The following is a 107,279-nucleotide window of genomic DNA, read 5'->3' on the forward strand; positions in this document are numbered from 1 at the left end:
ATCATAGGGAGTTTTTTTTTTCTTTGAATTTGCAGAGAAGGGCTCCTAAAGCCCTGGAGCCACCCCCAGCCCAGGGCAGACTGAAATGCAAGCTCTGCCCTTAAGGCAGGGGCCCTGCCCGGCTCTACCCCTGCCCCTCTGTGCGGGGAGCAGGAGGAACAGGCCGGGCAGGGAAGCAGAGTGCAGAGCTGCTCGTCCCGGGGCTTTGCAGCCTACGTTTTGTTTGTTGCACTGCTCCTGGGGAGACTCTTTACTTACGGCATCTTCTCCTCCACCTTCAGTTGCGAGGAGGGTACATGAAGCAAGGAGAAGCTTTTGCTTCGTGGGGTGCCACAGCTGTTACAGTTCTCTGAATCCTCATGGGAACAAGCAGCTTGAAGGAAAAGTAGCAAATTCAGAAAACAAGCTAGAAAGGGCAGCATGATCTAATTTAACACTATAGCCATGTTGATGATTAAAATGACGTGATGCTGTTTGGATTAACCCATTCACCGAGATGACAGGTTTGTTCTGCCAGCTCAGACACATGACAGGCTGGATCTCTGCCGTAGTGTTCAGTATTACGGTTGGGACTGATTTATTTTTAAACCTGGGGCTTAGCATGGACTGTGTATCTTGCTCATTAGACAGTGTATGTTAGGTGATAGTTATGATAATATTTTATAAAACAAAGAAAAACAATTTGCAGTTGGGCAATCGCCATGGCCAAAATTCACCATATCCTTCAGTCAATTATGAAATTCAACACACCGAACTATTACTCGGATGTTGCTCACAGAGAAAAAGCTTCTCTATATGGGCAGCAAATTTCAAGCAGCAAATCAGATAAAATGCTGGCTTTTCCACATTAGTGCATTGCTCTCATTCAGTAAGTGAATTAACCTAGGATGGGGCATGTTAACGTGGAAAGCTGGCAAACATACAGGTGTCTCGCTAAGAGCTGCCGTGACAGCATCAGTTCTGCCAAACACGCACAGCACGCAAACGGGTTGGACTGTTTAGGTCTGTGGCATTTACCAACCGTGTACCCCAAGCAGCACAGTTACTCCAGTGTTTCTTAAGCAAGCCCCTGTTCCGGGTGTAGGATGCTAAGCGGGTGCAGGGAGGGCACACCTTTGCCATAAGGAAATGGCCCCGTTAACTTTCCAAATTGTGCTAAGAGCAATGCATCCACGTGAGTGGGAAGAGGCTGAATGGGTGCAGGTTTGTGCAAGAGTATTTTTAGGAAGATCAAAGCAAGAACAAAAACTAATTTCAAGATGGTGGGATGAGCGTGGATACTTGGAGTCTCAGATCACCCGCGGTCCTTGTTACAGCGCTGCTGCATGGAGCGCTGCTGCTCTTAGGGCAGTTTCCTCCAGCAGCAGCAGCACCACGAACGCAGGGAGAGCCGCCCTTGGTGAGCACCACGAGGACGATGAGCAGAGCAGCTCCCTCCACCGGGGTCCGGCCCCCAGGCAGGCAAAGGCGCTTTGCCAAAGGCCGCGTCAAGGGCAAATGCACTTAATTCCACCTCTCAGCTGCCACCTCTGCTCGGACGCTGCTGGACGTATTTAGTAACACACACTGGTCCTAGGAACGTGTCCATGCTGCCCTCGATGGGCACCCCGCGTTGCAGGAATTGCCCAGCTCCCCTGCCCCGTGTACAAAGGGAGGGGAGAGCAGCAGGTGAGGAAGGGGCCCACGGGCCAGACTCATCCTGGGCTGCACAAAACAGGCAGTGATAAGGGGAGTGATGCCCTCCGGCCTCTCCCTCAGAGCACCGAACCTCCATCCTCCTCCCCTCGCCCTGAGGGCCGGCCCCACAGCCTCCCCTCAGAGCATCACCCCTTGGGCGCCCTTGCAAAGTGCCTTGAATCCGAGCGTCACAGACAGGTAACAGGATGAAGCCGAGTATTTCATAATGAAACCCCACTGTATCAAATACAAGCAGAACATTTTCTTTAAAATCCCAAGTAAACAGTCTGTATTCTAACACACAAAAGGTCTGTACCAATTAAATACAGTATGGCAGTATATAAATTACAGTTCTTTACAGTAAATAGCAAAATACTAGAGTCCGCTTACTGTACACAACAATCAAAGAACAAACAGCAGCTTTTCAGTAAGGTCCCAGGTATGTCACTCATTCACTTGCTAGGAAACACAGGACAGATACAGCAGGCCACTCACGTCACCCATTTTTACCATGTTACTTTACAAATATCCAGAACAACTTGTACAGGCATCTACAGTATCTACATGTGGAACAACCTTCTTAGGAATTCATGAGCACCATACACAAATCCCTCCATTATTCCCACTATTAAAATAAACTTTACAGATTTAAGATTACTTGAGCAGGTTCTATTTCACCTTGATAACAACCAGCAAGTAACAAGTGCAAAGTCTGCAGTCATGATCCATTCGCTGCTTCTTTGTCTCCCCATTTCCCCCCGACCAAAACCAGAGCGAAAAAGCAAACCCAGCGCGAGCCCCTCGCCCCGCGGCGACGCCGGTTCTGCAGCCTGGGCACCGCGGGCGCCCGCGGCCGCTCCGCGCAGGGCCAGGGCAGCACAGTGGCGGCCTCTAGGAAGACAGAAAACACGAAGCAGTCGGATATTTCCGTGCGCTGAAACGCAGAACGTAAGGCGGCGTGGTGCCCAGTGACGGAAAGAAACTTGGCACCAGCTTTCAGTTAAAACATTTACAATAGAAAGATATAAACAGCAAATGTGACAGTCTAGAACAAGTTCTTTGGTAATTAAGAACAGCAAACCATAGTGTTATTTTTTTCTCCAAATATGGATTTACATCCTGTTTTTCCACAATAAAATATTTTCTTTGTTGTTTAAAATATATTTCCCAAATTGCCGTGTAACAAACAGTCCAGTACCTCAATTATCTACAGATCAGCTTTAACTGTATTTTAGTGTGCAGCCCTATCTGCCAGTGGCAGACAACCTACAGATACACATTCATATATATAATATATATATTATTTATAAAAAATAAGGGAATTAGGTCAAAGACTCTAGAGAGTACACATTCGGTACGGACAGATTAAAATGTACAATAGCTTCAAAAATCCATAGTTTTCTACACAGTGCTGCGTGTAGTAAGTGCAAAAATACTGCAGTTTAGTTAATCCATGATTTCCTGTTCTCCTGCTTCCTAGAAAAAGCAGAAGCCGCCGCGTCTCCCGCATGACAGAGGGCATCTCCTCCTGGTCTGGAGGTGGGTGCCGAGCCTTGGAGCAGGGAGCTCCTCCGTTTCTCCAGGGTGGGGGGCGCCGGGGGCCGCGCGGTGCCGCTCGGCTTCCTCGCAGCGGCCGGCGCTCTGCTGAGGCGGCCGGGCCGGACGAAGACGCCGTGTCGGGGCTTGCACTGGAAGTACTCCCTGCCCTTCACGGTTCCGTCGTGCTTCCCTTCAGCGGGAGGAAACACAGAGCTGATTAATCACTGGAATTTACTTGCGCTTCGAGGCTACGACTGCACGTGCGAAGCATCTTTGGCTATTGCTTGTTGGGTAGCCGAGGCTTTAGCACTGAGCGATGGCATCAGAATGACAAAACACGCTAGGGAGAGCAAACCCGGAAGCATGGGGTTGAACTGTGATCATCCCTGTAATATTACCTTGGCAACTAAAGTTTAGAAGCTCAATCTTTGTTCATTTTATAAAATAGATCTGTCAACCTCACAAATCAATTACTTACTAAGTTCAAAATCTAGCTAAAATTTCAACAATGCTGAAGCTTATTAAACGTCTACAAATACCACCTCTCAAAAGGTCATTTGTTTGGAGCATTTGTAAAGAGCATTTGTTGTAAGAAACGTACTACTCTCCCAGTACCATGATTCTTTTTCTCATGCCATCAAATTGAAGTTTAAAAATTATGCTCAATTACTAAGCTTCCCTAGAGTAAAGAATAAAACAAAATTTCTGTGAAAGCTCTAGGCAGCAATGCAATCTGACAAGCAATAACCATTCCCGTTATTGGCACTGCCCATGAACACATATGTTGGTCAAAATATGTGTCTATTTTAGGGTTTGTTTGTTTTTTTCCGTCTCCTGTAAATAAATAAATAGGTACTAATGAAAACTGCTACTCAGCAAAAAAGATGTTATTCTGCACAACACAAGGAAAATAGGGCTTTTGGACAAATTTTTGAAAAATAACTCTTATCAATCAAAGCATCTCTGTAAGTAGAAAGCCTAGAAAACTGGTGCATCGGATGCCAAGTTGAAGTGGAGGTATTTATTTCCCAACCCTGAACACTGCTCGATTGTGGTGCAGCCTTAACCCAGGTCACGCGAGCCGCATAGGGAACACGGAGCACATTCAGTCTTACCCAGCTGAACGTTTAGCTCAACGCCAATCCAGATTCCAGCTGAAAAATCCACCGTTCCAACGTATCTCACCGTGCCCATCTTATTACTTCCAACGCAAACTTGTTCACCCACCGCCACCCAGCTGGGCAAGACGTGGGCCTGATCCGCAGAGGCGCCTTCTTCTCCGTCGGATGCATCCAAGGGATCCTTCCCAGGGCCGCCGCGCGCGGGAGCTTCCGGGCTGCTCCGAGGCTCTGGGACCTCCTTGGCCGCCTCTCGGCTTCCCGCGGCACTTGCGGAGCCTGAACGGCCCGCGCGGGCGCTCGGCTCGGGGCCGGCGCCGTGGGGCGCCGCGGAGCCGCTCGTCCCGTTGGGGGACATGGGGGGACAGAGCGGGGGAGCTGGCGAGTGGTCAAAGTCCTTCCCGTCTTCGACGCCCATGAACTCGGTAAAGGAATGATCCTCAAGGATGTCCATGGTGTGCTCAACGGTCGCTTCACGCGTTGAAAATTCAATGGTACAACAGGGGGGTTTGTCGTTCGAGGAATCTAATGCTGAAAACGGTGCAGCTGCAGGTAACTGCTGAGAGTCTTTTTTAGTGGCATTGAGGGGGAGTGATGGCTGCTCCGTTAAGGCACTGTTTGGTTTCAGCGGTGACACAGGTAACTTTTCAGTCACTAACTCCTTTTCTGACTCTCGAAACTCCTTGTTCAAAGAAGTTCTTAAATCGTGTGCAAGAGACGGCGCAGGAGAGTCGCCAGAGTCGGGCTCCCTGGCGTGAGCAGCCAGCTGGTCTGTGCTATCACTACAGGGAACAAGCAGGTCAGACAGGGTGGCGTTAGAGGCACTGTGCGAAAAGTAGCCGCTAGTGATACTGCTCGTGGTGGGGCTGCGGGATACCTCTTTCTCAAGAGCACGTGAATTCACGAAGTCCGTTTTAGAGGAACCCCATTCCCTGTGCTCCAGGCTAGCATTGTAAACACTGAAGTCGGCAAACTCCTCCGGGACATAAGGCCGGAAACTTTGAAAACCCTGTGGGCTTAACTTCTTATTAATGGCCTCCAGTTCACTGTCCTCCTCCTCAGAGTCCTGCAAAAGAGAGAGTCAAATGGGATTAGCTACTTACAATACTGAGTTTTCAAGGTCATTAACCTTCCTAGAGGTTTTCCCATTAGGAGGATGGAGAAAAATACACACGTGTATAGAAACACTCTCTGTTGGGAGGACTGAAGCTGCCTTTGAATGGAAGCTACAGAGCTACGTTACGTGAGTTATTCAATTTTAAGAAAATAAGATGAATTCTAAACAGTTCAGAATACATAGAGCAGTAAAGTTTGGAATAAGAGAAAGCTCATACCATTATGAGGTTAGATCTGTGCATCTTTTCACTGTACTCTCTTTCTGAAAGCCATGTATTATAAAACTTTTCTTCCTAAGGCTTAGACCAACTAAAATGTTCCTAGTGGAGGTATTTTGTAGAACTGCTTGACCATCCGCAAGCTAAATGAAAATATGAACTGAAGAGGCCTTAAAAGGGCTGATCTGCCATACTGATTATTCAAAACCAGCTTGCACAATGTGATTTTCTATTAATCTGATAGGAATGAGGCTAAACAGCTTTGCTTTCCCCTTACCACTGTTCAGCTGTCAGACACGTTCATGGTACTTGCAAATGAAGGTGAAAGAATGAGCTATTTCAGGGAATCTCTAGAGAAGCGCAGTGTGTGTATGGATACGTGTTTGGAGGGGAACAAATGAGGATTTCAGTAGCTATTAGTTAATCCCAGAGACCGTGGAGTTAGTTCCCCGCTCTCCTGGGCTGTGTTTTGCTACGTGGCGGCGCCTGGGTGCGACAGGACAGGCACCGCCGCGGGCCGAGGGCTCCGGCCCGTCACGCTGCACCCGAGAAGCCTCCAGCAAGGCGGCAGCCCCTGCGCGCGCTGGGCTCCCCAGGAGGGCTCCCGGGCACCTCGCTGTTCCTATTGTATACCTAAAACTGCTTCATTAAAGTCTATTACCCATAGAAAGAAAAATACTGTCAGAAAAGTACAAACTATTCAAGTGCTTTTAGTCCCGAGGATCTCCAGCGCCTCGTGCTTCTCTGCGTCTTTATCTGCATGGGGGATTTCACGTGCTGCTCAAGGCAAGTTGGGTGGCAGATCTGCACGGTGGCTAGAGCAGCTCCCTGCCCGTAGAAACCTGCCACCAGCTGTCACCAAAGGAAGAGCAGCAATTAAAGAGGGGCCAAAACAGGACCATTATTCAGCAGATACCCTGGCGGTGCTTTATGAAGTGGCCTCTGCTCGCACTAGGCCTGCGGCAGCTGCTTGCAGGTGCCTTGCTGACCTCACCTGTCCTTCACCTGGAGGTTTATCCAAGGAGAGAAACTAGGCCGTGCCCATCCACCTCTTCAAAACTGCCTTATTTACCCATTGGCTTTTCTCAGCGTTGTTTGTACTTTTGAATCCCAATGATCACTGACTGCAACAGCTGTTCTCAATGCTCTTTAAGTGAAGTAAATATTTAAAATATTTTACAGATGAGGAAAAAGATGACAGAGACTGCTAGAATCATTTGCCTTATGGCAAACAGGAAGAGAGTCCACTCCACAAGGGCACTTTCAGTTAAGGTACCAACTTCCCTCCAATTTTCACCTCCCTGTTTAATGAAATTTTCAGAAAACTCCAAAAAACCCTAGTTTGTGTGAGAGGGCCACATCGCGCGTATCGCCATGGCGTGGGGAGGCTGCGGCTCCGCTCCGCCATCCAGACGCCGCCGGCAAGCGAAGCCGCAGGGCGCCAGAGCAAACAGCAGTTCCTTCAGTTTGCTTGTTCCATAAAAACACCTTTACCTGAAAGATCCCTGTACATGAATATTAGGAGACACATGCTTATGCAGCAAGATGTCTGCCCTACCCAGAACTTTTTTTTTTCTTTAAATAAGAACTGTAAAGACTCTCTAAATATTCCTAAATAATCTCATTTTGCTTTATTCTGTATTTTTGAGGTGATCATCACTGCTCACTGTGACCCGTTTCTCATTCAAAGGTTTGTTCCCATTTTTATGTTTTCCAGTTGAAGCAGAAAACTCCTAACTGCTAAAACTCAGTACCTTACCCACACAGAACTGCCTCTTCAGCTGAAACAGCACTGCCAGGCATATTAAATTTTTGTTAGCACAGCAATGGACATCTGAACAAGATGCCTCTACTTGTCCAAGTGCATCTGATAAATCAAATGGCTTTCAGACTCTTAGTATTTGTTTGGATATAAGCTTAGCATCCCTTGCTTACTACTTTTTACAGTCCCATTTCAGAGTTATTTCTCATAAGTAAGTTTGGATGAAGGGCTTATTTTGAAGTGATTCGTGTCCCTGCAGAGAAGGGGCCAGTGTTATGAAGCCTCAGACAGACCACTGAAAATAAGTAAGAGCCACTTGACCGCTAAGTGGTTCTTCAGACATGTGGGTAACGGCAGATGGGTTGAGGAAAGCCTAAGGGGCAGCCACAGGAACCGCTGTGTGCGGCTCCAGCCTCTCCACCATCATGACTATAAAGACAAGGGCTCGAGATGCGGCCTTATTGCTGAGAACGTGGGTCACGAGGAACGCAGCAAACCCGAGGGGAGCAGAGCAAGAAAGATTGCTGCTTTCAAAGCTTCCTTCTGAGCTTCCTGAGAGGAAAAGTGCAGAAATAAAGTAACTTCAGGGTTTTTCTAAATCCTGTGGATATAGAGGGAGGAGAGGAAAAAAAAAATAAAAAGAACAAGAAAGCCTTCCTATACTGCTGAGGACAGTGGAAGAATCAAAGAATAAAATCCTTGAAGAACTGGTAAGGAAGCTGCGGCCACTTCCCTGGGAAGCCACGGAAAGACTTCAACACAACACAGACTTAACTGATAAGAGGAAGAAGGTGACAGCGAGAACCAAGGACAGAAGACTGCAAATAGTGATTTAGCAGCAACACAAGCTAAGGCAGAACTAAACACATCGAGGTTTTCCTACAGCTGCTCTGTAACAAACGTGTCTTTGAAGCAGAGAATTTAAAGCATCCAAGGCTTCAGATCCCTAAATTAGAGCTCTCAAGTCACCTATTCCTGCCCCACTCTTTTGGAATAAGTGGTACTTACTGCTCAGCAGTTGCACCACATCTGCTTCCATTTTCACAGCCTTAAGCAGGCAAAAGGGCTTCAGACATGTTCATTACAGGCAGAACCGAAACACACTCCGTGTGAAAACACGCGCTCCAGTCTGAACACACCGCACCGCACTCAGGCACCACAGCGCGCGCCGCCGCCCCAAGCTTCTGATTTGAAATACTTGTCATGTTCAACACACACGGAAGCAGCGTCTGAAATTGTAGGCTGACTGCTGTATTTCAGGCCAAAGACAAACCGTTTTGTTAACAGCTTTAGCTCTGTTTTTAACCCCTTCATAGATGCATTGTGAACACTGAGGAGCACATTCCAGATAAGCACAAGAAAAAGGCCATACCCCACACTCGTGCCTGTTTAGATGTAGAACACCAGCCTAGTTAAGTTCACTGGTGTCTGGTTCAGGCACTTTGTTATTTGTAATGGATTGCTTTAAATACCGTGCAACCTGAAAAACACAAGCGAGCACCATCCCCCGGCGCTGCCCTGACCCGCCAGGCGGGGGGCGAGCTGGGGCAGGAGGCGCTCGGAGCGGGCACTCGGAGCGGGCACTCGGAGCGGGCACTCGGAGCGGCGCGTGGAGCTGGCGGGGGAACAGGCTCCTCGGGGCAGAGCCGTGAGAGGCCCCGGCGCTGCCCCTCAGCCAAGCGCGGGCAATAAAAACCCCCGCTCTGAAAAGCATGAAGGAGCCTTTGCACGTGACAAAAAAAAGAAAAAGCCCAGGCAATGCCAGGCACGCATGGCTCTGAAGGTGCTATGGAATTTTTTGTAGCAATTTAGTTTCTGTAGGTTGTTTTTCAACCAGCTAAAAGGTTTTGCCTTCAGAAATCCTTTGGTGCTATTTGTACCTGTGACTCAGCTGACGCGCTGACTCACGCTAGGGAAAAGTAACGGCATGGAGCACACAGCAGCTGCCACCTAGAGAGGAGCCAAGCTTCAAATGTGAACGCCAGAGCACTCGGATACTTGTTATCCTCTGCAAAGTGGCGTTAGGAGAAACGAGAATTTTCTCAGCTGTTTGGCTATATGGTCAGAATGAAGCTGTTGAATTGGAAGAACCCATCAGGGGCACTTTGTGTGGTAAGAGGCCTGTAATACTCAAGCGAAATCATTTCAAGGTTCCCAAAGCTCAGATTAAAGCAGATATTTACAGCTAAGCTCCACAGCCCCAGCACTGAGTCTTTCCCAGAGCAGAAATGACGATACAACCTTTTGGTGAAGCAGCAGTGAGGAAGGGATTGGACAGGGGAGCAAGAAAACCTCCACCTCAGCACGTCGCCTGAGCTATGAGGGGGACAGGCCGCCGGTTAATGAAGAGCTGCCGCCCCGTTTGAGCCGCACGGCTTCCACACCAGCCAGCTAGAAGCTTTTGGAGCGCACCCACACCTAACGGCACGGTTACTTACACCAAGTGGGCTCATTCCAGTTACTCTGGGGCATAGTCACAAAATCTGGGTAACACACACAGGAATATTAGAGTGACAGCAACAGGATTCACTAACCCCCTTTCACTCGATCATTTGCGTGCTGTGTTCAAGCCTCCCCTCTCCCACCCTCCCTGCAAGGAGGAAAAGTCCCACACGAGTAATGATTGAAGAAATCAGCTGCGTTATTTCCAATCACGGACTGCATTCACAAGCCAGGCAGCACCTCTTCATTTCAGCCATGAGTTTCAATCACAGGAGATGACGTCCACGCCGCCCCTCTTGCCCTGCTACCTTAGACCCACCACCAAGCAGCCCTAAGCGCCCCAGCAGGCGTGAGAAACCCGGGCAAAACTTACAATCTTCTCCTCCTGCACGCTATTGCTTTCTACTGGCCTGCTGCTGGCACTGCTCCGCACGGGCACAGCGCAGCCCGCACCGTGTACCTGAGAGGAGGCCATGCTCTGCAAAGGTCAAGACACACAACACATCACGACGACACGACACTGGCCACGGAGCACAACATCGAACGCGTGCGGGTTAGAAGGCACTGAGGCATCTTGGCAGTGAAACATATGCTGGTTATACAAAATTCAGGTTAACAGCACTGCTCTCGACCGTGTTTTAGGATGAGGAATAAAGGGTCAGACCCTGGAGCATCGTTTGACAGAATTACTGTCTACAATGAAAAAATACATCAGCATCTTCCTGAAGAAAGTCACAAATTACTGTTAAAGTAGAACACAAGAACCCCATACAGAAAAATACTTACCAAGAAATGAAAACGCCTCATGTTTCAGATTTTAAAAAAGTGTGTATCAAACAAAAACCTCCAAACCGATTAATTTTACCAGAGAATTACCAAGTCTTCTTGCAAAAGCTGCATGCTGCAAACAATTTTCCAAGCACACAAAATACCTATATCCATAAAAACAAGGTTGTTCACAAAAATTACCTCTTGGCTAAGCAGAGGTCGCCTTTCAAGTGGGGTCTTTCTTTTATGTTCCTCTTTCACTGGCATTAATGGCTTGAAAAACTTTGGTGGCTGAGGAGAAAATGCTTTAAAGGGGCTTGTCATTAAAGCATGGGAATTCTCTGATACGACACCTAGAAAAAAAATATATATATAGCTTATGTTAATTCTTCACATTTGGACTGCAAGAGAATAATCTAAAATGATGGTAATGGAGCCATGCATTTGTAAAGTTCTGGCTACAGAACATCAGGCAGTATTGTAGGATTCATCCACTACCCAAGGACGAAATATTGCAGAGCTCTACGAGGGGAAATTATGTCCCTTTGAGGAGTCTGGAAAAAGAAAGAAATCAGAGAGCAGCAATATCCACCTCCTGCATCCTGAGGCTCCCCTATTTCTCCCTTTCATTCGGGTCATAAAAACCGCAGGAAGTGTCCTTGAAAACACACCTGAAAGCTCCTTGCCTCCTTGGCCCAAGCTTTCCTCGGCTGCAATTCCTGTCACGCTGGCATCAAGCCAGTAATCACACGTGGTCAGTGTGATTGAAAGGAAAACAACAGGCAAAGAAGCAAAGAATAAACTCTTCATCCCTCTCTGTTCCTTCAGCACTTCTCTACCTATGTTGCCTGCTCAGGAACATCTTGCTACGATTTGACCAAAAGCAAACAAAGCACCTGTGACACAATGATATGCAAGACCAAATATCCAAATTTTGAAAGGAACCTATAAAAGGCCTTTCCCCATTTGATAAAAGTATCTTAATTTTCAAATTTGTAAGCTTGCAGTAATTCCTTTATTTCCATTTTTGCTTCATTTCCAATATAGTTTATTTTTCTCTTTTTTTTGACATCCCAATTTCCCGTCCCTTCCTGCATGTCTTTATGCATTTCTCTTTTCCCATCTGTTTCCAGATTAACTTCAGCTGCTAAAGCAAGAAGCCACATAATGTATTTAAGAGGGAAAAAAGCACCAAGAACTTAGTTTTCAATTTCAAGTTGCAGGAATGTGCTTTTCAGCCTAACAGCAAATGAAAAAGAAGGTCGTCACAAACGTATGTGACAGTCTCACCACTGCCGTCTTTGCTCTTGCGAGGGGACTCCCTGGGTAAAGTACCATAGCATGATACATCTTGATAACTGGAAGAACAGTCAGATATATCGAGGTGACTTTCAGACCAACCCTAAGAAACAAAAATACATGAATGTACACTCTGATACAGACAAACATGGAGAAATTAACAGGCAAATGCAGACATGGCTTTTTTGTTTTTGAACAGCTAAGAAATTGCAATTTAAAAATAGTTCTGTCTCATGCGACTATTTAGAACTGAATACAATTTTTAGTGAAGTATATTAGGTTCTCCTGTATCTTTCCCATTTCCTCTTGTCAGCCTTTATAGTCCTAACTTAAAGAGCAGAGAAGGACAAAAAGACGTTTAATGTAAAATATTATTAGAACAGCATTTAGTATTTGTATTATTTAAACAGCTAAATACAGCTAAAAAAACCCTTTTTTTCCCCCAAATCTCAAATACACCTTGTTTTAAAAGACAAAAACTGAAAGTGGGTGCTGCTCATTTTTATGAGCACTGAAGTTTGCTTACCTTATCATCTTCATCACAAGCAGAAAGATCTAATCGGCTACAGGACACCTGCAAAACACCAGGAGGCAGAGTGAGAAAATGCCTAGCTTTTATTCTCACGGTATAAAGCCTTGAGGAAATGCTGTAATTCCTTAGTCCTAGCAAACATTATGTTTTGCTTTCATGTAGGAGAGCAACATTTGTGCTGAGTGGGTGACAGGTGACTTCACAAAGTACATGCAAAACAAAAACTACCCCTTACACTAGGAAAAAAATAAAATAGTGGTTTTAAAAAACGATGCTAAAGCTTTCTGGTTCAGAGCAGTCAGTAATCTAAACTATTTCCATAGTTTCCATAGTTAACACGGAGAAGAGTTTAGACCAAACTTCCCCCTGACTCCCCACCCCTCTCTCTCTGTTATCTTGTAGGATGGAGAGCTCTAGGGAGTGGTTTCTATTAAAGGATCCCTCGGAGTCATTTCCATTTGTGCCAGCATTTCTATACTTGCTGTATTAATTCGAGAACACCCAAGTGTTGGATGGTAACAACCACACGTTACACCTGCACGCAAGTGCGCACACACGCACACAGACACAAGGAAAAAGCTTCTTAGCACTAACTTGGGAGAGAACAGCAACGACTCTTACGTTGTGGACATTTGGAGAGCTGATGCTCCTGCGGATGTTCCTCGCCTTGGTGGACAGAGCTTCTTTGACTGTGACTGCCTGGGTAGAGAAAAGCACATTAAGAGATGCACTCATAGCAAAGCTGGACAACTTACTATTATCCTTCTGCAAAGTCACCAAGAAGGATAGAAGCATTTTTCACAGTGTAGCTAACTGCAGCTTCTTGCACACAAGGGTTATATATTTACACAACTTAATTTACACATATAAACTTACATTCTTTGGCCCTTGCTTTTTCAGGTTCTCTCTATTAAGCTCCCAGGAGTTACTGGATTCACCAGTGTTGGGCTTTATCTATTTCACAGCAGTACTGATACATTTACCTGTGCAATATTTGTGTTCAACCTCTCTTAAAAAAAAACAGAAGCCAACAAAAAAGATACCCTCCCAAACCTCCTATATTTAGTATTTTAAAATCAAAAACACCAAGCATGTCTACAAATTATAATAAAACATTTCTTAAAGTCGCACTAAATGCCTTCTACTTGCCTGTCTCAGTCGTTCCAGGCTCAAAATGTTCTCCACTTGCAGAACACCTCGGGTGTATTTTTCCATGTAGGTTTCCCCATCAGACGTCCCCTCGTTCTCACTCCTTGCAGCCATCAGTGCCAAGGTCTCACGATCCTCAATTTCTTCTGTAGCCTAAATTGTAAATTGCACCATTAAGCTCTTTATTTTAGAGCCTATTATTAATCTTTGGAATGTGTTAATTCATTTATTCAGACCATCTAAACCCAGAAATTAATTTGAATCCATAACTCTTACACAGAGCAGAGACTTTTCTACGCAGGTATAAATCATGCTGAACTAAGAGGGGCTCAAGCTTGGGCTAGTTTTGTACATTTATTGCAGTCATTCTCCTTTAAGAACAAGGAGAATACAATCTGAAACCTCCTATGTTACCAATTAACAAGCAATTTCCTTCCCAAATCAAAGTGACAGTTACATGGTGAAAAACCTATTTATGTTTTAAGTGGTCTAATTGTTTACCTTTAAAATCAGTTTTAAAAGTTTAAAATTTGTACAATCCATGTATATAAAGCTATTTATGCTGCCATCAAACTAATCCTCCCAGCTATTCCATTTTCACTCACCTATATATGCTCTAGAGTAGCCTCTACGTTTCCCCTTTAAACACTCATGGTAGTTTCAAAATTACCACTACTTACTGCAGGGTCTCACCACAGATAACTTGGGCAAGATTCCTCCCATCAGCAACACCAAACATGCACTTCCCAGTCAGCAGTTCCCACCCTATTTGGTCATTCTATTTGTTTCAGTGAATTTGCCAGAAAAATATGGTATAATTTACCTTTGGGATATTGGATACTATTTCGTAGGTCACTCCACAGGCATAATGTATATTTTTCAAGGATATTCTCCTTTTCAGGCTCTGGGTAAAACTCTAGAAACAAAGTAGTTTAGGATTATTGTAGTAACAATGATTATCTATGACACTAAGGCAGCAGCAATGCAAAAACTTGTTTTACCACAACAGTGCATTTCCCAGGACAATAATTCTGTAAGTTACTTTTCAGCCCAAATAACAGTTTAAGTATTCTTTATAGTGTTACAACTTGTGTATTTTATACAGTCATGCTCAGTACAAAACCCTACCAAGTCCAATCAGCAACATTTTACTCCCATTTTGCACTGATGCTTACAAAATAGCTGTAAAACAGCTTGTAAAAACTGAGAAAAATGCAGCTGTAGAAGTCTGATATCCATAGTTTTCATTTTGTGAGCCAAGATGTTAAACAGGAATGTTAAACATGAATAAAAAACCCTTTACTACAGCAAACCCTGATTTCTATAACTGTTTCTAACTATAATTGCAACAGTAAACACAGTTTGCACAAAAACTGCAAGTTTAATTTCTTTCACCGTCAATTAGCCCTTTAGATCACTAACAGGAGACTTGATTTTCATTTAGTAAGACATTTTAGAGAAATGAAACTAGCAAAAGAAAACACACCAAATACAAAAAGGTATAGAATTCAACTGAGCTGTCAACAACAGCTTTTTTTTTTTTTTTTTTTTCCCCCCGCCTCTCTTCCTCCTGCCAAAAATCTTAAAACACTGTCTCAATCACTTAGGAAAGAGAGGGACATAGTTTCAGAGAGCATCTGACTGCCTAAGACCACAAAACTGCAAATAAAAAACAGAATCCACTCCTGTGGCCAAACAAAACACCTTTACTTGAGATGAGCATCGAACAGCTGGAAGAAAACGCGTGCACATGGGTCATGGTGGTGGGGAACAAACCTAATTTATAATTGACAGAATAGCAAAATGAAAGGAAAAGAACATATTGCATTTACCCTGAATATTCCAAGATGCTGTCAGGAACAGAGTGACCTTATACTAGACAAGCTACTGCAAATTTCTCAGAATCAAAGAACATCACGTTGTTCCAGATAAAGGTCTTTTTTTGAAATCTTTTTTTTTTGATGCTGCTGCTGTTGCTACTGCAATGGTAGCACCAGCTTACTCTGAAACAAATTAAACTGAAGAATGGACAGCTTGAAGTGATACGCCACAAGTGCACAGCTTCACTGCCACCCATGCTCTAATGTCTTTTTTTTTTTTTTTTTTTGGTCATAGGAGAGACTAAACTCACACAAAATGAAGCAGGCAGCTAGGAAAAGAGGCTCAGAAAGTTACGGATACCCAAGAACACAGAATTGACGCGACGCGTTACCTGCTTGTTGTAAACGTTGGCCGCAATCCTCTTGCGCAGCACCAGCTCCATGGCGGCCGGGTGGCTGAGCTGCACCGTGGTCTTCACTATGAGGTAAATCCTCTCGTTCTGGGGAGTCACCCTGTTCAGGTGCACCGAATCGTGCACCGAGGAGTCCCAGGCAGCCGTGGCTGAGACCTACCCAGGCAAAGCGGTGCAGGAGAGGGAGGGAAGTTAAACACTGGGTTACTCTGGCAGGAGGTGCAACTTACAGCAATCTAACATGAACCCCAACCATTCTTTAATGAAATCCTTTAATGAAAAATCCCAACTCTTTAATGAAAAATAAACATCACTGCACAAAAGGGAGCAGATCCTCCCGTTCACAGGAAGGGCTTCACCAGAAGCAGCGTGACAGAGGTAGGAAAGTCCGGTGGGTCGCAGTGGAGAGCGTGACGCCTGCCGAGGGCAAACCTTGGGATTTTGAGGCAGGCTGCTAAAATACCCTTTTGTCAGAAAAGAAGTTAAAACTTGTCACCTCTGCATTAAGGCAGAAGAACCAACAAGTCATATTCTCTCAGATCTTAAACAAATACATCAAAAAATAAAGGCAGCACTAGATTTAGATATTTGCAAGACAAAAATAGTATTAAGGATTAAATACATACAAGCAGAAAGGAAAGCAAAGGAAGAAAGCATTAATGCAAGTCACTGTCGCCAAGAAGGGGCTTTGCTAACAATTTACCTCATCATCACTGTGTTTGATGATTGGTAGGTAGAAGAATGGACTCCCGTGCTCCTTTGGTAGTATCGAGTTAACTCCTGATGCATGGGGACCTGTAAGTTGTTCATTGGCACTGAGGTCATCAGCTAGGGAAACAAATGTACAAAAAGAGGACAAAATAGTCTACACCAAATAATACTAATATATAGAGGCAAAGTTATAATAAAATCCTATCCGTATTTCATACTACAGTAATCTTACTACCAGGCAATATTTGTGTTTGGATGAGGTCATTTGGAGATGACTTCAGCGCACCAGAACAGGGAGGAAAGCTAGGCTGGCTCTCTCCAAACTCATTCTCACACGTGGCTGAACAGAATTCACAACTATAGCTAAATATTCATAAAATTAATTCACCGAGCCAGAAAATTCCACATGTCAGCCTAACAAGCTCATCTCTTAGTTAAATCACTTCCGATGTATCAGGGAATCTTAAAACAAGAAAAACATTTCTGGCTGCATTAGGCTTTTAGCGCAGAAGAAAAAGGCAGCTGTGCAATGATCCATGGATCCGTTTGAACATCAGATTTGGCTTTCTGCCTGCTAACTCTCCTCTGATAATAAAAACAAGCAAATACACTCCTCTCATTCTCACAAGAGATGCTTGTATGTCATTTTCGAAAAGCAGGTCTAAAGCAGCCATTTCTGTGACACCTGTCTGAACATACCTACTGGCCTCGGAAAGTGCTGGGTGTGAGAAAGCCTGTGGATACTCTTCTGCCTCGTGTCCAAGCTTAATCTTACAAGCTTGCTTCCTAAGCAGCCCTTGAACATAGTCCTAATGGTAGTCTCTTGTTATTTACTATTTTATCTGTGCCTTAAGAAGTTAACCAGATAGACCTATCACATGTAAAACTAAGTGCCTTCAGTGGGAGAAGGCTTAGATACCCTGAATACATTCTTCATTAAACCAGCTGTTTAAATCTTCACAGCTGTCTCAGTGGAAGAAGTGCTGTAACACTTGGGAGATTTTCTATTGGTGCTTCAATGAAATGTGGATTTCATTAAACTTGCTTTCTCATGCTATTTTCTGTAGTATTCTTATCTATGCACTCATATATTCCCCAATTCTTTTACTCTGTTTTAAAATAAATAGTTGTGCTTAATTATTCCAATATACAGATTCAGGAAAAAAAAAAAAGGGAAACTTGCTGCTATGACTTTCAGAACGGTGTCAGTGTCAGAACTTGTTTGTATTTTCTTGGACATTTGAGATTCACTCTTCCACTTATCAATTTACTGATTCAAGCTAAATTTTGTTGTTTTACCAAATGTCTTCATGTGCCATTTCAACATACCATTCAAGTCAAGGAAGAGAACAGGTATATGCGTTTCCATTCCTGCAGGTGGAACCCTGAAACAAAACAGGTTGCTGTCTTGAACAAGGAAGGCAAGGCTTGCTTAAATTGATCTTAAATTAAGCTAGTTTGGGCAACACGTGGCAATGGTCATATAAATGGTAACCAATGATTAAATGCACGTATCACATAGACAATGGTTTGTATACCTGCATATACAACTAAATGTAGTGCTTTACTGAAACTTATTTCACATGGCACCGCACATTTGAATTACTCTGAGAATGACAATTTTCTATGTCCTGATCAGCTCCTTATTGAGTTCACTGTTTAACATAACATCATGAAATAAGAATACATATTTTAGTCATCCTATACATAAAAGCCTTTCAAAGAAGTGGTTTTGTAACCTTGAAAGTTCATATAATACATTAATTAAGCAAACCTTTCTTTACATTCAAACCAGAACCTAATTTTCTAGCCATTCTGTCAGCTGGAGCTCAGGAGAACGTGGAAAGCTGTAAAACACATCCTCAGATTTTCACTCTCTAGTCTGCAATGCTCTCACAAAAAACAAGCCCTGACTACTCCAACGTTTTTTCTGAACACATACCAGTTTGCGGGGGCACCAGGAATTCCGCTGCCTGGAGCAGGGACAAACACTGCATTCCTCTCTTCCGTCAGCCCTACCCACTGTTCCACTAGTCGGGCTTCCCGCTCTATATCATCCTCTGTTTTTTCTACAGTAAAAAGAGATTAATATTATATTTGTGGCATTTATGGCATTAAGAAGAATGAAGTACTTGTAAGAGAAATTCCAAGCTTCTAAATTTCAAACCTTGTTTATTGCTGATCTTTTGAATCTGCTCATCTAAGTATTCTCTGCGCTTTATTAGTGCATCAGACCATCTTTCTCGCACGCAGTTTAAATCTTCTTCCTAATGGCAAAAGAGAAAGGACAGTTAACATCAACCACAGCCTAAAAGGGGATAGAAAGCTCTCTGGCAGCTTCATCAGAATTGCTTTTGAACAGCTTGCACAATGCAAAAAGGTTGTTTTCCCCCCAGTAACATGCATACTGATCAAGTAGCTTATCACCCATGAATGGAAGCTCATTTGCTGTTGAGTCTCCAAATCAAACAGCAGGAAAAAAATGTGACTATTTCTCAGTTGCTTTATAGAATTATGTATAAGACTAAGCTAATTACTCATAGAGGGGGCAATCAGACTTTTTAACAGTAGGGAAAAGGAAAAGAGGTATCAGCAGTTGATCATAAATCCTCCTGAAGATTAGACAGGTCAGTATTCCCTTCAACCTGCACGAAATTCCATAGCTGGCAGCTGCTATCAGTGCAATTAAAAGATTTCTCATGCAAACAAACCCATCATGCAATCATGCGCTGTGGTATCACAGGGAAATCTGGTTTGGTCTTCTCCGTGATTTGTCAGGAAGCGCAAAAACAGCCCACAAGAAGTTAGTACCTAACTGACATTTTTGAAATTGCTGTAAAACCTGACAGACTATCCTAAGGGATATGAACATTTATGCCCAACTGGTTGAATTTCTGTAAAGCCCTCTAATTGAAATAAGACTTCCAAAAAGAGGTTCTGCGTTTTCCTTTTATATGTATTTCCTCATCTCCCTTTTATCATTTTTACATGACTCTTCTTTTACACTTTTAAAATTGTGGCTGTGACTACTTATCCCAAAGAAAGCCAGGCTTAAGGTCTATTTCCTTTTAGATAAAGTTAAAAGAAAAATGCTTGACAGAACTTGTGTATTCCCCATAGTCATAACTTCCACTCTCACCACTAGCATTTCAGAGAACTGCATAGCTTAGAAAAAAGAACATTTTCTTTAGGAAAACAGAAAACGAACAAAAAAAAAGTGTGGTAAATTTTGGTTGGCAAAAATTCATGCAGCTGCAATTTTCTTTCCTAAGATATTTTCTAAAAGCTATTTTCATTCTAAAGTTGTTAAGCTTATGTTCATATAGCAATTCATATAGTCAGTTAGAAGAGCCGATTGCTGAGTACTAGAGAAAAGAGCATACTGCAAGAGTATAAGGTCACAGGACACTGAAATAGCAACGTTTTATAGCCCAAGTAGCCTCTGAAATGCACAGCATATATGTCAAAGCTGCTTCTGCTTGCTCCAGAACGCTTATTCATTTGAAAGTTGCTGGCTATTAGCATTAGCTGTGCCCCATGCCATAGGATTGACAGCAACAGCAGCAATACCTGGTAACTATCCATATCACCACCATCATCATCATCCTTCTGGTAGGAGAAAATACATTTTGTAAAACACAAAAGAACAGGCATTTTTCTCAACAGAAACTCACAGATATACCCCCAAATTGGTATATACAAACATTTTTGCCACAGAAAATTATAAAATTCTAAAGTTACAAAATTCAAAACATCAGAGTCCCATTTTGTAGGTACAATCAAAATTTTCTTTATTATAAGACTATAGCACCTCAGTATTGGTGAATATATTTGGGGGAGGGAAAAAAGGAAAAAAACCCACACTGAATATAGTCCCAGAAAAGGACTGCCCTAGTATAACACCAACCTTTACATTCTACAGTTTCATCTGCATTTAGGCTAATTGCCTACGGTTCTGAATGTAACTTTTGACAAATGCACGCACTCATTTCCTCACTACCCTAGATGGTCTCTTTCCACTTGTTCTTTGGCCTTGCTCTTATTTCAATATGAGTGTGCCCAGTATCAGCATCAAATGGCTTCAGGCCATTTATTCTATCAAGAGCCTGTTCTGCAAGCTTGAAGAGCCCTTTGGCATTCAGCGATGACTGTTTCTGATCAAGTAACAGCTCAGCCCTTTTTGAAAAGATGAACAGGATCTCATTATGAGACATTTTCTCCACCTATTAAACTACTATTCTTTTTTTTCCTCTCCTCTTCAACGTTCAGCATCCCTTTTTACAGAGGAAAACTAACTGAGCTAAAAATTTACTACATATTTCACCTCTACACACAAAAGCAAAATAAAGCAAATAAATAACCCCCTGCCACACTTTCATACTCCTACTGTCTTGTGTATATTCAGATATTGTGCTTGGTTCTTTCTCAGTTATATACTGAGTTATAAGCACACACAGAACAGCCCCATGCCTGAAGAAGTAACTGTCCTACCTGGTAGCTGTCCAATCCCCTTTGCAGCTTAGTCGACCTGGCTGTCACACCACCTATAGAGACTGAGAGGATGGCCTCGACCATGAGAGGCAACGTGCCCGAATGCTGCACGGGCTTCACTGTCACCTGAACTCTGCGGGAATGACCCTGAAGAGGTAGTCGAGAGCAGAAGAGACACACAGACAGAGAGGAAAAAAAGAGAGAAGGTAAGAATAAAAATCAGGAATTTAAGCATGAATAACATGACAGGGGAAAGATACATACCTGCCTAAGCTGGAAAATGCCTCCTGTGTTTACATCCTTTGCCTGATGGAGTTCAACTGCAGTATACTCTCCCATCTCATTCAGTTCTTGTATGGAAATCCACATTTCTATTCGTCGAGTTACTTCATTCCACCTAAAAAAACATCCCCGCAAAAATGAATGCTTGTCACAACAGTATAATCTTTTTGCTAGCACTACAAGTATAGAGAGCCTTTGGAAAGCCAGATGGAAACATTTTGGGGGTAATTTACTCATACCTGTCTCTTAGTGTCCTAGTTTTAGCACGAAGAGAATCAACCTCCCAAACAGAGCTGCCGTTGCCTGTACATCTGTGACCCCACACCTCTATAGCAAGAGCTCCTTCAGAAATGAACTCCAGAAACTCCTCTGTGACATTCACCACGTAGTCCTGGAATCAAAGTGAAAAAGTTCACATCCAAATGAAATAATTCAAACTCCTGAATTGACTTGACAGGCCAAATAGCAAATTATCAGCACAGTAAAATCTTACACTTTGGATTGTAAGGCCTGACTCAGGTCAGGTTGAGAAAACAGGTAATCTCAGCGACTCCTGCTTATGCATTTAAAATTTTCATGCTTTGAAGATTTCCACAGATGTCACAGCTCCAATAGTCTCTTTAGAGCTACTGAACTTACCAAGCATAAAATAAAACCTCATTACAAAAATACAGCTTCCATGCACAGTAAGGATGGCATGATGAGATGAACTCAAAAGATCATATATTACAAAATATTTTTTCCTCCTTGCTACATTCTGGAGAGGTGAGGAAGTGAAATATTATTGCATCTAAACTACAGCAAAAAGTCATTAGTTATATAACTAGATGTTCTCCTTCTTCCCCCACGCAAAATCAAGCAAAAAACTCGAAGTAGTTTTTCTCCATCATACCATCCTCCTGATAAGAGTGTTTGATGATAAAAGCAATTACCTTACAGTGAGAGAAGGTCACTGTAAAATGAGCTTCCTTACTCGCAGCTGAAGGCACATCTGGACCTACCACTGGTGCCACTACTGTTGGTTCACATTGATCCCAAAACATATACTGACAGAAGACAAAGTTGGAAAGGTTAGGTGGCAGTCCAGTTGCTTCTTTTATTTTCACCTGAGGAGACAGAAGAGATGTTCTCAGAGATACGATTATTTCCTCTTCACTTGTAAAGTGTTTAAAAGTATCAATTTTCTAAAGATTCTAAGCTTTCTAAAGCAACACAGTTGCAAGGAAACAGCTTACACACACCTAACCTGCCCAACATTATACATGCTTTCTTACACATACACATGGAGAGATCAATAAACTCAAGACAATGTGGACAACAGATGCTGATATATGGATAAAACGTTTCCTTGTTGTGTTTGCCAAGAAGGGCACTCCTTGTAATGTCAGTATTTATAATGTTGACCTACACATATTAGAAACCAAAGTGAATTAATTCAGTCAGTAGCAATGACAGCCAGTGAGACTGAGCTAGACTCTACTGGATCCAGTTTAGGTCTCTCTTTTTACATTCTGTAAGGTGCAACAAGCAGTATCTTACATAGCTTAGTATTTTATGTTAGACAGTAACTATGTAACAGTTTGCAACTTTGTACCTATATAAGTTCAGTCTATATTCTCACTTACCCTGCAGGAGAGCTTTTTTGGTCTCTGGATAATTTCTCCATTGCTATCCATGACTTCCAGACTCCCACTCTCACTGGAGTTCTCGGATGAGTCATCTCCTTCTACTACACGTTCTGGGACAGACCCAGTGATCCGCATTACTTCAACACGCAGCCGACCTGCAACCTAGGGCGAGACAAATACTAACTACCCAGGCGAAAAAAAAAAAAAAAAGGCTCTAAAGACATTAAGAAAGCGGACAGCTACTCCCAGGAGGCAGAGAAGCAGCCAGCTAGCACTGTCTGGCTCTCAACCACCATATGGAAGAAGCAAATGAAGGAAGGAAAAAGAAAAGAACGAAATATGAAAAAATGCTTGCATGCAGAGCTACTCTTGTTTTTTTTTTTTTTTTTTTGATTTACACACAACACAAAAAGCACTCAAGGCCATACATCAAAAGCTTAAGTTACTTAATTTTACTTAGTTACTTGAAATGATAGTAGAACTTTCATTTTACACTTTTAGTAACTGAGTAACTTTAAGAAATTAGAAGAAAAGATATCACTTCCAACACACTTGTCCCCTGGGAAACAAGATAACAAGCATCACTCTGTCTACGAAGCGGTGTGCACTAAGTCTTCCAGCAAAAGGCAGCAGCCCCCGCGGGGGCGGCACAACCCTCCCTGCGTTATAGATTCCATAGGTGAAGGCGCCGCTCAGCGTTACCTCCCCCTGCTGGCTGATGATGGGCACCGCGTACTGCAGCTTCACGTCGGAGAAGAGGCACTCCAGGAAGACGTTGGCCACGCCGATCAAGTTGTGATTCTCTTGGGCTTCATAGAAAGGATCACCTCTTTTGCCATTGATCTTCCTTAGCTGTTTTTTTTTCCCCAGACAAAAAAAGAAAAAGCACAGAAGTTATCTCAAAAACTGTAAGCTATACGGGGGTCAAATAACCACAAGGTAAAAACATCATGGTGCAAAAAGTAAAGTCACTACAAGTGCTCCATACACGGCCACAAATAATTTGTGCAAATTCTTGGTACAACCTGCACTCTCAGTGCTTATACTTTCTCCTCCTTATATCCTTCCCTTCTCAGCAAGGCAGTTGCCCCGTTTTTAAGGGATTCCTCTGCTTCCACTCAGAGCTGTTGCACGTCTGCATGGCACCAACATCATGCCAAGTAACTACATGTTCTTGCTAGTATTATGAGTCACTGCCAGCATCAGCACAATTTGGTTTGACGATATGAGTGAGGAGAAAGCACAGTTGTGTTTTACTCTGCATTATCATTCTGATCATTTAGCACCATGGTTAAAAAAAAAAAAAAAAAAAAAAAAAAACTGCACTGCACCATTTCATATATGAAATCTTTTGTTTTCATCTACACAAATATTAAAAGGGAGTTTCAAAAATGTGTATAATACCTCAGGAACTTTCTCCTTCCATTCTTGATAGAGGTCTCTCATATCAATTAATTTGTTCTCTAGTTTCTCAATAGTCCACACTTGAGTAGCTTTTTCTTTTCTTCTCACCTGAATAGCAGGCTCACTTACTATTGCACCCCTCTAAAACAGAGGGAAGGAAAAAAAAAAACACTAGAGGAAAGGCTCATGAGTAGCTTAACCCCTCATCCAAGTTACATTGCAATGTAGAATGAACAGCTTCCCTCTGCATGCCATGCATATATTCACTGCTCTCAAGTACAACATCACTTATACTGTGAAGGTCCAACATAAGTTTTTGTCTTTCTCCGTGGGATTTTGTTCACTGAGTAGCATTAACAATTGTGTCACTTAAATCAACTATGGCAAGTACACTACCATAATCCATATCATATTTGTGGAACGTTACAACTAGAGACTCATTCTCGAGACAAAAAATATGTAGGGATCTATTGCAAAAGTTACCAGTTTTTGTTAACGTAAGAGGAACTAAAATGGAACATTCTGCTTAAATTTTACAACAGCATATTGCAAATGCTTCTTGACAAACTGCATGCACATATGGCTATCTGAAAGAACAAGATCCATAGTTACTGTGACATCTAACTTTTATTTTTAACTGTCCACTTTCAAAGCATTAAAATCAGGTAGCATCTATATTTTGAGTGCTACATAACAAAGACAATGTTTTATGTTGTTACGCTGGCTGAATGTCAAACATTCCTGTGCATTTCAGATTAGCAGCAGAACTACTCCATTTTCCAGTCCTGCCAATTCTTATTACCTTTTTGTTGGCACTGAGGTTTTCAGCAGGAATCTGAAGCGTTACTTGGTAATCAGTTAGCTTGCCCATTTCTTCTGCTAAGAAGTTGGCTTCTCTCACCAGTGTATTCGCCTTTACTATCTGTTCTCGAAGCTTAGCCAGGCTCTGTCGAAACAATTCATCCCTGCGGTGCAGTAGGTAACATGAAAAATACACAGAAACCTATTTCTATTATTGGAAAGTTGCAAATAGCGAGGTTAACAAAGACTTTTCTCAAACAAGTTTAAGAAGAAATGCTGCATGGCACCACATTAGCAAACACTGTCTGACAATTGTATTGAAAAGCATTTACCACCTATTAAAAACATGCTGGTGTTGAGAGAAGCCTGGCACTGTAATGCCCAAACAAATGGGCACAGTACGATGGGAGCTGTTACAATGCTAATCTGCTAAAAGCCCTAGGGATATTCCTAGCTTTGAAGACATGAAATAATTGCAGTTGTCTTGCCCTTTCATCTGGAGTCGTGTTGCACAGAAACTACCAGTCCCCACATGCGATGCTTTATCTTGATAAAACTGCTATTCCTCAGGTCACGGTGCTGGCACCTGCAATCCCCTGCACCCCCACACGGCACAGGGATCTGTGGGCTTTGGCAGTGCTGCAGAGCTGGCGCTCTGCCAGCTCAAGTGCACATATACACATACATACACACAGTCATGTTCTGCAAACCAGACGTACTTTGTAACTAATAAATCAACGAATATACGTTAATAACTTGTACACTCTGGGCAGTCAACAAATTCCAAAAAGGTTTCCAAAGCTTGTCTGAGCAAACCTGCTCTAATATAAAGTTTGGCAAACCTGCTAGGACACAGGTTGTATCTGTGCATGTGATACAAAGACATGCTCTCACCAAGGACCCTCATCTTTATTTTACCTTTAAAGTATTACATGGTTATTCTTTGAGCAAAGAGAGAGGAAAATCCCCCTTCTGCTTTTCTCTAGAAGCCCAGCTGCAGTTACTGTATCCTGTTATCTCCTGTTATATGGGTCTTGTGAACCAATCTCAGATTTTTCAGTGGCTCCCACTCCTGCATACCGATTTTCAGCTTTCCTAGGCAAAATCCTACTGAAATACACCATACACATACTTTTCATTTCTACAAAATACACCACGTTAGTTACAAGGTTGGGGAGAACAATTAAACCTTGTGGACCTTGCTGTGAATACGGGTAAAGTTGGCCCGCTTGCCCTTATTCAGATACGCTCAGATCTTTTGGATGCCCTCACAGCACAAACCATGAAGAACTGTTAATATGCCCTACTCCCAGGAAGCAGCCTTCGAGAGGCTATCTTTTTCCAGATATCCCAAAGAACAGCCGGGACAGTTGCAATCGCACTGGCACGGTTCCTCAGTGGAATTACACGCAGTGGGAAATGCCCAGCATCACTGGCAAGCAGCTGTGCAGCAGCGTAAAGCATGCGGCTCATCTCTCCCTCCTGCCTGGCCTAACCCCAGGGCTGGTTTTGCTGGATATCTTAAAAGGCAGCTGATTTTTACAGCCCCTTCCCCCATAGCTGCATGGAGGATCCCTTTCCCTGTCCCTCTTGCTTCTGCTGTCCAGGCCAGCAAGATTAAACGAGCAATTCTTGACTACAGGAGAGAATGACTGCACAGACAACTGTAACTTAATTCACTCAGGAAAAAAAAATAATAAAAAAATGAAGGTAGAGTCAAGAACTACTCCCTGGCTAGTGCTTCATGCCCAGAGTGCACTATACACCTGCGGCCACTGCCAGCCAGCTGCCTGGCTTGAGAAGGACAAGGCAGCTTTGATCTTTAAGCCCTTAAGAGGCACAGGATCAGCTCTAACCAGTCCCTCCCATGATCCAAAACCCTAGTTAGCTCCTTGGAGATGCTTCAGCACCAATCTTCTTGGCCAGATTTTGGAGAAAGGAATGGTCTAAGACCTATTATAGTAGCTCAGCCAAACTACTATTTTAGGTAGCAATCATAATTTTTTTGTATTTTTGTACTTCTGATTTTGTATATGGAGTTGTGCCAGTGCCCTTCCAGAAACATAGGGTAGCAAAATACGTTTCAGATGGGACATTTTTATCCTTATAAAATAAAATAAATATCAACCTCCATCAGGACATCAGCCAAAACTGCCAAATGTGAAATCCTGAAACAACAGCAGCAACAAAATCATATGTAACACTTATAAGCTGTCACTGTAAATCTCTGGGATTCTTAGTACCTGAAATAAACCTTGGAGTCTAAACAAACTAAATTTGCTCCAGTACTAACTTCCTCCCACAAATCAAATTTGTTCAGAGTTACAATGTGCCCGCAGGTTTTAATACGGGATCAGGTAACATCTGCCCTTCTCCTGTCAACATAAAGCTCAAATAAAGAGCACCAACATGTTCTTAGCGGGTCTGACAAACGCAACCGCGTGCCTACAACTGATGCTTCACAAACCCATTCTGCTGGCTGATCCAAAAATGCTCAACGCCATGAGCAGTGGCAGCAGACCCACAGCCAAGCCGCATGAGTTAAATTCTTTGCAATCCAAGGATTTGGCTCTTTTACACATCCTTCACACAGAACCTTCCCACCTCCTCTGCAGGTCTCAAATTCTGGCCAGTTGGTTGGCGAGCACCCCGTCAGCACCATGTTGCCATGCTCTTAAAACAGAAATCCCCTTAAAAGTTATTCTGGTTTCTTAAATAAGAAGATGCAAAAGTTCTGTCTCTCTCTCTCTCTCTCTCTCTCTTTTTTTTTTTTTTTTTCTCTCCTCTCTCTCCTCGTCTTTCTCCAGAACCCTAAGCTTCTTCTAGAGCTGAAAAATGTAAGATATTCTGGATAGAAAACTGCTTACTCATACAGCAGTGCTAGAAAAACATTACCAGATGCCTTATTAGTCATTACAAATGGCATTTGTGTGTGTTTTTCATTTTTTAATAACAATGTAGCAAGTACAGTCCTGAAATATTTCAACAGATACACAGAGCAAAGTATGCACCTATGAACTCCAGAGGCAAAAATACTTGTTTGAAGCACAGCTCCTTGCCAAGTAGCTGCTAGAAACTACTGACAAAACAAGGGCAACAGGACACCGACCCTTGATACCACTCTGCATTCTCACTTGGTGTGCCAATAAATTGGTGGTGGTTGGTTAACTTTGGGCTCATCAGCTGCAACTTTCTTTTCCTCTTCATAGTCAAGGTCAGACAAAAAGATTTTTACCACTTCCTCCTCCTCCCACTCTGCCTTTTTATAGGTATCCCCTTCCCTTGCCAATAAACCTAGTTCTCATCTCTGCTACTGAAGTGATTTATCAAAGATTTCACGATGGCTTCGCTGTGCTTGAGCCAGTTCTGAACAGCAAGAAGGATTCCAGCCAGAGTGCGTGGTCTTTCACTCTGCTGCCATAGCACTAAAACAGTCTGCAAAATCACAGCCGCGATACTTCACATTCAGTTCACAATACAAAGATTCTGTTTTTAGCTCTTACGGAACAATTATTTTAATTAAAGCTGAAACAGAGCAACATTTCTCCCTATACTTGCCATGGAAAACATTCTAGTCATCATTGGTGAGTGCATGAGCAGATTGGGCTTTGTTTTTTTTCCAGGCCAAACTTGGCAGGAATTACAAAACAAGACCTTATACAAACACTCAACCAAGCAGAGTATATAGGACTAGACCTGTTCTGTATCTAATATTTTGAAGTTGAAAGTTGAAACAAAATCTTGGCTTACTTTGTGTTGACTTTTCTTGTATGAGGATTTCTTATGGCAGAGAATAAAGGAAAAGTAATAAAGAGTACCTGGAGTCAACATGCACAGAAAAAAACCCTGAATGAATAATGAAACTTCTGTTTCAAAAGACAAACATTCAGAAGGAAATAAAGCAAGAAACCTGCAAGAAACCCTAGCAGCACATCTGGTTATTCTTCTTTCTGAACAAACTTAATGACAGAGTACGTTTGTTTACCAAAACATGGCAGCTGAAGTCTGAATCATCTTACATTGCTGGCCCTAGAACTCATCTCCAGAAAGCCAACATCTTTGTCTCCCCACTAAAACCAAGAACAAGTTTCTCTCATTTTCAAGGTGCAAACACTCACGCACTGCTTAAATTTGCTCGCACCTCCCTATCCCACTTCTCCCATTCCTCCTGCAGATCACACGCACATCTTTCTCCAAGGCTGCCTTCAGGTGCCAGGCTGCCCCTCTGCAAAGCCGCTCCTGCTGTCTCGCTTCACCGTAAGCCTCCTCTCCCACTCCTTCCCAAGTAGCTCAAACATATTGTACTTGACTATTCACCAATACTCAATTATAGCAATCCATCTCTGAAGCTGGGCTTACTTTTCGAAATGTATTTGCAAAACCTAAAGTCTCCAATTTTCTCTTCTTTTGTGTGTGTGTCTTTGGATTGCAAAATACCCTCTTCATCGTATACTCTCAACAAAGAATATGCCTGAGTAGACTCCTTAGCCTGCATGGACAAGCTTGTCCCTATGCTATCCTTTCTTCCCAGAATTAACTTAAGTTGTAAGGGCTAAAACAAACATTTCAGTAGAATTTCTTTTTAACTTTAAGAATTAATAAAAAATGCTGTAACACTGACCAATAAAAGAAAATCCTTATGCAAATGGTTTATTAAATCAAACAAAACTGGAAGATCTTGTACCCGCTTCACATGTCAGAATATAATCCTAAAAGAAATGCTTGCATTCTACTGAAGGTGGATCTTGTGCTGCAGCTTAACGCTACAAAAAGAAATACACTGATAGTTTCTGCCAGATGGTTCAACCTGGATGTTTTGCTTACACCCCTGGCAGTTCTTACTCCTTCACTGGTTTTAACTCCAGTATTCTCACCTCTCCTCTGTCCAGAGGTTTACTTTCTGCTGAGCAGCGTGTGCAGCGTAGGAGAGTCGGTCGCTGCCGTGCGGATGCTGCCTCTCCGGGGAGAGCTGCTGCCGCAGCTGCTCCAGCTCCCGCTCGTACATCAGCCGCTGCTCTTCGAGGGCGCTCCGCTTCTCTTCCAAGTACTGCTTCTCCAAAATCTGCACCACATTTTGAACTGGGTCTAAAAAAAAAAAAAAACCCAAAAAACAAACAAACAAAAACAAACAAACAAACAAAAAAACACCAAAAAGTGAGAAAATGCCCTTTCAGCATTAGAGAACAAATGCTTTCATTATTTATATGGCAGCAACAATCAAGATATTCCAAGCTCTTTCCAAACATAGGATGGCAGCTGCCTTTAAAAACTCACAGTCCAAAAGCCAAAATAAATGAATCAAAACATGAAAGAAAAAGGCATGCAGAAAGGATAGAGCAATAGCTGAGACTCACTCCAGCTGCAAACTTCAGTATTGCCAATTCTGAGTATGTTCCAGAATCTCAGTAGAAAAGAAAGGATAGAAAAGGGGATAAATTAATAAAGAAAATAAGGAAACAAGGCAAAATACAAGAGAAGATGATGTCAACCAGAGAAGGAAATGACTTAAGGAAGGAAAAGCAGTTCACTTTCTCCATTTTGGCAGAGAATGAAACGCGATGGAGCGCAGCAGATGAAAACTGAGACAAACAAATTGCCTAAATTTGGTCCCACGTGGCACTGAGCCAGTGCATTTCACAACACAGAAGCAAACTACATCCTGGAGGGGACTCCTGCATTTAGCATTACAAACCACATTTCATCTCACTGCCACCCACAGCAAATATCCCGTTGAATCCTAAAGCCAGAAACACAAACTGCTTGTGTCAACTGGCAGTAGTTCAGTTAAACTCTATTCATGTTAAAGCAGGATTGCTTGGTGTATGCTGGGTCCAGGTACAAGCTGTACCTCTGAAAGAGCAATTCAATGCAAGAAGCTGCTCTATACAGTGCCGGGATACACCTGCTTTGTGCACGCGCACGTGAGAGCCTGAGCCCTGCAAGGAGGAACAGGCTGCAAGGTGGGTCCCCGCTGGGCACGTCCCGGCGGCAGCGGCCCCCAGCAGACTGCGGGATGTGCCCTTGGACGGGAAGGGAGAGGAGCCGCTTCCACAGCCGGAGCGGCAGAACCTCACACAGACTGACAGGGCAGCTCTGCGTCCACTTGGGACGTTCAAGTGCAAAACTTCAGCTTTAAAATGAGGGAATGTTTGTGATATTTCTTCCATTTTGCAAAGAGGAGACACAAAATCACTTAAAAATGGCTTCTGTGACTTTAAAGGATGTCAGTCTGTCACAACGTAGGAGAGAAAACAAACAGAATCACACACACAAGCTACATTCAATTATATCACCCTGTTTCACACATGGAGGTACGTTTCTCAAGCAAACCAACCCCCCCAAACAAGGAAACTGCAGTGTGACTTCATTATGAACCATCTTGCCCTGACTAAACACCACTCCTAGAAAGATTTTGTACAAGTCTCCCCAATACTACAATGCTGCACGAAATAAAAATCGGGTTATTACAGCATGAATGTTAATTCATATGACGGGCTCTACAGGGTGTTCACCCATGGTAGTGTATGATGTTCAATGTAGCATTGCTGTATTCAGTAAGGCACAGCAACTTACATATAATAAAACTATTCAGACTGATTTAGCAAAAGATAATTTAAAGTGACTATTTGTGATTTTAACATAAATGGATAATTAAGCAATATTCTTATTAGCAATGCCTGGGAAGGAAACATGGTCTCCATGGTTCTGCTGTTCACGGTGGATTTGTATCTGCCTCCCGGCATCCTTCCTCTTGAAGTATTAAGCTTAGTGCATTTTCAGCAGAAAATAAGCCCTGCTGCAAGCCACTAGCGAGGCCCTCTCCCTGTCAGTGGGAAAAGCCCCCAGTGCCCCACAAAGGCGCTGGGAAATGCTGCCATGATGGCAATTACAAGCACAAAGTTAAAAAGCAGTCAGTATAAATAGTAACCAAATTGCAAAACACTGCATGATCCAGAACGGGCTTAAAATAACCACAAATGCTACTTTTTAGAACATGACATTCCCAGAAAGTCGGCTAGCTATTTTTAGCTCCTAAGCATGCAGTGAGACACAAGCAACTGGCTGCACTGAGCTCTAATATCCAGTGAACCAAGCAAGGTACTGACGGGCATCTGTAGCATCCTCCTCCTCCTAACTTCTCCTGACCCTGCTACAGGTGTCTGCAGGTGTCTACATCATGGCCTGAATAGCTTTAATTATGTTTCAGAATGGAAAAAAAACAACAGCAAAAACAAAAACAGATATATTAAGCAGAAGATAGTGAACAGACATGGAAACAATTAAAGCTCTCTAATTTGTTTGGAAACACAGGAAATGAATTTAAGGTTGAGTCACTGAAGCAAGAATTTCTTAAACTTTTCAAAGATGAAACGCAGTGGCACAGAGCGAGTTGCAGATGCTGCAGAACTGGCAGGAGCGGTGCTGCTCACAGGGAGCGGGGAAAGGGGCACAGAGGAACCTCCTCAAGCCCAGCCCAGGGAAAGGCCCGGCCCCCAGGCAGGGATGAGCAGCCCCCAGCACCAGGATGGGCTGGGGCCGAGCGGCTGCAGAGCAGCTGGGCAGAGAAGGCCCTGAGGGTCCTGGTGGCCCCAGGGTGACCAGGAGGCAGCAGGGGCCCAGGTGGAGGAGGTGATGCTGCCCCTCCGCTCAGTCCTGCCGAGACACGTGGTGGGGCTGGGTCCAGCAAAACGCAAAAAAAAAAAAAAAAAAAAAAAAAAAACCCAAACCACACAACAAAAAAACCCCACCACACCCCCAAAACAAACCCCAGAAGCTGTGGACTCTAGAGAGCCTCTTTAGACAGATCCCTGAGCAACCTTCTGTAGGTGACCCTGTGTGAGCAGGAACTCTATGACCTCCAGAGGTCCTTTCCAAACTGAGCTATTTTGTGACTCTGAATTCCTTCATAAAAGTGAACTTTTCAGCTAGATGTACAGGATCATATCCACCCCACACAAACAAGTTTTCCTATGGAAAATATTTGGCAGAAGATGCAAAAAAATAGTCTTTTTTTGAGTTAGAAAAAGCAAAGTCACTAGTACTTAAAACCAAAACAAAGAGAGAATGTCAGGCATTTACATTTTGCATTTCGATAGAATTCAAATTCATATGTTTTAAAGTTAAACTGAAGACTTCTAAAGAGATTATGAAGGTAAATTATGAATCATCTAATTACACAAGAAAGCTATAAACAGTGAAAATTTTCACAATCCACATCTGATAATAGTGCTTAAGAGAGATTTGAACACCAGCTCCCACAATCTAGGATCCTCATGCCAAGTGATACTGAGAATGATTCTACCCGGTGTTTGCCAAGTACACAGTAAATTCAGTCCAGTATTAAATGTCTCAAGTCTTTAAACACTTACGCAGGAGGACTTCAGCCGTCCTTGACTAGACCATTCATACGTAGCGACTTGCCTGCAAAATGTTACAGCACTAATTCCTCAACAAGTAACTAGTATTTAATTATCTTACTGCAGTTCCACTTATTCATGACAGTGATTGATTCATTTAATTCTAATGCAGAAAAAAATAAGATTTTTATGTATGTGCACTCTTCCAGGCAGTCAGGAGAAGCATGTGGCATGTGCTGCTTGGCTAAATTGCTGCAAAATTCCCATCCTAAGCTGCAAGTTGTTTTTTTGGTTTGTTTGTTTACTTAACTGGGATGCCACATAACCTAACAAAATCCTTTACTTAAAACCTGAAAAACATACAGAAGTAAAGTACATTTCTTTGATGCATTCCTTTTATGATCAGCATCACAAATCTGTCATGCAAAACTGATCTAAATCTCACACAGAAAATGAACGTGGTGACTGGGGTGGGGGGCAGGGGAATGTAGGTGGTTTGTTTATCGCTGTCTTCAAAGTTCAGTGTTTTCCTGGGAGCTTTTCTAGAGCCAGATGTAATACATGACACCATTACAGTCCTTACATTCTGGAGAGAGCTACTGTTCTCAACTATATCAAGAAAGAAAAAAAAAAAAAAAAAAAAAAAAACCACAAGCCTTGCTTTGGGCTATGTCACTGATACCTCAAAAACCTCAAACCCACAAGTCTCTATAATTATCTACCCAATTTTTAATACACGTTTTTTTTTTTTTTTTCCTCTTCACCTGGGGTTTCTCCAGAGAAAGTGGATGACAGAATCAACTGTTTTCAAATACTTTGAGCAAATACTTAGGGTTCCTATGTATTATTCTTTCTCCCTCCCTCTCATTTATTTTTCAGTTTAAAGAATAAATAAACCGTATTACAACAGACTTGCATTAATTTAAGTTAAGAAGAGACAAAGTTGTACTCATGTCACTTCTCCAATAAACTGGAAGTATCTCAGAAAAAAAGTGTATTTCTGATTTGCCATTAAGAAGAAGTGAACCTGTGTTATCGAGCTATGTAAGAAACCTTGTAATCAAAGATCATAGTTGCTTTTTTGTTGGGGTTTATTGCAAGTCGTTATTCCAACTTGGTTGGAAAACACCTGTGGAGGAGGGAGGGGAATACAGAAGCAGCAGAATCCTGTTACAGCTCCCCAGCTCCCCTGGAGCTGCACAACATGTGGGAGAGCAAACATCTGCTGCGCATTAGGGAGGAAACCAAGCTAATGGAAAAGCAAGGTCCACACACACAAATAGGCCTGGATCACAGTCAAATAAAAGCCAATGGAACTAAAATATAAAGATGTTTAAGATGTTTAGGAGCACCCCTTCCAACAGCTAGATATTAACACATGAAAAAAGCCCCATGTGCTCCTCTAGTCATACAACACTGACTCATTGCAGACTGCTGAAGTTTGCTCAAATCTCTGGTTAGTGACAAGCAGATCAAGCATCAGTTAATGCTTTCCAATGACTCCAGTCTCATGCACAAGCCAATCACTTGGAAAACCTTTGTCCCAGCTTTGGCACAAATACGGGATGGTTTGAGGCCTGATGACAGGCAACAGAATCTTCACGAGGGATGACAATACTGAAGACCACCAGGATGGCAGGTTCATCTGAAAGTCATCTCCTGGTACGAGTGAACCATAATGAGAATATTTCTATTACCAAACAATTCTTCATGACAATTTAAACTGATTGAGCCTGTACTCACATAAGCAACCTCCATTAAAAATCAAAATCAGACTGTAAAGAACAAACTTTTGCTAGAAAATCAAATATGCACAAAACCACCATGCTACACTCAACAACAAAGAGAAGGTGGAAGAGGAAGAGAACAACAGAAAACACTAAAATCCTGTATTTCAATGACTAAAACACAACAAACAATGAAAATGCTGGGCACATATAAAGAAAGGAGAACAGAAGTCAGTGAAATACCTTCTATTGCATTTTCTTGAACAGTACCAAATCCCAAGATATTTTCCTCTCAAATTTTGTGCATTTAAAAGCAGCTGTACAAAGCATGCAGCACTCCACTAGATTTTTCATATCTTGGTACCACACTATAAAATATGAACTATGATTTGGCTTCTAGAAGCTAAGACATACCACATTACTTCATTGTCTGGTATAATTGCCTCAAAAAAAGGCATCAAGATAGATTTTAACCATTAAAGATTAAGTATTGAAAGCTATCACAAGTTAAAATCAACCTCGCTGACATTTTGACTACAGGCTTGTTTTGTTTACAGTATCTTTTTAAGAGGGTTAAAATTGTGTCAGTAATATGATGCAAGAGGAAGGATGAACCTGACTGAGCTATAGCTGGAGTGCACTTTAGCTTGCAAAAAATGAGGTTTGCAGGGCTTAGACAATCATCAGATGTGCATATGTTTACAACTCTGCTCCACTATAAAGGACAGCAGATTTACAAATATAATCAGTTTGCACATTGATGCATAAGTTTACTAGTTGCCTGAATTTATTTTCTTCTTACTTCTTGGACAGCTTATTTTATACTCACACATAACACTATTCCTGCAAGGTATTTCTCTGAAAACACAGAGGGCACTGCAGTAACAGGACTATTTGCTGTGCACAGAAATTAAATTCCATGCAGAGTTTGTCAAATGATCCAAAAGAGCCTTTGGACTCCAGTCTGGTGGTTCCCTTACCATTGCTATTCAGTGTCTTCATAATAACTTCCATTTGTGCAAACTCATAATTGTAGTCTGGTTCCGAAGAAGCTTCACTAGCTGCATCCAGGTCATGCTCGCCTAAGGGAGCGTCTTTCTCAAATTCTTTCAGCCAGTCCCTTCGTTTCCTCTTCGGCAGATTGATTCTGTTGCACAAATTAACATTCAGTTTCTAAAAAGTTTATACAGAACAGCGGAAGGCAAAGCAGGCTGTAAGTAAAGAGCCCACGAAATATAAATGGTTACCTAAAGAAGTGGTTGTTTCCCCATAATATTCTGTCTCCGTGCCATAACTGAGTGACAGAACAGACTAGTGCACCATTTACACAGGACCTAAAAGAAAAAGAAAATTGGTGAAATCCCAAAAATAAAAGGTAGAAAAGTCTCGGCTGCTTCCATCATTTAGACAGTGATTTTTTTTCATATGATGCACAAACGAGCTAGATTCTGACAGCCTGTTTCTTATAAACACTCTTGTAAAAACCGAGTTGCGTGCAAATCCCGCTGATGATTTCCGAGGCACAGGTTAGTCAGCATACATTTGCAGAACACCCCGTTAACATATAATGCATTCAAGTATAAGAAAAGACCCTGACACTGAAGTGTCATTCTTTCAGCAAACAGCCGCTGTTATTCACGAAGCTCTACTTTTGTAAACATCTGGGAAACAGTATTTACAACTAAGTTTCTTTTTATTTAAGTTGCATTCATAAAATGGGAAAAAGGGAGCTGTTTGACTCTTACATCTGCAAGTCATACGAAGAACATCGTATTTTAAAGGGGAAAACACTCTTAAGTAAAATGAAAAATATCTTTTCAGATGTCATGTTCTGAATTCAGCCCTCTCAAGTCAATATAAGCATGTAGACATTTGATTTAAAAACAGATATTTTTTGCACTGAAATTCTAGTATTTTATGTTTCTGTTGACTCTAATCTTAAGAACATCTACACAAAGTTTAAGAATAGGCATGACTAAAACAAAATATTATACATTTTTCCAGACATGTGCCTTTGTCCTTGCCAGTCAAAATGACTTATTTCCAGTACTGTAACTCTATCACTATAAATCTGAATCTCTTCTGTTTGAAATTTTGTACTGTAGGCTGCAGAAGACATAAATGACCTCCAAGGGGTAATTTACTGAAAGCGGAGTAGAAAAGGTTTAAATAAATAAGTGTCCCTCAAGCCTTTCCTTCTCATACTCATGTATGTGATTCCATTTTAAAAACTTCACTAAAGAAGCCACAATACCTCTAAAATGAAAAGTAACTAAAATATTAAAGCAGAAACAAAACAAGAAAGTTAGATTCATATCTTATTTACCAGATAAAAAATCTGTAGTTTTGGGGTCTTAAATTAAATTGCCTCTTTTCTCACATGAGCATTGCAAAGCTTTGTGCTTTGCAACAGGAACTACTTAGAGGCAGAATTTATCCTCCCCATCCAAATGCAGCCTAGCATCCCACGAAGGTTGGGGTAGAGCAACATCTTTGTCACCCTATTTACTACCTAGGACACATGCAGGCCTCACTCCTACTGTGTGTGCGTGTGCGTGTGCAAATCTCAGTCCTATCTCCGAATTTCATGCCTAAGTCAACAGTTTTGAAGCTGCTAATTGACCAAAATATAAGATATTTCTGACTTTGCAAAACATAAATGCAGACGAGTCATTTAGTAATGAAAAGCAAGCCCTTCAAAGACTGAGTGGTAGCTGATCTCCCTTACCTTGCGTTTTCTTTTGGGGTCAGTGTAACTTCTCCATCCACAGCAATATCAATCTCACAGTGTTCTGGTTGGATTCCTATACCAAAGAGCTGTATATCCTGAGAGGTATCTGCACCAACTCTTGTGTGATCCTAGAAGAGAAGCCATTGCTAAGAGATGAGCAAACTACTCCTGTTTATACAACTAAGACAATTTTAGCTGAAGCACTGACACCACAAAATCCACATGTCGTGATCCTTTGTTAGGCACATCCACACAGCAGAAACAGTGCCACAGCTGATAGGAAGACTAAAGGTCTCTTCTGCACTGTACTTCATCATGTAGTTTTAAATAAAGCATCTGACAGACCGATTTTAAAAATATTTCCAAACTATGGTTACGTGTGCATGTGTGTGCAGGCATATATCCATATATATATATACATTTTTATATGTGTGTGCATAGACACACAAATAATATACATACACCCTTATATGCATATGCATATATACAAACAACATACATTTTTATATGTATATAAACATGTATGTATATATAGACACACACACACATATATATACGCTGCAACCCAACCATTCTTACAATCATATGTGACAGCACAAGCTGGATAGTGGAAAAAGGTGCACAGAGTTGGCCTTGCTTTTGGAATATTACATATGAACTAAGGCAAGTACAGTGACCTCCACATAAATTGAAGCCATACTGTAATGTCTGGCTGAAATGCTTTACATTGCTGCTATTACAAAAGCTGTACTTTGCTGCTGTTCAAACACAGAAGCCCCAGCACTGTCACTAAAACTGAAAACTAGTTATAAAATGGACAGGATGGTCTTTCCTATCTTGTCCACAAGGACCTTACATTTCCAAACTATTGCCTACTTAGCTGGCTTTGTTAGGTTTGGATTTCACACTATCATTCTGAAATGAAGACCATACTAAACTTAATGGTATGGAAATGGTGACATAGGGAAACATATGTCTATACATTTTAAAGAGTTTTTAAATTTTATTTTTCCTCCTTAATCCCTAGGTATTCTTACTAATTACTACTAAACATACTTCCCTTTGCTCAACTGATTAAATATTTAAGGCATTCCTCAATGCCCTAATAGAAAGCAGCATTTTATATAAGGCTCTTAAGTAGCAATATTGCTCAAGTCAAACAGGAGTCCTGCTTGGTTCCTGGATAGCAGAGGTGGAATTTATGTGAACATGGGCACACCTTGAGCGCACTATTTCTCCCACCTCGCGCACTACGTTTCCTCTGGTATTTGTGAGGTCAGCCAGACAACCAGCAAGCTTAATCGCAAGAGAGAATGCAAGCTGCAACAGCAAGGCAGGCTTGCTTTACTTTGCTTCCAGTAGTCTTAAAAAAAAAAAAAAAAAAATCTAAATATGCTCTGAAGGACAAATTTAGCCACAAACTGAAGTCAACAAATTAGTGATTTTCCATTCCACGTCAACGTCCTGTTTGCATTCTTACCTTTAAATAATAAACCAACAGCTCATTGAGTGCAGGGTCCGCATTTAGGTTTACCAGATAACACTTGTCATCCCCCACCTTGATACCTGAAGACTCTAGTGATATTCCCATGCTCTCTAGTTGTCTTTGCCTCTCCTACAAACAAAAATAGATTAATCTTGTCTGCTGCAATATGTAGAGACAAGTACACTAAGTAAAGAGTACCTAAAGCTGAAGATTAGCGCACATTTTATACATTGCTACCAGAAACAGCATCACGTTAGATGCAAGAAAAGAATGCAAGATAGTCGTCAGTAGCCAATAATCAGATTTGCTTTTAAAAGAATTTATTTTGATAGACTGAAATCACACCTAAACCTCAAACATCTACTTATCCAAAATGGTGCTTCCTTATTTTGCTTATATTATATTTTTATATATTTAATAATATTTTAAGACACAACATTACATTACCAACCAGTGAATGCATACACATATTTTCCTCCTGTAATTAAGATGACACTAAAAGCAATAGAAAGCATAAACAACTGCCTGAAATTTTGATCCTTTGGAAATAGTTAATTTTATAGTGACTTCACAGAAAACACGCTCAGGTCTTATAAACAAAAAAGCAGCCCAAATGTATTTTGCTGTTTTGTTTTTAAAAATCAAATATGAGCTTTTATTAACTATACAAGTGACACAACTAGATTTATTCTAATGAAACTCAGACCATGAAAAAATGGAAAGCATGGGCATGAGCCAAAAAATCCAGAGGAATCCAGTGGGTGGAGAAGACAGCACAGTCCACTGAAGCTCATGGAATTCAGTTGGCTTGTCTTTTTTGTTTCAGATTTCTGAATTACCTGTGCGATTTCTTCTGTTTTCCTTAGTTTTTCTTCCCAGGTGACTGTTAGCTCTTTTATTAGTTTTTCTGATTCTTCCAATTTTTCTTTCAGTTCTGGAGCTTTCATGGCCTAAAAGACAGAATTGTTAAAGCAGTTAGCCTACTCTTCACTTTGCCCCAGCTGCCCGTACAAGGAAGCTGCGCACACCAACAGAATATCAAACACACCAAATACAAATTTCAGCTTTCCTCCCAGTTTATCTATGTCAAAAGATGTAAAATATGTCATCTGGCAAAGGAAGAAAGTAAAAATCAACCAATAATTGGTCCAGATTTGAAACAGCTGAAGATTTAAAATAACTCCACAGAAGCTACTAGAGCAACATTATCTAAGAAAATGCCAGGGCTTGGTCACTCAGGCTTTAGTGTCTGCATAAAATATCCAATATTTAATAGCTCTTGAGTCTTAGTTGTCTAAGCGTCAACTTTACTGTCTGTCTTGCTACAGTTATTTCAATACAGCTCCTCCTGATATTTAGCCTTCCATTCTACCCCAATTCACAACAGGAAGCAGAAAGACTTGAAGACTTCCAGTCATCAGGAACCATTCACCAGCTTGGCCTAAAACTGTTTTGAACAGAAGGTGCAAGGGATGAGAGAACAAATTTAAAAAACTCCAGACAACTTCCTACCTTCCTTCTGACTGTGTTTAATCACAGTCTGCCAATTTACCAGGTGACAATAACTAAGCATAGATTACAAACATCTGTTGGGATTTAAATTATGGCTAGAGTACAAATACAGATTCTTAATGAGGAAAAAAGGGTGAAAGGGTTCTTTCCAAGACAGACTTTCTCATTTTCACCTGCAAGGCATTATTCATGTAAGGAACATTATTCTTACATGAATAAGTTTAAGCACCACACACATTTTCACTGAGATGAGCTTCAGGGTCTGTTTGTTTGTTTTTCGTTTGTTTGTGTGTTTTGGAAGAGGGAGACTAACCAATATTCTGTGATATTCTGCCTCAAAAATATCTGTCCTACAGTACAATGGCTATTTCCCCAAATATCAAAAATATTCCTACTCTAATACTTTACCCTCCAAATAAGGTATGTTTAAGATAAGCAGAAATAACTGTTAGGTGTTTATCCGTAAGGCTCACTGCTGATGGTTTCAGTACTGAAGCTCTGTCCATTCTTAATTGACTTTCACAGACATAAAGGACAGAAATATTCCACATATTTTTAGGTCCCAAACCAAAAATACAGTTTTTCATACTTTTCCATTGGATATTATATGCTCCACCAATTTGGGGGTGAAGCTTTCATCAGTTGTTAGGAATGTTAGGAAGTTGGATTACAGGTCTTATCTGTGCTGTATCATGTGATGATTGACAAAAAATTCTTACGGAACAGCCTATTCTAAATAACATCTGTACAATGGTGTCCTGATTTAAAAGATATTAAAAATGAGGAAGTATTATGTTAGATCTATCTCAGGAAACAAAGCTAATTATTTTTAAAATAATGTAACTCTCTTCCTCATTTTTGTAAGACTTTATTATCGAGCTAATCTTCTGAAAGTCTATAACATCTCTTCAAATAACTCTGTTTATACCATACTGTGAATAGCTACCTCAGCTTGCGAGAGCTGTTCTTTCAGTTTTTCCACTTCTTCACGTAATTCTCTGATGACCCTGGCATTTGGATCTTCGTTCACCACAGCATGATTAACTATCCTCTTGGCTCTGTCTGCATATCTTAGAGTAGAGAGCGTTTCTTCGTAATTGTCCGCAGCTGGACTAATTGTGGCTATCATAGCAGTTTGGCTGTTTCCTCCCAAGTTGTCCTGTAGGACACATTCACAGTTAAGTTGAAGGATTAAAAAAAAGTATTCTGTAAATATAAAAATGTCTTTATAAACACAGTTTAAATGCAAAGCTTATTATTTAGATACTGAAATATGCTGATTACTTCACATCCAAATACAATCCACCAGCTTCTCCAAAAAACTCCACCGGCTTGGATTCCACTATAACTTAAAATAGGCCAATTATGACTGTATATAGAATTACCATTGTCTACATTAAAGTCTGCAAATTACTTGGAACAACTTGTAGATGAGAGCACCATAGTTCTTACCACCCTCCCAACCACAAACTCCAAAGACGACGGCTTGTGAACAGGGTGAACGGAGCATTAATTACCTTGAGAAGCCAAGTGAGTACAGAGTCTCTGTAAGGCACAAACTTGCTTTTCCCCTTCCCTGCTGCTTGGTCAGCAAGTGAGGATATAACCAACCCCAGTGTCGAAAGCGATCTATAAAGGCAACGTAGGAGAACACTTTTGAGTACATTTTCCAAGTGTGGATTTAATAAAATACGGAGAAGAGGGAGTTCAATTTGTGCTCTCCAGACATTCACATTGAGTTTTTAAAATATCACAGAACAACTGAAACTACTGAAAATATCATAGAACAACTGAATATCTATGAAAGTTACATATGTGGAACAGAAACGTATTTAAAATATCTCATCTCATCTGGTAGTAAGGCCGAGTCCAAGGAAAACTAAGTTAAAATATTCAAGTATTCTTAAAAAGCATTAAAAGGCCATAGACGACTGTTTCGGTACAGGGAGAGTTACTGCCTTAGATTAGGCATCTGCTATTTCCCAGGGACTAGAAATCTTTCCATCTTGGACTTTCTGCCCCATGACATTATTACGAGTCAGTGTTGGCAGCACAACAAAAATATCCTGTCTCTATGAAGAATGTTTTAAGAACACTAGCTTAACAACAGACTAAAACCAAACAATTCCCTATTCATAAGGAGGCAACCTCAAGACAAAACCAACTATGGCCCAGCAGAACTAGTCTGCCCCGGTGGAGCAGTAACCAAGCTGCCAGGGCACGACAGTGAAGGACTTCTCATCACAAGAGCCTAATTGGGAAGACCTTTGTCAAATAGGCTGATCTAAAAATGAGATGGTGCTTCACTAGCTTTTTGGGACAAAAAGCAAAGACCAAACAGCCTCTATGTTACCAAAATCTTGCATGAAAAAAGCAGGTGAAGAAATTACTTCACCTAAGGTCCTAAATTACTTAGCAGACATCCCAAATGTCTACAACAGCGAGGAGAATAAGCAAATTAGAACTTGTACCACTTCCATCTAAAAAGGTGTGATTGTACTAGCAAACTTTGCAAGACATCTATATATTGCATATTCCAACTGCTATACAATCCAGGGTAAACTATAAACAACAGTGAGGATCTTGAGGTGAGTATGCTTAAGATAATGAGCCGGTCCAGGATCCTGAGAACATGTAAACCAGAAGATCCACATCAGTAAAGATGTAATGAACAGATGCCTGAAGGGTCCTAAAACAGACAGTGCCAGAGCCCAAGGGCAATACTGGTCTCTCATGCTAAGGCTCAATTATCCAGTGAATTCCTATAACTGTCAAGGAGAACTTTAGTAGGATTGCAAGTAAATGTTTGAATGTATTTTTCCCCACTCCATCCTTTTGGGTTTTGCCTCTCGAAGGATCAAGGCGGCAGCACATCGATTGTGGAAGAACAAGCAGTGGGTGCTACAGGCTGCTCCATAGCAGCCTCCCACAGCACAGCTCCAAAGCACTGGCAGCACAGGCCCAGCGGAGCCTGTCTTGGAGAAACATCAGGTTAGAAAATAACTCTGCCCTATTTTCCTCTTTCTCTTTTGAAATGAGGGGAAATGTGAAAACCAAAGGCAAAACTGGGAGAAAGGAGAAGAACAAGGACCTTTTCACACTCAGGGTGGGGGATGGAGTAAAAAAAAAAAAAAAAATGGGCTTACAAAAGGTCTGTCACACAGTTTCACAACAGGTCTGTAACACCAATTCTAGCTATAAACACAGTATTTTAATAAGTGAGCAATTATCACTATTACACACGATTAAGAGATGTGATAATATTTCTGCTTCATATAAATACCAATTTATTTCAAAACTAATTGTTACCATGGGCAATGAAAATGGAACTGCAGTCTTTTATTCTTGAGATTGCATCAGACAAAGCTGCTGTTTAAAGACTATAAGAAAAGTACTAAAAGAATCATCAGCAACAAAATAATTACAGGACTTGGCGGCTGCTCTGCACGGCGCTAGCCGCGGCGGAGACCCGTCGTTGCGTTGATCCTATCTCATGACGCTTACAGAAGCCATTGGCTGCAGAGCCACAGCCAAGAGTGTCCAGCAGACTGAGGCAGTTAGAAAACCAGAGTGGGTTTGCACAGTGTAGGCTGTGGAGGAGCCCTATCTCTTTCTGCAGACTTCCCATTTTCCATATCCCTTATGCGTGACCAGGCTCTCCCTTGCTGTGGTGAAGCTGGCGCGCTCCCAGCGCAGGCCTGAGGTGAGGCGTGATCTCTCACCTCAGGAGAGGGCTCCTGTCCCTAAACGACACGCATTCAAGCTACTTTCGTAATATCTCCATCTGCTCTTTAATAAGCGGAACCTTTTTTTTTTTTTCCCTATTAGTTAACACTGAACATAAAAAAAAAAATCCCTACAATCATTTTGGAGCCAATGCCTCTCCCATTTTTAAAGGCTTCTCTAATTCAAACGACAAGTGACATTTACTAACCAGAATTAAAATTACAGACTGTTTATAGAAAACACCTTCCTAGCTGCTAATTGACACTTTCTTTATTCTGCTTCCTCCTACTCCCGTATTCTAGAAATTCTTTGATTACGCTGCAAAGCGCCGGGAGGCACCTGCGCTTCAAGGTTCATTGAGGAGCCTGCACATCCCGGGGGAGCAACGAGCACATGCAGCTTCCTTATGAATTATGGCAAGCCCCCTAAGGGCTGCAAAAATGAAGCAAGCAGACACCCTGCACCTTCCTCATAATCTAAGGGTACCACGCACTGGTTCATAGGCAAAACAGAAGCAATCTTTGGGTTTACAACTTTATGGAGCCATTGATACAAGTCACATAACTATCTAACTTTGCAGTAATTCATCATCACTTGTGGCCTGCCTGCACCACCATGTCCCAAGCCAGCTGGAGCTGGGACTGCAGAGGAGGCTAACTCGGTCCCTGCCTGCTTTCACACAGCAACAAGGACAAAGAACCTGCAGGGACTGGTTGAACACGGCACTGCACGGTGTTGGTAAGTGCAGCTGAAGCGTGTGCTCTCCCTTTCACATAAACACAGAAACAGCTATGGTATTGCCACATTCTTCTTCAGGGCAATAAAGCATAGCACAAGCAGCAAATGTGCCAAGTTAATTCCAGCAACTCCATTTTTGATCTCATAAAATTATCCAGCACATGCTAACACAACTCAAGATGTTGCTTGTTTTATTTATGTGTGTGTGCGCATGTGTACGTGTGTGTGCATTCACGTCAGCTCAATATATAGCAAGATAGACAGCTTGAGTATAAGAGGCTTCCAGTAAAAGACTTTTAATTTGTTAGTATCTGTTGTAAGAGTTGGCATTTGAATTCTTCCTCAAGAATCAGAAAGAAACATTTAGCTTCCTTTTTTTTTTTTTTTTTTTTTTACGTGCAGGACAAGTACAGTTCCTGGCCAACCTGTTTTGAATTTGACTAGTAACCTGGACAGAAAGATAACCAAATCATATCATTTCATGATACATGGATTCCACCAGCCTGGCTACCAGTATGACACAGTAAACACATAACAAATTAGAGGTTACGCTATAAAGAACAAGCATGTTCAAATTCTAAAAATAGTAATTTAAAATAATTTTTAGCATGACTACTGCTCAAACACACTTCTTGCTGACACTGTTAACTAATAATAAGAGGAAGTTTTGTAATATTTCAAAATTAAATTGAAAAAAGCAGCAGCTTTTAATCTTATAGTTGATTTTCCCAGGAAAATAATGAATTAGGACAGTAGGAATATTCTTGCTTTTGGGGAATAACACAGTAATTACGGTAAAAGAGTGCCTTGAAACTTGTTACTGCTTGAATACAAACGCCCAAGGCAATGTTAAACTTACACAGCTTCACTCTAGTCTTTTCAGATGTGAATTATACTCTTATACATTTTAATACATGTTGGAACAGGGCCATTCAACTCTGCAACTCCACATTCTTCCTTGGGCATACGATGAGACACATAGATGAGCCTGAGGACAGGGTGTATAAATGAATCACAAAAAGTATATGCTTAATTAAAGAGTGTTGTCACTTTTTCCAGATAAAATTCATGTAGCCCTCATCTGAGTCAAGTATGAATCAGGGCCCCTGCACCAATGAAAATACATAGTGTTTAAGCAAAGAGCAGTTGAAAAAGACATATTTAACAGGTTTTGACTAGGCATGTTGTTTGAACTGACCTGTGACAAGCACATCAAGACAAGAGACCAACAAAACAACAGCGATCCTTACAAGATTTAAGCTCTGCAATCAGCATATGCCAATGCCTTACTTGTTTATGTTGCTGCCTTCCTTCAGACGTTCTCCCGCAGCTCCTGTTTTGGACACTCTCTCACTGCCAGCCAAATCCACCAGGCTAACCTTGCTGACCTTCTCTCCAGAATTCTGCACAGTTGAAACACGGAGGGAAAACAGCAAAGAATGTGAACACGCAAGAAAACCCCTACACTAACAGATCTGATTTTAGCACCATTAAATACTGCTCTTCAAAATACTAGGAGTTACAGTATGACATTATACAGATAAGCAGGAATAAGCAGCAGTTTTAAAAAGCTCTTTTAGAGTCTCTCATTTTTTTATTCTACACTAATGAAACACAATCAGCACTGTTGTAACTTTGATAACTTTACTGGCACAGCAGACCATTAAAGCACACTAACTTGACAGCTAAGAGAGGTTTCACAGTGGCAGAATAATCTTAAAAAGTGATCCAACTTTTTGCTTTATCTGGTTTGTCTCCTCATTTTTCCAGTGTTCTCTCTATCTTACATTCTTACCAAAACACTACTTTTACTGCTGGACCTCGTGACATTAATGTGTAGCTGCACTGCTAAGCAAATCATGTTAAAGACTTGAGAAAGGGGAAGAAAGTCAAAGAAGCAAACATATTCTCTTCCACTACAGATCAACTTGAAGATATTGTAATATCACATGGCAAATTACCTCCATGTGATACGGTGCCCCTTAGAAAAGTTGGGGGGCTTGGAAATTGAGGTAGGTTTCAATTTTAAAACAGTAGGTGTTTGTGTTCTTAAAGCTTTATCCCCCATGAAGTAATACAACTGATACATCTACCAGAGGCATGTGCTGGGGCAGCAATGCAAAGAGTGCATTTTTTAACTGATCATTATTCAAATTGAGAACATTTGGTGTCCAATGGAGGAGAGAGAAAGAATCCACCAACTTCATAAATGAGTCAACAGAAGTACATACACCGGACTGCAGATCATACAGTGTCTGAGTCACTATAATATTGAATACAGCATGAGAGCGACTGCTTTCTTCATTCATGTTGGTTGCAGCAACTGTTCGAGATTTGTTTCCCTCCGACATCAGTGACTCAATATCCTACAGCAAAAACAGAATGAAAGGTAATGCTAGCATAAAAGCAAGTGCTGTGCTTGCTGAACAAAATTCCCATCTAGATGGAACGTTCTGTACGTGTAGGAGAGGAAGAAGGGAAGGCAGAAGTAACAAGAAACATCTTTGTGCGTTTTGAGATGCACATGAGATGAGGAGTATGTAGTTTCACCCAATGAGCTTAGGTTACACTAGTGTATCGAGTGCTGTACTTAAAAGCCCAGGAACAACATGCAATGCACATTCTTCTGATCTGCTGCTGAAATACGTTGGCAACATCCGCATTACAAATCATATTTGTTTAAAACTCATATACAATTGAACACAGCTCCACTTATGTTGTGTTCATTTATGTGTCTGGAGCAAACTGCACCAATACCTTCTTCACTTAATTGGCTCTAAGGGCTACCTCAGCTGGAGGCCGTGCCTTTCCACACATGTAAGAGCAAAGAAGCTTAAGCTCAGTCCGACACATGTGCTTGCTGAGTCGTGCCAGACAGTTTACAGAAGTCAGCAGCCAGAAACTAGGCATTAGCAAAATATCTTAAATCTGAATAAATCGGATATGCTTTCAAAGGACATAATTCACCAGAGGTGTGAAAGCAGTTTACAGCTCATAGTATGCACAGATGGTTCAGAAAAATGAAACTGCCCATTAAGAAAAAAAACAATCCACATATGAATCCATGTAGCACAGCATTTTTGGACCGACATTTCCTGAAGTAGCTTCATCAACAAGAAAAGTCAAGACAATTCACACAACAGTCCTGCTTTAATTATTTTCCAGTGCAGCTATGGTAGTGCATTGGCTTCTATAACATCACACATTTAAAGAAATCAGGAACCCAAGTGGGCTCATATGATGGTATGAATTAAAATATGAACGATATAAGCTATATTATACATTTTCATGCAATTAATATCTGCAAAAAAACAGGTTGTATTCAATGGAAAAAAATAATTATCCATGCTGGAATACATGCTATAAAGACTTAGTATTTTTATTTAAAAGCCTCTGATTTCCTGTGTATTTGGTGCTTTGTATGTAGCATACAAATGGAAAAATCCAAAATAAAGACATGCCACTGCTATTACTTTTTTAACCAGTATAAAGCAGAATCTAATGCTTTTAGATGAAAATCTTAAACATTAGAGGAGATCCTTGTGAAACATCTGGATAGATACTAGTTTGCCACAAGATTACTGTTGCTTATGTACACAGAAGTTATTTATTACTCGTCAGCAGTTTCTATTTACCTCGAAGTTCGTAACAGCCAGCTGAGACAAGCCATCCACGTATGGTCCCAGCACTTTGTGCTCTCGAACCTTAAGGGACTGCCGACTCCTACAGAATAAAACAGATTTTATGCACAAACCACTAGAGTGAGCTTTATGTATTAAAAAATAAAAACAATCATTTAAAATGACAAAATAGTATCTGTATAGCAGAAGTCAACCTGCTATATCTTTTAATTGAAATAGCAAGAAAAAAAGGCTTTCAGAAAAAAAATGATAAATTTGTTTTATCTAATGGGTTTCAGGCAATACAGATGATATTTTTGTTTGTTTATTTTTTAATGTTCCACATCATTATCCCTCAGCTTATTGGCTGGAACAAAACCTTAGAACCGAACCTACTTGGCAGGTAGGCTTACTGACAAAGGAGGAAACCAAAACTCCCCCAGAAATTTGCTCATACACCTTATTGAAATACATTAGGTCCAAAATCCACTCACAAACTAAACTGCACAGCTCCGCACATGGCATAATCATGCTCAGGAATCAAAATATACACCACACATTTCTCTACTAAAAAGACTTACCCTTTTGGATCAAGCAGATCTCTAACCTTCTCATTGTAGATTTCCATATAGGACACTTCAACTTTAAAAGTATGAGATTCATTTTCTTCCACAGAGATTCTCTGAAATAAAGCACAACAGAGCCGTGGGATCAGACCCAGCTGCTCTGCATTGCCCATCATTGAAAAGGATTTTCCTGAACCTAAGGGAAAAAGGAAAAGAAAATGCTTGAGAATGCAGTGTTGGGGTTACTCATTTGTTCATGAGGTACATGTTTGAATTCTCTTTATACTCCTTCAGAAGCACATATGAGAACAATGCGACATTATCAGATGCAGGCTTAAAAGGAAGTAGAGAGAAAGAGAGTGAGCACGCACCAAATAAACCCCTTTAGCAGGGCTTTATTTGCCATCCTCTAACACAAAATGAGCCTTGGATATGAACTACTTTGAGGCTTGGAAAGTGGCTCCAAAAGGCAGCAAATATGAGCACATTTACAAGGGTTGTGTTAAGAACATTATAGTCCCTGGCTTTGCTGAGCTCATTGTACTTGCACAGAGCATCAACTTGCAAAAAGTAAACACAAATCACTACAATAAAATGGAAAACTGCACCCAAGTTAACATTTGAGGTTTAACTTTATGATGTTTCTAAAATATTTTTTGACATTACCTAGTTTTATATTTATGTTCTACTCTCCCCATTTATCACATGAAACTCTCTCACCTGTCTGTCCATAGGCAAATATACAAGCATTATATCCCTGAAAGGCCTTTTCAAGAATTCCTTCTCCAAGGCACTTGAACACCACTTCTTGACCTACAAAATAATATTTTAAAAAATTCATTTAAAACAATAAAAGAAAACAGGTCACATTTCACTGCAAGTAAGAAAAAGAATTCAAAAATTATTTTTACTGTTGATAAGTAAGGATTGGTAAGGATCAAATGATTTCATATGCAACTGAATGACTAAATTAAATCTGATTGCCTAAAGCTAGTGTAATAAGTTGTGTGTTTAAGTCTACTGATCATTTTCCTGTGAAGCAAATAAACCATAAATTTCTGAAGAAGTCGCACACTTAGTAAACAATGTAGGTGCCTGGATTTTATATTGTCTAAGGGGAAATTATGCAATAAAAATACATTCTTTAATCACAGACTAAACTGATCGCAAAAAAAAAAACATTAGTGAACTAGGATATTACAGCTACAACAACTCTTATACTAGTAGTAGTACTAACTTTTCTCTTAGGAATTGGCATTGAGTTTCACTGAAAGCCTATTATTTTAAAATCTGTGCCATGGTGTTGCTGCAAGCAAGACAAGCATTCTGATGACAACGAAGGAAGGAAATGCAGATTGTTAGGTGGAGAGAGTTCAAAACAGATTTGTTTAAGTACCTATCCTGACAGACCCATAGCCTGAAACATCAGCTACAGAACTCCATAGTCTGAAAATCCTCTCAACTTTTAGATGTAGAATATGAAGATCGGCAGAAAGATTTTGTTCAGAATTTGCACACCACAGACAAGGTCGAGGGATTGCCCATTTTGAGCTCTGACCCGGGAGCTTTGCCATCTGCGCGTACACTCAACACAAGAACTGTGCTAAAGGCCATATTCATATCTATTCTGGTGCTTGATTTTAAGCTTAAATACACTGCCTGGTGACTCTGTGAAGCCATGTCACCTGCTTATCTCTTCTACAGACCATGACTGTTTCAGCTGTACTGAAATATTCGTCAGTTACAAGAAATTATTTTGCATCACAGATGCATTAATGATTGCCACAGTTCTCAAAATGGAACATACTTACTGGAATCAAAAACCCAACTAGCTGTATGCTTAGACATTGCATGAGAATATTTACACTCTTTGAGTAATTGGTAATCCATAAAACGCTTGTGAGACAATCTGTGCAATGACTGTGGAATGATTTACACAGATAAACAGAACTAAAAATTTCACATATTATGCTTATTTCCTTTAATTACTCTTTTGCTGTAAATGAAAATATGTTACAGCAAAGATGATCCTTATATAACTTCCAAATTTAATTTCTGAAATTCCAAAAGGTTACTGTTTTTCTTGGATTAGCAGGGTTCAAGTTAACAGTTCAGAAACACTGAATAATCAAAACCAGAGGAGACTGCTGTGCTCTCAAGAAACTCCATCTCCACTCTAGTATTTTTTCATTCAGTTTATGATTATTCATTCATAATATATATGTTGAGTGATGCATCATCTGACAATAATTATCCTGTCCAGCTGAAATCATGTTCTGGCTTATCAGTAGGCAGTAGCTTGAAAATAATCAAAAACTTCTATGTAACCAAGCAAGAAGCTTCTCAAATTTGTCACAATTGCTAAGGCAACCCAGAAATAATCTTGCTCAAAATCGACGCTTTTTTCTTTCCATACTTTTATTGCTACCAAAATATAGATGAAGGCAGACTCTTTGTGCCTGTAAAGTTTGCTTCATTTTAAAGCTTAGTTTATGCTTGGCATATTTTTACATAATTCTGTCTACAATAAAAGAGATGCTCCACCTTTCCACCCAATCCTGCAGCTGGGTAAGAGCACAGGTAGCCTCTTGCAAAGGCACCTAACGTCTGAACACTGAAACACCAGGTTTCCTCATGTGCCTGCTGAGCAACCCGTGGGCAGGGCTTCGGTGCTGGAGGCCTGTGCAGTGGCTGGGGAAAGCAAACCTGAGCGAGCACGGGAGCTGCCAGCTCTCCCGCATCGGCATCTCCTGCCTGTCCACCCCTTAGACAAGGGTGGAGAAAAGTCTGGGGAGTTTTTCTCTGCAGACCAACCCAATCCAGCCTAAAAAATCCTGTTTCATGACCAAAAGCTTCCTTTCCCTCAAGGAATATGGCTTAAAATGGGACCATTTTCCAACGGAGTTGCTGTACGCTCTCAAGCTCTGGTTCCAGCACGTCCTGTAGTTCAGCTAACACAGCATGGCGGGAGACCCACTAAGATAAGGAGCTTCTAGGGATGCTCTGGTGATGAGAACCTGGTAAAACATTGCCCATTCAGTTCTGAACACGTACAAGAAATCAGTGTCAAGACAATATGGAAACCTCTTTTCTAGACAACTAGAAAACACCTAGAAACAACTAGAAAACACACTTTTACCAGACAACTATAACTATCTTCATGTCCTCAAGCCATTACCTGTGCCTTTTGGCAAATATAACTAAAAGTCTCTTGCCAACTACAGAAAAATCTAAGAAAGATCAAAAATTAATTCTCTATCTGTTAGAAGGCCACTTCCAGTACAAGACTGACCCAATCTTTCTGTCAGCTCTTTGGACTGCACTTCTAACATGTTTACTGCTTTGTCACACTATGACCTTCTTCCATAAAAGCAAACTGAGGTAAAGGACACTTTCTTTCACAATAACCTTATTAAGCTACTGAAGCTTTCAGCTTTCTAAATGGTTACAGTGATTTGTTATGTGAAATTTAAAGAAAACTATTAATTCCTCAGAATTTAATTCTAACACACAGGAACCTGCAAGATGAAGCCAATCATACTCATGCATAAACTGTATGTATTCTCAAATCACTGGATCAGTGACAGATACCAGAAAGAAAGGAGGAAAAAAAAAAAAAAGGGAAGGGAGGGGAGGGAAAAAGAGGACACTTTCCAACAAAATGCCATTTAAAAAAAAAGCAGTTAATCTTTCATCAGCTGTGCTTATTTAATGGCAAACGAAGTTTAACTCAAGTTGCACTGCAGGAAAAATTAATTGTGATGCGGTTCTCAAAAAGTCTAGGGTTTCTGCACTACAAACACTGGGCAATCTGAAATAAGAGCTATTAGTTAAGGCCTCTAATATCACAGATTTGCTCAGCCAGGTTAGGACAACCCACTGCAGTTCCCAGACCCTCTCTTCTTAAATGCCAGCAATAGGTAGAGCTAATTAACAGTCGGTTACAAACAGCACTGAAAATTCCATCTGGTTAAAGTAGCTTCATTTATGGGTAAATCTCTAGTCCAGATGATGTTTAGGGCTAAAAACAAAAGCACAGAAGACAAAACAAACATTATAGCAAATCACATCATGGAGAATTCTGCTTATATTGCAGCCCTAAATATTTCCATCATTTCCCAGACTTGCTCCTGCAGTCCAGCAAGAAACCTCGTCACAAAGAAGTCACAGTGCCACGTACCAGAAAACTTGTGGATCTGACTGTTAATCCAGATTACGAGGTTGCCATTCAGAGCCCTTAATTCCTGTCAGGAATTATTGCTTCCTCTGACCTGTTGGATCCCTGCAAAACACGCTGGGCTCCTACCTGCTTCTCTTGATAGCTCCAGATCAGTTTAACATATACTTAGTTTAACATCAAGTACATACATATGGAATTAGACTGGGGACCTACTATATTTGTAGTTACTCTAGCAGATTTGAGAAGAGTTTTTTTGGCTGGTCTAAGGAAGGATAGCAATGAGAAGCTGAGAAAGAATTATCTAAACATAAACATCTGCCAGAACACATGAACCAGCTATATATTTAATGCACAATACACCATAAAATAAATTATGAGGCTAATAGGAACTGCTATATTGTTTCTGGGATAGGTTTCATTTTTACAGACATACTAGCTCACATTAATAGGCAGCAATTCTCAATGGCAACAAATTACAGTCCGTTAGTTCAATGAACTAATGGTTAAAATAAAACTTGAGCTGCTGAGATAAGAATTACTGAAACCTCTGCTTTTCAGATAAGAAAGATAACTTTTAAAAGATTTTCAGCAAGTTTTGAGACAAGTTTTAAAAGAATACCTCTAAAATCAAAAGAGATGCCTATGGTTCACCTTAACAAGACCTGAAGAACAAGAACTGGAACTCCCACTCATGTGGGCAAGTCAGGATTACAAACATGCAGACTGCCCTGCCACAAGTTCAAATCCCTCATGAGGGTAGAAGAATACAATTCTTTAAACAAATTGTGTGGCTAATGTTCTTTTAAAACAGCTGATGGAAGAGCAGTAGTCAGCATATACCTTTCATATAGAGCTAAAGCTTAGCCTAAAGTCAGGTGTTTGGCTGCGCAGAAACACACATCTGGGAGTTTTCTGGCCAAATTTGATGCAGCTTAGGAAGTTTAAAAAAAAAAATCAATGCAGGGATAAACGGCTACAGAAGGGATTTAAACACTTGAAACCTGCCTAAGGTTTGTAGTTAAGCTCTTGTAATTACTTATACCATCTCCTGAATCTGACCCAAACTAAAGCGTTTATTTCCCTCCCTTTCCCCTTGTGCCACTTCAGTCTAAGAGGCTCTTAGTGTTGGGGATGTTCGTAAAAAGAATTCTTTGTTCTCTGCTCCGAGAATTTATCCATGTTCTCCCCTTCACCAGGGCATCATGCTGTTATTTACCTCTAAGCTTTTCAAGGCTGGCAGGTATGTCCTTATCATGAACCTATTCCTGACTCATTCAATTCCATGAAAAAATAAATGGGAGAAGCTGTTTTGCCTCCAATCCCCTTCCCTGCTGTCTATCAGACAGCACTCAGCCCCTTGCCAGCTTAAGTCAAACTTGGTCTGTCCTATAACCAAATTTCCCCTTTTTCTCAAGAGTCTATTTCACTGAACCATTTCTTCCCCCTTTCCAAGTAAGCTTGTACTTATACTCACAGATTTCTTGACTACATCTTTCAAAATGAAATCATCAGAAAATATGCACAGTGAGGAGCATGTGATAACCGAGCACGAACCCAGAGTTTTATAAGCATTTCTGGCTTGAAGTGATGCAGCCACACACTGGTGAGAAGCATTCTCAGTATAAAGAGCAACCCTCTACTTGCTAATTAGTTGGAGGGAAAAAGCAAAAACAATAGTTCAAAAAAAAAAACTTAGAATTTAAACTATAAATACTTTTTCAAACTTGAGAGAAAGTCATAAGAGAGGAGTCATAAGACACACCAGTGAGAACAGAAAGTTCCAAAGAAGAAGCTGCAACAAGAGATTTAAAAAAAAAAAAAAAAAAGTCTCAGTGAAAAGCAAATGGACTTTGCATCTTGCATTCTCTAAGGCCAGAAATCAAGTAGTTCCCACAGCTCCTGATGCCAAAGCACTACTCGCAAAGAGGCCTCATAGAGGAGCTTACTCTTCTTCTGTGCTCCAGGCTGTCGCTGTCTTTATAAGCAACTCAGTGCTGCAAGGACAGATGCAAAGGTCCCTTGTGCAGAAGCTTTCCTTCAAAGGTACCTTCCCTGGATCGCTTCAGAACAGCAACACACCCACTTCCCACTTTGGTGTTAAATAAAGCAATACTGCGCTTACTGTCTTACCCGTAGCCTCTTTGTGTACCAGCACCACTAAAAAAAAAAAGGCCTGCGTAGTGCTTGCTACATACGGAATTACTGCAATATAAGACAGGACCTAAGTGCACAGCATTAGGTTTTCACACCAACAATCCCCCTATCTTCAAATGCTGGAAAGAGAAGGTGACTTTCAAACTGGAATAAACTCCTTGTACTTCCTGAACACGAATCCACAAGCGGAATTACTGCAATAAAATAAACCTTTGACTTACGAAAGAAAGACGATGATATCTCAGACTAACTTTCATGCAAGAGAAAGAAACAACCAGTCCTTTTTCAAGACCAACCCTGCTCCTTTGGAGTCTGAGAAATGCTAGTAAATTACCCACAAAATTAAGTATTCCCGAACAGGAATCCTCTTATTCAAAGTAGTGCTGGTAATATTATAGACCAAACAGCAACTGAAGTGAAAAAAATAAAACCAGCATGTAGTTACGTGTGACAGCTTTGAAGATCCTGTAAGAAATGTGCATTTCCAGCAGAGAACAAATTTTGCTTTTGTTAACAGAAAATAAAACATGGAAGTATACACATATGTCAACATATACTAGAATTCAGATACATGCTGTCTGTAGTGCATGGTATTTTTATTATTTCTCCCATGTTGACCAAGCAAACCTTTAAAATAATGATAGACATAACAGTTTATCTATTGAGCTTTATCAAGATAGGCACATTTTGGTTTTGCACAGAAAGCGATGATTCTTGGGGTACACTAGTACTTCAGAATCCCTCGTTAAATCTTCCACTGTAATTGTGACGTATATCAAGTTTGCGCTTCAACCCCTATTAATCAAAATGTCTCACTTCTCTTGCTCATATTTATCCTAGAATAATGATGCCCACTGAAGCATATCAAACTTCACAGAAGCACTTTTGAAATTTCAGAAACTATATAATAGTTAATAAAGGGGTTGTTGAAGTGATTATCTTGCATACCTCTTATTTTAATAGCTCACCTATACTTGGGGCTCATATGACTTACACTTACAAGCATCTGGATTCAGCTGTCTCAAGTTTTATATACGCTTCTTAAATGGGGTAGCACCCATTACTGTTTAGCAATCAAAGTAATCATTGCTCTTGTCAGTGACAGCAAACTTATGCATCTACATTGAGCTATTTGGGTAGCAGGTGTCTAACACATTTATCTAGCTTCCTGATCAGTATCCCCTTCCATAACCTAGTGTCCCACCAAGAGAGATCACAGTTTAGCTCAAAAACTGACAACATGTATATTTCTTATGCTCCTAGGACAAATGGGTTTTGTTACATTAACCAGGAAGAACAATTCTCATGAGGAAAAAAAAAATGTATTTTGTTCAGTATAGAAATTTAGTCTAAGCTGTGAAAAGATTTAAAGCACTTGAATACTACAAATACATAAAAGCTGAGATCTTATCACTTCTATTTTCAGTTTTTTTGGCTGCAAAATAAAACAACACAAATGTAGAGTATCAGCTCATGCAAAAGCAAATGAACAAGTCAACAACTCAGTAACTTATGACTGGAACAGATTTTTTTTTCCCCCCTCTTCTGCCAAATTCATTATGTTTTAGAACGTGAGGGTCCCAAGTCACAAGATAACTTCAAAACCATTCAAAAACACTGAAAACTCTTCTTTTGCAAGACTTGAAATCCACATTTCTATAATATTTTTAAAAAGAAACAAGGAAGCCAAGTTTCTTTTTCAGACAGGAATGTTATTCGAATGGGTAATAGAAAAACACCACATTTTCACTGTGGAGAGGCAGGAGCAACAAGAGTTCAGAGTTGCAGCAGCATTTCAGGGTCTGCGCAGACTGCACACTCATGAAAAAAGCCGTCAGTTCTCAAGCCGAGGAGAACTCAATTACAGGTTCTGAAAGAGGTTAGACAAATCTAGTTGTGACTCTCATTCAGATGGTTTGGCCTGCAGCCCCACTGAATTCACCTGGAGCTTGGTTAAAATGAAAGAGAAACAAGTTTAACTGGTTCAAGGTTTTTCTCTGGTCTCTCTGTACTAAAGAGCAGCCGAATCCCCAGGTGCACTGACTAGGTGCAGCTCCCACCCGCGCACTTGAGGCGCATCAGGGCAGGATCTGGGTGGCTATCAACCATCCCCTCCTTCGTTTAAAAGGAAATCCAGATGTGGGGGCACAAGAGGAGCTGTGGGATGTGCCAGGGGTCTGCCACTCTGGGCTCCAAACACTGAGCACTGCACTTGTTCTTCAGCACAAACACGGCCATTGAAGGATGAACTAAAGCAGAGCTGCTTTCCCAAAGAAACCTGATTCTGCTTAGGCAGGCAAGGAATACAGCAAAACCTATGGTCAAATGCAGCTTTCAATATCTAGGATTTGATAACAGGGCCTACAGAAGAGAGATGGGGACACATCAATGAATTTGTTAGATCAGTGGATCTCAAACTTTAAGCTAGTTAATACAGCCACTCTTCAAGATTTCTTAAAAAACAGAGACCTTCATATAATATGGGTATCTTAACTGAATACTTTTTTTCCCCTCCTTTCCACAGACCACAGCCCTGAAATCCACTAAAGTTGTCTTGAACAAAATAAGTTTCCCTTTAAAATATTAATATGTTATAAGAATATATAAATCACATTATGACAGAAAAATAAACACTTGGATAACAATTCAGTCTGGAATCATTAGTGTGGGGAAGAAGTCAAAATTGATCACTTAATCATATTATGATTAGGGATCATTCAGGTGTTTTATATTTCATAGAATAACTACATTTTATGTTTAACTTAACATTTTCATTTTTTCATATTTAATATGACCTTTATATTTTACGGTGTCTTAATATTTATATGACCTGAATAGTGAGAATCATTCAAAATAGTCACACCTTCTGAAGATTTTTCTCCCTTCTTTCACGCAAGAAACGCAGGACAGTGAAAATACACTTCTATCACTAGCAGTGCCTACAAGTAGTTTCTGGTAGAGTACCAAAATTCAGCCTCACAAGAGGCTCTTGAATATGAGGAAAAGAGAACACTAGCTTAGGTGTAAAATCATCCTTCTCGAGCACGGTATTGGGCATCTTAAAGCTTGCATGTAAGCAGAAAAGCTACCACATGGATGACTAAAGGGCTGTAGAAGTTAGAAGTTGACTTTTGTGAGCAAGTCATCTGGGGATCCCACCACAGAACAACAACCAAAACAAAGCAACAAACACCACCCTCTCATCTACCCTCAAATTACTTACACTGACAGACGTAAAGAAAACAAATTTACCTGCATATTTCGTGGTGTTTGATTCATCCATGGACCAGAAACAGTGATCAAAGGCAAACACCTGTAGAAACACATAAAAAAATACACAAGGAACTTAGCTATAAGACACGCTTCTAGAGCAGCACAAATCCATGATTTTAATTGCGCACAGGCTCTACCATTTTTACAGATGCTGAATCAGCAAAGGCTTCAATGAGCAGGAACACATCTACAAATCTCAATAATCACACCAAGCTGCAATACTTACCTATATCCATTATCCTCAATGCAAAAGATTGCTTCACACAACACACATTATAACACCACCAAAGCACACGAGATAGCTACAAAGTGCACATTTTAATCACGTTTTAACAATTTTCCCATTTTTCCCTCTTTAGGCTTCGCATGGCTCCTCCCCAAGGCCAGGGAGCACACAGCCATACTCCTTTCCTACTTTTAAAGAAAGCTTCTAGCACAAAGCTCCAGAGTAAAGCCAAACTCTCGGGCTGCTGCTCTCAGTTGTTCTGGGGACAGTCAAACAGCAGAGCAAAAAACCCAAGATTGTTGCCAGGTGTTTCCAACATCTAACCTGCTTGCACTCACACAGCATAAAGATACCACCACCTGCTCTGACTGCACAGGACCCCGAGTGAGGAGTTAATTCTTGTTGCTTTGTTCTGAAATCTGCTGCTTCTCTATTTCTAGCATGAGATTCAGGGACAGAGGTTGGAATGAACTGGGAAAGTCCTAACAGACTAGGGGGGAGGGACAGGCAAGAGGAATCTTATTCAACAAGCCAGGAAGCTTTGACGTATGGACACGCCTGTAGCGTGGAACTCAACGTTTCATGTCGTTTGTCAGGAAAAGAAGCATTAAAGGCTGTACAACAGTACACACAATGGCGGTTTATCAGATATTGCATTAGTTGTAAGAGTGAAGTGGAATATGAAGAGCCAACTAACTATAAGCTGTATCACACCACCAGTTTCCTGTTTACACCCAGTATTTTGGCCTTCCCCTCCCTCTTATTTGAGGTTTTAAAAGCTAAATAAAGTATGTAAATTATCCTAGTCTAGAAATTATCTCCTTTTCAAGGAGCTTCAGCAGACAAGACTTTATTTGCTGTCAATTGACAGACATCAAATGCTGCTATCAAAATTGCACATCATTTGTGGATACCACTTTTTAAAATAGAGAAGTTCATATTATTGAATCATGCCAATTTGGTTCATCTCTTGTATACGTACTTGGCCATAGTAATGAGCGACATCTTTTAGAAGTACATTCTCTCTTGTCCAGTATCGTACAGCTAATTTCAGCTCTAGTCAGCTTTGAAAGAGTAAAGTTGCAAAAAATTAATATTGTTCTCAGGGTACGTGGTTGAATTCTCAAAAAGAAAGAGACCCTTCACCCTCTAATCCCTTCATTTACAGATTTGGTAATTCATACTATGAAACTGTATCTAAACCAGAACATGTTAAATTTTATCTAGCACACTCAAATCATTCAATGTTAACTTTTATTCTGGATAATCTACTTCTGAGGAATCTTACTGAAGAAAAGAAAAAAAAACAAAACCCAAAACTTTCTGCAGGGTTAAAAATGTTACTGAGTGTTTTGAAAGCTGCAGTAAGGGTTTCTTCCTCCAACAATGAAGACCTACTGCTGTGAAAATCAACTTGTTATAAATCTGTAGAGCTTGGCTTAAAACAAAATCTTCTGTCAACAGTGAATGAAATAGCACTTCAAGTAGTCAACGTACAGATCTTGGTGAAAGAATTACTTAGACATCTGTACAAGAGAAACTAAAGTTTTACAATGACTGAACTTCTGATGCTTGAAGAAAAGACTAGTTAAGAGTATTAAGGACCAAATAAATAGTGCCAGATTACTTGCCTGAACTAAGAGTACAATACTGGATCTCAGTAGAGGAAGCTCAAAAACTACAAATAGCAAATGTAACTCTATTAGACAAACAACCTGTCAGGAAGCTTGCTTTAACGAACAGATTTAATATCATTTCAGTCAAGGACTGCAGCTGGCTAGGAACAGATTGAGATTCCACATGCTTGGCAGATTTGTGGAGCTGTAACAGTGTCCTGTAAAACCACTTAATGTGTTGGTATCCAAACAAAGTTATCTTTTCTGCACATGTGAGCAGATTATAGTACAGACATTTAACTTTGTTGTTTAGACAATTTTTTATTTCCTCAAAACACATTTCAAGATGCAGTGCATTTTCCATATTTTACCATGGTAGACTGACTATGGATTTCTCATGTATTGAGAAAGAATTTGCTCCTGGGGGAGCAAATTCGATTTATTTTCATTTAGGGATCCCAAGAGAAAACAAACAAACAAAAACAAGCCCACCTTCATTATTGAAAATTTGCCTGGGCCAAGATGTTGAGTTGGCCTGCTCTTCCGCCAGCAGATCTCCTTAGCGAGACCAGCAGTGCAGGTCTATCTAGAGCAAGAGCCACAGGCTCCACTAGCTCAGAGGCCAAATCCTCCGAGAGGCCAAATATTCCTTGAACTGAGGAAGATGATGCTCATTTCCGTGTGACTTTTGGGAATGCAGAACTTCGTGGATTCATTGCTACTGTAGTACTACTATACAATCTTATCTATATATATTTTGTAACCCACCTCTTCCTGAAGCGTCAGTTACTTCAGAAACACCACTAGAAGTAGCTCAGTAATCCCATCTCCTTTCCCCAGGAAACTCAGAGCACACCAAACGCAAGGCTAAAGGAAGACCAGCATGCGGGCTGTGCTTATTACACAGAAGTGAAATGAGTACCGAAATTTCTGTTGGGGGTAGGGGAAGAAGAAAGGCAAAAACAATCTACGGGGTAGGTCTGAGTCTCCTAGTGCAGTACACAGAGAAACAGCTGTATAAGTCATGACACTCACAGCTATCACTGAGTGAATGATGCAGTTTTGTCACCAAATAGCAAGCAAAATGCAGTAAATACTTCACTCCTCTTCAGACCTTCATATAAACGGGGAGCCTTTGTAACTCCTATTGGGCACTGGCCGTCTTGCTTCATATCTAAGGAATTCCCTCTCCCATCACTAACAACACTCTAACTTTCACAGCACATAAAATAGTGTTTCTGCTCTCGCCTTACACTTGCCCTATGGAAATTTTCCTCGTGGAATTTGGTAACACCACCTAACCTGTCTGTGATCAAACTGCAAACAGATAAGCTGCAAAAGAAAATCCAACTGTAGGAACTGAATTAGGTTTGTGCTCCAATCTACTGCATGGTGCTCTTCCCCCATGAAAAGAAACATTATCTGCAGGGGACCAAGCAACCCAGTTCAAAAAGGGTACCCAGCTACACAGGCTCAAGTTTAATGAACAACAGCCAACACAGAAGCATGGCAGGTCAATTAAATTTACAAACCTCTCCATTTTTGCCTTAGTTAAAGCAGAATATCATGACAGGATTATTCAATAATTCTTAATTTAAAGATTGATCTTGTAGAGAGTTATTTCAAACTAAAATACACACTTGCAGTCAAATGCTTCATCATAGGAAAATAACTACTTGGGTTTTAAAAAGGCAAAAATAAAGTTTATTTTTAAAGTTTCAAAATGATTATGTAACAGGAAGATAACAATTCTGCTGTCCTAACATTTAGAATATGTAAATATAAGATTTCATAATGTGTGTCATATTGAACATAAAAAGACACAACAAGGATTTTGTCTATTTATATCATCCATTGGGGAAAATTTCCACATCCTTCTAACAGAAGATGGTAACAAGATTACTTTCAAAAATCACCAGCTAGGCAAACAAGTGGAAACTGCTGGGACATGCACGACCCACATAACACGTATAGCAGCTGCAGTAAAAATGCCTTTGCTATTCGAAGAATAGAAACGGCAGGCAAAAATTTAAAAACTACTTTGATCCACGAGGTCAAAACGGCAACTTTGAAATCCCCAGCAACAATCCCTAAGAAAGAGCCCAACTGAGGTCATTTTCAGCACAACTCAAAACATTCTGAAACAAAACCAAAAACCAAACAGATTCCAACAGCAAAGTTTGATAGAGTAAGAAATAAGGCATACAAAAGTAAGGAGTTTTGGTCCCACTCAGGAAGGCTCTTTGGTAAGTAATTTACCATAAGACTTTCCGTGGAAAATGCTTTTTGGACAGAGACCTAACTAAACAGAGACCATCTTAACCATCTTCTATGTAGGAAGATGGACTAGTTGAGATTTTCCTGACCTTTCAGCACAGGGAAGCACAAGGCGTGCGGCCCTGAGTAGAGCACATAAGCACATTCATTCTGCACAGACAGAAGCTGCGCTAGGACACAGACCAAGAAAAAAACCCGGTAGTTCTCAGCTAAACAGAAGTGAGGTTGCTCCCTTTTCCCCCTCATTTTGACCAATTATCTTTTCTTGAAATGAAAGCAGTGAGTATTAATTCTTCTTTTGATAGCAGTATGCAGAAAAAAGTATTTTTTCAGCTCACTTTTTCTCCCTTAAGACCTATTTTCCTGAAGAAGAGAGGATGTTGCCTATCTAACTATTGAAGATGCCAGAAGTCCTGTTCACGCTGTCTTGCACTCAAGGGCTAAAATGCGAATTGACAATTGCCATCAAAATGTCTTTTTGACTTTTTTAAAAATACTCAGGCAAAGTCAAAATCTTTACCAACTTATTCAAAGATATTACAGAAATGTATTGGGAGAGAGAGATGTACAAAAAAACCACTCATGAAACAGAACTTTTTATATTTCAAAAACTCTTGAGAATCTCATTCTAGATGCACTTTGGAAAGTCTGTTCTGTTTACATGTTTTAAAAATTACAAGAGAAATAAACAAAATGGACCTTATGCTGAAACTGTAAATCTTTAATAATTACACTGCACCTCCTAAGAGGTTTCTAAACTAAGGCTTCCTGCATTCTCATTTATTCTTTTAAGTATTGGGGTAAATCTCTGAGATTATATGCTTGGTGTTACTATTACCCTGGTGTTAATTTCATGACCACTGTACCAGGAAGCTTAGCATATTTTTAAAGGGTAAGCAAAATGGAAAACCCATGGAAGACAGGTATCCACCTGCTGCAAGTTTATGCATTCGTTGGCATTCAACCACAAGCAGACACAAGTTCACATAGGAGTTGGCCAGTTCTCACAGCTGAACCCAAAATTATTCAGGAATTTTAAATTACAGAGCCAACAAACAAGCCTTAAAATTCTTTTATTTTTGCAGGATTCTGTAGTTTATATTTTACAACTAAAAGGTATATCTACATTAAGAAGAACATGCCAAAAACAGGCCATGCTAGGGCAATAGCTTGCAAACCTGGAATTATGAGGGGAGTTAAGAGACTGACAAGCATTTCCAGGTATCTTAGTGTTTGGTATCACCTCATATTTTCTGTCTAAGTGGTGTTACAGTTGTAAGAAAAAGCTCAGAAGCTGCACTGTACTCATCTAGAAATAGTCGAGAAACAGACATAGCTGCAAGTAACAGAAAATTCTCACTGTAGTAGCTCCTTCACAATTGTAAATCAGTGCCTGTAGCAAAACCAAGAACATGAACTCGCTGTATGTACTCGCTGTGTGTTCATTAGTTCACAAATGCAACAGCAAAATAAAGATGGAAAGGTGTGAAAAATCCTGAAGTAACCAGATTCTTAAAGACACTGAAAGCTACAGTTCCCAAGCAATTGTAATGTACCATTCCTGAGCACGGGCTTGATGGGGGCAGGGATACGTGCTCATTAGTGTAGAGGATGTATTTGTGCTTTACGTAACTGAAAGGCTGCTTGCTTCCAAAAACAGAACATTTTCCAAATACTCTCAATGAAAGCAATTACACATGCTGTTGTCAGGGGCAAGGTTAGAAGGGGATTCTCAAATACTCATTAAAATCAAGATGCCAAAGTGTTATTACTCATCATTTTTCATTTGTTCATTTCTGATATTTCTAAATATATACTTGGAACAGCTCCACCTCATGGTTGGAAATCTATCAAAAAATTATTAAAGCCACAGAGGACCCAAACCTTCCCTTTTGTCTTCAACCATACTCCACAAAAATCAAATTTTGCTTGAGAAATGCTAAACTGTTTCGAAATAAGCAGGAATTACAGCTATTGTCAAGCAACTGCTTTTGTGATTACACATTCAAGCAAGATTAGGTGTGTTATCCAATGTGCTTAAGTACTGCTTAATAGTACTTGACTTAATGTAACCGAGTACATCATCCACTGTTTTATGATTCCAGCTCAAACTTGCTCCGTGTTTGAAGTTCCTCCCTGTCCTTGGGATCCAAGCGAACAACCAGTAAGATGCCAAATTACACGAGTCACACGGCCTGCAAACCTGGTGAAGTCACACACTCCCTGCGCAAAGGCACAGCGACTACGGTGCTGGAGCAAGTTCTTTTGAAGACACCGCCTACCACCTCAACAAAACTGAGCATCTGAGCCAAATATTCTCTCCAGTTATTGAGCTTCCTCTTGCCAAGCAAAGAGAGTCCTGCACAAGGGTGCTGGGAGACATGAGATTTGCCTCTCCCTCGGTTCCTCCTCACGACCCCAGCTTATCTGACTCCCGCGGTTCACATGCCAATATGAGGCTGAAGTCTACGATGGCAACTTCCCCCTCCTCCAGCCTTTAAGAGAAATGTGCAAGCTGTCAGATTCTCTCTCCAGTATCCCTTAGACCAGACTGCTGTTAAGCCTACCAGCCATTTCCCATTCTGCAGCCAAGCGGCCTCTCAGCAGGCGCAGCACGAAGCCGTCACCGAGAGCCCTCAGGCTGAGCCCGGCTGCTTGGCCACGGAGTGTTAGGTCCTGGTGCTGCTGAACTCGGAGCCCTCCTCGGTGTGCACCTTACCCAACTAACAGACTCACACAGCACTCATCAGGGTTAAGGAGAGGCTCACACAGTCAATGATTAAAAACTAAGAACTGTTGTAGGAAGCACAAAGTTAAAGAAAAGGTAAAGAGCTTGGAGTCGTGTTCCCTCAGCAAGCATCTACAGCAGCTTAAGGGAGCTGTTTGTTACTATTCTGCTAATTAGAGACTATAGGTCCCACAACAAAACACACAGTGACGCAGCCCCATGCATCCACCATATCAGCGAAAAAAATCTGTATTTTGTCTCCAATGCCCCTGTACCTGTGGCTTGAAGTGAGGTATCAGACCAAATGAGAGTGCAGCTGACTGCTACACAGCAAAGACGGCTCTTAGGGAGTCAGAGAAGACAGCCAAGGGGCATTAGCATTTTCAATAGCTAAAACACTGTTCCACAGAACTCATTTTTGTTAAAGCCCCTAATCTATGCCTTGAGGAATTAATATTATTAAGGATTTACACATGCAAGTATACCCATGTGAACTACTTAGAGGTAATAAGGACCATACACAGTATTAAGTAGTTGCCTGATTAAGCTATTTGACATAATTAGTTTAAAAAGGAGTCTAATTTCACATTCATGATTTGTTGCTTTGAAGCCTAACCCTCTGTAAAGGCTAGGCAGAGACAGGGGTTTTCTGCAGTTAGCAACGTGCTAAACCCAGACTCAGCATAACCCTTAATATATATTATCTATGTGTCTATGCAGCATTGTAAAAGCACGACTAAGACAAATAAATAAAATTAAAAATTAAAAGTTAACAAAAGATTAATTTTTACAGCAAAATATCTTGCCTATGTACAGTGCCCTAGCAGCTGTAGGAATCGACCAATATCCATGTCTCTCATAAAGCCTTAATACACACCCGGAACAGGTTTCTACTGCTGGTAACAGCCTCTGCTCTAACTGATTAACATTTCATGCAGCACCTTAAGTTTCTGCATTCCAGCTGAAGGATGTTAACCATCTAACTATACCTAGCAATTATGCACCATACATATACAAGTGTGCAGCTGTTTTATTTCTGTGGAAGAAAGGCAAGACCATAATTAAGTTTTCAGCATAATATGAAGAATAACTTTATCTGCCCACAAGGGACTATAAATTGGATAGTGCAGAAAAGGAAGGTTCTTGGGAAAATACCAGTATAGCATAGCATTCTAAATTGATTTACCCATGCTATTTATTTCTACCTGCTTGACCTCAAACTACATATTTTTTCAATATGATTATTTCAATTTATATATAAAAAAATTTGCTCCATTCCTTTCCACTAGTAAGGAACAATATACATTACTTAATGAGAAGATTTTTTCCTGACACTTTAACACAGCCAAATTAAAGCAGTCCATCTTATGGTTCAGACAGATGTTTTTCACACAAGTTTGAAATTGGAAGAGGTATATGCACATATGTGTACATATATACACACACACACCCCTCCCAATTTCTCTTCCCAGAGACCTACATAAAACACTCTGCAGAAGCAACCTCAGAGTTTCACCAATAGCCTTTGTTGTAGAAGCACAGTTCAAAGAAAATAATATGAAGTAAAAATTCATTCATGGCAAAACCACAGCTCTCTGAAACAAAAAGAGAAATTCAACACAAACGGAAAGGACATGCCTATCATTAAACTGCTGAAACATCAGACCATAGGCTGTTTTGAACGCGTTGCTTATGCAGTTGTTTTATCTCAGCATTGCTATGAGCCTTGTAGTGACTATTTGTCAGCATGGCTCCCAAATTTCTGCCCCAATACATGGAAAAAAGCATTTTTTTTTAACATTACATTTCCCTTCCTTTCTCCTACGTGACACGCAATACAGGGGATCTTCACTAGGAAATTTCTGGTGCCCTTCAGTCACTTGCACACAAATTAACAACTCTGGAATGTCATCAATTACAAACAAGAACAGTTCAGTTTTTACTAAATGTATTTCAACATCTTTTTAAAACAACATTGTTTCCAAGCAGAATTATGTGCAATGATGTGCTCTAAACTCAGCACTTGTTTGCTCTTTCTAAGGTTTTTCTGAATGCATTTATATCATGGTTTGTCCTGGTCTTAGCTTTAAAAAGCTACATGCCTTAAACTGCATGCCAGTTAGATTAAAATAGAGTGTACTTGGAATTACTACGTCTTTAAATCAGACATCTGAGAAATTCATTTTGTGTTTTTCTTTATCAAAGCTGAATTTTTCACCCACTAATGGAACACTCCAGACACTTCTGCACTGCTCAACATCTTTAAAGTATGTACAAACACAAGAAGACAAAATACATACCTTAGGTGGTTTTCTAGATGATGGAAGAAGTCAGCAGCGGTGATGAAAGAAACACGAATACACCATCCACATAAGAGAAGGCAGCAAAGAAAAAGAAATAAAAACAAGGTCAGTGTACTTCATCACTATACTTCTGAACCTTTCTTGTAATTCACAAGGTATTTAAGAATTTTATCAAATCAGAAGACATTTATATGATACACTCCAGATCTTGCTAACAAGTATCATAATCACTTCATTAGCAAGATAGACGCATTTTAAAGAAAAAGAAAAAACGCAAGATTCCTTAAAGCCATAACACCAAGTTCCAGAAGGAAAACAAGTATCCAGTTTCTTTACCACTGAACTCAAAACATAGCCCACCTTTTGTGGCAAACTAAAGCTACACCTGCAGACTTGGTAGAATCAATGTTCCCAGATGAAGTTTCACTGACTTTGGCAGGTGCTACACTGGCAAGACCAAGGAAAGTGTTCAACACCACTTATTTATTTGCAGAAATTATAAAACTCTTAAGAAAAATAAGCCCATAGCTTCCCTAGCCAAGGAAGGTATAAGAAACCACTCCAAAATGTTTTTCCCTTTCACACACCACTAACTAGTGCAGCCAAGAATAATAAAACAGAGGCAATTAAATAAATAAACCAGAGACACCGATTCAGAGGGCTTCACCTTCTTCTTCAGCACTTGTACGTTTATTCTGGCAGCCACAGGGCCACACGCTATATCGTATCAGCTCTGGCTTCTCTTGGTCCTGGTTTCCAGCCAGGCTGGTAAGCCCATCCATCTCACTGCGCAGCCTTGAGCTGCTAATGATGGTGCAAGAGAGGAGGTGAAGGTGCAGTGCAGAATTAGACCATGAGCACTACAGCTTGGGCTGTAGGACAGTTTTAAGTCATGGAAATAGGCCTTAAGTGATACACAGAAAACATCTGTTCTTGTTTTTCACATCAGGCTAAAGAGTGCAAATGTGAATGAAGGGTAAAAACAGCCATGAGAAAGTGCTATAGACAAAAATCAAACAAGAAGGGAATGTAGGATGGTTTAAAAAATAAGGATACAGATGAAGGATTTCTACCTATTTACCCACCAGAGAACAGAAGACACCTGGCTGCTACAGTGTCTGTGCAGGAGGACATTGGTCCTAGCCCTGCTTTCACCCACAAAACTGCATGTTCTGCATCCATGGAAGTGAGAGGAAAACAAGCACTGCAAACTTTCTCTACTCCATAGCACGGAGGCTCAGCAAGAAGAGCTAGAGAAGTAAATCCCTAAACACGTCTTAGATGATCTTTTCAGCGTGCCCTCAGGTGGAATCTTAGATGCCACTTCTGCCTAAATCAGCAGGTATGAGGTTGCTGCATGGTACTGGCATGATGCAAAGATACTTTGCATTTGGACAGAACTACTTGTTGCAGTCTTGCCCTCCCATAAAGCCTGGCTACACATGCCGAATTCAGGGCTGGCCCTTGTGCAGAATGCACTCTTACCTAGTAGAAAACCTTGATTTCATCATCACTGTGTGATTAAAGTTCAATATTATCAGCTTCTCTAGCCAAAGTTCAGGCATCAGCTCTAAACTGCCTAAGCTTACCTAGAGGAGGAATTCATATAGAAAGAAATTATCAAAAATTGCTTGTGAAGTTTTTTATATTATATACATACACACACACACCCATATCAGAGTCGGGAGAAGAAGGAAATAAAAAGAACTCAAGAATTTATCAGCCTTCCTAAGGAATTTCTGCTGGGTGGTACATCAGGTTCTACAGGTTCACCAGAATCCCTAAAAAGTTGAACGCAGCCACTTTTAGGAGAACATTTACCCTTCGCTTTTCTGACTATGTGAACATTACTAAGGCATTTCCCTACGCAGGGCAAGACATGACACCTCAAGACATTTTCTCTCGTGTCCCTTTTAAAAACAGTAGAGCAAATGTGACTCTTGTTGTCCTCAATGAGCACAACAGGGCTTCCCGAGCAAAGCAAGGTGCCCGGCGCTCCCATTCCCAGGTCTGAGAGCTCAGCGAGCTGCTGCTTCCCCTGCTCCAAAAGCTGCTGCTGGAATGACCAAACTAGCAACTGCCCAGGAGTATCTGCTACTCCTGCCAGCAGCAGCGCGGACAGGGGCCTCCGCAATAAATCATCTCTTTCAGTTTACAGCATGTATTTTTTCTCCATAGTTATTTGGAACTTTTAACTAACCCACTGCAACCGTTATTGAGGCAATAATTCAGGTAGTCACTCCCAAATGCTTTCGTCGGTCAAAGGACACAGACTGATACAAAACTGTCTGCAGTTTAACTGATGCAGAGGCTATATTCAAATGCAAGTTATTTTATAAGCTTAAGAAATTATCTCTCAGAAATCACATCTGCCCCAGCCTAAAGATGCATTATAAAACTTGCATTAACCTCAATGAATTTTCCCACTATTTTTTTTTTAAAGAACTAAACAAAGAATAAATGTTTTATGGCTCTTCTGCCCTAAAAACCAAACTCGAAAGCCATATGTGTAATTGGATTTGGCTCTATTTTACTAGACATTGACCACACAAATCTCCTGATTCAGTGTCTCACATCTACGAGTCAAAATAGCAGATTGAAAAGCCACAGCAATTAGAATTTCCTTTCCCAGACTGGTTCGATGCTGCACGGGGCACCAGTCCCGATGGGGAGACATCTTTGGAATCCCAGCCAAATGCCCTCCAAGCTGAGCACCTGCCCCCCGCAGGAAATGCTACTTAACTACTTAACCTGGCAATGCCCAAGAGAGGAATTCGGCTTAATCTGACAATGGGTGACCTACCCATTCACAACGGAGACTGAATTTTCTGACATGTCTAGAACTCAAAACCAGAAGAAATGCCACTGAAAGTCTTAAAAAAAAATTCGCACATGTCAGAGGGGAGGAAAAGCGTGAGCTGGGATGATGTCGAAGCTCGCTGCACTCCTAAACTTCACCCTGCCTTTGTCCTTAAGCCATCATGATCTTAGCAAAATTTCACCAGAATAATTTTTACCGTGTTCTGGAAAGTATGTCTAGCAAGGCACTGCTTTTCAGAACAGTATGAAGACTCACCTGTTCCTCTTGATGGACTTATGTTCCCAGAAAGCACAGCCATTCTCTCAAATATTTCAGACAAAAAAGACCAAGTTCTAAAAGAGTTTTACACCAGTGCAAAATATTTTTCCTGTTATCTCTTGCTAAAACTACATGTTGGCCCTCACATTTGCTAAGAGCAGTAATCCACAAAACATGCATCAATTCTGCTATTATGTCATATGCTCGTACCAGGAGGAGCAGAACCTTTCTTGTCTACATTCACATTTTCTCTTTATCATCTACCCACTGCTGGTGGTAGCACATGAGATGAGTGTATTTCCCTGGTAGCTCAACAGGAGCAAAACTTTCCTTCTTAAAAGCAAAAAGAAACTACTGGCATTACTTCACAGTAGTCTCTTTCTGCTTGCTATGCAAAAGTTGCTGGCATCAGCTGGCATTACATATTTCGACTTAAAAAAACAACAATAAAAAAGTGTTCTGTGCAATAGGAAGCAATAAAATGTTCACCTAATCACCTTCACAATTATACCCATAGTCCCATAGCGAGTATTGTGTCAGTATTCCCAAATGTCCCTTTTACCAAAAAAAATAATTGTTTTGTACACTGAAAAAATCAGGAAGAATTGGGTAATATCTTTCTTCCCACTATATATAATTTCAACTCCTCTCCCACACAAAAATCTCATCTCCAGTAGAGTGAGGTACCTTTGAAAAGTGAGACAGAACGTGTAAAACCAAACACTCCACAGTAGAGGAGATGGTGGAACAAGGCACCTTCGACAAACAGGACTTGGAGCCTTCAGAATTACACCCACAGAGCCCAATTCATCCCAATTCAACCCTGCTAAAAAGCCAAGTATGTCACAACCAGGCTAAAACTATTTCAATTTTTGAAAGTGATCTGTGGATTCTTTTCTTTTCTTGGATTTTGCTAATGACTCAGCAACCACATCCAACCACAAGCAGTACCCATAGCAGATGATGAATGAACCACATGGCTTCGCTTGCTCTCCTGAGCTGACTCCACCTAAAATCATCATCTAAGATGGAGAGTCCCAAATACCTTTTGGCCCCCCTCACATGTGTAGCAACAGCAAATTCATGGTACTCAGTTTTCCCAAACATATAATTAAGTAGTGAGTGTTTATGTGCGGTAGCTATTCAAGGATGCACTCTTGAGGATTACTTGTCAAAAGAATTATAGGTGATTGCCAATATACTAGAAAGGGAGAAAGCCTTGAGTATTTTACTACGAGCTGAAAATGATTATCTCGGCAGATAAACAGAATGTTTTAATATGTCTTGTTGTCGCATGAACTCCGTTTGCTTCTCTAATACATGACTTAACTTTAAGCTGTCCATGACAGCATTTGACTGCTGTAGTCTCCAAAACTCCATTTCCATATTCCCCAGATGCAGTTTATTCCACTAAGAGTTCAGTAGTACTATTAGGAAATGAATGACTTCTTTGTATGAGTCTGCAGCCTGACTGTTCCCAGTTAATGTCAAGTCAGAACAGGTTATCAAACTTGTTATGCCTTTATGTGTATGGTTAGATGCAGCTTTGCACTCCTCCTCCCTTTCATTTGGGTGCAATTTCTTTTTTCACAATCTCTTCAGTATCTCCAAAATCTCCAGACTAGCTGTTGAAACAAATTATGGTTTGCTTTGAAGGGTTTATTTTGGCTTTGTTTTCAAAATCAGGCAGCTGCATAGCTCAAGCCGAGCATATTCCACAGCAAGGCCCGCTCGCAGGGGAGCGCAGCAGGGCCAGGACGTGGCCCTCGCTTTACCTGATGAGAACAGCCGCCTTCTTAAGGCAGGCATTTGGAGCGCCGCAGCAGAGAGCCGCTGCAAACAGCGTAAATTATTGAGAGGGCAAAGAGAGGTGGATGCTGCCTCCTCTGTAATGAGATCGCACAGCTCCTAGACCCTCTGCTGGCTCTTGGCTTATCGCTGCAGGCTGCTACTTGCATGCCTGACACCAAGCATCTTAAAATGCACATCCATACGTTGTTAGTGAACGCTGCATTTCTTAACAACAGTATGGAGCTTAAAAAAAAAAAAAAAAAAAAAGGACCAGTCTGCCACAGCAACTGCTCCAGCTGTATTGCAAATCACTGGCAGCGCACGATTTTCTCCGCAGAGAACACAGAATAAGGGCATTTGTTTGCCAGTCCTGCCCCTCCATTCTCGTAATGCAGATGACACAAGAAAACGGCAGCTGCAGTGCCCTGAGCGGGAGCAGTGCCCGCCTCGAGGAAAGCTGCCCAGTGATGATGGCAGCATCATAGTTTGGTGGTAGGGTGCTTTGAACAATTCAATTATTTTACATAGCGTATGAGCACACATCCTTACACACATATAGAGTTACTTTATATTCTTGCATAAGACATGGAATATTTGTCAGGAATAGTCCTCCCAGCCAACAAATCTGTCTTAGAGACAAAATAAATATTTGACAAACATACAAACAAGTAATTTGATCAACCGCCTGAATAATAAAATATTAGCAAGAAGATGCATCCTTTAAAAATACATTGTCCTCTCATGCTTTAAAGCAGTGTAACAGGAAGCTGTGCTACTCCCTGCAAACCTCCCGCTTGCCAAGGGATAAAGTGAGTCAATCAGAATGACAACCACTGCAAAGTGAGTTGAACAACAGAAGCGGTACAGTAGCATCACAACTGTCACCAGGAAAAGAGAAACTTGTCAGGAAATATTTCACTATGATAGGGTTTCATTACAAGAATTCAAGTGCCATTCACTGCAGCAGAGGTGAATTAGGGAAAAAAAAACACAAGTTACCAAACCATCCATTAAGTTCATTAAAATAAGTGAAAGGCAACATCCTGACACTTAGAATACAGAATAGCAGAAAGGGACAACTGCCCTAGGCCACCTCTAGTCCCTAAACTTACCTCCCTCCCTATTTCTACTTGACAAGCAACAAACAACCCACTTTGCAGCCAGTGACAGTTTCAGGAGAACTTTATTAACTGGCTACCCACATACACAGAGATTAATCCACTGCTTTGGTAAAAAGTTCATTAAAAAAAAAAAAAAGTCACTCATTTGCCCACAGAAAATATGTATGTTTTTCCTCCCTGCCCAACAAAACAAAAAGTATCTCATTTTGGATAATTTCTCTAGTTTTACTGAAAAGACAAAAAATGACTTAATGAAATCATCATAATTCTGCCTCTGTAGGAAAAGAGCTTCTCTGCTCTACTAACTTATTCCTGATTGCTGGAAACCCCTATCCAAAACCTATCATGTTAAATAATACATTTTCCACAAGTGTTAAATCATACTCATTTAAAGGCTGTCCAAGGCTCTAGTTTATTTTACAAAACTCTCCTATCAGAAGTACAACAAAACCACAGTCAGATGCATGTGAGACTTGTGCTTAAAAACTGTCATCCAGCTATTCCCACACCAAAATGGCAAAGAAATACAAATCTCTTCTGACCAAATGATTCCTGTTTATGGTATTTGTTCCATCAAGCAATCCTTGCCCTTGGAAACTGATTCTTTTTTATTGAAAAGGAAGGAGGCGAAAAGTACCAGAAAATCTAAGGGAGAAGTTTTTTTGTTTGTTTGTTTGTTTTTAAACAGCTTAGCAGGCTCAACAATATGACAAAAGGAGGGGAAAAAAAAGCTGGTATCATAACAGAAAATCTATTAACATTTAAGACAACTCTTTAATATATAATTATTAGTTATAGATTATTATAATTTAATGCAACTTTTTGGGGGGGCAAATATACTATATTTCTGTAAAGTACATGGAAACATCTTAGATGTGTTAAAGTGCCTGCAGCACCTACTATCACCATGAACACCCAATATTCTTATTCTGTTGCATTTATTATTAGCACTCAGGAAAAAAAAAAGTATTAGCTGACATTTCAGCTCAATGTGCAAACTCTCTGGAGAGCATTAAAGCAATGCAAGCAGCCCCTTGGGTTAGATACTGCTGGCTATTACGCACCTCTTCAATGATGATGAGACTTCCTTTCTACACCTCCTTAGAAAATCCTTCTCCAATGTTTCTCATAATACCCATCAACACACCAGATGCTAATGAAGATAACCCTTCTGTATGCAGCACTCACAGCTACTTGAAAAATACACTGCTGTCTATCACTATAAACATATTTATCACAAAACAGACCACCTTCACAGGCATGTGAGAAAGAAATTTGCTAAGCAGCAGTAACACTGCATGGATTAAATTCCACTCTGTCAGTAATAGCCCTGTTAAAACTCATGCATTATAACTCATTGTGAAGACACAAACAGCAACTAGCAGCTTGGCTGATGAAGACAAGATCTTTGCTTCCTGCAAAGGACTAGGAAATGCAAAGATTTAGACCGCAGGCATTAACTTGGTTACTGGAGCTGAAACTCAACTGTAACACTTAATTTTCCTTGGTGAATGAAGCAAAAATAACCTTTCTGGGGGGTGGGGACAGGCATACAGATCGTTGGTCAAACATGACAAGGAGATATTTGAAACTTTCTGAAGTTATGCAGGCAACCACAACCATTTGTTCAGAAAGGGCAATGGACAAGAATCACATTTCATTACCATACTGGAGAAAAACATCATTCAGATTTTATCTCATTTATGTTACTAATTTGTGCTTATGAGACCTTGACTGGGCATGACACTAAATCTTTTCAAATAACTTTCACATGTTAGCAATCTTTAAATGTAACTGTAGTATGAAAATATATATCTTTGAGACTTGCAGCAAAATTCACAAATTACTATTTTCATTTAAAATTAATATTTTTGGTATCACTAATATTAAAAGTGATCCGAAAAAATACTGTTCAATTAGTACATATTTAAAATCTCCGGTTTTGATAGTAAGCACTAGCAAAACAATTTCCATTACTTCACTAGAAAGAATTTTACAGAAGAAAGTTTGGCAGCGGGCTGTAACACCAGCTGTTTTTGGCTATTTTGCCATTACATTATTTGTTTAAAACAGTGTGAACAAGTGCTACTGTTTGCCAGAAAGTGAACGCTGCACAAAGAGTAAGAGGATTCATGGGACCAAAAAAAAAAAAAAAAAAAAAGAAAAAGTTTAGTGTGGAAGAATACACCAAGAATGTAAACTTGAGCAAGCAATGCATAGACAGACAAACTGAAGAGGGTCTTACAGAGCTGTACTACCAACCACTATCTTAATCCAGGGATGCACTTTAAGAGGAATAAAAGCATCAAGGAGATCATAGTCTTGCTCGGCATGTACCCATGTGTACTTTTGTTTGGTGTTCCCTTTAAAGCTTAGGCAGTATTTGTTCTAGAAACAAAGCATGTGATGAAATGAATCATAAGTTACCCAAGGGCAAGCAAAAGCCTTTGCAGGATGTGCTCTAAGGTTATCAGCTACCAAAACACTTGCCATGATAGCTGGCCATCTACACCAGAGAAGACAATAAGCACAAGAGTTTTAACACAGTAAAGAAAGGTAAACCCGAACCCAGCTCTAGAATACGAAAATAAATTGTTTTCGGTGGAGAAAAGGTGGCAGAGGGAATGGAACCCATGTATTTTCCACCTCCTGAGTCTTAAGGCAGAGTTCAGATGCCTTTCTGCTGGATCCCAGGTAGCTGAAAGTTCCTGGATTCAGTATTTTGCTACAGAATGCAACCTAATACTGCACAGAATACAGAAGGTCAGATAAAAAAATTTAAAAGGCACCCCGGTGAACTATGATTTTGCAAAAGTTTGTATAAATGTTATGTTACTTTGAGACACAAATATTTCCTTTTTTACTGCAAAGTTTGCAGTCCAAATCTTTCAAGTAGGCATTATGTTCTGTACGTAATAACAAGTACTTAATAGCAGATGCCAATCAGCTCACTTGCAAGCTGTACAGTTAAGACACAAGCAACAGGAATGACTGACACTCCAGACTTTTAAGCAACTATTAGGCCTGGCGCTTCTATCCTTGTTATCTGTGGAAAAATCAAATAGGAGCCCTAAGCATTTCACTTCTTTGGATTAAAAAAATGAAATACATACTACAAATAGGCAGCATTTAGACCTGTGACAGTGATAAGAGAGCATAAGACCTTTGGAAGGCTAAAAAACAAGGATCATTTTGTGACTAGAGAAGAAACCCCAAAACCTAAATATCCTATTCATTGATAAAACCCTAACAGATTGTAGACCAAATTTAAGATATTAAGGTGTAGGGCAATAGCATGAGCACTAGTAACAGAAGTGATCTGCAAAAATTTGTGATTCAGGAATTTGTAACCATTCCAACCATCCCAAACTTATAGATGATTTAAGGCCTTCATAAAGTAGTCAATAAAAAACATCTATGAAGCTAGTCAATCATGTCCCTCAAGGAATTTCATCAGACTGGCATCTACTATTTGCCTACAGAATTTCAGTGAAACTTGGGCTGTACCTCTTTAAAATCATAGTCAAAGTGAAGGATTATGACAAGCTTTAGTTTGCATTAGATACCAGAAAGAGAGAGAAAGGCATGAATGAGAAAAATCACTTAGCTTTTAAAAGCCACAGACAACTAGCTAACAAATTTCTTCTGAGAATGTCTCCAAAACAGAAAGGAAAACTTTGAAATCTATCCACCTAAGGCAATTCATGCCAAAGTGGCTGAGAATTGTTTTAGAAAATATTTTAAGCCTGACACTTAGAGACACTTTTAGAGATTCATTTTGCTGACAAATTAATTACTGCCCCCTTGATCTCAGCTTTCTCCAGTTACCGACAATGATCAAGCCACTCATTACTACCACACCACTAGCACCATTTCATAGAAAAAAGTTGTAGATTAAAATAAATAAATAAAAAATCTAGCAATTAAAATGTGATACAAAAGTACAAGACAAAACAACAGTACTTGTAGGTGAAATACAGCAAACATATCCTAGCCTAGCCACCCTTCTACCTTTAGCTCTGTAAAACTACATCTAAAGCTAAGGAACATGAAGAAACATTCAACATTTTTGTATGTTTTAAAGAGACTCAATGACATCACCCAATTCAAAAGCTGCATCCAAGAAACAAGGAAAAAAAGGAGGGCCAGAGACAGTATTTCCTGTTCATCATCTAACGAGCTGAAAATATTTGCTTTATTCTCAGCTCCTCTCAATGGGTTGCAATGGAAAATTTTACAGGCGTCCGAGCCTTTCTCTCTCACAATCTAAATCCTACTGTGGATCCAGCTACCACATAAAAGCTTCTCACAAATACAGTTTTCTGTCTTCCCTGCAATACCATAAATTGAATGACTGTACTGTGGGACATGCAGGTCTGCTTCTAAATCATTACTGTCACCTGCCATGAACATGCATGTTCTCTACATGCTGTAATCATACCTGCACCTACTCCTCTGCAACTACGTCAGCTAATTAGTTGATAAGAAAGCAAAAAGCAATTATTACATATTTAATTAAAATCCAAACCTCCTCCTTTTCAGACAGTGAAATCTGCCCCAACAGATACAGCTGAGGCTTAAAAGCTCAAGGTAGTATTTCCTTTAGTTAAGGTAAGCCTAGTGCATAGAAAATGCAGGAAAATTTAGCATCACACCAAATCAAAAAAAGGTAATGGCACAAGACGTATTTAAATAGCTCTTCCAAGTTGCACTTTCTTACACTAATCTGTATCAAGATATTTAGAGTAAGCATTTCAGAACAATAACTTTCTCATAACATTCAAAGTTCCTACCAACAGCCTTCACTCCAAGCACTACTGTAAATTAAGCTGGTGAAATAATAGTAGAAAGAAAAGTGAAGGTTAGCAAACATCCAAGATATAAAAACTTCATGCTTGAACTTTCCAAGAGACACACAAGCAACTCTTGCATTAGTCAACCAACCTATGTCCAACTTCCTAAAGTAAAAAGCAAGCAATTCAAATCATTTTAGAAAGGATGGGGAAAAAGAATGATAGGCTAGGTAGGAGAGAGATGAAAAAGATCAGGAAAGCTGCTGCGCCTATACTGCAAAAAGAATTTGGTTTCATCTTGTTGCTTTGATACATTTTACTATGCAATCACACACGGCAGGAAAAGAGTGCCATTTATTTTCTGTTCTCCCATTGATGATCTCCTCAAAGGAATATACTTTTAATGGCTGTGCAAAAAAATTGGAAATAAACTAAGCTAATAAAGCTAAAGAATACTTTTAAAAAATTAATGGTGTATTTGTCAATATTCTTTTTAGCCCGGATTTCAAACAGGCTCTTACTAACCTAGCTCCAAACCATTTGTGACTTGGAATATAGAAGGTATTGGTTGTCTTCCACTGCACTAAGGTGACCTCACATACAAACTAATACTTACCTTGGGGGGTAGTATTTCCTGCTGTTTATTTCAATAAATACTTTTTAGACTCTTCTTTATATCCCATTTGTTTTAATATTTGTTGCGCTGATACGATAACAACATATCATACAACCACTTCATTACAATCACTCAACTCTCTCAAAAATACAAAGACAAGACGAGCTACCTCTGGAGAGCAAATAAAGCCTCAGCCTCATGCCAAGCTTCACACTAGGCGCTAGGGAGACTGCTTGGAAGTAGAGCTGCGTAATGGAATTGCTGAGAGGCTCTTTGCCACAGCACCCCGGCACTATAAATAACCACTAGTGCAGACAATATCAGCACATGAGCAACCCAGGGCAGCCTATAAATAGCTTGTTCAGGAAGAACCGGCCACTGTCACGACAACACTAGCTCACTACACCACGTATCTGCTTAAGATAATAACTTCTATATGCTCACTCAGAGCACGTAAGGAAAAAAAGTTGGCAACAAAAGCAAGGATTTTTCGAGATAAGATGTTCATCTAAATCTACCTATGCAGACTTTTCATGCTTTCACAGAAAAATATTGTTTTGTACAAGAACATATGTGCAGGAATATATTTTGATATTGCTAATTATTTTTCCAGAAATAACTGAACATCACAGTTCCATATTAAGGGTAACATCAGGTGCTTATACAATGAAGGGAGTGGACACATTCCTGGGTAACAGCTCAGGAGTTACAGCCCTCCAAAACAATCAGAGCTTCCTGAAAGATAATGGAAAAGATAATTCACCCATTACTCACGATGGGCTTATTCATCTCACTTTGCCACAGAAGGGACAAAACAGACACTGGGGAGGAAAATGACAACAAATCCCTTGCAAATACCCAAGAGTCCATGGTTTATCAATGGCTGCAAGTGTAAAAATTTTAACAATTCGTATGGATATGGCCCAAGAGAAAGTTACTACTGTGTCCTTGCAGCATGTCTCACCCTGCTTATGTTCTGTGCTCGAGCCACTTCTGTGCCACTGTCCCGCAAGTCAACTAGCTTATTCACTCCTCAGCAGCACTATGATACAACAGGAGCCATTAAAAAACTTAATGAATGAATGAGAGAAATAGGAGAGATCTAAACATGTGTCCCAAACCCATCATCTTTATTTGTCATGGAGCCTATCAAGGTGTTCATGGCGATAACATGACTGAACTCAGTTCTCCATATAAATATCTGTTCCTCAGCTTTCTCATCAAATCTTTAAAATCTTCCTGGAAAAGCATTTGCCAAATCTTTTCAAATGTTTGTGAGACTGTTACTAATTTCATCTCTGCACAGAAGCAGGAGCACAAGAAGAGTATCTCTGATGGCACAGATGAATTCACATCCTCCGGTGCCCTAGGCAAGCAGCAGGCACCCTCTTCGTTGCAACACCCACAAGAAGGAGAAGCTACCACAGCTCTGATCTAGTCCTGAAGAGAGTCTCAGCAAAGCAGCCACATGGGGCATCTATAGAGAAAGCAGCGAGTAACTCTCACCCTTAAGACAGGTGAAAGGGTCAGGGTTAATAAGGAGACTACCTAGCCAGCGACACACATATGCACCATCTTGCCATGGAGTGGTGGGGCCCCCATGGATACTGACTTTATCATGTTTTCCTGCCTCTTTCATCTCCAGGCAAGCACCACTGACCTATCCTCCAAACACAAAGACTTTGGAAGGTGGCCTGAAAGAACAGAGAGATTTCCTATTAGAAGCTGCTTGCTGAAGTTTACTAAAGAGCTGGGGGAAAGAACACAGGGCGACAGCATTAATATACTAACCCTGTATTTAGCTTGTCACAAATAAGCTACCGTACAGCACTAAAGATTTAAACTTCTACCACACAATCTCACAATTAAGTGTGAAATGAGAGAAATAAGTAACCGTACAAGAGACGGAAAACCCTTCAGATCAGCAATGATGTCTAGCCACTGCCAAATAGTTTTTCAACATCCTGACACATTTTTATAACCTTCTATTTAACTGCAGTAATGAATCTATTTCAGAGACTCAAATAGATATTAGAGATGAATGGAAAGTAATTCCTAGTGTAATTGGAAACTAGAGGATTCTGTGTTTGAAACTAATCAGGTCTCTGGGAGGGAGGAATGAATTAGCATAAATACTATTCAGTTCTCTTTTGACAGATCTATGTACACCTTTTAACAGAGTTAAAACATCTATTCTTATAGCTGTACCAGTTGCCTAGAGACTCTATTTAAAACAAGTAATAGCAACTCCAAATAAATCACAGATTTTATTCTTAACTAGTGAGAAAGAAACTATGTTGTTACTTTAAAGAGCTCTGAAACACAGAAAATGTGTATGTGAGACATGTTCAGCTTCCAAGTTGCATGTTTGAACAGGAATGTGCTCTTTTGTTCTACTTTTCTCCCCTCATTTAATCATAATGAAGTCACTCATGACATTGCAGTGCTTCCCAGAGCAACAGTCGGCAGGATGAGCAGGAGATAAGGGTGCCAGTAGGACAGCTCCCTCTCCCACCAGTGGTATTGCTGGAGAACCCGGGAGAGATCCCTTAGATCAGCAAACCAACTGCATCTTTCTTCTTCCATTTGAGAAATATTTCCTTTCATATAGCGGGGCCAGATTTTAAAGCAAAATTAAAAAATACCAAGAGAGAAATTTCCAAATACCTGAAAAAGATTTATAGACGACAGTCTGCTTCACAGAGAAAAAAAAAAAAAAAAAACTAATGCTAGGTATAAAAACAGAGCAGGAAAAGTTACTGGAATACAGCACTTGGTTACAGTAACATTAATGTTAATCTAATGACTGTCTAGATGCACCATTCTTCATATTTTATTATCAGCTTTCAAAGTAACTTAATGAAAAAATGCATTTATGAATCCAGAGTCAAAAGTAATCCCAAGTCTAAGCAATAAAATCAGAACAAGTAAGTTGTGCATCCAAGCAAGAGACTGTCTGGAAATAGGAGAAACGCAGGGGACTGTGCACTGAAAGGTTAGCACTTAAGCATGAGAAATCAGCCATAATTCACCCAGACTTACAGCTAGTCCCATGTCAACAGACAAAGCACCTTTAGGGGTTTCACTAAGTGTCTACAGTTTCTCGGAACACACAATGTGAAATGTCACAGGTTAACGGGCCCATGTGTCTGTTCCAGGGCACGTCAACCCTATACGCTGCACATTAATGATTAACCCACAGTGCACACAACGCTGCTCTCGCAGTTGGCTTAAATACGCAAGAGGCCCAGAAGCAGAGCTTTAAATGAAGCTTTTCTATTTCTTAAACTGTAGTAATACCTTGTGGATAATTAAAATATTTTCAGAAGATTTTTCTCAGGAAAACAGTGATAAAAACATGCTGTAATGATCTCCAGCAAAACATGTTCCCTCCTCCTAAAGGAAGGACTCCAAAGGAACGCTTGAGAGAACCCTTATCAGCAAAAGCAATTGTTTCCTTATTGGCATCATCTAACTTTTGGCACGAATCCTGCTTCAGAAAGCAACCCGGGCCTTGCACAATCTTCCAGACCTTTTGATGCCGTTAAGGCTTCATAATTCAGGTTAAACATAACGTTGCATTATGGTGAGAGTGAAGCTTGGAGCAGATGGAAGCTCCATTTCCTCTCACTATTTAAAATAGACTAATGAGTAACGAATTACTCAAGGAAAATATCCTGGTTCTGAAAAACACAATGAGTATGGACATGCTGTATTATTTCTGCTTCTAATGGCATTTCTACCTTATTGATTTTATTGCTGGCACAGACCTCCAGTGTAGACAGGCACCTCTCTACAAAGTCATAGCTTTGAAGTAGGGGGCAAAGATACACATGTCATGACAGGTCCTGACCTAGAATGAACATTAAAGTTACATTTTCTAATAACTCGTAAATATTAAATTATGCACCCACAACATACAAGGGACTGTATTCTTGATAAATCCACGCAATGTTAGTCCTAGAAAGTATTTTAATATTTCCAAAGTAAACCTATTGTTATCAAAATACAAATCACTGTCCTTAATTTCGGGTGCCATATATAAACACGTGACAATAGGAATTTTGGAATGTACATGTTTCTGTTCGGGAAGGAGATGAGAACAACGGTGTGGGGGGATAATACACAGAGATCAAAATGAAAATGTCATTTCCTATTAACTGCATACTTTAAAGTGTTTTTTTTTTTTTTAACCAATCTAAAATTTCTGTAAGCCTGTTTTCCAGAAACATAATTATTCAGAAAATTTTAGAGCTGTCTCAAGGCAGTTTTTCTTAGAAACTCTCATCATCATCCAACAGCAGTCTTTCAGAAACATTTTACACATCAACAGAAAGAAAAGAGGGGGAAAAAACGATAAAAAGGCATATTTACTCTATACTCTGATCATACTGTATCAATTTGCCTGTCCCAACTGCACTGCATGGCAGGATCCAGCAGGAAGCCACAGGGAAAGAGACACAAGTCTGCCTTGGATACACTATTACTGTTCTCACACAGCTGGTCTTGGTTCCAAGACCTGCCACAACCTGGAACATAAAATCAAAGATAGATTTTAGTTGCTTTACACTGCCACATTCCAGAAGGGAAGGACAACTCCACACCACCAGACTGAGCCTTGGGGTCTCTGTCACAGATGAGCTTTTCCACCTTCAACCCAGGAAAAGAAGGCACCTGTACCGAGCATTTCACCTACTGCGGCACTTCACCCACATCAGACTAACAGTGGGAGAATTGCTACCAAACACTTCAAAATGATAAATATTCTTCCAAGATGTCATCTGAATAAACACCTGATGAGAACAACTACAACTCATTGCCATCCAAATCACATTGCCTCTCTCCATTTTATCTGTGTGTGAGGTGATAGAGCTGCTGAGTGCAGGGAACAGTGCACACTGCTCACAGTGAGGAAATGCTCTGTGACCTGAGCAGTGAAAAAGCACAGTTCGGCTCTGCAAGTCCTCCTCAGTTGCTTTCAGTCGTATCTGGCAACAAAGACCTCCACAGTCTAAAAAGTTACTTAATCTTTCTTCCTCTTTGCGGAATATCATCTGTTTTTATTTTTAATGAGTTACTACTGTTTTTAACCTAGTCACTTTTGCCTATCTTTATCCTCACCCACTTCGTCACCTTTCAAAAACAGAGAAAGCAACCTTTACCATACAACTCTTTCACCACCAAGTATGGAAAGGTATTTGGATAGATGGCAATATCTATGGACCTAAAGCAATGCTGAAGAACAATGATATGAGGTGATAAGCAGGACAAAGATACAAGAGGGAAGCAACGGAAGCAATATTTAGTAAGTAATATTTATTAAGACCACAGCACAGAGACTCACTTTCTCATGTTTGAGGCGGGGGCAGGGAGGAAAACAATTGGATAAACTTAAAAAGACTAATGCAAAACAAAAACAAAAACAAACAAACAAAAAAAATTCACAAGCAGATGCATTTCTTCAGAGAACACATTTCAATTGTTCAGGCATTCAAAGAAAGCCTTGCCAGACAAGTTATTCTCACGCACATTTTGTGCAAAGCAATTCCCGAAGAGCTTTCTTCATTACTCCAAATTGCTTCCACAATCCCACTAAATTGTACAGAGGGATTTACAGTAAAGTTCCCCTTCCTAACAGAGACCAGTGTTTTCTGACCCAGTTCCAACTAAATCACTTCCTCTAAGATTCAGTTTGGATCAGCTTTTTTCCCTCCTCTTCCAATGCTAAACATTGACCACCCCATTTGCAACCTCCTACCTCAAGCCTGTGCTTGAGCTGTCTCCTGTGTTCTCCACCTCCGACCACAAGTTATATGAAGAAAAACAACGTTTTCCAACAGTTTAGTCCCTATTTTCCCTCGCAGACACATGTGATTCTAATATACTCTTGAACTAATAACACATAGGCCCTGATCCTATGTGATGCACATCCCCTCTTCCCTTTACGAATCCCTGCCACGTACACTGAACACAAGCTTACTGTACATTATGAAGGCGCTTTGCTTAACATTAAGGTTGCCCATAACAACAAAGCTCAGAGCAGTTTGATGCTGCCGGCTTCAGACCTTACAGATCCTTCAACCTGCTCTTCATCAGGCACAGCAAAACTGTTACTGGGGTTTTTCTCCAACATTTCCTTGTCATATTTACAACAGCACAGCCATCTATCCTTGCACAGTGATGGGAACTATTCCTGCCACCTGTGCTGACTGCAGCTGGTCTAACACTAACATTAGATGCCTTCGGCTGCTTTGAGCTGCTTATTCAGCTGACTGTAATAAAAGTCAAAGTCAACAGCAGCAGAGCTGCACACCAAAGTCTCTGCTTATCTCAGGGAAGCGACTAAGTACCCCTGAGATAGAATTTATTTTTAAACAGTAAAAAGTGTTTACTTGCTACCTGCTTTTAATAACAGACTTCTTAGAAAGCATTACGGTTGCTTTCTCTTAAAACATGTCTAACAGCTAGGCTTTTTTTTTTTTTTTAATAAAAGAAAAGCTGCTACCATGAAGCCAATGTTCATTTTTTTCCTCTATAAAAGCTAAATTAAATTCCTAAGTTCAGACATCCCTAACACAGCAAGAGGGAGTCAGATAACAAGCATCTCTGAAGCAAGCATTCAGGAAACAGGTTTTTTACATATCAAACGATATTTAATTAAATATTGACAATAATTTTATACACGTCCTTTAACTTTTTTTGAATAGACGTGAAACATGGACTATTCGTAAAGTGTAGAATTAAAGAATACTTGCACAACTTATCATCTAAGGCACACTAGGCAATTTTAGGTTCCTATCTTCTAGGTACAATTGCTTTAAAAAAAAAAATTGAAATCTGCTAACCAATTTGGTTTATGTCCAGAATAGTCTGTAAGGAAAAAAAGGAGGGTATTGGTATTAACATTTTTATTCTAGTTGTTCTAGCAAAAAGTCAGGTAAAAGGCATTGATTCACTGGCCTTTAAGATCTAGAAATCATATAATAAACTCCTCTACTCTAAAGCTCAAGGAATTTTGGCCTGGGAAGGAAAGGAACCAGAGCAATGAAAGTAATAACATCTCCTTTGGAGAAATAACTGGTCATTCAAATCTGTTTTTTAATCGTTTACTTCAGAAGCACCATCAACCTACATGAGATTAGAGTAAGTTCCTGAAAAAGACAGGTAAACCCTTAGAGCAAAGAGAAATAAAGAAGTCAGAAAGACGAAAAAACAGCAGCAACATAAATCACTCAAAAACAAAATCTGAACAAAAAACCTCCAAAAGTTATCAAAGTTAAACATTCTATAACTTACTAAAACAGATTATCACATACTTCTCAAACCTATGAAATTCCATTTTGTTACTCAGAAGAAACCATTAATTTCAGGTGTTCCTAGTTCACTCCACCCGATTTGCTAATATGCACGCCATCAGCACCCTGAGACTGTACCCCAGGGCAAGAAAGAGCACTAGGTGTAGATCCTAGGGAAGGCCTTGAAGACGAGAGACATCTCCCACTTGGCACCACTCCCCACACCAAAGGCCCAGAGGATGCAGCCACGGGCTCAGTTTTGTCCAAGGCAGCCGATTTTGGACTCTGCAAGAGGCAAAACCCTCTGCATTGCAGAAGGGAGCTGAGTTACCATCTCACCAGACAGTGCAGTAAGAGGAGAAGCACAGGACAGCGAAAGGCAAAAGAAAAAGCCTATCTTGTTTCCTCAAGCTTGCAAGACTGTTTGACTTAGCACTGGAATTTGCTGTCAGGATACAGTAATAAACAGCTGAAGGGTTCTGCTTCTGAAGCCACTTCAGGTGATGTGCAAAGCAACATCTGATCACACTTTTGAGTTCAAGGTCATCCAGTCTAACCCCTAAAACAAACTCAGTTCAACTTGCTGTAAATGAAGTCTGCAGCCTCCATTCCTCATTAAGCTGGGCTGTGGGAGAGAAAGGGCAGAAGTGACTACCAGTTTACACAAAATGAGGAGGAACACAACCAGCCTGAACTATTTCTGTCTGCAAGTCCCACTTATTGCAGCAAGAAATATCATCGACTACTGAGATGGGAAAACAATATTCTGTATTGGACATCTTTAATCTAGAATGCTACCACATATCAGCAGGCTCCAGTCCAATAGGTGAACAAGTCTTTCACTCCCATGGCAGGTGAGGGAAAATGGGATACTTGGAAGGCGGCAACAAGGTATATTTAGATGGAACGATTCATCCAGCCATTCTCTGCCTGCACCTGGAGACATCGGGGAACCATCTGCAGAACAGACTGCCCCGGTGAGATGCTTCTTGCCCCTTCATGTAGTATAATTAGTAGATAAGTATACTCCAGATCAGTCTCATCTTACTTTTTCTAAACTTGAAATATCTCAAAAAAAAAAAAAAAAAAAAGGTTTTAAGCTATTATATGGAATTGAGGGACAAATCTGCACTGAGACCAAGAACTGATGACTTCATATATAGGGTTCCCTTGCAAAGCCTACTAAAAATTCCTCTCTTTATTAAAAACACTACCAAAACACTACTACTAGAAACAAACATCAGTTATAGCTTGTAATGCAATAGATGATTATTTGCTTATGTCTTACAAACATAAGGGCAGTGCAGTCTGAAATGCAATAGTGTCTATTTTGTAGGTATGGGAAGAGAAGACATCCAGCACCACCAGCACAGGACCCATGAAGGTTGTCAGCTTTCAGTCCTACATTTCCCAGCTCTCATCTTAATAAGCACAAGATGCAACCAGTCAATAAATGACTAATGCAACTAGTCAATAAAAGAATTCCAATATAGTAAAAATAAGTATTATCCTAATATGATTTGGGAGCCTATGATCATCATCATATTAAAATATGAAGCTATTATAACTTCAGGCATCTAAATCCAGCCAAGGCCATTGGGGAGGAGAAGGGGAAAGTGAAGATTACATTCAAGTGAAAAGATTTAACACTATGCACACTTAGTTCTCACTGCATAAAGTGCCTTCAAAAGACTATTTCCTTCGCAGATATTATCTCTGCATAATTTATCATATGCTGCATAGTAATGGTTGCATACAACCATTCATTTGCTGTGTCTCAGTTGTTTTAATAAGCTCAGACCCATAATCAAGTTACCAAGAATCAGCGGAGTCCCAGTAGCTGCCCGCACACAGCAACTGCAAGGTCGTTAACTCTGCCTGCCCTACAGGGGGTTTAAGACAACTTGCATCACTTGTGCAAAAATGAAACTGTTACTTTAAGATGCTGTTTCTTTTATTTCATTTGTGCATTGCTACTTGTTCCTTTTTGCAGTTTTAGACCCTAAACTAACATTGATGCACAAAACAGCTTAGAGGCCCAGACTTTCTTCTAGCAATGTGTAAATTTACAGGCCACAACCAAATGATTAAAATTAGCTGGTCTCTATTCTTAAAAAATTGGTCCTTTGATGAATTATTCTAAGCCTTTTGCAATGTCATATTCCAAGGTTGTGAAAGATATTTCAATATGTAAACTATAAATGGATAAGACAATTTTGCACATGTTTCTTATTGAATTCCAACACTCACTCAGACCTTGATCTTCTGAACTCTAATACTCAACATGAAGAGCTCTGCGCAATACATTTCCTCAGAAGCAGAACTTCAGATCAGGTCTGCTATATACAGAATTATTAGATTACAATAGAAATGATAACCTTAACTTTTAAAGAAAACTCAGCCAAACTCTATTTGTCTTAATTTCTTGTAATTGATGGCATATAGAAAACTGGAAGAGTTTGTTCAAGAAAATTGGGAACAGAACTCATCATTTTCTTCTTCCTTTAACAGTTTCTGAGCACTCAGTACTCTCAAAAAGCAAGTCTAGAACAGAGACAGAAAACACCTACAGAGACCTCTGAACTTACTACCTTTTCCTTCCTAAAAACATCTAGATTTTTTTTCTATCTCTAAACTTCACAATTCTGAAAAGTGGGATTTAAAGGTTGTGATATCAACAACTATTTAAAATGTAATCCTAAAAGCATAAAAACTTTTTTTTAGTTTTTAGCTCAGTCTATCCCCTTCACTACGAGGCCAAGATTTCACACAAATATGCCCCGTCCAGCTACTTCCATAACTTCTTTCACATTACACCTCTGCCATACCAAACCTCTACTCCTCAATTTATTCCATATACTATTCTAGGTAAAATAATAATAATAATAAAAATAAATAATAATAAAAAAATCTACTTGAAATAGTCAACTATCATATTAACTTAAACTTTGCTTTGAAAACTGAGCAGCCAAGATGAACCAGCTTCTCACTACACAGAACTTACCTACAAATTCACATGGATATTTTGGCTTTGGTAATAAAATCAGGATTCTGTTCCCAGACTTAAAGCCACTAAGGGACGGTTGACAGATCCGCTCTTCCAAATCCTCGAAACAGGTTTAGCTCCACAGACCCCGCTGACTGACACTACAAACACAATTAAGGATGACATCCAGACAATAGGAGGTAAGGAGATTCAGAATCTAATCTGTAAATTCCAGGTAACTGTTCCTAACATATACTGGCTTTGCATCTTTGGGGGATCTTAAAATAGCTTATAAGCAAAAGAGAGAAAAAAAAAATATCGATACAGATGAGCCAAGGAAATTTGATAGCAAATTCTTGAGATAGCATGGTCAAAATTAATCAGTGATCATAATCGCCTTCCCACACAGATTCCCTAGATTACACAACTCTTCGTTTCTTGATGGCAGACAACACCACACACATACTTTTACAAAATACATAAGCAGAGATGTCCTATGACTAGCAGCCCTAGAGCTGTCAGTAAGTAACTGTTCACTTAAAAATTCTGTTTTCCTCCAGATGTATTTTTACATTTAAACATAACATGACCAGTCAACATGTAATACTCTTACTGGAATTTTACTAGAAGAGCCCAAAGTTTACCTACTTTTCGTTTTTTTTTTTTTTTTTAAGATACGTTGCTCACTCCTTATTTCAAATTGTTCATTCTTATTCAAATCTTCCCTGAATCTTTTTCCTTCTTGGATTTCAGCCAATGGCCTTATCCCCTCAAAACATTTTTTTTGAGCTGTGGTCTCAGATTGTGCAGCCAATTTCATATCCACAATTCATTTTGGGAACACTTGTTTGCAGAGCATAGAATACTATAAGATTATCATACTGAAAGGTAAAAGCTGTTTGAAGTGTGACAGCGGGCAGCTCTCACTACCATTTCCTGTGAGAATCTTATTCAGGCTGCAGCATTTTTAGGCAGACAAAAAATTTTTAGGAGACAAAAGCAGACAACGAGTCCAGCTAGATTTATTAGCTCAGGTACAAATCAAAGCCAAAAACTGCTGATAAGAGCTGCTACTGTCTAGAAACAGAGATTGTACCCAGACACTTCCAGGTGGTGGAGAGCACCTGCCCAGGTACCAAATGAGGGCACCGCCACAGTCTGCAGAACACCGTGAGCAAAGGAGCACTCTAAGTGAAGGGAGGGAGAATTTGAGAATGCGAGGGCTTGTGTCACCACGTAGAAATGCACTGCGTTTACACCAGTGAGTTGGGCTTTCTAGCTCTGCTTCAGCAACAGCATGCCAAATACGGTGGCACTTGGAGAACAGAAAATTACTCCCTTACAAAATTTGCCCTCATGCAGCCAAAAAACAAAACAAGAAACTCTAAATCAGAAAGGATAATCATCCTACAGTGAATCAAGATGTCAAGCTCTGACAAGTCTTGAAACACCAGAGATTTTTAGCATTTAATATAGCAAAAATGTAACAATGAAGTTGATGAAATGAAATAAACACTATCAGTGAAAACAACGGGGTAAGTTGTTTTCTTTCTACAGCAAGGTGTAGAATGACAAGTGAGTTCACACAAGCAACATGTTGCAGTACACTAACTGCAAAAGAGATTGCATTTAAGCAAAGCTTTCAATACAGAATAAGCAGCAAAGCTCTGCTGGGACTTGCCAGGAGCACTCGACCTCTTGATTTTAGTATGCTGCCATTTCTAGAGATGCACCTTTTAAAATAATATCTTACAGAGCATGGGAGAATGCAGCAGAAGGTCAAGAGAAAGACAGGTAGAAGAAAAAGAATGAAAACAAACAGAAACAGAGAAAAGCATAAGCTTCTTTCTGTGGATATGCTTTGACTGAAACCATGAGGTTTGGTATAAAGATAAGCTGTATATGTTGAAACAGGCTGAGCAGCCTGCAAGTCAAACCTGGCTGTTGGGCCCAGCCATCTGCATGCTAGTGCCGAGGGTGAAGACACTTTGTGGCCCATACTGACAACCGCTCAGAGCTGTTGAGAGAACTGAGGTCTAGTTTCTGCAATGGGCTATGAAGTGTGTGCAAACAAACCTGCACTGCAGTAACAGCAGCGCAGATTCCCCCTCTCAGAGATGGGCATGAGCAGTGAGAACATTATTTTCTATTGAACACTTTTCCTGGTATGGCAAAATGCCCAAGCTTTGAATTTCACGTTCAACTCTATCAATAAGGTCAATAAGCTTATCTAAGAAAAATGTGAGTCTAACTCTGTTTTGCAATAAAGACTTCAATTGCTTTGTTTTTAATAGTTAATGAAGGAATTTATAATTCTACTTAAAAAGTAAATACACAGCTTTATAGTTGTATTTTAGAACCCTCTGTGCTGTAATCCACAATCAACTCTATTACTCATGATGAGTGTAGGCTGAAACACTTGATAATGGAAAAACATTTCAGATAACAGAGCACGCACTAGGGAGCGTGTTACAGACATACCCAGCCACAGAATCAGCACTCTGGGGGCAGCAGGATGACTCCCACCAATGAGTACATGCACATGAACTTTAGGAGACATCCTTAGCTTGGGTTCCTTACCTGAACACTCGCTCATTCTGTGCTGCATCTCAAGAGCAGCAGAAGCCCACACCTGCCTACTTTTTGCCCCTTCCTGCCACAGCACTGCTAGGGATCTCTGTCATGGCCACTCGTTCCCATTTCCACATTCAGGACAGTCGCAAATACCAGGTACAACAGGATTAGCCCGAGCACAAGCTAACAAAGTCTTGCTAGATGCAAGCTCACCATGCACAGCTGCCCAATATTACACTGTGCATGCTGGCTGCGAGTCCAGCATTGGAACCTCTGAACTGATGCTACATGGGAAGCAGTGAGGTCTTGCCCAGCTTATCTGCTTAATAGCAGACCCGGGCAGCAGAGAGGCAATTCTTCTGTTTCAGGAACCACAACCCAGCCTAACGATCTGTGCCACAAATAACCCATAGTCTGGACCACCTACCTAGAGATTTGCCTGAATGCTCAACACAGTCATGCAAATACAGGCTGAAAGAGATAAAGTAGAATTACATGTGATCTCCTAAAATGCTGACAAAAAAGAAAAAAAAAAAATCTTACAGGAGTCTGATAAATCATATGTTAAGGAAGAAGAAAGGCTTGGAATAAGTAGGTCAATTAGCTGCACTGGGGAAAGTCATATGAAAGTTTCCAAACTCTTGACAAGTATTATATTAATTAGTGATCTGAGAAAGCAAGTAGTGGCAGTGAGGTGAGCAGGTTTTGGTAGAAAAGTGAAACTAAGACTACAAAGGAACAAGACTCAAGAATTACCCAGTATTGCTTAAGAGAAAACAATACAAAGCACACACACACACACAGCATCCTTTTCTCTTTCCACTTACAGCTAAAGTTCTCTAGGGAATCCTATATTTACCTCATATTTTAGATGTGAAGTAGAGTAATAATTTTAACATGCAGCTTTTTTCACTGCCCTTTGAAGAATGTAAGTTTCCTAGTCTAACCAAACACATTGAGCTTTACCAAATTCCAACATTGCTCCTAGTCATTATAGCTCCTAGCCAAAAGATTGTCAAACACTGATGTTATTGATCTTCACTAATGGCAATGGAATTTAAATTCTGAAACAGCAACTGACAACATGGGTAAAAACCAGACCATAGAAGAAAGCTCAGAAAACATATTAGAATCACAAAGCACTGAGTCCCTTCTGTTACCTCAAAACGGGGATCTGTGTTTCTGCATTTAAACTAGCAAAAAGTTATAAGATGTCATTCTGCGAGGAGCAGTTGATACTGAAATTTCACTAAGGTAGCCCACATTCTTCAAAACATATGCAAAGCTGCTAATTGTGAATGTCTGAGGGACAGAATATCTGTTGTATTCATAAAAAATGGTAAATAAAAACACTGAGATACCATTTGGCAGAACAAAACCTTAAGAGAACACAAGTGCTGTATTTTCTAAAACACTTCCACTGTCTTTTTGACAGACATACCAGCGTTTCTTTTCAGTGAATTATTTCAGTTTACACACAGATTTCCAATCACAACAGACATTTCATGCACTAACTGGAAGAAATTCAATATTAAGAATATGTTACAACCATGTTAACAAATTTAGGAGCATTATATTAACCGCAGTGCTTACACAACATTGCAATTATTAACAAAACCCAGAAACATGGGGTATTTCTAAGTTCTTTACAAAGCAAGGACATGGCAAGCTGCCCTGTGTTCAGTGGCCTGTGTATTTGAACTCGCCTTCCTATTTGCTCTCAACTTTCCGTGTCAACCAGAGCACACACGAAGAAGGCAGCATTGCCTTAAAGACTGCCAGTTTCTCATGCACAACAGATTCAACAGAACAGGAGAAAAACTTACAGGATGCTGGGTTTTTTTCCCCCCCAACATCTGCATTGTTTGATGAGTTTCAACATACTTTTGAGCATCCATTTCTGCATTTCCCTTCAGACTTCCCTTATCCTTTCAATTCTGGTCCCTAGGTATCCTTTCCATACATTCTACCATTCAGCAGCAAATCCATTAACGAGCCATCTTCAGCATTTCCTTGCGTGCCAGCTTCTCCATAGGTCCTGGAGCAGCATTTCTCAAGGAGATGCCCATCAACAATGCAGGCAGGACAGAGACAGGGATTAGATTTGCACCAAAAGAAGCCTTCAAAACCATCTTTTTATCCCAATACAGTGCAACAGCAAATTGCTGGAGACTGCGGAGTGGTTTCTGTGGTCCATTATATAAACTCCAAGTTCTCTTTATAAAAGTGTTCAAATCTAACTACTTGCTGAGCATTCAGAGGATACATAGCTAATGCACCAACCTCTTCAGCTGTGTACACAAAATACACAAATGTTTCATAGTATCAAATGGATGCTTTCTGCTTCAGCCTGCTATTGCTAGACAAAATCTGCCCAAAACAGATTTAAGTCTAAAGGAATGAACCCAAAATGGAATAATAATAGGGCATGAATGAAAGGGAAAAAGATTTTAAAAAAAAAAACAAAAACAAAAAACACCACCAAGATGCTTAAGACTTGCATCATTCAGGGAGGTGGCACTACTCAAACCACACAGATCTCGAGCGCTGCAACCTTACATCACATAAAACAAAAACTCACATCAACACATGCTGACAAAGAGACTTTCCAAAGCAGACCAGAATGCTTCTCGTTCAGGCAAGTAAAGTATCTTTGTCAGTAGAAAGTTTCTACTCACATGCTGAGCATACCTCTACTGGAACGCTCTATTGACTTACGCTTAGCTAAGGTCACCTAGTGTAAAAAAAGTCTTAGCTTTTAGACCACAAAGTAAAGTTGAATTTGAGTCAAAATTGAACAATATAAGAATTCAGATGTATTAAAACCCATACTAGAAGCACTGTAAGTCTCTGTACAAATCCATTCATTTTGCACGTAAGAAACCTTGCCTTCCATCACACGCAATCCATGAAAGTCCTTCTCATCTACACTGCACGTGACTTGATTTCAACCAGGAAAGCAGAGGAAAAGCAGAACTTGCACGGAAGAAGTGCCAGCTACTGCAGTTTCTTATATAAGATCTGCTGTTCCTTGTCGTCATATGACAAATATTAGGCTAAATAGACACTTTCACATATTACATACAATGCTTCGAAAATTATTCTAGTAGCTCAGGAAACAGACTCAGAATTTTGAAGCCTTATCGTAGAAAAATTTTAATCTCTTTGGAGGCTTTTAAGCCCTACTTACTTGGAATTTATATTCATGCATGAAAAGACACTGAGGAACAATAACTATAAGCTCTATAAAAGGAAAATCACATATGTTCTCTCATGTTACATGCAAATCTCAAATACTCTCTACTACAATATATTTTCAGGAAACAAGCATTTCAGCATTGGCATCTTCAAAAATGTTCTCCTAAAACAAAACATCACATTATTTAGACAACATCATACACTGATGTTCTGTGAAACTTACATGTAACAATGCATCCTAGGAGTTTTTAATATTTTAAAGTTTATCTTCATGAATACATGCATAGGATCTTCATGCATAGGTAAGCATGCCATCCCAGCCAGTGCAGGTGACTTGGCTCATGTTTATAACATGCTTTGAAACCCTTGGAATATGCACTGCAAAAAAGAAGATGCAACAACACCCTGTATCCTAAGCAAGCCAGTACTATCCATGCAAAGAGGCTCCAGCAGTTTAGGTTTGGTGTGAGCAAACACCTGCAAAACAGACCATGGGAAGGTCTGTGGGTAGGATACATATATCTGTTTGCTATGTCTTCAGTAGTATTATGCATGTTAGCTGCCGTGCGCTAACATAAGCACACTGGCGATGCTTCAAACACACCTTTTCACTGCTTGCAGATATGCCCCTAAATAAGCACAGCATCATTAGTGGACACCTAAATCTATTCATAACTTAACCTATCAGAAGAATAATTGAGGTATAAATCTTTGTCCTGAACTATTTCTATAATATGCAAGTAGCAAGTTATTACCTGCTACTTATTACCACTTATAATTATTAGTGACAGGGGGTTGCTACCATAAGACAGTTGCATGGTGATGTACAGGAGATGATATAGCACATTCAGGTTAGCTCCTGCTAGGAACATAACACCTCACAAGTCACTACCGTAACATTATCTAAGGAAGATGCAAGTGTATCTGGTAAGGATATATATGCTTAGGACGTCTCTGTTTTGAATGAACCAAAATGACAAAACAAGGTTCAAGTTGATGACTAAGGAATTTACTACTTCAAGATGTGTTTATGAATTTCTCTAATTTATAAAGCCTCATTTACCAAAATTTCAAATTTTATATTAAAAGGCAACTATCAAAAACAAACGCTAGAATTTCAACTGATTACTAATATTTTTCATTAGTTAACACTAACCAAGCACAACAGCTTCAGAAAGTCACTCATTCCTTCCCTCCTCTCTCTCCCACCCCCCGCAAAAAAGCACAGATGTCTTGAGCTCATGTCATTGCTTGTCAGCAATGTGTTTTCCTGACAGATTTCCATACACTAACCTTCCAATCTGCTTGTTAACTTACCAAGCTCCCCCCTCAACTCCCTTCCAACCGTCACACACCACAGAAAGATCACACAGACATGCACCAGGCTCTCGAGTTCCCTAAGACTTCAGGCTCTGATGAGCAATTTCATATCAACGTCATATAGCAGTGACTGAACAAATGTAAATCCCTTCCATGACTCTCATAAGAAGAGACAGCAGCGTTGCTTGCAGCCAAAGGCATGGCCGTTTTAGCTAACGTGCTGCTTCAGGTCTCAACTTAACTTGATACTGAGTTCCTGTGGTGCAAATCATTGCACAGCGGGGTCTCCTCTTTGTCTGTGTACTTACTGAGCACGTACAACTCTCCCGCCTCCGCGGCCACATTCACACTTCCTTTAACAGCCTTCCAGACATTCTGCAGCTGGTAACAGCCATTCTAACACCAAATGCAAGGAACTGAGCAATTACAGAAGTTATTCAGTTAAACAACCGAGTCTGTTCAGCACTGATGCAGCAGCTAGCATTTCACTAGAGCAGTCAGTAACTGTTTCCTTTAATAGATTCAAACCATGCCCAGTGTGGGCCAAACAAGCAAAGAACTTTCCCACTGCTAAGGAGAGTCTTATCATGCTCAGCACACTGGCAACACTGCCAGTGGGGCAGCTACCACTACTGGTGCTCATTTTACATCCAACTTTAGAGGAACAAAGGACTTAAACGCTCATAATGCATCATAAACACAATGGCAGCAAATGAATTTGTCAGTTTAAAGATTTAGCTCTAATCTTATTACTACAACTATCACAACAGTGACACTCTGAATAATATACGCCAGCCTATGCATATTGCATTGCAGAACTAAGACCAAGCAGGAATTCACATTATCACCAAAAACACCAAGTTTTGCAACCCGATCTTATGAATTTTGAATGGAAGCTTTTGTGTGTTGTGCTTCTTCCTGAGTCAAAGTGTTGCAGAAGGAGGACTCTAAGTATGTGATGAAGAATTTTGAATCCAGGCCACACCAGAGTCACTACAATACTTCACAAAAGGACACTTGTAGAACTGTTAAATTACACTGACTTCTAATGAGAAGTCAAAAACCACATACATATTCAAAAGACCTGCCAGAGGCAGAACAAGGCAAAGGCAATTATTTGTTTTGAAACAAGAAAACTGTCTTTATTAATTATATCAGAGAGAATGGAGGCAAAAGATTCAAACTTCTCCTTTAGCCATGATCTCCCCAAACAAAAGAGCAAAAATAACTCCATTTTGAAAGACCTGCACATTTCTTAAAATCGTAATTCATGTCAGTAAACAGCATATTGAAGGTGGATTAAATAGTAATCCAGATCTCAAAACACATCTCTGGTTTCAATAATAAACAAATGCATGCATACATGCCCCTACTAAATACACAAGAAAAGCATGTCAAATAGTTTTCCAATCTTTTTTTTTTTTTTTTAATCTATTCAAGATCCTTTGTGAGAGTATTTCTAGCATCATGCAGCAGAAAAAATGGATAGGTTAAAAGCTGAAACTCTCATTTCATTGTGTTCTACACAGTAATATTTTAACACAATGCTAAGTAATCCAAAAGCACACAAAAGGCTACAAATCGGCGATTGCCTAATTAACCAAGAATGGTTTCCTTTTTTTCTTTTTTCCAAATACTTGATCTATTTTTGTTCTGAAATAACGCCAGCTAAGTATTCCTAGCTGCTCTCACACAATCCAGCAACCTCCAACAATAGTTTCCTCGACCAAAGCACATGGCCCTAACTCAGACCAAGGTCTGGGGCTCAGAAACACGATACAAAATGGCTGTTCATTTACTACACTTCAGAGCACCTTAGAAAGAACATGCCACAAACCTATAATCCAAAATACTTTTTTTTTTCCTTCTTCTTTTATCTCCTCCAAATTACGGTTAATTTAAGAACAGCAATTTTATGGAACTCCTTCCAGTGTCCTATCTGAAACATGAATGAAATAAAGCATTGCGGAAATAGTTGTGAAATGCCATTTCCAACAGCACATTCCATAATTCAGGCACACCTTCTCCATAAAGACTCAAAGCTAACAGTTCACATCCTGATCATTGATGCCTAACAGAAACACCAACAGAAGAGGTCAAAATCAGATTGTTTTACAGTTTCCTATAGACAAAGTTAATGGTTGGTGCCAGCTGTTATTTTATCATCTATCTCAAACAGATGATAATTTGGATCACGTGAATCAGACACCATCTTCCTGAGCATTCCTTCAGATACAGAAATAATTTGCAGCTGTCCAGTTTTAGCTGTCTTCTTCCCCAAGGTTCATTTTAAAATGGGGACCATTGCCAAAAGTGAACATCCCTTTCACCCAACAGTATCCTTCTCTGATTCTGTTCATAGCAATAAATAACAAGCAAACTGCATGAATGCCTGCCTACTAAAGACCATTCTGAATTCTGCTTCCCAATGGAAAACAGGGCAAGGGGGTGGGAGAGCAGGGGGAGGTAAAACAGACCTGTTACTGAGAAGTGAGACTTTTGGAGGAGCTATCTAGGAATGCTGAAACCTTTGGAAGTATTATGGCCTACAAAAACTGGATAAATAACCGGGAATAAGTCAGAGGGAGGCAGTGTTATTAAAGAACTCAAATATATATATATATATATATATACACATACATACACACACACACCAGTTTTTAGCAATTTAATGACAATATAAAGAAAAAAGTTCTCCCTAAGTAGAATTTGGCCTTTGAACTATTCATGTGTTACCAAAAAGGTGAAAGAAGACAGAGCAAACGAGTCTTAAAATACACTTCTAAAAAAGAACTAAACCAGGAGAAAATACACTTTCTAACGAAAGGAGAAAAAAAAAAAAAAAAGACAATTTCATATTCAGCTCCACACTCTTGATGACTTCTTACTGATGTTCTGACCCCAGATCTTTAATAACACCAGGTTTGTACAAGACTACTATGCCCTAACGGAATAAATTGTCCCCCAAATGAGTTTTTTTTTCAGTCAAATTGCATAGTTGAAGCAGCAATTCAGTTTTACTGTCTCCACAGTTCCTTGTTTATTTCAGTCAAGACAAATATTTTGTTTATTAAAGAAGGAAAGATCATGCCATGAAGAACTGTTGTCAGGGAACCAAAACAAAACTTTTAAGATCCTATGTTTTTAAAAAGCAAAGCTGAAAGGCAAGGATTAAGGAGAGCATATCTTGACAATCAGGTGTGGAAGAGACACCCAGCAAAATCTTTCCATTTTTACACTTATATTTAGCACAAGAGGAGAAATTCAGATCCATAGGTGAAGACAAAAATTATAGGGTTCCCAGAAAGACAAGATGTTGCCCATTCTTTTCCAGGGGAGAAAGGGAAACCCACGCCAGTTTGGGAGAGGAAGAGAATAAAAGGCAGGATAGGGACTACAACAACACATAAATACACATATTGGTCAATATAAAGGAAACTGTTGCTACCAACAGTGGTAAAACAAGGGCTCACAGATGGCTGAGACTGGAGAAACCTCTGGGCATCATCTAGTCCAAACCCACCTGCTACAAAAGGGTCCTCTGTAACAGTCCAAAAAAATCAATGCACAAAAACTTTGCCAGCACCACAGAGATTAAACTTGATACCTGCTCAGGAAAGCTTCCTTTCTAAACTCTAGTGTTACTGCAAGCTGTGAAGACTTTCCTGTGTCTTTTGGACTCAGATTGATAGCTTTTTCTAGCAAGATTTGCAAAAATCAGTAGCCTACGGGAAATGAGGGGCCTACTGCTTACAAAATGAAATATATCACACTGTAACAGGTTGTAGTGTACTACTTTGTAGCTTTCTTTGTAAGGGTATGAATGCTCTGTGGTCCAGTTGGTAGAACAGGGAGTTAGAAACCTTGTTAGAAATCTAGAATATTTTGGCAAATGACAGCGCTGCTTAAATTATAGCTTCCCACCACTTGTAAAACTGTCACTATTTGCCCATGCAAAATCATTCAAAAGTTTAATGCTAGAATATGTACAATTAACTAGAGACTGATCAACAGAATCTATGGATTTGTTTTTGAATTAAACTAAATTCGGATACTTGTAGAACAAACAAAGTTAGTAAAATTCATTTTCCTAATCTTTAATATTCTTACAAAAGCAAATTTTATAGTGTTACGATTATAAAAGTGTTATCTAACCTTAGAAAATTCTGTTATTGCATTTACGATTATAACTATGACTACGAGGCAAATACGAGCATAGTCCTGAAGTCTCCCCCCTCATCCTTCTTCTCCCTAAACTAGAGCTTCTTGGCTTCAACTTGATTAAGAAAGCAGTCTCAAAAGCCAAACTTGCTTTAGAAAGCTTCTTATCCTTATTCTAAAGGGCAGCACAAACTTTTATTAATCTAAAAAAGAAAATTTCCATCTAACAAACTAAAAGGTTAAAAAGGGAAAAGTAGTTTTAAATGGAATATTAAAATAATGCAATATGGTAGCAAAAGACCAATTAGTCACCTTAACAAGTGAAATCATTCTTGTATGACATGGTTGCTCCGAAAGGAAAATCCAGTGGAGCTACATAAAACCAAGCTACACAAAGAAAATCAAAAATCTATTTGACATCTCTAACCCTGCTGAGGCATTAATCCAAGTACAAACAGCAACTACTCAGCAATTCAGAGTCCGTTTACATAGACATTTTATTTGGGTACATATAAAAGAACAGCAGAATTTAACTGTCATTGTGAAAAAAACAAACTATTTAGGTTAGGAAAAAAAAGGCAAAAATCAACTATTTAACATTAAATAAAACCTAAGAATCTTTACAAAGCACTAGAAAAATCCATGAGGCACCTCAGCAGACTGTACACGACAGCCACGGCACATCCCCTGCCTGCACAGCGCTCGCCCCTGGGGTGGCTCCCAGCACAGAACCACAACCAAGGCACACCAAGCAGGACTGCGTATACACGCTGTAGGTATTAAAGCCAAAAAAGCACCAGCCTCACAAGCTCTGGCAAGGGAAAGAAGCCCTGTACATTCTCCCTAGGTACCTGCACAACAATTTGCACAACAGGCAAAAGTCACACATCATAAGCTTTTTATTGAAAGAATCTGTGTCTTAGACTCTGCATCAAAACAATCATTTTAAAATCTTGATCCTGTTCTTGCTTTGCAAACTCTCTGTGCATTTCATGTTTTATACCTGCCACATCCACTCGCTTTAAAGAAAGCACTACTGCAATAAGAACAATATGAACAGCAATGGACACCATATATAAACCCCTCAATAAACAGAGGAGGGAATACTCTAAAATAGAAGTCTCAAGACGAACAGGAATTCCATCATATAGACAGAATGCTAAGCCACGTAGAGGAAGAAGAGGGTTTGTAGAAGAGCATACAAAGATCTGTGCAAGGAGAAGGAGGCAAGCATGGATCTTTCAAGTGCCAGGACAGGACATCTGCCACAGCAACAGTTCAGAAGACAACACACATTGGATTTAAGTTAAATTGATTTGCTTAGAGCTACAAGCCAGCATTTGGAATAATGTAAGAAGGTCTACATGTAAAGTCTTGGACCCCTTCTGGTGGAAAACAGCTAAAGCCTAGCATGTTGCCTTTGAAAAAGAAAAAAATAAACAAATAAATTAAAAAGGAGAAAAGAAAAAAAAATACAACCTCCTCATGCTACAGTTTCTTCCCAAATCTTACCAGCTCAAATATCCTTTGTAAAGCTTAAACAATACCAACATGTTCAGATGAAAATGGCTATAACCATGCAAACGATTTCACCCTCACTGAAATTAATGATATCGAGCAGATCAAGAAAGTTGAATAGTCAACAGGTAACCGAAAAGATAAACAGACAACATAACTTTTCCTCTCACACCTCCCTGTCTTTCCCAACTCTCCCTCAAAGGAAAGAAATCTTTTCCTGTTCTGATCTATTTTTACAGTCTAGTGCATTGGTATTTTTGGAATATCTCCAACTGTATTCTTTACTGGGGCATCATAACTGAACGCCAGATTTTAAAATCATATTAGCATATTCTCATAGGCTACTTCAGAGAAAAACACCGAAGTAACACGGGATCTAGCAATGAGAGGTGCCAATGTTAAAACCGAACAGATAAACTTAGAAAAAGAAAAAAACCCACTATTGCTAGCAGAAAAAAAAAAGTGCTTTTTGTTTCTGTAAATGAAAACCCAGGTCACATCAGCTCATTAGCAGCCTGCACTTAGGGGAAATTTCTGACAACGCTACAGGCAGGTACTATAATTGCCAGGTTATTGATCAGATGATCAATAGGGCGGTTAATCCAGAACCACTTCGGCCTTGGGGGCCACCTCGATGCCTTCCGGGCTCCCTCCGTTTCCCTGGAGCGGGGAAAGGCAGCGAGGAGGCTCCGGGGGGGACCCGGTCGGGCCCCCCGGCCCCGCGAGGGCAGCGAGCTCCTTCACACACCCCATCGGCCGCCTACAGCGCAGCCTGGGGAGGGTGCGGCAGGAACTCGGCGCAGCGGAGGCTTTTTAATATTATTCTTAAGCGAACAGCACGATTAATTATGATTTTTTAAAAAAATTATTTTTAATTTTTACCTTTCTCCCTGCTTGGCGCTTGCAGGGGGCGGGTGAAGCACCGTCTGGTTCCCTTCCATTTCCACCACGCACTTGGTGTTCAGCTCCAGCTCTGCGGGGCAAAGCGACAGGGGCTGCAGCCACGGCGGGGGCCGCCGGCCGCCCCCTCCCCAGCCCTCCCTTCCCTTCCCCGCCGCCCCCCCTGCCCGGCCGCCCCCCCGCGGCGCCGCTCACCTCTCCTGTTCATGGGCCGGACCCTCACGGCGACTTTCACCTTGGTGTCCGACATCTTTCCCCCAACCCGCCCCCCGGGCCGGCCCGGCCCGAGCCGAGCCGCTCAGCGGCGGCCCGCGGCCTCGCAGCGACGCGGCGCAGCGTCCGCGTCCATGCCGGGCCGCGGCGAGGGCGGCTCGGGAGGAGGGCCCGACGGCGCCGAGGGCGGCGGCGGAGCCCAAGTCACCTCCCTCCCTCCTTCTCCTCCTCCTTCTCAGCCGCGGCCGGCGCTCGTTTGCATAACCGCTCCCACTGCCCCGCCGAGCCCAACCGCCATCTTCCCCGGGCGGGGGAAAGGGAGCGCCGCCGAGGAGGGGCGGAAAGAGCCGAGCGTCTTCGGCAGGGTCGCGCTCCCCCCGCCCCTCCGAGACGGCCTCTCCGCCCCAGTGAGCATGCGCGGGGAGGAGAGGCGGGAATCTGTACGCAAAGAGCGGCGGCGAGGGGGCGCTGCAGCGCCGCTCGCGCATGCGCGCAGAGGGCTGTGAAGCCGCGCGAGGCGCTTTGCCCTGTTATTGTTTCCCGTCCCCGTCACGTGGCGGGGGCGGTGAGGGGGTGCCGGAGGCGGTTAACATGGCGTGGGGCGGCCGTTGGGCGCGTGACTTGCGGCCGTTATTGTGGCATGACCGCCCGTACTGCTGCCCGCTCCTGATGAGCAGGGGCCTCCGGGACACAGAGGGTTGGGAGCAGGTACCTGTCCCATATGGGGTCAGGCGGAGAGCCCAAGATAACGCGTGTCCAGCTTTCCCCCTTCTGCTGTGTATGGAGTTGGGCAAGCACCTGCCAGGCTCCATAGTCTAAAAGTAAAAATGACAGGAAATACATGAATACTTGTTTTTTTGCTTGTTTGTTTTGTTTTTGTTTTCCCTGAATGAGATGACTGGTTTTCAGAAAGCAAAAGGATTCTTCATTACTTTACACAGAATGGAAACAGACTTACTGAACAATACTCAGCTGATAAACACCAGATAAATACTAAATTGAGAGTAGCTACTGTGATTTGTGAAGATTTATGTCATTGCTACAAAGCCCCTGTATGATCCCCCTAGGCAGCAGGTTACATGAAACTTAAGAAAGTTTATGGACCTGAAAAATCCATAAACTGCCCAGAAACAAATATTTTGGCATTTGGGGATTTTTTTTTTTTTCTGACAAAAGATACACATTAGTCAATTAGAAAATAATTGCCTGGTATGCGCCTGGTGCAAGCACTGGTAACCTAGCTGAACTGTGCATTTTGCATGTGCTTAGAAGACTAGAGGTTATAGTCAGACAAAATGACCCTGTTCTCAGGCTTCACTTTATGTCCTTAAAAAAGAGCTGTCTCTGAAATATTGTTGCTGCTCTTGCGGTGGTGCTTTTCAAGACAACAACTGGCAATTGCTAACAAGTGCCTGTCCAAATACCACAGGAAGGAGTTGGGTCTGTTCACTAGCAGTGAGTTCAGCATCGGGGAAAAACATTATAAACACTAATGCATTATCCCAAAAGCTCCAAGGAGAAGCTGAGCTGGATAAGCCGAGGCAGATTTTTAGTAAAACTGCAGTATGCTTATGGTCTCTGGATATCCTTCTTTTAGAAGTCTTGTTAAAATTTTGTGGTTTTGTTTTGCTTTGTTTTCCCCAAAAGTGTCTCCTTACCTTCAGGGAAATATATTCCATAAATCACTGCTTATCATCTAATGCAACTAACTGGCAAGTAATCCAGACACAAAATAGTGATATCTGTAACATTCTGCTTACTGTAAAGGCAGGTTAAAGCACAGCTGGGATTGTTCTGTCTGCTCCAAGGCTAAACTACTGTGAGGAGAGTGGGCTAAACATACAAAAAGATTAATAGGTGGCTGCTCTGAGAAACAGCAGGCGTTTCAAAAAGAGGTAAAACCAACCAATGGTACTAAGGAGGTAGAAAGAGTCATGTCATTTCTTCTCCTACCCTCGCTCCCTTCCGTGCCAACCAGAGAGTTTTGAGTAACGAGTGACTGGGAGCTGCTGAAAGCAGAGAGGAGACAGGAACGTATCTGGAGTAGGCCGCTGAATGGCCAGCGATTCCAGAAATTCTGGAAGAAAATGTGAGATACACATTTAGCATGGTGAAACAGAAACTTTACCAAATAGAGCTGGGTATCTGGAGCACGTCACTAGCAATAAAGTGCATCTGAAGCTGGCACACATTGATTTCTTTCCTGTGGAAGCTGGCATAGGAAAGAAGCTTGTTGTGAAATGCATTGTAAGTATGTGGTTCAGTCATGAAAGAAAAGATGTTGAAGTGAGACATCCTACCTATGTCTGTAGACTGTAAGAACCCAGATCAAAGTGAGCTTGATTTGCGTGGGCTTGGGATTAGTCTGGAGTGACTGTGCAAAAACTGAGTTCTGCAAAACTTGGGTATTACTGGGAATGATAGCCAAGATATTTTGGGAAGATAGCCAGCAGATGGAAGGAAGAACACTCCCTTCCATCTCTGTTTTCCAGCTCCTAGTGGGAAAAAATATATCAATGCAAGATTATATAAAAACAGTGACATTTGCTGAAGGGAAACTAAAGGGAATCGTTACAAGATTGTCTATGATTTTGGCTGTGGGAAAGGTCTGGAACATAAATTATTGTGAATATCTGGAATAGACCTTTGAAAGAAGTTTAGCCGTTTGCAAATGCAGAGAGGCAGCCATGCAAAAGAGTTTGAAAAGGGAGATGCAACTTAATTTCTCCTAGTATTGACTGTAGCTCTTTTCCTCTTGTGAAATTCTGATTTCTTTGAATTCTCTCTCTGGTGTAAGCTAATGGAAAAAGGATTTTTTTTTTTCACTTCCATTCATATCAGCATGTCTGGAAAAAAAAACTGCCAAGAATGACATGCTGGTTCCGTAACTTTTTCTGTCCTCCTGAGAAAGGGTTTTTGGCAACACCTATGTCAATACCTGACAACATCTGTTAGGCAGAATGCCTAATGTAGCAGAATGTGGTTTTGGTCTCTGAACATTTGCCATTAGAGCAGAAGATAAACGGATTCGTGTTAGAGAGGCCCCCTTACATCTTTCATCATAACTAGTTGAAAGAGCAATCTAAGCTTGACAGATTCACCAGAACTGAACATATATATATATGTATATATATATATATATAAGTTTCTCATGGACTTGGATATTAAAAATGGTGTGTAGATATGGATGTATATTTTGCAGGACTGGAAAACATTTTTTAAGGTCCTGTAAACAGAAAGAAAGAATGGACATGATAAAAAAAAAAAAAAAAACGAAAGTGTATGTGCCAGGATAGCAAATTGTTGACTGTGCAGGTAGGGGGA

At 40.5% G+C, this 107,279-nt stretch overlaps 1 protein-coding gene across 2 annotated transcripts; it reads right to left on the reverse strand.

The window, feature by feature from the left end:
• Window positions 1–2,960: 2,960 nt before the first annotated feature.
• Window positions 2,961–104,101, reverse strand: KIF13A (kinesin family member 13A). Of its 2 annotated transcripts, XM_088533379.1 has the most exons (40): window positions 103,938–104,101; window positions 103,725–103,815; window positions 68,388–68,400; window positions 59,220–59,280; window positions 50,354–50,446; window positions 49,649–49,829; window positions 49,083–49,170; window positions 47,679–47,813; window positions 46,738–46,850; window positions 42,501–42,612; window positions 41,930–42,142; window positions 40,311–40,421; window positions 39,466–39,600; window positions 37,983–38,113; window positions 36,502–36,588; window positions 36,235–36,401; window positions 30,045–30,255; window positions 25,172–25,334; window positions 24,370–24,510; window positions 23,668–23,817; window positions 22,963–23,127; window positions 22,270–22,443; window positions 21,577–21,728; window positions 21,320–21,452; window positions 21,056–21,202; window positions 20,135–20,173; window positions 18,732–18,831; window positions 18,507–18,633; window positions 17,894–17,949; window positions 16,557–16,681; window positions 15,833–16,009; window positions 14,444–14,536; window positions 13,617–13,773; window positions 13,093–13,166; window positions 12,466–12,513; window positions 11,931–12,042; window positions 10,842–10,993; window positions 10,246–10,350; window positions 4,332–5,400; window positions 2,961–3,406 (listed from the first exon to the last, which is right to left on the reverse strand). In XM_088533379.1, the coding sequence occupies exons 1-40, from the start codon at window positions 103,990–103,992 to the stop codon at window positions 3,120–3,122; spliced, it is 5,943 nt and encodes a 1,980-aa protein (XP_088389505.1). In that variant the 5' UTR covers window positions 103,993–104,101; the 3' UTR covers window positions 2,961–3,119. The 2 variants fall into 2 exon arrangements, with proteins under 2 accessions (XP_088389505.1, XP_088389504.1); XM_088533378.1 differs by lacking the exon at window positions 10,246–10,350.
• Window positions 104,102–107,279: the final 3,178 nt, after the last annotated feature.

This window comes from Tinamus guttatus, unplaced genomic scaffold (assembly GCF_059628265.1).
Source record: "Tinamus guttatus ecotype Peru unplaced genomic scaffold, ASM5962826v1 Tinamus_guttatus_pri_ptg000497l, whole genome shotgun sequence".
Taxonomy (NCBI): domain Eukaryota; kingdom Metazoa; phylum Chordata; class Aves; order Tinamiformes; family Tinamidae; genus Tinamus; species Tinamus guttatus.

Coding starts and splice junctions, on each gene's coding strand:
- KIF13A (XM_088533379.1), bottom strand. CDS start 103,992: ATGTCGGACACCAAGGTGAAAGTCGCCGTGAGGGTCCGGCCCATGAAC. Junction 47,814..49,082: donor TGGCTGTTACGAACTTCGAG/GTAAATAGAAAC, acceptor TTTTTGCTGTAG/GATATTGAGTCACTGATGTC. Junction 42,143..42,500: donor TACTCACTTGGCTTCTCAAG/GTAATTAATGCT, acceptor TGTGTCCTACAG/GACAACTTGGGAGGAAACAG.